Source organism: Balaenoptera musculus, chromosome 8 (genome assembly GCF_009873245.2).
Source record: "Balaenoptera musculus isolate JJ_BM4_2016_0621 chromosome 8, mBalMus1.pri.v3, whole genome shotgun sequence".
In the NCBI taxonomy this organism is placed as follows: Eukaryota; Metazoa; Chordata; class Mammalia; order Artiodactyla; family Balaenopteridae; genus Balaenoptera; species Balaenoptera musculus.
The window spans coordinates 107,670,391-107,812,695 of NC_045792.1; the positions used below are offsets into that span (position 1 = coordinate 107,670,391).

The 142,305-nt window shown below is 50.9% G+C and overlaps 4 protein-coding genes across 7 annotated transcripts; 1 reads left to right on the forward strand and 3 right to left on the reverse strand.

Annotated features, from left to right (window-relative positions):
- Positions 1-15,778: 15,778 nt before the first annotated feature.
- LOC118899623 (actin-1-like) lies at positions 15,779-27,728 on the reverse strand. The gene is made up of 5 exons (XM_036861385.1): positions 27,615-27,728; positions 24,401-24,529; positions 21,681-21,791; positions 16,706-16,769; positions 15,779-15,879 (listed from the first exon to the last, which is right to left on the reverse strand). The coding sequence occupies exons 1-5, from the start codon at positions 27,726-27,728 to the stop codon at positions 15,779-15,781; spliced, it is 519 nt and encodes a 172-aa protein (XP_036717280.1).
- Positions 27,729-50,564: 22,836 nt separating this feature from the next.
- On the reverse strand, positions 50,565-69,609 carry DHCR7 (7-dehydrocholesterol reductase). Of its 4 annotated transcripts, none has more exons than XM_036860835.1 (9): positions 69,521-69,609; positions 64,376-64,505; positions 61,588-61,691; positions 60,801-61,023; positions 59,230-59,320; positions 58,291-58,504; positions 56,199-56,403; positions 55,459-55,590; positions 50,565-52,680 (listed from the first exon to the last, which is right to left on the reverse strand). In XM_036860835.1, exons 2-9 carry the CDS (start codon positions 64,400-64,402, stop codon positions 52,216-52,218), a joined length of 1,461 nt encoding a protein of 486 aa, XP_036716730.1. In that variant the 5' UTR covers positions 64,403-64,505; positions 69,521-69,609; the 3' UTR covers positions 50,565-52,215. The 4 variants fall into 4 exon arrangements, with proteins under 4 accessions (XP_036716730.1, XP_036716733.1, XP_036716732.1 ...); XM_036860838.1 differs by having other exon boundaries at positions 51,772-52,680; positions 64,390-64,505; positions 69,521-69,538; XM_036860837.1 differs by lacking the exon at positions 69,521-69,609 and adding an exon at positions 69,253-69,399 and having other exon boundaries at positions 51,772-52,680; positions 64,390-64,505.
- Positions 69,610-73,327: 3,718 nt separating this feature from the next.
- Positions 73,328-106,769, forward strand: NADSYN1 (NAD synthetase 1). Its single transcript, XM_036860713.1, is given in 22 exon segments — positions 73,328-73,486; positions 73,489-73,534; positions 74,612-74,672; positions 76,446-76,562; positions 80,704-80,757; positions 81,212-81,301; positions 90,400-90,451; positions 93,294-93,382; positions 93,557-93,674; positions 94,432-94,563; positions 97,503-97,577; positions 98,430-98,554; positions 98,979-99,027; positions 99,493-99,595; positions 100,038-100,206; positions 101,089-101,224; positions 101,911-102,017; positions 103,518-103,649; positions 104,028-104,097; positions 104,406-104,534; positions 105,160-105,336; positions 106,535-106,769. Coding segments are annotated over 22 exon segments (2,121 nt in total). The 5' UTR covers positions 73,328-73,447; the 3' UTR covers positions 106,586-106,769.
- A 3,768-nt stretch (positions 106,770-110,537) lies between these two features.
- LOC118899265 (mas-related G-protein coupled receptor member B2-like) lies at positions 110,538-113,742 on the reverse strand. Its single transcript, XM_036860714.1, is given in 2 exon segments — positions 110,538-111,043; positions 111,045-113,742. Coding segments are annotated over 2 exon segments (948 nt in total). The 5' UTR covers positions 111,587-113,742; the 3' UTR covers positions 110,538-110,637.
- Between the last annotated feature and the right edge of the window lie 28,563 nt (positions 113,743-142,305).

Sequence of the window (142,305 nt, forward strand, 5' to 3'; positions counted from 1 at the left end):
GAATTGAAAGTGAAAATGGCTGCGGGTGAGCAATGTATTAATTAGACCCAGGATCTGAAACTCCAGGTGGGCAGCATACAAATTAGTAGCGCTTTTTAGAAGCATTCCCTTAAACCAAAAGTTCAAAGAGATCTGATTCCCTGCCCATGTTCTGGGACACCTGCTGTGACCCAGCAGAATATCTTGTGGATCACAAATGGGGGATGTTCCCAGCCTCCCTTGGGTCATAGCCCCATTGAGAAGCTGAGGAAAATGATGGACCTTCTCCCCAGAAAATGCACACCCGTGTTGTATGTATGGGGACTCTTGCAAAGAACAGGATCCCCTCCAGCTAGTTTAAGTAGAAAGGAATTCATCAGGGGATGGTTCAGGGCAGCAGAATCATAGGATTCCACACACCTGTGCTCTCACCTGCAGGAACATCAAGCAGTGGCGGTGGAGCCTTTGCCTTACATGCACTTTCAGTTGGATGGAAGTTTATCCATGGGTAACGCCCAGATCACAGCTGGACCACTCACTGCAAGGGATTGTGGGAAATGCAGACCAGGAAGACACTAGGGAAGGTTAGAATGGAGGGTGGTCCTGATGTCCTTTCTTGCTCCCTGCCCCCCGCATACCTCCCTCTCTCTCTCTCTCTCTCACTATATCCCAGACAATATCAGCTCCCTACCATCTACTGTAGCAGATGAACCCCAAGTGAACAACTTTAAGATGCAATAGTTCCAATAGTTCTTACAGGTTCAGAATCAGAGTGAAATCTTTCCTTAGGGCAAAGCAGGCGGTAGAGTAAGAGTATGATCATTGGGTCCGAATTTCTGAATTTGGTCGTGCTTTAAAGAGAATGGAGTCAGGGGTATCATTTTGTGTTTGTTTTTGGAGAAACGGGTTGTTTATGCATCTTTCCATAGAGTGCCCCCTCCTAGACGTCCAGGCTCCTGCTCACAGCTTTCCTGAAGAAGGCGGCATACAATGTCGATGGGGGCAGATGTGAGCTTTTCTCTAAGTTTACCCAGGAGGAGGGAGGTGGGAGCGGGGAGAGAGGACAGTGTGTCAGTGATAACAATTTGGGCGCAGAGAGAGGGCTTTGGCAAAGGGGCTCTTGCTAAGGCTTGCAGCTGGCCGGGGACAAGGATTCTCTGCTGGGGTCCCAACAGGGATGGGACAAGCTACTGAGAGGGCCTCTGATCTGGGCAAGTTTGGGGCAGGGCCATGCTTTAGACTGCAGTTCTAGAACTTTTTACTCTGTCTTTGAGCACCTTAAAAGTACTCTGAGTCAATTTTTTAAGTTCAGCTGTTAAATAAATATAACAAGTCTTCTTTTTTCATAGCATAATGATGATTCACAAACGCACTTTAAAAAATCTCCAAATCTTTACAAAATATTTCCTACTTTGTGGTGGAGACAAACAGGAGGTGTTTGCCTCTTGGAGTATAACCTATAACAGCCAACTTAGAGATTGACAAGAAATATTCATGCCAGTGATTCCCAAAGTATGCTCTCCGGACCAGCAGCACCAGCCGTCGCCTTGGGAACTTTAGTTAGAAGTGGAATTCTTGCAGATTCAGAAGTGCTGGGTGGCGGAGAGGGAGTAATCTGTGTTTTAAGAAGCTCTCCAGGTGATTCTTTTTTTATGTATTGAAGTATAGTTGGTTTATAATATTACATTAGTTTCAGGTGTACAACATAGTGATTCAATATTTTGATAGATTATACTCCATTTAAATTTATTACAAAATAATGGCTATGTTTCCCTGTGCTGTACAGAATATCCTTGTTGCTTATCTATTCTATACATAGTTTGTATCTCTTAATATCGTACCCCTATCTTGCCCCTCCCCCCTTCCCTCTCCCCACTGGTAACCACTAGTTTGTTCTCTATATCTGTGAGTCTGTTTCTGTTTTGTTATGTACATTCATTTGTTTTATTTTTTAGATTCCACATATATGTGATAACATACAGTATTTGTCTTTCCCTGTCTGGCTTATTTCACTAAGCATAATACTCTCTAGGTCCATCCACATTGTTGCAAATGGCAGAATTTCATTCTTTCTTACGGCTGAGTAATATTCCATTATGTATATATACCATATCTTCTTTATTCATTCATCTGTTGATGGCTACTTAGGTTGCTTCCATATCTTGGCAATTGTAAATAATTCTGCTCTGAATATTGGGGTGCATGTATCTCTTCAAATTAGTGTTTTCATTTTCTTCGGATAAATACCCAGGAGTGGAATTGCTGGATCTTTGCACCAATTTACATTCCCACCAGCAGGGTACTAGAGTTCCCTTTCCTCCACATCCTCACCAACATTTGTTATTTGTGGTCTTTTTGATATAAAAAAATAAACTCAAAATGGATTAAAGACCTAAATGTAAGATCTGAAACCATAAAGCCCCTAGAAGAGAACATATGCAGAACACTCTTTGACATAAATCGCAGCAATATTTTTTTGGATCCATCTCCTAAAGCAAAAGAAATAAAAGCAAAAATAAATAAATGGGACCTAATTAAGGTTAAAAGCTTTCAACAAATGAAAAGGCAGCCTACTGAATGGGAGAAAATGTTTGCAAATGATATGACCGATAAGGGGTTAATATCCAAAATATACAAACAGCTCATACAACTCAATACAAAAAAAAAAAAAAAAACGATTAAAAAACGGGCAGAAGACCTGAATAGACATTTCCCCAAAGAAGACATACAGATGGCCAACAGGCACATGAAAAGATGCTCAACATCACTAATCATCAGAGAGATGCAAATCAAAACCACAATGAGATACCACCACATCCCTGCCAGAACGGCCATCATCAGAAAGACCTCCAGATGATTCTGATATACTTTCAGTTTGAGAATCACTGGTTTATGCCCATCTCTTGTGCTTGCAGAGAGCTTTACTGTCTGTACGTGCCATTTCATATTCATTCTTATAACAGCTCTGCTCATAGAGACAGAGATAAGGTAGACGTATAGACAGAGACAGAGACAGACGGTCAGAAAAGATGACGTCGAGGAGAGGGAGGCTCAGAGGGGTCATGTGACCTGCCTGAGGTCACAGGTCACACAGCTGAGCCAGGACTGCCAAGTTTCTCTTTCCCCATCATTCCATCCTCCTTCAGAAAGGATAAGGTTATGTGAAAGGAGGAGAAGCCAATGGTCTCTCCTCTGCAGTGTGTAGACTTTTTCCTTAAAGTTCAGGCTTCCATCCCACCTAGAGTGCAGCGAAATGGCACCATGACCCTGGGGTTGCAAGGTCACCCTGACTGTCATGACCTGCTGCGCCCCGTGCCCACGTCCTTCTCCGAGTAGACCAGCACTCCGCTCCCCTCCTGTTCCCATCCCCCGACTGCTGAGCCTGATGGCCAGTCCAACCCAGGGGCAGGCAGACAGCAAACTCGAAGGCTTCAATAGTACTTGTCAACTCAGTTCAACTACTACTTGGCTTAGTTTTTATTTTTTAATTATCCATTTTCCTCTTAAGTTATGCCCTTTTCTTGAGGGACACACAGTCACAGATTCCAGCATCTTCTATAAATCAGTGAGCTTTGGTGCTGGAAAGCCTTACATGACACTGACTTTGGCCAGAGTTGGAAGATGTCTTGAAGATCATCTGGGTCTGACTCTTTATGGAGATACAGAAACGGGGAGTTGCTTTGTTCACGAAAATGTTGGTGTTTAAGAATAACAGTATGTTCAACCAGTCTCCTTATTGAGAATTTTTTTAGTTTAACACAGTGTCATGATTTGCTTTAAAAATTACCAAGTTTTAGCAATGACTTGAACAGAAATAAAACATAAGAATGAAATCACAGTATTGTCCATATTTTAAAGTAGCAGAAAGTTTCCTCTGGGAACGTTTAATGACCAGGTTCCAAAGTTAAGCTCCTTTTCTTCTGAAATTGGAACAAACTTGAGTATTATATAATTCCTAAGCATGCTACCAGCTCCATGAAACCTTCCCCAATAACTTCTTTGAACTCCAGAACTTTTTCTGGACCTCTCGCTAAAACCACAGCATCTGGCTTACAGTAACTCTTGGTGCATATTTAATAATGATGATAATGAAACAAGACAACATTTATTGAGCACTTATTACCCACAAGGCACTTTTCTAAGCCCCTTGTATGGGTCGACTCTTTGAATCTACCGCAATTTTATTTTCTCCACTTTACAGATGAAGAAACTGTGCTAGATAGAAAGTTAGGTAACTTGCGTAAGGTCATACAGCTTGTTTGAACCAGACTTCAAATACAGGTGTTTTACTGCAAACTTGTACATTTATGAGGTTTGATCTCAGTACTTAATGAATGAGTGAGGAATGGATGGATGGGTGGGTGGGTGGGTGGATGGATCATTGAAGGAGTGGATGGTTGGATGGAGGGATGGATGGATGGATGGATAAATGGAGGAAGGGAAGGAGGGAGAGATGGATGAATGGAGATGGATGGATGGATGGAAGGATGAAAATAGAGAATAAATAATATGGCGTCTATATTCCTGAGCATCCAGCACTAAGTGCATGGATACAGGCTGGGCACCCAGAGCGGCAGCGTCATCCTGCGTGAGCTGAAGAAGGTGCTGCAGTTGAAATTACAACTGGTTAGGAAGCCCTGGGAGTGACAGGATGGCCCCAGTTGAACTTTCCTACCATCCTCCCTCACTGCTGTTGCCCAGACTGGAGCATAAGGAGTTCCCTAATCTGAGCGCTGAAGTCAAGCTGACATCCTGGGGTGTGATTGTCCATGGGGTCTGAGCTGCCCATGGCACGTGATACCTTGGGCTGGGATTGGAAATCCAGCCAAGGGTGGAGACCAACTCTCCAGGATCAGGAAAGTCATCTGCGGGCTGAGTTTACAGTTATTTACCCCTATCTCTCAATTGGCTTTTTTTTTTTTTAAGATTTTTTTTTTGACGTGGACCATTTTTAAAGTCTTTATTGAATTTGTTACAGTATTGCTTCTGTTTTGGTTTTTTGGCCACGAGATATGTGGGATCTTAGCTCCCTAACGAGGGATCGAACCTGCACCCACTGTATTGGAAGGCGAAGTCTTAACCCCTGGACCGCCAGGGAAGTCCCTCTCAATTGGCTTTTAACAAAGCAATTTTCAGCATCCAATTAAGTCGTAATGGGCTATTAGGATCACTAATTGTTGTGTATTTAATAAGAGAAACTCACTCTCGAGTAGTTAATGTAAATCACTTGGTGAATGCTGGTAATTACACTACACAGGCAAGCTGGATTTCTAGGTACATGTATATGAAACCCATTACTGAGGACTCTGTATTCATTGGGATATAAATACAGATTGTTTTCCCAGTAATTACTTCTGACTGTGCTGTCGGACCCCATCTTACCCCTGCTCTTTCCTCTTCATCAGCAGGTTACCTGAGTGCTAGATCACCCTGATTCTGACACCCTTTGGATACTTCTGGTTACTGCAGAAAGGCAGACCCACGCTGGTCAGCTGCCTGGCATCGAGCCTCAGCTGTGTGACCTTGGGTGCTTCCCTTCGTGTTCTCTAAAATGGGGATAATCATAGCACCTAAGCTCCTTCTTCCATGATTACAGCACAGACTGGGGGAGGCAACATATGGAGGGTCCTTAGGGCAGGACTGGCATCAAGGAAGTTATGCTTTTATTAGGGCTAAGGCAGTCTCATTATTTGTTCTACAACTTGGTCCTGTTTGTTTTTAAATGTTAATGTCATATGTGACTCAAGGGCTTTCTCCCCCACTGCCCTAGCCCTGACTTCTGCTCTGGCCAAGTGAGGAATGGATGATGGATGGATATGTGGATGGATGGATATGTGGATGGATGGATGGAGAGATGGATGAATGGGTAGGTGGAGGGATGGATGGATGGGTGGATGGATGGATATGTGGATGGATGGATGGATGGATGGATGGATGGATGGATGGATGGATAGATGGATGGATGGATGGTTGGATGAATGGATGGATATGTGGATGGATGGATGGATATGTGGATGGATGGATGGATGGATGGATGGATGGATGGATGGATATGTGGATGGATGGATGGATGGATGGATGGATGGATGGATATGTGGATGGATGGATGGATGGATGGGTAGGTGGATGAATAGGCGGGTGGAGGGAAGGGTGGGTGGAGGGATGGACAGATGGATGTAATATTTGATTCAAAGTCTTTCTCCCTCTATGTCCCCCTCTGGCTGCCTCAGCCCCGACTTCTGCCAGGGGAGCAGCTGAGTGAGGAGAGTTAAAGAGTCTGTTTCTCTTGTGCCCGACCCTCTTTGCTGCGCTGGGTGCTCAGTGTGGGTGGCGAGGAGGGAGGCAGAAGAGATGGCTCCTCAGCTGACTGTCCAGGGTGAGGGAGCCATCTCTTCCCTGGTCTGGGCGGCTGCTGTGGCTGGCCTGGCTGTGGGCAAGTGTGAATTCCATGGATTCTTCCCCCACCCCCACCCCCACCTCCAGGCTCCCATCCAGGCATCTCCCCTGGGAAAGGAGGCCCTAGTGAGACTCCACATTCCATCACCCCTCATTCCCAGGCTGTGAGTGCCCCCCCCCGCCCCTGCTTCAGGGTCCCCAGGAAGCCTCAGCAGCCATCTCATCCATCCTCTGAGCCCCCTCGGGCCCCCGGGTTCAGGCATGCTGCCCCATCTGCCCACTTGGGGTACCGAGGCAGGCTGTACCCAACAGCCCCGAGCACAGCAGCGGGCGGGGGCAGAGCAATACCCAAGTGGAGAATGAACTGCCCCTCTGCCCTTTCGGAACACGTGGGAGTTTGGGGTGCCAGGGTCCCTGGCCTCAGGGAGGGGAGGTGCCCCCTGTCCATGGTGCTGAGAGGGGACATGGCTTCTCCTGATGCACACGGAGCTCCTGGATGGACGACCCCACCTGCTTCCCAGCTGCCCATGCTTGGCGGTGGTCGGGGGGGTGGGTGGAGGGTGGTATAAGTCTGTCCCTGAGCACCCCCTCCCTATGGTGGCCCAGCAGTCTGGGGTCCTCTGAGCTCGGAGAACACAGCTCTTTCCTTCTCAGTCACCCCCAGTTCAGGCCCGAGGCCCCTAACGCCATCCTGTTACATTCAGAGGAGCCATTGTCTGGACACTCCTCTGGGGTAGAATCTCCCACTGCCCTGCTGGACCGCCTAGAAGGTTCCAGGAGTGCCATCTGGAGTTATGCTGGGAAGAGCTCTTCAGAGCCCCGGAGTGGGAAGGACTCAACAGCCTCTCTGGGCAGGTGGAGCTGGGGATTCCCAGCTGCCCCGGGCTGTTCAGAGCTCTGTCCACACCGCCCTTTAATCCTGTGTGTACTTTCTGTCCTGGTGTGGCCACTTAGAAAACAGCCTCCTTGCAGGCTTGGTGAGGGGCTTTGAGGTTGTAACAGGAAGGGAAGAATGGCTGGGGACCTTGACCACACTAAGACTCCTGACCGGCGAAGGGCAGAGTCAGAGACAGACGGTGGTGTCGGGGGGAGGGGCGGGGTGGTCTGCACTGGACAGAGACAAGCCCATGTCCGCAGCCCCGGGTGTCGGCCCCTCCTGCCACCTGGCTGGGCGGACACCTGCCCCGGGGAAGGCTGACCACTGGCTGACGAGGCACCTGACAGATGCCCCCTTTCTGAACAACAAGCCTTAGTCGGGAAGGCTGACCACTGGCTGACGAGGCACCTGACAGATGTCCCCTTTCTGAACAACAAGCCTTAGTCGGGGGGGAGACCAGAGAGAAGGTTCAGGAGACCCTCTGCCATCCCGGCTCCTGAACGTGTGTGGGCCTCGCCCTTCTTGATGCCCGGTGATCCTGCTTCTCCTGGAATTCCAGAAGGATCTATTTCTATTTTAAATTCGCCTTGGCTCCCACTCCACTGAATGGGTTTTTCACCCCTCCAGTGAGACACGCCTTCTGTATGCATCTGCAGCGTGGATTTCTCTTCTGCCACGTGGAACACAAGATGGGAATCTTCTCTCTGAGCCTCTCACCAGCATCCCTTCCACTGGAAACCTCTCTTAGATATTTGGAGAGTTTGGGGAGCAGGGTCAATGCTTTTCGTCTCTATCCTGAGCGTTCAGCAACGGCACCACTACAAGCTGCTTGCTGGATGATGGGGTGAACACAGGCAAGAAAGAGACCCAGGGAAGGGAGGCCGCTCCTTTAGTCACAGCCTGCGGCTTGTTCTGGTGGCTGAGACATGGGGACTGGATAGAGAGCCGCTGGAGGACTTCTGCTGCCGGGTGGCTTCATCGTCGGAGAGCCAGCCCGGGTTCACGGTGCTGGCGGTGATGATGTCAAGACAGCAAGGGCCACCAGCTCCGGGCAGATGCGCGGGGCTCTTCCTTAGGAAAATAAAGCCTTACAAAACCTGCCAGCTGCATGGCAGGGAACCTTCTGACTTCAGCCCTCTCCACCCCAACCCCTGGTAGAAAGGGGCTTTTTGGTGACTGAGAAAATGAGGGAGTGAGTTGCTAATACATCCCCAGGAGGAGACCTGTTCTAAAGCCGGGTATTTGGAAAAGATTATCCAAGTCTAAATCCCAATGCAAAATTCTGTCCCAAATACACTGACAAGAAAAAGGTTTTTATTTATTTTATATATTTTATCCAGAAGCCCTGAGATTGGGCCCCAGACCTCTTCGGCTTTAAAGAATCATCTTTAAGTACAAACTAGATTAAAGAAAAGTGGAATTTACTGGCTTCGCAAACAATGAGTCCATGATCGAATTCAGGCTTGGTTGGTTAAAGCCGTGCTGTGAGGAATCAGAATCTCTTTCTCCTTTTCCCTTTCTCTTTCTCTGTTTCTCTCCCTCCCCCTCTTTCTCCCCTCCCCACTCCTGGGTTCTCCTGCAATGGCTTAGTTCTCATGCAGGCTCCCCACTGTGGAAGCTTGATAGTTGCCAGCAGCTCCAGGCTTCTGTCTAAGAGGGGAGCTCCCTCACAGGAGCTGCTACCCAACAGCCAGCATCCTGGAGTTGAGCCTCACTGGCCTGGCTTGGGTGACATTCCACTGGGACTGGTCAGCCAGGCTTCGGGCACATGCCCGCACCTGCATGACATGGTGGGTATAAACCTCATCCAAACCAACACCAAAGGAAGATCCAGAAGGGAGAAAGAGCATTGGACCATAAAGGTATCACTCCTGTCCTGACATGCTGTGCCCCGGATCCTGGCGCCCTCGACCTGCCAGGACCACGTCCTAGGGCGCTGGGAAGTGGCTCTCTGAGGGGCACCTGAGACTCAGGTGCAGCTGGGCCCGTGGCCTGGGTGTGCTGCTGGCTGCTGTGAAAGGGGGCTGCTCTGGACACCCCAAGGGCTCGTTGGGGGCAGTTCTTGGTATTTTGTGTATATTCTCTTCCAAATGAACCTTGAATCATCTCGTCAAATTCCACTCAGATCTCACTGGGATTTGATTAGGGTTGCACTGAATTTCTAGGTGAATGGGGGAGAACTGACATTTTATTTATTATTTCTCATCCTTGAGCATGTTATTTTCTCCCTTCATCTGAGTCTTCTTTAGCAAGTCAATAGAGGTTTATGGTTTTCTTAATGTAAGTCTTGTACATTTCTTGTTAGTTTACTTTTCTTCTCTAGGTATTTTATAGCATTTGTTGCCTTCTCCTGATTTTATTTTCTAACTGGTTATTGTAGATTGCATCGTGGATAGGTATTTTGGCTCCCAAGTGATAAAGAAAAACTCAATTAAAACATTTATAACAAAAAAGGAGTGTGTGATTTATTATCTTATTAAACTGAAAAATCGAGGTCTGGCTAGCTTCAGGTCTCAAAGGATGAAACCCCAGTTTATTCCTTCTCCCCCAACTTGCACCTTCCACATATACATCAGTTAAAACACCAGCGGCTTTAACAGATAACCCTCAGTCTCAGCAGCTTAACCCAACACAAGTCTGTTTATTGAGCATCTAACAGTCTCAGTGCCTCTTCTCTGAGAAGGGATTCCAGGACCCAGGCTCCATCTTCAACCCAGCGCTCCCAAGGTCAGCTGAAGGTCGGCTCCAATCTAGGCAGCAGGGAGGGAGGGGGGTGTGTGGGTGGTGCTTATGGGTCTACCCGGAAGTGGTGAGCATCAAAGATGAGTGAATAAACAAAAGGTGGTCCAGCCATACAATGGGATATCATTCAGCAAGAAAAAGGCATGAATTACTGACACACACTCCAACACGAATATACCTTGAAAACATAGCATGTGAAAGAAGCCACATACAAAAGACAATGTATTGTGTGTTTCCATTTTTATGAAATGTCCTGACTAAGGAAATCCACAGGGACAGAAAGTAGATGAGTGGCTGCCAGGGGCTGGGGGAGGGGAGCAAGGGGAAGGACTGCTAAGGGATACAGGGTTTCCTTTAGGGTTGAAAATGCTCTAAACTTAGATTGCAGTGATGGTTGCACGATTCTGTAAATTTACTAAAAACATTGAATTACCTACTGTAAGTGGATGAATTTTTATGCTATGTGGATTATATCTCAAAGATTTTTTCAAAGTGTGAGCAAAACGTAGACATTCTCAGATAGGCATGAGTTTATCACCAGCATACCCTCGCTAAAAGGACTTCTAAAGGAACAAACAAAGTCAAATTAAAACCCAAGACAGAAATAAAATATAGGAGGAGAGACTGGAACACAGGTGTTCTACAATCTCTCCATAGGTAGCGATAGTAATTAATTCATCTCCAACTTTAAGTTTAGCAAGCCTGTAAAGATTTTATGGTGGCCACAAAAGAAAAGAAATAACATACGTACTCCCAAATCAGTTGGGGAATGAAGAAAATTAAGTCAGTTCAGTAGAAGGCATGTAAAAAGAAAAGAAAAACATCCAAAAAAGCAGTATAAAAAAATATATATCCAGCATCATAAGTAACGTAAATGGATTGATTTACATTGTCAATGGCAGCTGTCGCTCTATAAAGGCAAAGTTGAGTAGTTGCAACAGACCCTGTGTAGTGAAAATATTTACTATTTGGCCCTTTGCAGAAAGTCTCCTAGAATAGTTCGTGTCTTTAAACTATGTGCATATGTAACTTTATACAAATAGAAAGTAAATCTCCTGAGCTGTAGATTTCCATTTTTACTTAAAAAAATTCAACACAGATTTTTAAGATAGAGCATCTTAAAATCTCCTATGTATAATTCATTGCTTTTAACCATCACATAGAATTAGAGGATTTGTACGGACCAAGCGTTATGTATTGATTCCCCTGGTCTGTCCCCATGTCCACCTACAGTGTTCAAGGCTCCGTTGTCACGTGCAACACAGTGTCGCAGGAATGTCCCCTCACAGGTGGGGTGGGGGTGAAGGTTACACGAAGATTATGGTTGTGCCTGAGCTCCAGGGCGCCCGTCCCCACGAGCTTCCTATGCACGTGGGGTAACTACGTCGTACCTGGCTACTTAGCAGGTGTCAAGCAGTATCTCACTCCCATCTTTGTTTTTCTTAGCTTGTAGAATTTCTAATTCTACCAAATCCAAAGAAATCCATCAGTGAGTTGGAGCACTGATTCATAATTTTATCATCTACTTGGATTGTTCTCTGCTGGGCATCGCCAATCACTGTAGTTTGCCCACTTTCTATAAGTTTTCTTTATTTTTTGTTCATTTCTTTCATTCATTCATTCACTCACTCATTTGTTCAACAGATACGTGTTGAACAACCATGGTGGACCAACGTGCCGGGATTCAGCTGTGAGCAAACACACACAGCCCCTGCTTTCGAGGGCCTGGCATCCCAGCTGGAGGGCAGACGATTCACAGAAGCAAAGGAAAACTCTGCAGAGAGATCAGAGCCGTGAGAAGCACACAGAGCAGGAGGCAGGACCGTAGGTCCGGGAAGGCTGTCTGCTAAAGAGAGTTTCCCCGAAGACCTGAACACAGTGAGGGAGTGAGTCATGCAAGGGGCTCTCTGGGGCCACTGTCTCCGGGCAGCAGAGGCCCTGTGGTGGGGGTGGGTCTGAGCAGAGCAGCCCACAGGCAGGTGTGACCAGAGTGGGTGAGTGACGGGAAGCATGGGGGGTGACGTCACAGAGTTGGCAGCAGGGCGGGTCACACAGGCAGAGACTCAGGTAAAGCCTGTACATTTCCTTCTGGGAAGAGAGCCCATTGGGAGTTTTCAATATTTTTACTATGGTAAAATATACGTAACGTAAAATTGATCATTTTAACCATTTTTAAGTGGATAGCTCAGTGGCATTAGGTTGTGCAACATTGGCACAGTGTTGTACAACCATCACCACCATCCATCTCCAGAGCTTTTTTTCTCATCTTGCAAAACTGAAATTCACTTCCCCATTAAACAAATCTCCCCATCCGCTCCCCCAGCCCCTGGCCCCCACCATCCTACTGTCTGTCTCTATGAATATGACTCCTCTAGGGACCTCCTACGAGTGGGATCAGACAGCATTTGTCCTTTTTGTGACTGTTTTTTTCACTCAGTGTCACGTCCTCAAGGTTTATCCATGTTGCAGCATTTGTCAGGATTTCCTTCCTTTTTATAGCTGAACAATATCCATTTATGGATGGACCCCATTTTGTGTAACTACGCATTTAGCAATGCACACGGGGAGTGTTTCCACCTTTTGGCTGTTGGGAATAATGTTGCTACGAATATTGCTGTACACATATGGTTTAGGTCCCTACTTTCAATTCTTTGGGGTATATATTCAGAAGTGGAATTGCTGGATCACACGGTAATTCTAGGTTAAGATTTTGGAGGAACCTCTAAACTGTTTTCCATAGTAGCTGTACCATTGTACGTTCCCACCAGCAATGCACAAGGTTCCAATTTTCCACATCCTTGACAACATTTGTTGTCTGTTTTCCTGATTATAACCACCCAGCTGGGTGTGAGGGGGTGGCTCATTGGGCTTGCACGGAGGCGTCTATGCAGAGGGATGCTGTGACCTCATCTGTGTTTCAAAGACCACTCTGGCTGTTGGGCAGAAGCAGGAACTTCAGGCAGAAGGCTGCTGGGAATTGCAGGAGAGAGGGGACAGTGACCGAGCCTCAGGGACAGCAGCACAGTGAGAAATGAGTGGATTCTGTACAGAGTTTGGAGGTACAATCATTAAGATTTGCCATATTTTATGTGGGCCGTGAAAGAGAAGAGACAAGAATTACTTTAAAGATTCTGAGTGGCGCCATTACTTACTTGGACAGAAATGAAGGGTTTGGGGCTTCCCTGGTGGCGCAGTGGCTGAGAGTCTGCCTGCCAATGTAGGGGACACGGGTTCGAGCCCTGGTCTGGGAAGATCCCACATGCCGCGGAGCAACTAGGCCCGTGAGCCACAACTACTGAGCCTGCGCGTCTGGAGCCTGTGCTCCGCAACAAGAGAGGCCGCGACGGTGAGAGGCCTGCGCACCGCGATGAAGAGTGGCCCCCACTTGCCGCAACTAGAGAAAGCCCTCGCAGAGAAACGAAGACCCAACACAGCCAAAAAATAATAATAATAATAAATAAATAAATGAAATTCTTTAAAAAAAAAAAAAAAAAGATTTGCCATATTTTATGTGGGCCGTGAAAGAGAAGAGACAAGAATTACTTTAAAGATTCTAAGTGGCGCCATTACTTACTTGGACAGAAATGAAGGGTTTGGGGCTTCCCTGGTGGCGCAGTGGTTGAGAATCTGCCTGCCAAGGCAGGGGACACGGGTTCGAGCCCTGGTCTGGGAAGATCCCACATGCCGCGGAGCAACTAGGCCCGTGAGCCACAACTACTGAGCCTGCGCGTCTGGAGCCTGTGCTCCGCAACAAGAGAGGCCGCGATAGTGAGAGGCCCGCGCACCGCGATGAAGAGTGGCCCCCGCTCGCCGCAACTAGAGAAAGCCCTAGCACAGAAACGAAGACCCAACACAGCCAAAAATAAATAAATAAATTAATTAATTAAACAAAAAAAAAAAGGACTAGAGTATGGAAAACTCCAAAACTAAAAAAAAAGAAAAAAGAAAAAAAAAAAAAAAAGAAATGAAGGGTTTCATTGGGGCACGCTAACTCTGACGTTGTTCTCGGCACTTTCTAGGCACTATACCCTTGGCTTGATGTACTTGGGAGCTAAATGCACCTAAAAAGGTGAGAAGATTCATGACTTTTATTCTGGTTGGCTGCTCCTCACCCTTATCAATCAAATATCTCTCTGATTTTTCTAATGATTTTGCTGGAATTTGGTTTCTTTGACATCTGCTTTTTTTTTTTCTTCTCATTTTCCTGGCTTATCCATCACCTTATTTTCACTTTCCTTTGTAATTTCATGTTACATGAGTCCCATTTATTGCTACTTTCCCCTGGGTTACCCTTAGGTTAGTTGAAACAATTGTTTAAAAGTTGAACGCAGATAGTACAAAATTCAGAATATTATAAAGGGCGCAGGCTCTTCTGCTTTAGATTCGTTTAGATTCCATCGTCCACTTACAAGTAATTAAAAGCATTACTTAAAGGTTTACTACCATAAAGGTATCCTGATTTATTCATTCAACTACCATCATTCAAAGTGAGATTTGTCATCAAGAGGGGGGATGTCTGTGTGGTCTTCAGCCTACAGATCAGGGCACGGGAATGCCCTATCGGCTGCACTGCGCCGGGTGAATAGCTAATGGAAAGGTAACGGCAAGCAACTTTTGCTCCTATTTCCAAATTTATGGAAAGAATGATACTTGTTTTCAGGTCAGAAAAAAACCAGGAGCATCTGATAACTGAAACAAACAAACCACTGTTTGCCATAAGCAATGGCATTCCACCAATAGGGAGATGATTTTAACATGCAGCAGAGGCTGCTAGAACGGTGCCTTTCCAGGGCCTGAATTACCTGGGCAGGTGCAGGGCTTAGGGCAGGCTGCATGGCCCTTATTTCATGCTGAGGACAGTAAACAGAATCTCAGAGGTTCAGGCTGGGTCTGGATGGCGCAGTGGCCTGTTATCCTTACATCACAAACATGTACATCAAAGCTTATTCTTTCCCACCAATATCCGGAGTTCAATTATGTTCGTATCATCCACAGATTCATTTTCTTCCTCATTCTCGCCTCTAACCCCACTCCACCCCCCATTTTGAGATCCTCTGAGATTTTTTGGTTTCACATTGCTTTGCTTTTTAAAAATTCTGTATAAACAATTATTTAGATGTAACTCCCACTTTGGTCTTCCTTAATCCCCACTGTTTCTTTCTTAGCTTGTTTCTTTATTCATCTCATAGATAATCTTTGATTTTTTTTTAGAGAGAGGGCAGGTGGGTGGTAAATTTTCTGAGTCTTCGCCGGTGGCCAAATGATTTTTTTCCCAACATTCCAACCCCAGTCGGGGGAGGTATGGAATTTCCAGTTCAAGAGCAGCCTTCCTCTCCTGGTTATGCTTTTGTCCTCTTATCTTGTAGCAGCAGCTTTGCAGGTAAGAATTCTGATGCAGATCAAAGCCTCTTTATTTTAGAGTAAGGTTGAAAGATTTAGCAAATAAGAACACATGCCATCTTTGGGACGTGCTTATACTATAAAGTTATTTGTTGTATTTCTGAAATTCAATTTCCTTGGGCAGCCTGGATTTTTCTGGTAACCTTACTTTATAGTTTACCTGTTTTTTGTTGTTTTCTCCTACTGCCTCTAGAATTTGCTCTTACTTTCGACACTGTGGGATTTCCCCAGGCAGCGTCTGCCAAGGGGATGCCCCATTGCTCTGTTCGGCCCTCCACGGTCTTTCACAAGGTGAACTTGGGCCTCCAGCTTGGGAACTCCTTCTCAGATGCTCATGCTGACTTTCTCCCCTTATTTCTCTGCTCTCACCCTCTGGTGTCCCTACTAGGAGTTCTCTACAGATTTAAACTCCCCGTCCCTGTCGAAATGACCTCGCTCAAGTTCATAAATGTCTCTCAGCTTCAGCTCCTGCATCACGAAGTCGGCTTGAATAAGCCAATCTCACGGCAACGTGATGAGGAATAAATCCGTGAAGGACGTAATGTCCCCCGCATGAATGTGCCCTCACTATGCTCTCATGAACCAGAGCATCTGTGCTGTTCTTCCCATGTTGGAGGCCAGGTCCATGGCAGGGTGGTCCTTCCCAGCCCCCGTGGTGGTTTGGGGCCACGTGACTTGTTCTGGACAATTAACTGAGCAGATGTGCCATGTGTCCCTTTGCTGCCAGTGAAAGGCCCTCCAGGGCACCCTTATGTGCACCCACAATGCATGACAATGTTCTAGATGGTGTCAGCTCTGTCAGCCAGATTCTGGGGTGAGGGTAAAGCAGGACAGAGCCCCTGTGACCTTCAATGGACGTGGAGCATGGTTGAGAAATATACTTTTGTTTTACGGCACTGAGACTTCGGGAATGTTTGTTACTGCAGCACAGAGTAGCCACGCTGAAATAATACACAGGGGTCGCCAGAGATTCCCTCCCCTCTTGACTCTGCTTTGATATAGTGAGTGCCTCGCGAGCATTTCCCAAGATGCTGCAAGCCTTGCTCAAAGAAGCTGTCTGTCTTTTATTGACCCTTTTTAACGAAGTCTGGGGGAGGGAGGGCCACCTTCATGCTTGAGTTGGTTCTGAGCTCTGATCAATTGAGCCAAGCTCAGCCTGGAGCTGGTGCTGATGAGACAGGCGATGGTCCAGACAGTCACAAATCAGAGGGTTATCCTCCTGACGAAGGAGGGACCGATGTCCTTACACTCCTCACTGGTGACCCACATGTCCTTGAAGGTGGAAAGTGAGCACAGGATGAAGCCACCTACCCATGTGCCATGTAGGGAATATGGCTAAATACAGGGCCGGCACGCTGAAGGTCTCAAACAGGATCTGCGGGAAAGCGTGGAGCACTCAGGGGGCGGGTGTCCCTTAATTCCATGAGCACATGAGTCCGATTGGCCCGAAGCACTTGGCTGCCCCTGAGGGATCCAGACAACAGGGTGAGGAATGCCACTCTTCATCCCAGCCCTGCCCTGACGAGCTCTGCAACACTGTTTCCCAGTCTGTAAAATGGGCTCGCATTCTTCCCAGGTACCTAGCGGGACAGCACCTTATGGACCGTCTCAGGACTGATCACAGGGCATCACGTCATCTTATGAACCACCGTTTTTTCACAGTGGGGATGCAGCTGAATTCCCAGTGCCTCTGTGAAGCCGTGACCGGTCCCTCCACTGAATACATCCTTCTTTCTGCTCTCTGAGGGCGGGCAGATGTTACAGAAATTCTGACACTTGGGAGGATTCATTTGTTTTATTAAAACGGAACAATGAAAGTTAACAGTTACTGTGCATTAACTGCATGCCAGACACTTAGTCCAGACGTGGCTTGTTCAAGAAGTCTCTCCTGGGTGCTGACTGTATACAAGGTGGAAGGAGTGAACAGGGCAGGCACAGCCTTGCGTTTACAGCCCGTGGTGACCCCCCGGGGGTATGTGATATTGGAGCCCCCGCTTGTCCACAGGAGAGACCAGTGGGCAAGAATGTGAGGGGGCAGGTGGCAAAAGTGGGTTGTGAACACGGCTGCTGAACATGGCAGGGCACTGCCTCTGTGAACTTAGCTGGGTGAACGAACGATTCTCCTGCAAGATGGCGACACGGGTCCATAGGACTACAGGTTTTTTTGTTTTTGTTTTTGTTTTTTTATTTATGGCTGTGTTGGGTCTTCGTTTCTGTGCGAGGGCTTTCTCCACTTTCTCCGTGGCAAGCGGGGGCCACTCTTCATCACGGTGCGCGGGCCTCTCACTATCGCGGCCTCTCTTGTTGCGGAGCACAGGCTCCAGACGCGCAGGCTCAGTAATTGTGGCTCACGGGCCTAGTTGCTCCGCGGCATGTGGGATCTTCCCAGACCAGGGCTCGAACCCGTGTCCCCTGCATTGGCAGGCAGATTCTCAACCACTGCGCCACCAGGGAAGCCCTACAGGTTCTTTTGATGGCAGGACCCAACACGGTGTCACTCAGACAGATGGAAGGCGGATTCTGTTACGTACGGCTCCAAAGCAGGGACGGCTGCCAGGCTGGGCCACGGGGGTGCTGCACCCAAGGACGGGGTTACGGTGAGCTGGAGCTGCCGGGGGCAGCTCACGGGTGGCCAGCGGGGTGCTCTGCTAGGTTGCATGGGTTCCTGGGATTGGCTCGTTTGAATAATTTCACGGCCCCTGTGCATCTGGGCAGTCCCTAATGGTCTGGTACCCGGTTCTGAAGTGATTAGGGCAGGTGTATCGTGACCCTGGGGTGTGTGACAGGACCGTAAGGGGAGAGGTTGAGGTGCAGACTTAACCAGCTGCCTAAGAGGGAAATTAACCGGCCTCTAGCAAAGACCTCTTAACCGGGTCAAGACCGCACTTTGTTTTTTGATTGGGGTATAGTTTTTTATAATGTTGTGTTAGTTTCTACTGTACAGTGAAGTGGAGTTCCCTGTGCTACACATCAGGTTCTCATTAGTTATCTATTTTATACATATTAGTTAGTGTATATATGTCAGTCCCAATCTCCCAATTCATACCACCACCCCCCTTTCCCCCCTTGGTGTCTACACGTTTGTTCTCTACATCTGTGTCTCTATTTCTGCCTTGCAAGCAGGTTCATCTGTGCCATTTTTCTAGATTCCACAAATATGTGTTAATATACGATATTTGTTTTTCTCGTTCTGACTTACTTCACTCTGTATGACAGTCTCTAGGTCCATCCACGTCTCTACTAAAACACAGTATCACACACGGCCAGGATACGCCACTGAGCTCATTACTCACCAAGTGTGTTGCCCACTAAGTGCGTGATTACAGAGCAGGGTCTGGGGGGATTGAGGACTTACCCAAGAGAAGTGAAAACAGATGTCCATACAAAGACTAGCCTGTAAGTCTGTGCTGTTCTTGGGTGCCCTCCACATTGGAACCTGGTGGATCCTGGCATTTAAATCCTGGAATTTGGATCCTGATGGAGGAGGGAGGGCATCTTTTATGCTCCAACTAGAGACCGCTCCCCCTAAAAACACAAAGACATAAACCAACCTCCGCTCCCCCTGGCCTGGCATGAGGCCAGAGGTCACAGAGCTAGGAAGGGTCTTCAGGGTTCCTGCGGTCAAACTCCCACTTTATAGATGAGAAAACTGAGGCCAGGGGCCAAGAAGCAGCATTTACTGAGTGCTCGACGGGCGCTAAGCACTGGGACAAGCGCTTTACAGCGTTAACACATTTCATTTCCATAGCGACCCCAGGGCCGGTACCGTTATCATCCTTCTGAGGAGGAAACCAGGACACTGAGAGGACCAGTCAGCCACCTGAGGTCACACATGTTGGTGGAGCCAGAGGTCTTAAGGCCAGGCTGGGCCCTTCCTTGTACACTGGGCTGCTCCCCTTGTTGGCTTCTCTTCTGGGACACGGCCCCCAGAAATCCTCTTCAGATACAGATTTATTCCAGGAGAAAAATCAACCCTGCACTTCTCAGCCTGTCCCAGTCTCCGGGAGGAGCCCTGGACATTGGCTGCTGGACACAGGGACTTAGGCAGGGAAGGGACCCTCCTGGGAGGGCCCTGCATGATGGGGAGCTCGTGGTGGCGCCCACAGATGCAGAGAAGCCCATTTGTCCACAGTGAGGTGGCATTCCTTGTGCCCCGGTGCGGGCCCCCATCGCCTGCTGCCTCAGAAGCCTGCAGGAGCTTCCGCCCTTTGGCACCTCTCTCTGTCCCTGGCTGTAGTCACAGAGTCCCCCGCAGGTGACCCACTGGGATCTGCCCGTGGGGGTCCAGGAGAGCCGAGGGATGCGGGAGAGGGTGCTGGAGACCTGAGGGCCCCTCTCCCTGCCGGCTGAGCCTTCTCGATGCTGGTCCCCACCTGCAGCTCCTTCAGCCCCGGGAGTGGAGGCGAGGGGATGGCTCCCTGTTACCACCCGGGGGCTCTGCAACCCTCTCGTGCTGCTTTTCTAAGACTCATGCTCACCTTGGTATGCAATCTCTTTAATAAACCCTCACCAACATTACCTGACGTGAGTGTGCTTTGGTTTCCTGCTGGGATCCTGATGCAATTAGGGGGTAAATTTGGCGACAGTCAGGACAGAAAGGCAGGCGGCGGGCCCGGGAATGGCGGGGAAGTGCCCGAGACAGGCTGTGTGGCCAGAAGCGCAGTTCGTGTGAGGGTGTCTTAATGTGTCTACTTGCCTGGGCCACAGAAGGGCCAGACATTGGGTCAAACATGAGTCTGGGTCTGTCTGTGAGATTGACATTTCGGCCCATAGACTGAGTAAAGCAGGTTGCCCTCCCCAAAGTGGGTGGGCCTCATCTAATCAGTTGAAGTTCTGGCTAGAACAAAAGGCATGACCTTCCCCTGAATGAGAGGGAATATCCTCCTGTTTGGTGGCCTTTGAACTGGGACGTCGGTTTTTCCTGCTTTTGGACTGGAACGTATACCATCCGCTCCCCTGGGGTCCACCCTGCCGACTACAGACCCTGGGATTTGCTGGCCTCCATAATCACATGAGCCAATTCCTTATAATAAATCTCCTTCTATATGTGCATCTCCTGTGGGTGCTGTTTCTCTGGGGAACCCCGAATAAGACAGTCTGGAGTGGCACATTCCCTCGGGTGAGGGACAGTTCTGTCTCTGTCTTCTCTCTCCAGCTCACAGGGGCCCCAGTGGGCAACTGGCATCCTCGGAGCTGGTACCTGATGTGGCACATTCCCTCGGGTGAGGGACAGTTCTGTCTCTGTCTTCTTTCTCCAGCTCACAGGGGCCCCAGTGGGCAACTGGCATCCTCGGAGCTGGTATCTGATGTGGCAAGGCTGCAGGCCTGTGCCAGGTCCACATGGCGCCCGGCGGGGCCCACGTCTGTGACCGACGTGTCCACATGCAGGGGAGAGTCACTGGCTCCCGAGTGCTGTGTTACACGAGGCGGCATGAGGTAACACATCCTGAGCTGCGATGGATGGTGCTCTGTTTCTGGGCCACGGCACGAGCCTCGTCTGTGTGCAGGTGGTGCGTGGGCCCCTGGGCATGCCCGCTGGGTCACCACTCACGGCAGGAGGCACCGCTGGGCTCCAGGGAGTCGGGGCCAGCTGGTGAGACAAGGTTGCTTGCTTAACTGGCTCACCTAAGTCCTCAATAAGGCAGCCCTTGTGGTCCCCACCTCACCTGGACCCCGCTCCAGCCTGAGGAGTACTCTGCCATCTGTCCTGGGGGTGCACCCCCCTTTCCCCACCAGCCTTGATGGGCTCCACCACCCAGTTCAATCCAGTTCAATCTGGGGCAATCCGACCAGCACACACCACCAACTCCTTGGGGTTGCATGAGGCCTGCATGAGGCCCAGAGATGGAGGAGGTCTGGGAGCTTTTAAGTCAGGGTTAGACCTGCAGGCAGGACACACCAGGCATCAGTGCTGAGAATGGGGCTGTGCACTCAGACCCCAGGGGTCTGGGCGGGTCCACAGGCCACTCGCTGGGTGACCTCAGCCAAGTTACTTCCACTCCCGGAAGCCCCAATTTCCTCATCTGTGCAAAGGGGCTAATAATCGCCCTGCCCATAGAGTAGCCATAGGTCTAGATGAAATAATTCAGATTAAACACCTCGCCCGTGCCAGACTGCTTGGCGAGTTCTCCAGAGGCAGCCGTCCCTCTTGCCGCTAATGTCAAAGAGGACGGGTCTCAGCTGGTATCTCAGCCTCTCCGCAGGGAGCCCGGGGCGGGGGGGTGGCCCGAGCTGCCCTCCATGCAGCCTGCTCCCTGAGCCCCTTGCCCACCACCTGGCCTCTTACCTGCGACACTTTCTCTTTGTTGGACATTGGGTTCAAGGGCGGCTCTGTCAGCGTCAGAGAATGCTGCTCTGGGGCGACGTGCAGCACCTGGTGGAAGGAGTAGTGCCAGATCTGAGGAGAGAGGGGGGCACATGTTAGGAGGATTGAAATGGAAGTAGTCTTGTTCAGGCTTCAGAGGCGATATTAGGCCTCTAACAGATTCGTGACCTTGCCTGGACTAAGTGCCTGCTGGTGAGCTGCCGCCAGCAAGTCTGGCGGCACTTAAGATAAACAAGGGAGGGACATCCCTGGTTGCACAGTGGTTAAGAATCCACCTGCCAAGGCAGGGGACATGGGTTCGAGCCCTGGTCCGGGAAGATCCCACATGCTGCAGAGCAACTAAGCCCATGCACCACAACTACTGAGCCTGCACTCTAGAGTCCGTGAGCCACAACTACTGAGCCCACATACTGCAACTACTGAAGCCCACGCACCTAGAGCCTGTGCTCTGCAACAAGAGAAGCCACCACAATGAGAAGCCTGCGCACCGCAACGAAGAGCAGCCCCTGCTCGCCACAACTAGAGAAAGCCCACGTGCAGCAATGAAGACCCAACGCAGGCAAAAATAAATAAATAAAATTAATTTTTAAAAATTTTTTAAAAAAAGAATAAGAAGGGAGTGGATTGTGGAATTTCTTGAGCCTCATGGACCTGGTCATTTCCTGGGGGTCTAGAAATTCTCATGATACACAAAATGAGATAAACAGCACTGCTGAAGAAACCGAGAGCTGCATATTTGCATGCAAATTGATGATATCAGTTAGTGGCCTGGTATTACAAGCGGCACTCCCCTAAACTGCAATTTGAAGTCTCACCCGTGGGGTGGACGCACTGCCTGGGATCTTTCCCAGCTGGGACTCCAGATTGCTGTTTTCAGGACTTTCCAGTGCTGTTTGAGTCTGGATGTAGGTGTCGGCCCAATTTGGTGATGTACGTGCTTTTACTTTTCTATCCCTTTTCATTTCTATTTCTTCCTTTCTAATGATTTTCCATTAAAGTTAAGTTGAAATTGTCTATTTGTGTGACGAGTGGTGTCTTTTCGCTAACAAACCCTTTGAACCTAAAAGAAAAGTATAACTTTCGGCAAAACAGCACATCAGCGCTCTGCAGACTCCACCTAGGCCTCCACGATTGCCCACTCTGGGGGAAGCCAGCCACTGTGCCCTGAGGACATCGGAGAGGCCCCACAGAGAGGCCACTTGAAGAGGGACCTCCTTGCCGGCCATGGAAAGCGCCATCTTGGAAATGGGTCCTCCAGCCCCGATCGAGCCCCAACCAACATCTGCTTGCAACTCCATGAGAATCAAGCTGGCACCACTCAGCTAAGCTGCCCCCAAATTCCTGACCAGGGAGGTAACAGGTGACCATCATTGTTTCCTGCCTCTAAGTTTTGGGATGAATCTGCTATAAACCTTAGATAAGTAATGCATCTTCCAAGGCAACATGCACCTGTTCAACTATACATGGAGACCCTGATCAGAGCCCTCATTTACTGAGAGACACTGGTTCAAATTAGCCGTATGTTACATCCTTACTATGCTTGACTACGGAAGTTTTTTTTTTTTATTGTGGTAAAATACACAGAACATAAAATTTACCACTGTAAGCTTTTCTTAAGTGTACAGTTCAGTGGCATTAAGTATATTCACATTGTTGTTCAACCATCACCACCATCCATCTCCAGAGACTTCCCATCTTCCCAAACTGACACTCTGTCCCCATTAAACACTAATTCTCCAACCCCTTCCCAGCCCCTGGCCCCCACTAGCCTACTTTCTGTCTCTAAGAATTTGATGACCCTAGGTCCTCATGTAAGTGGAATGATACATTGTCTGTCCTTTTGTGACTGCCCTGTTTCACTGAGCATCATGTCCTCAGGGTTCATCCACATTGTAGCCTATGTCAGAACGTCCTTCCCTTTTAAGACTGAATAATATTCCATTTTATGGATGGACCACATTGTGCTCATCCAATCATTTGTTGAAGGACACTTGGGTCATTTCTACCTTTCAGCTGTCGTGAATCATGCTGCTATGAACATGAGTGTACAAATATCTCTTCCTGTCCTTGCTTCCAGTTCTTTGGGGATTCACTCAGAAGGAGAATTGCTGGGTCATACAGTGATTCTAGCTTAATTTTTGAGGAACCACCATACTGTTCTCCAGAGTGGCTGCACCATTTTGCATTCCCACCAACAGTGTTTCAGAGTCCCAATTTTCTAATTCCTCCTTCTCACCAACATTTGTTATTTTCTTGGGGTGGGGAGTGGGCACTGTTTGTTGGTTGGTTTTCTAAATAATAGCCATCCTAATAGGTGTGGAGTGGATTTACGATTTTTTTATCCATCGTCAGCTTTAATCCTCACAACAGCACTATGTGATAGGAAAAGTTATACCCCTTTCTCACAGATTAGGAAACTGAGGACCAGAGAGCCAAGTTACTGGTCCAAAATGATGCAGATCATAAATGGTGGAGGCAAAATTCAGGCCAGGTCTCTGACTCTAGAATCTATGAGGTTAGTACCGTTGTGTAGTGTCTCCAGGGACCCAGAGCCAAGAGATGCCAGGAGAGCCCTGGATGCTGGCGGTACATCCCTTCCTAGGTGCCAGGCAGCGGGGCTGCCATTCGGCATCGATGGGGGCCCTGTGAGTGGGTCCCACCCAACAGAAGCTGCAGCCTACCTTTTCCATGTTGTCCCAGTTGGTGATGGCTGCCCGAGAGATGGGATATTTCAGGTTGAGTTTCCCTCGATTTTTCTGAACTTCATTTCCGATGAACCAGTCTTCTTCCTCCATTCCCACCAACAGCTTCTGAAAGACATAGGCCAGGCCAGATCTGCCCTCAGGAGCAACTCACCTCACTGGGCTCTCGTGTGTGTCAGCACACAGTGAACGGCGGGGAACCCCGATGTGCCGATGGGGACGGCTCTGGGTCGCAGCACCACCATCAATGGCCTTCTCAGACCCGTGCACTGTGTCAAAATGCCACTAAGGGGTTTCAGCAAATGACCTGCAAGGAAGAAGTGCACCCGAGGAATCCCTGCTGGGACACGCTCTTGCCCGCTTTGTAGGTGAGGACACTAAGGCCACAAAGAGAGAGACGGGGAGGAAAGAACCATGGGTGCGAGGGACACACAGGCTTCTACATTTGCTTTGGAAAGTGAGTGGGGGAAAGCGTGCGATTTCAGTTAATTTCTGTTATTTTTTAGGAAGATAAATCTATCTACTTTCATGCAGATTAAACCATTCGTTCTATCATTCGGAAACGATCTGAGAGTCGGCTGTGTGTTAATCTGGGTCCACCAAGAACCAGACACCAAGAGGAGATGCAAGGTACGAGGATTTTATTAGGGAGCACGCCAGACAAGGCGAGGGGAGACACTGGGCTGTCGTGCAGGCTTGAGGCTGGGTACGGGACCGAGGGCTGGGTGGGTGCCCTGGAGCGCCGCGCCTGCAGGGGTGAAGAAGGAGCAACGTCACCCTGGTCCGATATGGATGGCGCTCAGGTCTGCCGACCGCTCTGGTTACAGTGGGCTGGGTGACTCCCAGCTGAGCTACCCTGCCTCTCCGTGGCTGCAGGTCCCCCACGAGGGGTCTCACTGCCAACCTGCTGCTACACCGAAGTGCCCAGGAGGAGTCACGGCGCTTGGGTGGAAATGAGTCCACGCAGAGCATCCTGTTACATGCTGACCCCTCTTGGAGACAGACAGACACTTCCTTCCTGCCACCCAGGGGCCTGCCCGAAGCCCGGGAGGATGCAGGCGAGATGCCTCATGGAAAACGAAGACAGACAGCCCTGTCGGCTGCGGTCCCGATAGATGGTTTGCTGCCTGATTATTCGTCTTGGTCACACGTTGCTATTTCGGTGAGGAATTTGGGGTTCTTTTTGCTGTGATCTTATGCTTCCCCAGGTATGTAACCTACTTTATATACACTCCGTTTCCTATTGCGCCTCTTTGTAGAGATAAGTATTTTTTCCTCCCCTGGGGCTGTGGAATATTTTCCGTGGGGCAACGTTAAGTTGTTATTTGGGGGTTTTTTGTTTCTTTTTTTTTTACTTTTTATAGTATTTAGTTTGGTTTTTTTTTTTTTTACATTCTTTTTTAATATTCTAAACCATAATGGAAAAGAATGCAACGTTAAGTTTTGACCTTGCAGGACAAATTATTATATGTGTCGGGGCAAGAGATGCCACACCAAGGATTTCAAACAGAGGGATTGAATAGAGGGAGGTGGTCACACAGCACTGGGGGTTCGAAAGCAGAAACAGGGCAGAGAGTAGATCCACCCGACACTGCTTGGCTGCAGGAAGAACTGGGCAGTGGGTTTGCAGAACAAGGGCTCAGAGGAGGCCCCACAGGGCTGGGAGGGGCTCTGCCCTGCTGTTCTTTCACGGCCACTGGGCGCTGTGTGGATGGAGCCGGAGGATGCAGGAAACTGCTGTTGCTGGCGGGAGGCTGAACGGGGCAGGAGAACGGGAAGACTGCCCCCTCCCGCCGCCTTCTATTTGCAGAACCTCTCAGGGAGCAGTAGCTAGAGAAGCCCCAGCCCCGGCATGGGCACCGCAGAGCAGAGCAGAGGCAGAAACCAGCTGCAGTGTGTTGACTGGTGGCCCCCAAGATAGGTCCACGGGCCGCCCTCAGAACCTATGTTGGTGTGACCTTATTTGGAAATAGGGTCTTTGCAGATGTGATTCATTTAGTGATCTGGAGATGAGATCATGCTGGATTTAGGGTGGGCCTGAGATCCAGTGACAAGTGTCCTCATGAGAGAGAAGGGAGGGGAGATTTGGGACAGAGAAGGGAATAGAGGAGAGAGAAGCCCCGTGAAGATGGAGACAGACCAGGCCCACGAACGCCTGCAGCCACCAGAAGCTGGAAGAGGCCAGGGCGGATCCTCCCCAGACCCTCAGAGAGTGTGGCCCTGAAACACTGCGGGTGGCCAGGAACCGTGTTAATCATACATTCACCATCTTGTTTAACCTTCGGGCCAAACGTATGTATGTATATACTTTTGTTAACCCTGTTACGTGACAGAGAAATCTGAGCACGTGCTGTGTGGTCCCACTTAGGTGAGGTCCTTAGAGGAGTTCAATCCATAGAGACAGAAAGTAGGTGGTGGGACCAGGGCTGGGGAAGGGAGATGGGGAGTGAGTGTTTCATGGGGACAGAGTGTCCATTTGGGAAGATGAAAACTTTCTGGAGGTGGATGGGGGTGACGGTTGCACAAGGTGAATGTACTTAATGCCATTGAATTGTATGCTTAAAAAAAGTTCAAATGGTAACTTTCATGTTATATATATTTTATCACAATAAAAAACCCTGAATTTCTAAATTCTCTTGAAGAGCAGGAAGATCTGGCAACACTGGGCCTACTTTCTTGCATGTCACTAGGCAGCAAAGTTGCCCTTTCAGGCAGAGCATTGGCCTCAGTCCCCACCCATCCCTATTGTCCTCCTGTCATGGAGGCTGAGTGTCAGTTGTCACCTAGTACTAGTGGACTGATGTTTATCCTAAAGGTGGAGAACTCCTTCCACTCTCAGAAGTGGGAAAATCAAACAGTAAATAGATGGGCATGATTTATTTTTGACAACTGTCTGCTTTTCTATCGTATGTAATTGGCCTGTTCTTTCTAAGTCTGTGGTTCTCAAAGTGTGGCCCCGGGCCAGCAGCCTCTGCATCCCCCGAGAAGTGGTGGGAAGTACAAACCCTGACCCTCTCCCCTAGACCCGCTGAAGCAGAAACTCTGGGTGGGCCTGGCCCCCTGCATTTTGCCAAGCCAAGCGCCCCATGATTCTGATGCACGTTCACCACAGCCACCCTGCTCTACGGACTTGATGTGACCAGCCTGTGCGGGGGAGGAGCTGCGGCCCCCAGGGAGGACCCCCGGCACTCACATCATGACGAAGTTTCCCGAGGATGGTTGGGAATATAGCCAGAGGCACTTCTGTCCCCGCAAAGCCCACCTTGCTGACGCCCGAGCCACAGTCGCAGATGAGGGGCACATTCATTGTGCGGCACGTGACCTAGATGTGGCTGCAGGGAGAGACAGAAGATGCGGTTACTTGTGCCGTTTGCAAGGCTCTCACCTGCGGGGTAGGTGAGGTGCCAGGTATGATCTTGGCTCCGCGCACCCAGAGCTGGGCATGCCTGGGGGGCGAGCCACCATCTGGACGCTCTGGGCAGTTTGCTGGAGCGACCAGCCTCTCAGATGACCACCTGCATGTGGCTGCACTGGGCTAAGGCTTTTTCTCCTATCTGGTGTGGCCCGTGACTTGTTTCACCGGGGTCCCCTGAAGCAGCCCCTTCTCCATTCTCCCAGCCAGGGGCTTTGGGCAGGGGGACCCTGGTAGGCACGGTGGTCCTGGTGGTCTGCCTGCTGGTGTCACGGCCAGGGCCCCCAAGCCCAGCACCCACACTGCCTCTCCTGGGAGACCTCTCCCGCCTCCCGGCCCAGGGTCGAAATCAATCCCCCCCTCCACTTGGCTTCTAGACAACTTCTTCCACGTTTTTACAAGTTTGGAAAACATGAGAAAGTATAAAGAAGGAAATCCCAATCTCCCAGGGTCCTACCACCTACCTCTGCCCTGTTCTATTTTGATATTTGTTTCAACTTTATTTATATACATGATTTAAAAAAATTAATTACTCTCAAAATAAATGAATCCATTTTCCCTTTTGAATATTGCATTTTAACTAAACCTTTACTGTAACAAATGTTATTTTTCATTTTGAAAGTGACTTTAATTCTTTTCCAGATAAAGACAACATGTTCACTAGAGAAAACTATGGGGGGAAATAAAACTCTCCCCAAATCCTACTAATCATAGACAGCCTTTGTTAACAGTGGGCATCTACCCTTTCGGCTCCTACATATAGCATAGGGGTCATTGGGGTCATTTTCTGTCTGGTGCCTTGTGAACAGCCATGTGCGGTACGATTCCCGGGGGCGGTGGTTTATGGTCTAGCTATATGTTTACTGTATGCATGCATTGCATATGAAATATCATATATATTTATGCACCCAAATGTTCTGCAGCGCTGTTTACAATAGCCAAGACATGGAAGCAAATTAAATGTCCATCAACAGATGAATGGATAAAGAAGATGTGAGATATATATATATATATAAAATGAAATACTACTCAGCCATAAAAAAGAATGAAATAATGCCATTTGCAGCAACATGGATGGATCTGGAGAGTATCATACTAAGTGAAGTCAGACAGAAAGACAAATATCATATGATAACTCATATATGGAATCTAAAAAAAAGATACAAATGAATTTATTTACAAAACAGAAATAGACTCACAGACTTAGAAAACAAATTTATGGTTACCAAAGGAGGAGTGGGGGGAGGGATAAAAAGGGAGTTTGGAATTGACATATACACACTAGTATGTTTAAGATAGATAACCAACAAGGACTTACTATATAGCACAGGGAACTCTGCTCAATATTCTGTAATAACCTAAATGGGAAATAAATTTTAAAAAGAATAGATACATGTATATGTATAACTGAATCACTTTGCTGTACACCTGAAACTAATACAACATTGTTTATACTCCAATATAAAATAAAAATTAAAAAATAAAATATTACATATATTTAAAATATTATCTATATCTACAGCTATTATCTGCTCATCCCTTTAACTGACCCCTATCGTGGAAGGTTTAGACCCAATCTTTCTGGTTTTTATAAATAACCTTGTGATGAGCCTCCTTATTCCTCTTGCTTTGTCCTGAACCCTGGACCAACTCTTGATCCTGTACGTCCTTAGAATGACCAGTTGGAAGACCAAGAATTTTGAAAGGCTCCATAAACACTTTGCACATTGCCGTCCAGAAACATCAGCTGATTTGCTGCTGCCACATCGAGGCCCTTTCCGCCCCGTCCACCACCTCCACCTGCCCTGGTCTCCCTGACGGGCCACGAGCTCCTCCAGGCAGAGTTCATGTCTGCCCCCAAGCACCTGTCGCTCCACCGGATGCCCAGCTACTGTTTGCTGATTTGCTTTGGAATTCTGGTCTGTCCTTTACGGAGGACTTTGGGCATTTTCATGGGTGTCCTGTTTGTCTGGATGGTGGTTGCGTATCTTCATGTAGCTTCTTTTTTCTTTAATAAATTCATTTATTTCATTTATTTGGCTGCGTTGGGTCTTCGTTGCTGCACGCAGGCTTTCTGTAGTTGCGGCAAGCGGGGGCTACTCTTCGTTGTGGAGCGCGGGCTTCTCATTGCGGTGGCTTCTCTTGTTGCAGAGCATGGGCTCTAGGCACGTGGGCTTCAGTAGCTGTGGCGCACGGGCTTAGTTGCTCCGCGGCATGTGGGATCTTCCCGGACCAGGGTTCGAACCCGTGCCCCTTGCATTGGCAGGAGGATTCTTAACCACTGTGCCGCCAGGGAAGCCCCTTTCCTTGGTTTTTTAAAAATCATCTGATGCTGCCTTCCATTTCCATTTACTTAGCAAAAGGAGGAAAATTAGGCCACTAGTAATTGCACGGCTCTTTCCAAGCCTGAACATTTTCATCTGGGTGTCTTGAGTGGAGGGGTTTTGCCTCCAACTGGCTGACTCCCTGAGCTTGCTGGTCGCTGGAAAGGAGGGCAAGGCTGCTGGGCCCAGAATGCAACATTCCACGAAGGAGTGTTTTCCTGCTTTGCTCCAAATCCTTATGGAGCTGGGACTCCCTTATAAGTCTAAATAGTCATATCAACACACAGAAACAGAAGTCTAAGGAAGGGTGTGATGGAAATTGGAAGGGAAATGTTCAGCTTACCCACAGGACGGACATGCAAAAGGAAGGGGAAGATTGAATTGCTCCCAGACTTCAGGAAATGTACTAAAAGCACATAGCTAGCACCAGTGAGAACTGGAGACAAGAAGGTCCAGAGATGTAAAAGGTGGAGCCCACCTGTAGCCCAGGTGGTGTCCCTCTGTGTCGTTGCTTCTGATGAAGCCACTGGCATGTGATTGGCAGAGATGGCATCTTCCTGACCCAGTTAGGCTTCTCCAAGTTCATCCATCAGCCTCTTAGAGCCTTTGCTTCTCTCTTTCCATCAAATCCCCCTTCTTGGGGTTTGGATGAAGCGGACTCCAAGGACTCTGGCCCCAGAGGTGATCACGACACTTGTCAACAGCACTGCTATGAACACTCATGTACAGGTTTTTATGTGGACATATATTTTAATTTCTCTCGGGTAATTGCTGGGTCATATGGTGGCTCTATGATTAAAATTCTTAAGGGACTGCAGACTGCACCGTTTTCATTTCTATTAGCGTCGTACGAGGGCTCCAGTTTCTGCACACCCCTGACCACACACCGGTCACTGTCTGTCTTTCTTTATAGTCATCCTAGTTGGTGTGAAGCGACATTTTATTGTGGTTGTAATTTGTATTTCCCTGATGGTTAAGTATATTGAGCATCTTTTCATGTGCATATTTGTATATCTTCCATTCACATACCTTCTTTGGATAAATCTCTCCTCAAATAGTCTGCCCAAACAAATTGCTTTGTTTGCCTTTATTTTTTATTAATTTTATTGAAGTACTGTTGATTTACAATGTCGTGTTAATTTCTGCTGTACAGCAAAGTGACTCAGTTATGTGTATATAATATACATATATATATATATAGAAAGAGAGAGAGATAGGTATATAGATATATATATACTTTTTCATATTCTTTTCCATTCGGGTTTATCACAGGATATGGAACATGGTTCCCTGTGCTACACAGTAGGACCTTGTTGTTTATCCATTCTAAATGAAATACCTTGCATCTGCTAACCCCAAACTCCCAGCCCTTCCCTCCCCCACCCCTCCTCCCCCTTGGCAACCACAAGTCTGTTCTCTATGTCTGTGAGTCTGCTTCTGTTTCCTAGGTAGGTTCATTTGTGTCGTATTTTAGATTCCACATATAAGTGATATCATATGATATTTATCTTTCTCTTTCTGACTTACTTCACTTAGCATGATCATCTCCAGTTGCTGCAAAGGGCATTATTTCATTCTTTTTTATGGCTGAGTAATATTCCATTGTGTATGTATTCCATTCCATCTTCTTTATTCATTCATCTGTCAATGGACACCTAGGTTGCTCCCATGTCTTGTTTGCCTTTATTTTTGAGTTATGAGAGTTCTTTATACATTCCAGACACTAGACCCTTGTCAGATGTAGGATTTGCCACCATTTTTTTTTTTACATTGTTCAAAGCTTTTGATTAAGTACAATTCTCAAGGATGGCCAGTCAATCTCACCAAAAGTATTCACGTCCCCTGAGTACACAAATCACATCCCTACCTTTGGTCCTCTATTCCTCTCCTGTGAAATTCCCTACCTGCATCTCCTCCCCATCTTGAGGTCCTTGAAGCCCTGTAGGTCTGCACCAGAACTGAACTGGGCTGCCTGGGACCACCTGCCCTGCCTGGAACATTGAGCTGGGACTGTAGTGTGAAAACATCACAGGATAACGTTGTCACGCAGAGGGAGCGTGCCGGATACTCTTCTCATCCAAGGCAAGTTAGGTGGGAGCGTCAGCTCTGAACGGGTGAGTGTGTAGAACGAGGGTTCTCAGCTGTGGCATGATTGGCATTTTGGTCTGGATAATTCTTTGCTACGAGGGCCATTCTGTGCATCATAGGCTGTTTAGCAACATCCTGGCTTCTACCCACTAGAGGCCAGTAGCACCTCCCACTTGTGACAGCCAAAAATGTCTCCAGACACCACCAGATGTTCCTGGGGAGAGGGAGGTGGACAAAATAGCTGTGGCTGAAAACCCCTGGTGGAGGGAAGGACCTTCATGACGGAGACATATCAAAGCTGGTGGGAAGACAGTTCCAAGTTCTGAAGCAGTTAGAACCAGGTTTCCCGGGTCCCAGATTACCCAGATCACAACAGATCTGAGTGATTGTTTTACTCCCTTTTATGCAAAGCAATTTCTTCCAAACCAACTCCATCACAAGGAGGAATGCAAAAATCAGAATGACCAAGTTGTGTAGGTTATTCTCAGGACATTGTCCTGTTCTTTTCCCTGTCAGGTGCATCATGCCCACTCCTGTCTACCAAGGATGGAAGAGAGGAGGTTCTTCCCACCTGTGACCTTGGTGTGCCTGACGGGTCCTGTGTGACCTTGGTGTGCCTGACGGGTCCTGTGTCTGTGTGAGTGGTGCAGCTATGGAGGAGAGCATTAGTGTAAAGCCTCCTGTTTATAAACCATAAATGCTGTGACACCTAAGGAGCGGATGATTATAACATCAAGGGTTTATCCTTATGATAGTTTGAGAAATTTGAATTTCCCAAATGGGAGAGGTTGGGATGAGTGAGTGTGTGTGTGTGTGTGAAGGGGATGTTGGAGTGGCATAGAATTGGAAGATAAGTCTGTGGGCTAAAGTATTTGTAAAGGGTTTTGTGAGCCCCAGGATGGATGGATGGATGGATTAGATAGATGATAGAGAGACATACATATAATCATTTCTAGCCTTTCATCTCTTACACCTCTCAAAGTTCAGACAACCATATCTCCACCTAGTCCATTTGTTAAAAAGAAATCCATCTCCAAAAGGGAATCCTCTTCCACTGTTGGTGGGAATGGAAATTGGTGCAGCCACTATGAAAAATAGTATGGAGAAAAAAAAAAATAGTATGGAGGTTCCTTAAAAAACTAAAAATAGAGTTGCCATGTGACCCAGCAATCCCACTCCTGGGCATATATCTGGAAAACTCAAATTTGAAAAGATATGTGCACCCCCATGTTCATAGCAGCACATTTACAATAGCCAAGACATGGAAGCAACCCAAGTGTCCATCGACAGATGAATGGATAAAGAAAATGTGGTACATATATACAAGGGAATATTACTCAGCCATAAAAAAGAAGGAAGTATTGCCATTTGCAGCAACATGGATGGACCTAGAGATTATCATGCTAAGTGAAGTAAGACAGAGAAAGACAAATATTATATACTATACGTGGAATTTTTAAATATTACAAATGAATCAATATACAAAACAGAAACAGACTCACAGACATAGAAAACAAACTTATGGTTACCAAATGGGAAAGGGACGGGGGTAGGGATAAATTAGTAGTATGGGATTAACAGATACAAACTACTAAAATAGATAAGCAACAAGCATTTACTGTATAGCATAGGGAACTATATTCAATATCTTGTAATAACCTATAATGGAAAATTATATATATCTGAATTGCTTTGCTGTAGACCTGAAACTGACACAATATTGTATATCAACTATACTTCAATTAAGAATAAATAAAACAAAATAAAGAAATCCATCTCAAAATGGTCCTTGCAGGAGGAGAAATGATGTATCTTTCTGCTGCCTCTGCAAAATTTCTACAGTCTTGGTTCTCTTCTATAATAAATTTAATCCCACAAACATGTATGGAATACTGACTCGTGTGTTGCTTTAGCAAGTTCCTGGGTTTAAGTGGAGAAAGAGACTCCTTCCTCCCAGCCGCCCCCGCCCCCCATATTGAGCTGGCTGGACCATCCCTGATGCCTCAGAACGGGATTTGTTCTTCTCACAGGAAACAGAGGATCCACAGAATGTGGCTACTGTTTGTTTTTCTCCAGAAAATTACCCAAACTCCAGGTGGCGGTGTCCCCGTAAAGAGACCGCATTCAGCTGAAGGGGAGCAGGACAGGCAGGGTTTACACACTTCCTGTCACAGGTCCTTCCTTTAGTGGGAAATGACCCTGGCTGGCTTTCAATGTTTTTAATAGAAAATGGGGAGAAACATACCCCACAAGATTTAAAGGGGTTGTGATTGGATGATCTCAAAGACACTACTGCAGGCTCTGAGCAAGACACTGGTTCTGCCCTCAAGGAGTTCCCAGCTTATAGGAGAAACACATTTGTTTTCTAAAGTCACTTTAATCCAGTGTGATAAGGGCTGTAAACAGGAGGCAACGTTACGAGTTGGCCTTGGAAAACTTGCACAGATTCCAGACAGGGGAGAAGAGAAGCAAAAGCCTGGAGTCCAGGGTGGGTGGGGCAGTCCTTGAAGGATGAAAGGACACTCCATATGGCCTTGGGTCTACTGTTCCTTGTGTCCCCACTGCTGTCACAAGTGTGGGGCTTCACTTAGACATTAATGATAGCCACCACGTGGAGAGGACTTTCTCGTGCTAGACACGGTTCTGAGTTAACTCATTTAAGCCTCCCAGCAATGGTGTGGGGCTGGGGAGCACCAGCCTCAAGGTCCTGATGAGGAGACAGGCACAGGAGAATAAAGTAAGAGCTCCAGCTGGTGAGAGCTGGAGATGAAACTCAGTCTCAGGGAGCTTGACTCCCTACACAGCTCTCAGTCTGAGCTGTCAGGGGAAGCAGCTTCCCCTATTACTAAGGGAGGGGGCCTATTGTCCCACTCTCAAATCTGGGAGGGAGTTGTGACTGTGACCAGTGACATTGATGGAGATGACATCATGTTAGTAGTCATCCATCCAGAGGAACTGTGACCCCCCCCCCTCTTGCCCCGCTAAGACTACTGGGTAAAAGAGCCCGAGCTAGCCTCTTGGAGGAGGAGAGGCCACTGGGAAGAGAACCCCAGGCGCCCCACCAATAGCCAACCACCTGCTAGACATGTGAAGGAGGCCATCGTCAATCATCCAGCACCAGAGGGTCTGCTAGGTGGCCCCAGATACACGAGAGAGCCCATCAGAGACCAAACCAGCTCAGACCAGAATAGTCACCCAGCCGACCTGTAGACTGATGACTAAAAATAAGATGGTGGTTGTTGCAAGCCACTAAGTCTTAGCATGGTTGTTATGCAGCAAAGGCTGACTGATACACTCTGCTACTCTGCCTTTGTATTTTTAATAAATGGCCCTTCCTGTGACCCTTGCGACCTGCTGTCAGTGGGGTCAAAGTCATCTGCTCACCAATACACAGGGATAGAGAACACAGAGAAGCTCAATATTTTATCAAAAGTCACAAACCAGGGGTTGGCAAACTACAGCCCATGAGCTGAAACTGGCCCACTGACTGCTTTTGTAAATAAAGTTTTATTGGGACACAGACACGTCCATTTATTTTTTACATATTGCCTATGGCTGCTTGTGGGGGGGAATGGGGCTACCATGGCCGAGCTGAGTAGTTGAGACCAGGTGGTCACAAAGCCTGAATGAATTATTTACTATGTGACCCCTTATAGAAAAAATTTGACAACCCCTAGTCCATACCTAATGCCCTTAACACTATGACAATAGTTCTCAAAATGTGGCCCCCCAGACCAGCAGAATTAACTTCACTAGTTAGAAATGCAGTCCTATGTCCTTACCCCAGATTGACACTATCAGACATGCTCTTGTTTAAGAAGCCCTCCCAGTGACTCTGATCTCCATGGCTTCAAGATCAGACAACCCAACCATCTTTGACAACAGAAATCTGGTATGATGCTTGCTTCCCCAGTTTAAAAAGCATTTTCTTTCCCACTCCCAGCTTTTGGAAGACCAATAACTGCCCGGAATCCTTATTTGACTAGTTTAATCTGCCCTCAGCAAGATTCTAGACCAGCTCACAGTCACCCACCAAAACACTTGCCGTCCCCCCCAGTGCCATGACTGAGCCGAAGGTGTAGAAGGAGTTGTTTGGGGGCAGTGGAGGACGAAGTCAAACCTTCCTTCCTGCCCCCCTTCAAAATAAATCCAGCGTTTACGAAAGGCAGGCAGGAGGTCTGGAGTGCTTTCACGGCGTGAAATCAATTGGAACAAAACCAAGCCTTACTGATCCTTGTGGGGTGACACCTCACTGTAGTTTTGATTTGCATTTCTCTAATGATTAGTGATGTTGAGCATCCTTTCATGTGTTTGTTAGCAATCTGTATATCTTCTTTGGAGAAATGTCTATTTAGGTCTTCTGCCCATTTTTGGATTGGGTTTTTTTTTGATATTGAGCTGCATGAGGTGCTCGTATATTTTGGAGATTAATCCTTTGTCAGTTGCTTCGTTTGCAAATATTTTCTCCCATTCTGAGGGTTGTCTTTTCATCTTGTTTATGGTTTCCTTTGCTGTGCGAAAGCTTTTAAGTTTCATCTAGGGGGGTGGGATAGGAAGGGTGGGAGGGAGACGCAAGAGGGAGGCGATATGGGGAGATATGTATACATATAGCTGATTCATTTTGTGATACAGCAGAAACTAACACAACATTGTAAAGCAGTTATACTCCGATAAAGATGAAACAAAAAACAAAAAACAAGCCTTATATCTGAGTCACAAAGTCTGGGCGGAATCACCAGCTCGTCTTGGTTTGTCCAGATTTTCCCAGCTTTAACGTTGAAAGAACCATGTCCCTGGAAACACCCCAGTCCTGGGCAGACTGGGACAACTGGTCCCTCCCTGTCTGGGATTTAAAAGACAACGTTTTCTGCAGCCCATAAAAGCCCAGCATGTGCAGGCTGATGGCATTTACTGATGCTAAGTGCCTGTGCTGGGGGAGGAGTTGAAAGGCGGGGCTCTGGGGCTTGGGAGCCGAGGGGCTGCTCAGAGGTAGCCAAAGGCAGTTACCCCCACTGTGCGGAAACTCTAGTTCCCACTGGACTGGGGACCTGGGAGCCGTGGCGACCCACAGGGGCATCCGGGTCAGCCACTGTGTTCCTGGACCCAGCATCCCTGGCACTGAGGCTGCCACCTGTCACATCTCCCATTCGACCACGAAGCCGGGTCTTCACACGAGGTGCAGTTCTTCAGGCTGAGACGAGAATTAGCAGTGCATCCCCTACAGCTTCTAGGAGAGCACGCTGCAACCCCTAATGGTCAGAAATTGAGGGTCCCCAGCTCTACACTATTCCCTTCCCCCAGGGAGCTGTGCCCTGAGATACAAACAGGGAAGGGGTGAGTATTATTTCTCTTTTTTGTACTAGTTTATGATGATGTATTATACAAGATCCATGTAACGTATATGTACGTCTTGGCGACGACTTCTTATTTTAATAAATAAGTTAATAGCTCACCACCCAGCGCGAGGCATCTATATCATCCAAACCTCTGCGTGGCCCTCCACTCCGGCCTCCCTCCTAGAGGCAACCATCACCCTGAAGTTTGTGTTAATAATTCTCTTGCCTCCTTTCTCAATTTTGCCACACCTGGACCTGTCCCTGAAGAAGGTATTGTTTGGTTTTGCCTGCTTTTGAACTTCTTATGCAGGGAATGATCACCCTGGATGTTTCCTCAGGGGCTGGCTTGTTTTGTTCAGTCTTTGGAGATCTCCCCACGTTGGTGATATGACTGTGGTTCATTTTTCACCACTGTAGAGTATTCCCTATTCCACTGTGTGGATACGTGCTCACCTGAGGCGAGGGATGTGTTTGAATGCCAGCAGGAGGCTGGCAACCCGTGGCATGAGGGGGAGCGTGCCCCCTTTCTCTGGAGGACGTGATGAGGTGCAGGTCGGAGACGGAGCTGAACCTGGGGGAGATCCAGGTGAGGCTCAGCCCCGCCAGGTGCCCCTCATAGCACTTGACCTCTCCCCTAAACAAATGTTAAGGTCAGTTATTTAAATAATGTGGCCGGAAGGGGTATTGGCTTGCTCTCCTAGGATGTCATGCTTCTTGGTCTAGTCCAGAGGACATCACACGTTCATATTTAGAATCAGGTATTTATTTGCACGAGTAATACATGTCAGCAAACCTTCCACAGAGTGTGGCAATTGAAGAAAGCTTCTGGCTCAGCGTTTTCCATCCCAGATTCCAGGCCCTGCACCCCAAGAGCGCACACAACGCGACCTGGGATGGTACACCCCTTCAAGACTAGATTCTGCTTTCTGTTTCTTCCTGCAAAGCAGCTCAGTTTCCTGTGTGCCCCGGGTGTCCCCTGGTGGCCATTCACTAGACAACAATGCTCATGGACCCGGCTCTCACATCCATGTGCAGGAAGGAAACATGGAGCAAAGAAAGGTTTTCAGCCTTTCAACTTACCCCTAACACAATACACAGTAATTGGACAACATGAAAAAAAATTTTTATGTACAATAGTGGAAGGAAGAGGCAGAGGCAGGTTTTTTTTTCTTTTTCTCCTTTTTTTTAATTGATATGTAGTTGATTTACAGCGTTGTGTTAATTTCTGCTGTACAGCAAAGTGATTCAGTTATACTTATATATAGACATTCTTTTTCATATGCTTTTCCATTATGGTTCATCCCAGGATATTGAACATAGTTCCCTATACAGTAGGATCTCATTATTTATCCATTCTATATATACTAGTTTGCATCTGCTAATCCCAAGCTCCCAATCCATCCCTCCTGCACCCTCCTTCTCCCCTTGACAACCACAAGTCTGTTCTCTATGTCTGTGAGTCTGTTTCTGTTTCGTAAATAAGTTCATTTGTGTCATATTTTAGATTCCACATATAAGTGATATCATACAGTATGTGTCTTTCTCTGACTTACTTCATTTAGTATGATCATCTCTAGTTCCATCCATGTAGCTGCAAATGGCATTATTTCATTCCTTTTTATTGGCTGAGTAATATTCTATTGTATATATGTACAACATCTTTTTATCCATTCATCTGTTGATAGACATTTAGGTTGTTTCCATGTCCTGGCTATTGTGAATAGTGCTGCTGTGAACACTGGGGTGCATGTATCTTTTTGAATTATGGTTTTCTCCAGATATATGCCCAGGAGTCGGATTGCTGGAGCATACGGCAACTCTATTTTTAGTTTTTTGAGGAACTTCCATACTGTTTTCCATAGTGGCTGCACCAGTTTACATTCCCACCAACAGCGTAGGAGGGTTCTCTTTGGGAGAGGCAGTTTTAATACACTGTACTTAACTAAAATATCCAGTTCTGGGTCCTGAGAGGATACAAAGGTGCCATCTCTGTCCTGTAGAACCGATGAGTCCATCTAGTGCAGGGGACTGCACACATGACCCATGGGCCACATCTGGCCCCCCGTTTGTTTTTGTAAATAAAGTTTTATTGGAACACAGCCAAGCCCATTTGTCTACATATTGTCTGTGTGCTTTCTCACTACGGCAGCAGAGTTAAATTGTTGTGGCAGAGGCTGTCTGGCCCACAAAGCCTAAAGTATTTCCTACTTGGCATTTTCCGGAAAATGTTTGCCCACTCCTGGGTGAGTGGGTTCACGGAGACACCTGTAAAATGGGCTATTGTTAGCCTGGAAAGAAGCTTCCTCTGTGGATTTGATTTTTCATCAATTCATTCCAAAAATTGTTGCAGACCTACTGTGTGCCAGACATTATTTCTGGCCAGAAAAGATTCTTGGTGTTTTCAAACTTGGAGAGCTCCAGTACTTTCAGTATGGACAACAGTCATACCAGTTACCAGCATTTTCCACCCAAAACAGCTTCTCACTTTTTTTTGGCTTCTACCACCGAGCCCACCATCTAGACCAAAGTTTCACCCTTTCAGCACGGACACTTCCTCTTTGCTGGACTGAAATTTATATAGGCGCCATCTCCACATTCACCTGTTTCTCCTGATAATGTTGGAAGCCAAATTTTGTCTTCTGTGGAGCATATCAAAAATGATGTGTCGATTCCAGCCTGGCCAGGGCCCACAGGAGGGGAGAAGAAAGGGCATTTTGGCAAAATCTGGGTCCGGTTACATGCCTGTTGTTAAATCAAGGCTCTGCTCCCTCAAGGCTTTAGAGATCTTTTAGGGATTTCCTCACTTGTATTACCCTGGCTTGTGTCACTGGTGAGAAATGCAAATGCTTGTGAATTTCTAATACATATTTGGAAGAAAACTCCAACATATTTCATTTACCAGTGGCCATAAGCAGCCCAAGGTGGACCCTTCTCCTTAATAGAATCTTAATTTAAATGTGGATGTACCGGGCTGTGATTAGACATATGAACAGAAACCCAGGCCACTCTGCTATGTATTCTGCCAGGAGCCCCTGACTCTGGGGCCCAGGAGCCTGCCCATGTGCCCAGACCCACAGAAATTAGGGAATTCCCGACACCTTTAGAATTGAATTCCAGACACTTTTAGAAGTAATTTGGTTCAATCCCTACCTAGAAAAAAAGTCTTTTTTAATAGCTGGAGGAAGAAGATAAGAAGAAGCATCAAGAGAAAACATGAAACCATTCATTTTTACACATAAGAAGTTTGAAATTCCCGAAGCACACTTTGCTACCTGGAAAGCAGCCCCCCCCCTCACCTCTAAGGTCCCCGAGGAAGAGATGTGGCACCTGCAGACCTGATTCTCAAGGGGGTTTGCATTTATTCAGCAACTGTCGGTCTTGCTCAGCGACATCCCTCTTCCTATTAAAAAAAGATTTCAGGGACTTCCCTGGCGGTCCAGTGATTAGGACTCTGTACTTCCACTGCAGGGGGCACGGGTTCAATCCCTGGTCATGGAACTAAGATCCTGCAAGTGGCGCAGCATGGCCAAAAAAAAAAAAAGATTTCAAAAGCCTCTAATTAAACAGTGAAAGCGGGACTTCCCTGGTGGCGCAGTGCTTAAGAATCCACCTGCCAATGCAGGGGACACGGGTTCAGATCCCTGGTCCGGGAAGATCCCACATGCCACAGAGCAACTAAGCCCGTGAGCCACAACTACTGAGCCTGCGCTCTAGAGCCTGCAAGCCACAACTACTGAGCCTGCGCGCTTAGAGCCCGTGCTCCGCAACAAGAGAAGCTACTGCAATGAGAAGCCCGTGCACTGCAACGAAGAGTAGCCCTTGCTCGCCACAACTAGAGAAAAGCCCACACGTGGCAACAAAGACCCAACGCAGCCAAAAATAAATAAAAAATAAACTAAATAAATAAATTAAAAAAATAAACAGCGAACGCACCTAGGCCAAACCAGAGCTACTGAAACAAAGAGCTGAATGAACATCAGGGACAAGGCAACCCACTAACGACTTCCCCAACCCCGTCCACTGGGGAAAGGCAGTTCTGTACAACTGAGCTCAACTGAAACCTCATGAACGTGACGTTTTTAAACACATGAGCCTCTCAAGGAAATGACAAACCTCTCTGCCTGCTTTACCAAGACTGCTGGGTGTGGGATGACCTTGTCTTGGTGGCCTGCAGCCATCATGATGCAGAACAACCGCACTGTGCTGTGACACAGCCGTGACCTCAGTGCCCTGCCCCTGACATCAGGGTCAGCCTGCCAGGGCCCAGCATGTCCTCTAGTTTTTATTACCTCTTTTCTACTTTTGCTATATCCACTCTTACACTTGTTTTGGTGCATGGGGTCCCCCAGGAATCAGTCCTGCTGCTGAGACCCAGGCCCCAGCCAGAACCCCGAGGCCTTCCCCTTGGATGGGGAGCCTCGGGCACTGGAGGAGAGTTGACCATTGGGCAGAGCTGCCCTCAGCCCTGCGCAGGGAAGGTCCAGGCTGGAGGAGAGCCCATATGTCCTGGCGTGGACAAAGCAGGGACAGAAGCGGTGGAGTTCTCCTCTGTGGGCAGAACATGTAGCACCTTCATTGAAACGATGAAAAAAAAAAAAGGGGACTTCCCTGGTGGTCCAGTGGTTAAGATTCCGCGCTCCCAATGCAGGGGGCGTGGGTTCGATCCCTGGTCGGGGAACTGAGATCCCACATGCCACACTAACAAGAGGTGACGGGGACTCCTGGATCCCGCCCACTCGGAGCACCATGGCATTGCCTCTGCCAGTCATAATGCCAACCCGGGGGCCCTGATGGGGTAGTTAAACTGTAACAGCCTTGCTTCCCTGGGTCCAGAACCCAGATTCTAACGCCATCTCCATGAACGCCTCCGAACGGCCGCCTGGACGCACAGGCCCACCTGTCAGGGTCGGGTGAGGGGGGAGTGAGTGGCTGCAGGGGATGGACTTCACGTGTACGTGCGTGCTGAATGCTGGTCACAGTTTAGCGCCTGGGCTTTGTGACTTTGTACAGACAATGAAGTTCGTGCCCTTACGGGCACACCGGGAGGACTTTGACATTCGCTGCCCCTGTGTAACGGGATGGAGATGCAGGTGTTTCTGGTTCCTGGGACGGCTGCCGTGCCCCCTCCACATGGGTCACCCACTCCTAGAGGTAACCGTCCTCTGCCTCCTGGTGCAGTCGTGCAGCTGGCCTGACCTTGGAATTCCGAGAGTGTTTGCTCCTGGGCCTGGCTCCCTCCGCTCACCGGCGTGCACGGGAGTCTCCCGTGCGCTGTAGCCCCCGCGACGGAGGGTTTGCCGCGTGCTGTACCTTGGTCACCCACTCTACTGTGGACTGACTTTCGGGTTCTTTCACTGTTTATGAGCAATGCCGCTGTGAACACTCTTATGAGCACAGACGCTTTGTCCCTGGCAGTCCAACCCGGCCAAGGGGAGCTGCTCCCAGGGGACGCAGATGCTCGGCTTTAAGAGATGCTACCAGACTCTTTTCCCCAAGGGGCCGTTCTAATCTGCACCCCCATCCCAAGGGTGGAAGTGCCAGGGGCTCCACACTCACCAACAGGTGGGCTTCTGGGCCCTGTCATCTTTGCCATCCAGGGGGAAGTGGTTTCATCTGCATTTTCCTGACGACTAAGGATGCTGAGTACATTTTCATATAGTTATTGGTCATTTTGTTCAGGTCTCTTCCTCCTTGATAAAAATCAGCTTGCCAATCGCCGTCTTAGTGATTTGTAGGAGTCCCTTATATATTCTGTCCATGAGTCCTCCAGTGGGAGGAGCACCGTTGCAAATACCTTTTCCCTCCTTGTGAATTGCCTTTTCACTCTCTGAATGTTCCCTTTTGATGAAAAGAAGCTCTTTTTTTTTTTCTTAACATCTTTATTGGAGTATAATTGCTTTACAATGGTGTGTTACTTTCTGCTTTATAACAAAGTGAATCAGTTATACATATACATATGTTCCCATATCTCTTCCCTCTTGCATCTCCCTCCCTCCCACCCTCCCTATCCCACCCCTCTAGGTGGTCACAAAGCACTGAGCTGATCTCCCTGTGCTATGCGGCTGCTTCCCGCTAGCTATCTATTTTACGTTTGGTAGTGTTTATACACCCATGCCACTCTCTCACTTCGTCCCAGCTTACCCTTGCCCCTCCCCATATCCTCAAGTCCATTCTCTAGTAGGTCTGTGTCTTTATTCCCATCTTGCCCCTAGGTTCTTCATGACCTTTTTTTTTCCTTCTTAGATTCCATATATATGTGTTAGCATACTGTATTTGTTTTTCTCTTTCTGACTTACTTCACTCTGTATGACAGACTCTAGGTCCATCCACCTCACTACAAATAACTCAATTTCGTTTCTTTTTGTGGCTGAGTAATATTAAAAGAAGCTCTTAATTTCATTGAAATCCAGTTTCTTTTCTTTTTTTGTGGTTAGTGCTTCACTGTTCTTTTTTTTTCCTATTTCTATATTTTTTTAAATTTATTTTATTGAAGTATAGTTGATTTACAGTGTTGTATAATTTCTGCTGTACAGCAAAGTGATTCAGTTATACATATATATGCATTCCTTTTTATATTCTTTTCCATTACGGTTTATCACAGGATATTGAATTTAGTTCCTTATGCTACACAGGAGGACCTTATTGTTTCACTGTCCTTTTTAAGAAATCTTTGCCTAACCAAGATGATTCTCTTTTATTTTTAAAGAAGATTTTATTGGTTTACCTTTTACATCTCAGTTTTTTTTGTTTTTTTTTTTTTGTATGATGTGAGCTGGAGTCAAGATTCATTTTTCTCCATTTGGGTATTCATCTGACCCAAAAGTTTGCATTTATTAATTCTTAATTTAAAAAAATTTTATTGAAAATGGCCTGTTGGCACCTTCAAATGGTGGAGGAGTAAGACGTGGAGATCACCTTCCTCCCCACAAATACATCAAAACTACATCTACATGTGGAACAACTCCTACAGAACACCTACTGAATGCTGGCAGAAGACCTCAGGCTTCCCAAAAGACGCCCTCAGGTGACCTACATGCAGAGGCGGGGCCGATACAAAGCTGAACCCCAGGAACTGTGCGAACAGAAAAGAGAAAGGGAAATCTCTCCCAGCAGCCTCAGGAGCAGCAGATTAAATCTCCACAATCAACTTGATGTACCCTGCATCTGTGGAATACCTGAATAGACAACAAATCATCCCAAAATTGAGGCGATGGACTTTGAGAGCAACTGTAGACCTGGGGTTTGCTTTCTGCATCTAATTTGTTTCTGGTTTTATGTTTATCTTAGTTTAGTATTTAGAGTTTATTATCATTGGTAGATTTATTGATTTGGTTCCTTTTTTTATTTTATAAATATTTTTTTCTTCTTTTTCCTTTTTCTCCTCTTGTGAGTGTGTATGTGTATGCTTCTTTGTGTGATTTTGCCTGTATAGCTTTGCTTTTACCATTGGTCCTAGGGTTCTGACTGTTCATCTTTTGTTTTTTGTTTTTTGCAGTTTTTTAGCATAGTTTTTAGCTCTTGTTATCACTGGAGGATTTGTTTTTTGGTTTGGTTGCTCTCTTCTTTCTTTCTCTGTTTCTTTTTTTTATTACATTTTTATTTTTTATTTTTAATAATTTTTTTCTATTTTAATAACTTTATTTTATTCATTTATTTATTTTTCTTTCTTTCTTTCTTTCTCTCTTTTTCTCCCTTTTCTTCTGAGCCATGTGGCTGACAGGGTCTTGGTGCTCTAGCTGGGTGTCAGGCCTGAGTCTCTGAGGTGGGAGAGCAGAGTTCAGGACATTGGTCCACCAGAGACCTCCCAGATCCGCATAATATCAAACAGTGAAAGCTCTCCCAAAGATCTCCATCTCAACGCTAAAACCCAGCTCCACTCAACGACCAGCAAGCTCCAGTGCTGGACACCCCATGCCAAACAACTAGCAAGACAGGAACACAACCCCACCCATTAGCAGAGAGGCTGCCTAAAATCATAATAAGGTCACAGACACCCCAAAACACACCAATGGACGTGGTCCTGCCCACCAGAAAGACAAGATCCAGCCTCATTCACCAGAACACAGGCACCAGGAAGCCTATACAACCCACTGAACCAACCTTACCCACTGGGAGCAGACACCAAAAACAATGGGAACTATGAACCTGCAGCCTGCGAAAAGGAGACCCCAAACACAGTACGTTAAGCAAAATGAGAAGACAGAGAAACACACAGCAGATGAAGGAGCAAAGTAAAAACCCACCAGACCAAACAAATGAAGAGGAAATAGGCAGTCTACCTGAAAAAGAATTCAGAGTAATGATAGTAAAGATGAGTCAAAATCTTGGAAATAGAATGGAGAAAATACAAGAGACATTTAACAAGGACCTAGAAGAACTAAAGAGCAAACAAACAATGATGAACAACACAATAAATGAAATTAAAAATTCTCTAGCAGGAATCAATAGCAGAATAACTGAGGCAGAAGAACGGGTAAGTGACCTGGAAGATAAAATAGTGGAAATAACTACTGCAGAGCAGAATAAAGAAAAAAGAATGAAAAGAATTGAGGACAATCTCAGAGATTGTGGCACGCGGGTTCCAGAGCACGTAGGCTCTGTGGTTTGCAGCACATGGGCTCTAGTTGAGGCGCACAAGCTCAGTAGTTGCGGCACACAGGCTTAGTTGCCCCGCGGCATGTGGGATCATAGCTCCCTGACCAGGGATGGAACCTGTGTCCCCTGCATTGCAAGGTAGATTCTTTACCACTAGACCACCAGCGAAGTCCCCAGCCTCCCATGTTCTTAGCTGAACCTGCCATATTCTTGTCCTTGTCTTTACATCAAGTTCATCAAGCAACGGGTGTTGAGAACAACCTAGGTGCTACGCCAGAAGGCAGAGCCAGGCAGGAGCTACAAACCACGAGGAGCCCTGGACCTCAGTGGGAAGGTGCAGCCGGTGGAAGGTGACAAGGTCCATGCTCTTGCCTCTTAGTGGAACTCTGCCACCCATCAGACATGCCACCATCAGTGAGGCACTCCTCTCCAGGGACTTTTGCAAGTTTCTTTATTGTCAAGTAACCTATGGCAGGCAGCTTGTAAGATGCACCCCTGGCTGTTGGTAGCCCCTGTGTAGCCCCCTCCCGTGTTGAAAGGTGCTGACTTGTGTAACCAATGGAATATCTCAGAAGTGGGGGAGCAGGACTTCCAAGGTTAGGCATAAAGGACATTGTGCGTCTGGGATCACCCACCATGGGGGCCGCCATGTTGTGTGGATATTCAAGCAGCCTGTGGAGAGGCCCAACTGGTGAGGAGCTGAGACCTCCAGGCAACAGCCAGCACCAATTGCCAAATATACAAGGAGCTGCCTTGGGAGAAAGTCCTCCAGCCTCAGTCGAGCCTTCGGATGATGCAGCCTTAGCCAACACCTTGCCTGCAACACCATGAGAGACACTGAGCCAGAACCACCTGCTAAGCTACTTCTGGATTCCTTAACCTCAGAAATTGCGTGAGATAATGTTTATTGTTGGTTTAAGCCATTCAATTTAGGGGTCACTTATAACATGGTGACAGATAATACATAACCCTGCTCTTCTAGGGATGATTTTATGACCCATGAGTGGGTTGCAACCCAAAGTCCGGAAAGCACTGGTGGAAAGCTTTGCATCTGGCCCAGCCCTGCTTCAGGACACAGCCTTTCTAGTTATTTAACAAGTACAGCAAGAGGAGATGAAGCTCTAGGGGAGGTGGTGAAGAGCACAGACTCTGGTGCCAGATGGAGTTTGAGTTCCAGCTCTGCAACGTATCAGCATGTAACCTTGGGCAGGTCCCACTGTCCATCTGTGCCTTGGTTTCACCACCTATAAAATGGGGGTGATGACGATCGTATTTAGTAGCTGGGCTATTGTGAGGGTCAGAGAGTATATGTAAGGTTCTCACAGCGGTGGTGGGTGCAGAGTAGGAGCTGGAAGAGTCAGCTGCTGACACAGGGCAGATGGCGTTCTGGGGCTAGGGATACATCCGGGAACAAAATAATCAGAAATTTACCCTCACTGATCTTGTATTCTTGTGGGGGAGACAGATAAGCAAGATAAATTGGTAATTTATATTCTATAACTGGAGAGTAGGTTCTATGAAGAAAAGCAAAGCCAAGTCCTGGGATGAGTGTGTGAGGAAGGCTTCCCTGTGAAGGTGATATTTAAGCCACGTCTAGAAGGTCGTTGAGGGAACCAGACGGATGCCAAGGGGAAGAGTGTTCAGGGCAGAGGAAACAGCCTGTGCAAAAGCCCTGGGGTGGAAGAGTCCTGGGGCCTTGGAGGGCCAGCTAGGCAGCCGGCATGGCTGTTGCCGGGCAAATGTGGGAGAAAGAGCGAGGCAAACCTTAGGTTCTGGAAATGACGTTGGTTTTCATTGTGAGTGACAGGAGACCTTGAGAAGTTCTGAGCACAGCGGTGACATGCTCTGACTCTCACACCTTAACAGGACAAGTCTGACTGTTGTGCTAAGAACAGGTTGGGGCCGAGAGGCCAGAGGCCGGGAAACCAGTGCTGGGGCTCCTCTTGCTGTCGAGAGAGGGCGGGGCTGGGACAGGGTCAGCACAGAGATGGGAGGGAGTGGTCAGGTGCCGGATGCCTTCTGCAGGAGTACAGGCCGGTTGGGTGAGAGAGGGATAATTCCATGTTCGGGTCTGGACTTGCCATCACCTGAGAGCAAATTCTGGGGGAGACGTGGGAGTCGCTGATCCGTGAAGTGTGAGAAGCCTTTAACACCCTAACCCTAACCCTAACCCACCCAACCCTAACCCTAACCCTAACCCTAACCCACCCAACCCTAACCCTAACCTTAACCCTAACCCTAACCCACCCAACCCTAACCCTAACCTTAACCCTAATCCTAACCGACCTAACCCTAACCCTAACCCACCTAACCCTAACCCTAACCCTAACCCACCCAACACTAACCCTAACCATAACCCTAACCCACCTAACCCTAACCCACCCAATCCTAACCCTAACCCTAACCCTAACCCACCCAACCCTAACCCTAACCCACATAACCCTAACCCTAACCCTAAGCCTAACCCACGTAACCCTAACCCTAACCCTAACCCACGTAACCCTAACCCTAACCCTAAGCCTAACCCACGTAACCCTAACCCTAAGCCTAACCCACACAAGTGAGATAGGGAGGAGGCATCTGGACACGTGGATGGGACTCAGGCCAGAGAGGCATCGGAGGGGGACCAGTGCTTATGGAGGTATTTAAGGCCCCGAGGCAGGTGAGGCTCCCTGGTTACCTGCCTCTCACCGAGAGCTCTCTTCACATCCCTGTTTGTCCAGGTGAGTGAGCTGGCCCTGCACAAATCTCCAAGCCCTGCCTGTATTCCCGGGACAAGGAACTGGGCGGCATGAGCAGCTCTGTGTGTGGGTCACTGGTGGACAGTCACACGTGGGGCACTGCATTTCTGGAAGCTGAAGCCATCCCGTCCCTGCCTCCCAATCACTGTGGTCTCCCCACGTGACACTCCAGGGCGTGCTTTCGACATCTTTCCCAATAGATGTGGAGATCTGAGTCTGGTGAGGGGCAGAGTGGTTTTGCAGGGTGAGAGCGACCTGCCCTTTCTAGAAAAGAATCGTGCGGTGTGGACTTACATCTTGATTTTGCACATTCTCTTCAACTCAGCCTCTCACCCAGAGAACCTGGTTGGGTCACTGCCTGGCCTGCCTTCTGATAATCGAAACAACACCCACATCTAGACAGGAGAGCGCCAAGAACTGGAGGAACACCCCCAGGCCTCTGTCCCTCCTGGGATAGCTCTCCCTGAAGATAGCAGTGAAGCCAAGCCCATCGCCGTGGGCAGCGCATCTGCCCTGGACCATCCTTTCCCCCCACCACCTACGCCAGCCTCACCACGCACAAAGGTGGAGCTCCGGGCTCCCCAATGCTTGCCCGGAGAGGGGGCACTGGGTTTCATCCACGTGCAGAGGAGATAAACCTACCCTATTGCACGGGGCGCCCTGCCTCACTGTGTTAGCTGAGCACGTGGAACAAAACAGGTCAAAGCACAGCCCAGCTCCAAGACGCTAACACACGAACAAAACTTGGCAAACTGAGAGGCAGGTCCAAGGTTCAAACCTAGAGCTCTCCCAGGAAATCCGGCTGAGAAACCTCACACAAGGCAAGAAAACAATAATCACCCTTATTTTTCGAACAAGGACAACGAGGCACAGAGAGGGAAGTTGCCTGGCCGTGGTCACACAGCTACTGAATAGGGAAGCCAGGGTCTGAGCTCACAGCCACCACCCTCCAGCCTCCTTAAAATGAACTCACACGGTGACTGTGAGGAAACGGCGGGGCCACCGTACTCAGCGCCATCCCGGTGGGAGTTCACTGCTCTGGCCTGGTACTCAAGCCACTGGTGTGGCTGGTGACAATACAAACACCTGGGACCCCCTTTGACCCATGAGCTCCATGGGCAGGGGTGGGGCACCAGCACTGGAAAATCACGGCTCTAAGTTGGCCCAGGTGGGCCCCAAGCTCCAATCCCCTCCTGGCTGTTCAGGAGGTCGCCTGTCTTTGCTCAACCAGTTCCAGATTGAGCAGGGGAGGCGTTGCCCTGCACCTGCCCTCCCTGCCCAGGGAGCGGGGCTCCCAGCATATCCCAGTCCTCGGTTCCTCCAGGTGTGAAGTAAGCCTAGCACTGCCATCTCTGTGGCTTCTCCGTTCTCCTGTTGGGGGCAGGCGGCCAAGCTGGGATTTCTCCCTTTGGCAAACAGAATGGATTCTCACACCCAGCACAAGTGTGGCCCCAACAGAGGGCCAACGGTGGGGAAAGTGTGGACCCCTCGCCTGAATCCCGTGATCGGTACCCAAAGCTTTGAGGCAGGACCCAAGCGTCTGACCCAAAGTTCCCTGGGCATCCCTTCTACACACCACAAACTGAGCCCTCGTCTATGGCCAGGCCCCATCGGGAGACAAACCACAAAGAAGTCTGAACAGGGAAGGTTTAAAACGGGAACATCTACTTTATTGTGCTTCGCAGATAATCACGCTTTTTACAAACTGAAGGTTTCTGGTGACCCTGCGTCCAGCAAGCCCACCAGTGCCATTTTTCCAACAGCATTTGCTCACTTTGTGTCTCTGTGTCACATCTTGGCATTTCTGGCAGTACTTCAAACTTTTCATTCTATTTGTTAACGGTGATCTGTGATCAGGGACCTGTGATGTTACCATGGTCATCGTTTTGGCATTTTTTTTAGCAATAAAGCCTTTTTTAATCAAGGTGTATACACTATCTTTTAAGACAATGCTATTTCATACTTAGAAGAGTACAGAATCGTGTAAACCAAACTTTTATATGCACTGGGAAGCCAAAAAACTCGTGTGATTCGCTTTATCGTGATAATCGCTTTATTGGGGTGGTCTGGAACCAAACCTGCAAAACCTCCCAGATACACCTGAATAAAGAATTATTAACTCGACTAGGGCAGTAACGTCTAAAGAGAGCTGTCAAGAATACCTGCGGGGACTTCCCTGGTGGTGGAGTCGTTAAGAATCCACCTGCCAATGCAGGGGACACGGGTTTGAGCCCTGTTCCGGGAAGACCCCACATGTCACGGAGCAACTAAGCCCGTGCGCCACAACTACTGAGCCTACACTCTAGAGCCTGCGAGCCACCACTACTGAAGCCCGCGTGCCACAACTACTGAAGCCCACGCGCCTCAACTATTGAAGCCCGTGCACCTAGAACCCGTGCTCCACAGCAAGAGAAGCCACCGTAATGAGAAGCCCACGCACCGCAACAAGAGTAGCCCCGGCTCACCACAACTAGAGAAAGCCCTCACGCAGCAATGAAGACCCAACACAGCCAAAGATAAATAAGTAAATTGAAAAAAAAAACCAAAGCAAAACAGAACACCTGCGGGTCAAGGAGCGTGCCCAAGGTAAGAAAACACGTGAAGGGTTCCCCTTCCCAAGGGGGGTTCCCACCCTCCCCAAGGCTGGGGTTCAGGTCTCCTTGGGGAAGGCTTGGGTGAGGCCCCCGGATGGTGTGGCCAAGTTCTCTGGGTTGCCTGGGCCAAGTCTGTAAAAGAACCAGAACCAGAAGATGCCCCTACTCATGCAGCGGCCCTCAGCGCCCTCTACAGACAAATGTAACGAGGTGCACGCGCAAAGGGGAAAAGTCTGAAGGGCACAGCTCACTACCGCAGAGCAGGTGATGCAGGGTGCACCGGGAGCTGAAAGGCAGTCAGCTGGTAACTGGCACAGCTTACGTGTCCACTTCTACTTTATTTAGCAAGACTAAGGGCAGGACTGACCACGGGGGCCGGAAGACATCCCGTTCAGTGTCGGACTCCTGCTGTCTGGGCAGCGGGGCGGCTCAGACCCCAGAGAAGAAACAGCGTCATCTGCGAGCAGACCAGGTCATCCTCCCACCCTGGGGACACGGCACAGAGAAAGCCGGTCACCTCTGCTGGCGAGAAGGCCGTCGGCGTAAGCCCCCGGAATTCCGCTCAGGACACGTGCCGGGCTGTTTGCCTTTTACAGATGGGGACGCGGAGGCTCCTGGGGTGTGGAGCCGAGATGCTGCTGGCCCAGCGGCCCTGACTCCGGCGTCCTCACTGCCCTGCTGGGGGCTCCCCCCGGGCCGGCCCTTTAGAAGATTCCGGGCAGCAGGCGGTAAGGCACGGCAGCTGTGTAGCGCTCCCAGTCCCGGCCGTACTTGCTAGCGCAGCGGTGCTCGTCCCGCAGGCAGCGGTGGGTCAGCAGGACGGCCATGTAGATGATGTAGAAGTAGGGCAGGAGGTGGTCGCCGCCGCAGGCCAGGCAGTACGCCAGGCTGCCCATCAGGTCGCCGGTGTAGTTGAAGTGGCGGGCCACGCCCCAGAAGCCGGACACCAGCAGCTTGCTGTGGTGCTTCTGCTTATCGGCCGACGTGAAGGAACACTCGATGACCTTGGGCTTCCTGCCCCAGATCAGGCAGCGCCCGTCTGTGCGGCGGAAGAGGTCCTTCTGATGGTTGGCCATCCGGAAGATGTAGTAGCCCAGCAGGCCCAGCAGCAGGACGCCCAGGGAGTAGCGGGTGGGCAGCTGCACGGGGTGGTACACCAGGTACAGACCCTGCAGGGCGAGCGGGAGAGGTCAGCAGGCTGAGCGGGGCCGCGGGATCGGGGAGCACGGCCTGGGTTCAAACCCCTGCCGTGCGCCTGACCGGCTGCCCCCGACCGGCTGCCCCCGTGCCCTGCCTCGGTTTCCCCTCCTGTAAATAGAAGCACCTGCCTCGGAGGGTTGCTGTGGGATCAGACAAGTAAATATGCAAATGTGCATATCCACCTACCTACCCACCTAGCTACCTTCCTATCTATCTATCTATCTACACGTACATACGTACATACACACGTATATCATATGTAGTATACATATTATATAACAATATTAAAAGTATTATTTGAACATAATATTGTGATGGTTAATTTTATGTGCCACATTGGCTAGGCCATGGGACCCAGACACTTGGTCAAACGTTAGTTGTTACGAAGGTATTTTTTAGATGGGATTAACGTTTCCAATTAGACTGAATGAAGCAGACCACCCTCCGCAATGTAGGTGGGCCTCGTCTAATCGGTGGAAGGCCCTAAGAATAAATGAACCCCTGGAATAAGAGTGAATTCCACCAGCAGACGGCCTTCAGACCCAGCTGCAATACCAACTCTTCCCTGGACCTCCAGCCTACTGGCTGCCCTGAAGATTTTGGACTTGAATGGACCACAGTCACGTAATCAAATAAACACACATACGTGTGTGTGTGTGTGTGATTTACTGCTATTGTTTTGCATGCCTGGAAAATGGTGTTCACAGAATCAGGGAGCCAGTGAGCCTGCAATCAGCCAAGCAGAGGATCCGCCCAGAGGACCCAGCGTGGGGAGCGGAGTCCGTAACTCCTGGCCCCCGGCCCAGGGCTCTCTCCCCTCAACCCCGCTCACTCTGCTGTGATCTTCCTGCTTTCTCAGCGCTGCTGCTTCATGATGTTGCACAGGGAAGTCAGCCAGGTAACGGGGGCCCCTTATCATCGCCTGCAGGATGGGCTGTAACCACCCACCACCTCCACCTGCCCGTGCACGTCCTGGCCAGCCTACGAGGTCTGTCAGCACTGGTCCTCTCCACTCCTGCACAACCTGTTTAAGGCAGGCCACCGCTAATCACTCAAGTGCCCGAGAACCTGCTCTTTCCCCCATTGCCACACCTCGTCACACCTGCTGACAAAACGAGCGGGTGGGCATCTGGCCAGGCCTTTCAAGCAGTCACCCTACCCAGGAGCCCGCCTGCCATGCAGAGGAAAGCAGGGCTGTTCTCTGTGAGCTGGGAGGGATGCGGGGGGCTTGACGATGAGGCCTCTCCCCTACTCCCCAACAGCCTCAGAACACGGCTGGTGCAGGAACGAAGATGCCCGGCCCTAACAGAGGTGACGTCCGCCCTGCTTTTTCAGAGATGCTCAGGGACGAGCTCAAGGCCCCCTCCCCCAGCTGGCAGCCCTACAGAGGTGCAAACCCCGGTCCCTCGGGCTCCCCAGTCGAGGTTTCTACCCTCTACTCTGCAGCGCGTGCTGAGGCTCTCCTGGGGACCCGGGCTGATTCATTACTCGTGGGAACTCTTCCCGGAGTCTGTGCCCCCCAAGCCCCCAGCGTCCTCTTCTCGCCTGGAACACTCCCCTTTTGTAGGCCTCCCACCCGGTGCTGGCCTCGGATCCTCCAGGCTCCAATTGGGCAAGGCTTCCTGCCACCCCCATGTCCTGTGTCCCAGCCACGCTGAACTGTCCTGTGCCTTAAATGTCCCCCTCTGCCCCCCCTACCCTGATATATTCCCCGATCCACCTTTCTGGAATGCTCTTACCCTGACTCATCATTCTGCTCTCAGCCTGGCTGTGGTTGCTTCCAGATGCTCTTGCTGACCCCCACCTGCTGGCTGGGGGCTCCTCCTTGGCCTTCTCTCAGGGGTCAGCACCCCACCTCCTGTCAAGCTCCCCCTCCCCGCACTGGACTGCCTGTGTCAGGGACTTTCCCTCCCCAGCTGTGAGCTCCGAGAGCGCAGGGCCTCCCGCATCTCCTCCACTCTTGCGTGTAGATACTCAAAGCTTAAATGCAAATGACGGTAGGAAAGAAGGCCTCTCATCCTTTCAGCATTAAGATTTGAGCACACATGAATACAAATACCCACCTCCATCCACCCAGATCCCCCAAATCATTTCTTTTGACCCAAAGTTTACTCCGTATCATCTTCTTCTCTCACTCTTATGGGCTGAGCTGTGTCCCCCAGATTCACATGTTGGAGTCCTGATCCCCAGCACCCCAGAATGTGACTGTGTTTGGAGTTGCGTGTCTTTCTTTCAAGAGGTGATGAAGGTAAAATGAGGTTACTGGGGTGGCCCTAATCCCGTAGGACTGGGGTCCTTATGAGAAGAGGAGGTCAGGACACAGACACACACAGAGGGACGACCCTGTGAGGACACAGGGAGGAGACGGCCGTCTACACGCCGAGGAGAGAGGCCTCAGGAGGACCAGCCCTGCCCACACCTGGGTCTTGGATTCCAGCCTCCAGACGGGGAGACAATGAACCCTGTTGTTTAAGCCGCCTGGTCCGTGGTATTTGTTACAGTGGCCTGTGCTGACTCATGCACTAAGCCTTCTCTTCTTCCTAAAACAGGGGAGCAGCCTCCCTTCTCCAGGTTCTGGCGCCACCCCACCCCCCCAAAAAAACAGACACTTGGGTGAGGACAAGGCTCGGCATGTGCTCCGCTGTGTCTGCTCCGAGGGCAGCGCTGGGGGTGCCCGGGGACCTCACAGCTCAGCGTGCTGCTGCGCTGGGCATGCGTCACGGGGGCTCCCTGCCCCTGCTCCTCACCTGCAACGTGTAGAGATACGGCAGCCAGACGCAGTCCCCCCAGCCCAGGTACCACCCAAAGTGGTCGTGGCAGATGTCAATGGTTTTCAGGTACCAGGTTTCGTTCCAGAAGAAGTCCAGCACATAGATGGCCTGCAACACAGGAGTGGCCGTGTACGGACCACAGACATTGATGGGGGCCCTCGGGACACCACACTGCAGTAGGGGGGGGGGGGCGGTCACTGGGTGTCCCTGAGCTCCTCTGGTGACGTGCACCACGGGGCTGCACCTGTACTTCCCGCCGTGCCTGGGACACGGTGGGGCGGGAGTCCTTGTCCTCAAAGTCTGCAGTCTGAGATGACACATTGCCCAGAGAGGGGCGCCCGGCAACGCCCCAGACGCTGATTCCCAGGGCGGTGGAGCCGGGAGCAGAGAGATGGCTCAGGGTGGACGGGCTCAGGACAGGGTCCTTCCAAGAGACATCAGAGCCGTGTGGCCGGGACCACTGACACACCCGAACCGCGAACAGATGTTCACGTGGGCCACACGAGTCCCCAGGGCCAGTGCAGCACCCGGCAGGTGAGGACACGACTCCTTCGCCTCCTGTTCACTAGCCGGCTCCTCAGAGACACGTGGGAAGGGGGCCGACCCCCTTGTAAAGGCGGCAGATTATGGTCTTTTGAAAACTATCCGGCTTTCAGGCTTCCCCAGCGCCCACCGGGTGTCAGAGCTCCCACCCCGCTGGGCCACAGAGAGGCTACCTGCAGGACGTTGACCAAGACCATGGAGTTGGTCACGTAGCCGTAGAGCTCCTGCTGCTTGGCTGCAAAGGACAGGTTGATGAGGGTCCAGGCGACGATCCCGGGGCGTCCATTGAAGAAGAGCTTGAAGTCAAACCACTTCCCAATTCGGGGGTTAAACTCAACGCCCATCATGTAGTTGTAAAAGAAATTGCCTGTGAATTTGCTTTAAAATACAAAGAACAGATGCGTGTCGTTAACGAGCGCATCTCACAAGTGGCCTGCTTGGCTGGCACGGACACAGGTGCTCAGCCCAGCCTGGGTACCGCAGGCCCAAGAGAGATGAGCCGGGGGGAGACCTGCCGTGAACCGCAGGGAGGCAGCAAGCAGAGGTCGCGTCGGCCTCCCCCTCTCCCCACAGACTTGGCACTTCACTCCACGTTCACCTCTGGCCCTTGAGCTGCTCGTCTGTTCCAGGGAAGGTGGGGAGATTGTACCTGTGCTTAAGCCTCCCTTGGGCCAGCAGCACCCAGGGTCCTCCCACCCCACTCCAGGCTCCCTGGAGGCACAGCACAGGTGAGCTGCCCAACTGGCTCGACCGGACAGAGATTTTATTCTGAAGGACTCACAGGGCATTCGGGTCCCCCGTGGGCAAGTGGAGTCATAAATGATGCCAAGGCAGATGCGAAAAAAAGCACGCTGCTTAGAGCCGGGTGTCTGGCTCCAGGGCCCACACCCATCCCTTGCTGGGCAAGTTTAATGTTTCGTTACCCTGGTTACCTGACCCATAGCCCTCTCCAGGAGTGATCAGAGAATCAGCCACCATAACCCATGTGGAGACCTTCATTAAGTATAACTTGCTGTACATACACAGGGATTTCTGTGCTAGTCAGAGAAACATATTCTCGTGTCCATTACCCTCAGTTAGGAGAAGTAGAAAGAAGCCAAATATACAAAGTCTACAATAGGGGATGTGATTATAAAGCAGAGAAAATGATTTCCATGAGTCATAGAAGACCAGCCTCATTATTTGATAAAAAAAATCACACAAGCTCAAAGTACCACCAACCAAACACATTTCCTAAGAGTTTAGGTGTAACAGTTAAAGGAAACATACTTTATTTCCATTTGGACCCCCAAACTAAAATGTAAGCACCCCGAGAATAAGAATCTTGTTTACACCTAAAGCCCCACTGCCTACACCTGTCTACAGGAGGAACCCAACAAACATCTCTTGATGAATGGACGGATGGAAGGAGGTGGAGAGGGAGGGAAGGGGGGTATAAGTGGATGGATGGATAAATGGATAGATGGATGAATGGGCTGGATGAATGGGTGCATGGGTGAATGGATGGATACAGGGAGACAGGAAGGGAGGGAGGGGTGGAGGAGGGGATGGGGGATGGATAGATGGGTGGGTGGTTGGATGGGGAGATGGATGGATGAATGGATGGATGGGTGGATGGGTGCACGGGTAGGTAGATGGGTAGGTGGATGGATGGATGAGTTGGATGGGTGGATGGATGGGTGCACGGGTAGGTAGATGGGTAGGTGGATGGATGGATGAGTTGGATGGGTGGATGGACGGACAGATGGGTGGATGGGTGGGTGGATGAATGGACGAAGAACTGGATATATGGACAGATGAAGGAGAGATGGATGCATGGTTGATAACTATCCAACCCAAGGCTCCATGAGAATGGACACCAATCAGTAGGGCTCTCCCTGGGAAGGTGTTACATTAAAGCCGCTGAGAAAACAGGACTCCTCACTAAGACTGTTTCAGGCCACACTGACGTTCCAGAAAAAGAGGTGATGGACCGCCTTTGCCCCCGACCAGAAGCTGCCTTTTTCACCCTCCTGCTCCCTGACAGCCCTACACGAGATAGCTCGGCCACCAAAGATGGACTCGGCCGTCTTCAAGTGCATCCTCCCTAAGGCGGGAGAAGCCACCCAGACACTTGGAAAGGACGCTCCCCAGAGCCCATCAAGTTCCCTTAAGCTCCTCCTTCAGGGATTCTCCATCCTCAGGGCTCTGCAACCTCCCAGCCCAAGGTAACAGAAAAAGGCACCTACTCTCCATCTTGGGCTCGACCGGCCGCTGAGGACGTACCAGTCTCGGGCATCGGTGGGGAAGAAGTAGCCCTTGATCATGGCGAAGGTGGAGACGGCGTAGCCCAGAATGTTGGCACACCAGAGCAGCGGGATCCAGTTGTCAAAGATGACGGTGGGAGAGAAGCAGGCGAGGAGGTAGCAATTAACAAACCAGAGGAGATGCGTGATGAGCCAGGCTTGCAGACCGTTGATCTCATACTTGTTGACGATTCCTGAAGAGGGAAGAGGGAAAAGTGGAGGCGTTTTCCCAGCTGTAGCAGCTCCTGGCTCCGGCCCTACCGCCTTTCTGGGCCTCAGCTGCCGGGGTCCCCAGACCCCAGGCTTGACAGCCGGTCAGCTGCTGCTGCAATTCGGGGCCCCTAGGGTCCAAACGCCAGCAGCACACCTCACGCTGTGAGCCGGGGACTAACCACTCCTGCTCGCTGAGTTCCTGGAAGGGTGAGAGGGTGCAGAATGTCCGGAACCAGACAGAGGCTGAGTCACCAGCCTGCAGTGTGCCGGAGGCTGGGGCTGAGCCACGGCAGAAGCGGACGAGGGTTCCCTAGGGTACCTGGCGGAGGGCCCAGCAGCCTCCCTGAGGGACCGGGTGCTCTCTGTGTGCTGGGGTGGGGTCTCAGTGACTGTGGGGAATGAATGGGCCAGGCAGCCCCAAGGGCCCCTTAACAAAAGCCCCGCCCCACCAGGTGTCCCTGGGGGGCTTGCCGCCAGGGAGACGCTCCGTGAGCCCAGCTACACAGCCAGTGTGGGGCAGGGGGTATTCCGTTCCCTGATTGAGAAGGTGACTTCTCACCTTGAATCTGGGGCGGTCCCGGGGTGTAGAAATTCCCAAGCAAAGTTTTTACTTTGTCAGGGGGCAGCCTTTGGGATGGAAGCTGCACGGGGGCGGGGGTGGGGGGAGGCCCCGTGAGATGAAGGGACAGGGCGGAGCCCAGCTTACCTGCGGGAGTCATGGCGCCCTCCTGAACGCCCCCCACGTAGCCCGGCAGAAACTTGTGGCAGAAGTCAGGAAGCAGCATGTACAGAAGCACCTGAGACACAGAGATTTTCAGCTAAATTCCCTGTGAGCTGGAGGGCCTTGCTGTGCTTCGACACAGCCTTGCTTTACTAACCGAGATGATAGATGGGAAGGCACCGAAGGAATGGGAGAAAGCCTACACAGAGCCAGTTATTTCTTCCAGAAGAGTGTATAGCTCCGGGAGCTCTGGTTGCAGGCTGACTGCGGGCTTTGAAGGGGGCCCTGAACAGGAAACCCATCACTACTCAGAGCACCCAAGCCGTCTCCCCACGGGATTCAGCCACTCCCCTCGGGAGAACCCACTAGTTCGCATTCCGTACGACTCCCCCTTTGGAAGTGTTCACCGGAAGTGTTCAGTGCACTCCCAAGCTCGTGCAACCCTCCCCAATGTCTAATTATAGAACAGTTGCACCCCCCCAAAAGGGAACCCCACACCCACCAGCAGCCACTCCCCTCGGCCCCTGCCCACCAGGCCCTGACAACCACTAACCCACTTTCTGTCTCTATGGATTTGCCTATCCTGGACTTTTCATATAAACAGAATCAGACAGGATTTGTCCCTTTGCAGCTAACTTCTTTCACTGAGCGTCATGTTCTGAAGGTCCATCCACACTGTAGCCTGTGTCAGACCTTCACTCCTTTTCATGGCAGAACACCATTCCACCACGTGGATAGATCACGTTGTGCGTGTCCATATCTGTCGATGGACGTGGGGGTTGTTTCTGCCTTTAGGCTACTGTGACTCTCGCTGCTCTGAATCACTTTTTACCCAAAGGGACCAAGAGACCTGAAATGAGAGGGAATCTGAAGCCCAAAAGCTGGGAATGTGGGGAGAAACAGCTAGGAGTGGTCAAAGCCTTCCTTCAGGACAGGAAACCCCGGGGCGGGGAGGGGAGGCATCTCACAGCACCGTTTCCCTGGAAACCTCCTGGGTTCAGATAATAAACATCGCCTGTTCACCAAATTCATGGTGCAGACAGCCTTCTGATGAACTCCTTCTGGCTGGGAGGCCAGTGGGGTTACAGCACAGCCAAGGCTGCCCTTGGACAGGTCTGTGCAACCACCTGCTAGGGACACAGCCTTGGCTTTGCTGAGACCGAGAGCGGCCCTCTGGGGCTGGGTGCTCCTTCCCACAGGCAATCCTAGGATAAGCTTCCCATGGTGCACGGGGCTTCCCTGGTGGGCCACGCCCTCACGCTTTCCCACGGGGTCTTGCTTCCTGCTCAGCAGGTCCCTGCAGGGCCGGGCACAACCCTGAACCTCGAGGAGGCTCGGCGGAAAGCGAGTCGGACACTGAAATGCCACCAGGCGCCCTTGATCCGAAGACAAAGCTAAGTCCGTCAGGCTGCAGGTGATCCCCTGCTGGGTCCCGGGCACGAGGATGCGGGTGTGAGCCAGGACCCCATCCCTGACAAGGGGCCACGACTATCCCGGCGGGAGGGGATGCTCAGGCAGAGCCCCGCCCATGGCGGCCGGCGGCCGGGAGGGCTGACCTGGAACGTGACCCATGCCACGTAGATCTGGGCCGCTTTCGTTGTCACAGGTGGCGTCTTGGCCCAGATGTCCGAGAGTCGAGCCCGCCCGGTGACGATGTCCGCCAAGGGGGCCGTCAGGGAGCAGCTGTACTGATCGCAGGCCATGATGAAATAGTACACGATGAAGGGTGCAAACAGCAGCAGGAAGATGACGCTGGCCAAGGAAAACCAGTCCACCTCCCTGTGGGGCAGACGGACGGCAGGAGGTCACGTGGCGCCCTCCTGACCCTCTGACCTGACGCACGGGATGCTCTGCTCCACGTGCAAACCCGCCAGCACTTCCCGAGAGAAGGCAGTGCAAAGGCCCCCACTGCCTGGGGAGGGCACCCCACCTGCATGCTCCACTGCAAGCAGTCTGAAGGCCGACAGACCCCTGGGCACCCCCAGAGAGCCCAGGGCCCAGGACACGAAAGGCAGAAGGCCTTTCACAACCCAGCTGGCCAGAGGCTTCCCGTTCCGGGCCACGGGGGACATTCACCAAGTCCCCAGCACCCTAAGGCTCGACAACCATGACCCCCATGTGCTACACAGTGAGGGCGGTACGAGGGCACCAGCTGTCCTTGGAATCAGTTTTTAGTTTCTTCTTCTTGTAATTCCTCACTCTCTAAAAGGGGAAACTGCTACTAATGACAGTCTTGCTGATAAAAAGAATTTTTTTAATAGGTTCACGAAATCCCAAAGGCTGGCAACCTCTCACTGAGATCCCACTTTACTTTCTAGCTGGGAAGATGGGTGAGAGCCTTACCAGGCACGGCCCCACTGCCCCTGGGTCGCAGCCTTGCCGAAGGTGATGTTGCCAGGACTCTTGGTTTGGGGATCGTTGGACTGCGGTTTTGCAGCCATTGGGCCCTGAGGGAAGGAGACACCCCGTTCAGATCGTCCCGTGACAAACGGACACTGCACCTCCCTGCCACTGTTCACAGGCCCCACAGGGCTGGTCTCCTTCATTCACCTACTCTTTATCTTGTCCTGGATGGGAGAGTCCAGGCAGGGAGGAGATCAGTGCATCTTAGACTCACTCCTGGAACCCGCAATAACCTCCCACATGGCCCTACTTCTGCTCTTGCTTGTCTCAATTCATTTTCCAACGACAGCAGAACATCCTTCTTACTACGTGAACCCGGACACCTGTGGCTCAGAACCCTCCCACAATGTGCTCCTGCCTCCCCTCCTCCCCACTCTCCCTTCATGCCCTCTGCTCCAGGCCCAAGGAGGTCTCTACTGATCCTTTTTTTAAAAAATTTTATTTATTTAATTTTTATAAGCAGGTTCTTATTAGTTATCTACTTTATACATGTCAATCCCAATCTCCCAGTTCATCACACCACCACCACTACCCCCACCTCCCCTGCCACTTTCCCCCCTTGGTGTCTGTACGTTTGTTCTCTACATCTGTGTCCCTATTTCTGCTTTGCAAACCGGTTCATCTGTACCATTTTTCTAGATTTCCCTACTGATCGTTAAATGTGGTCTATCTTGTTCATGACACCTGCTACTTCTCAGCTTAGAACACGCTTTACAGGTCTCCTCATTCAGGTCTCATATAAAATGTCCCCTCCTCAGTATATGACTTTTTATTTTTCCTGGAGTTAATGGTTGCCTCACTTTTTCCATTTGCTAAGGTTTCTATGCACCTATCACTAATTTTTTTTTCTGAATGCTCTAACAGAGCTATCATACATATTAATAATTTTTCTACATACTCCAACACAATTTATCATTTCTTATTCCTCTCTCCCACCCATAGCCACTCATCTTGTACCAACATACAAGCCAACCAGTGGTCATAATATGGGGGAAGTAGTGACATCCCCACGTCTAGAACAAGTTCACAATTGTCAAGGTTCAAAATATCAGGCATTAAAAAAAAGATGATCTTAAAAGCTTTCAGAAAAAATCCAGGATTAAGAATCATGCTAGTGGGGCTTCCCTGGTAGCGCAGTGGTTGGGAGTCCGCCTGCCAATGCAGGGGACACGGGTTCGTGCCCCGGGCCGGGAAGACCCCACATGCCACGCAGCGGCTAGGCCCATGAGCCACAACTACTGAGCCTGCGCGTCTGGAGCCTGGGCTCCGCAACGGGAGAGGCCGCGACAGTGAGAGGCCCGCGCACTGCGATGAAGAGTGGCCCCCGCTTGCCACAACTGGAGAGGGCCCTCACACAGAAACGAAGACCCAACACAGCCAAAAATAAATAAATAAATAAATAAATTTATTAAAAAAAAAAAAAAAAAAAAGAATCATGCTAGCAGCAAACTGGATTCTAGAAAACATGGGTGGGAAACTTAAAATTCTGACAGAAACTTATTTCAACCTACAATTCTATTCCCAGGTTAACTATTATTCAGAGAAGACACAGGATCCAAGAAAGCTGCTAAAGAAATGCCCAGTGAAAGGACAAGAGGAAGTCCCAAGATAACAGCTGTGCAGTGGACCAGACAGTAACCAGTCCACACTGGCACAAGATGGACGGCTACAGGGGTGAGGGAGGAATGGTAATGACACATTTTGTTGTGTTAGAGTGTGTAGAAAAATTATTGATATGTATGATGGCTCTGTTAAAACATGCAGAAAAAAAATTAGTGATAGATACATAGAAACCTGAGTATATGGAAAAAGTGAGGCAACCATTAACTCCAGAAAGATTAAAAAGCCATACAAAGGGGGAAAAAAACCCAAACCATAATGATAGTACATTACTTGGCTTAACAGTAAGTAATAATAACTTTGCCAGAACCATGTAAACTCTGATTATTGACTGACTACTAGATGTACAGAAGGAAACGTGTAAAGTTGGGAGTGCTGAAAGGAAATCGTTTAGATAGAAGCAGGTAAAAACAACACAAAAGTAGCTAAGAGAATGAAAAGTATTTGCTTCTGGGAAGTGAGACTATGAGTTACGGAACTGTTCGTTTTATATATAAGCCTCTTAACACTGATTTTATTCTAAATGCGAACATGAATTACTTTAATACAACTGTATATTCATTTACAATTTTTCAATAATGAAAATTGCAGCCACATCACTTAATTTAATTTACACAGGTTAGCTTATGGAGCATCTATGATGTACAAGGCAGGTTGAAGAGTTCTTTATGGGTGGGGACCACCCATCTTTACAGTCCCAAAACACAGAATACCGAGCCTGGTACATAGTAGCTACTCTGATCTAACATGCTGGAAAATTGCAAAAGGGCCAAAAATGTATAGGCTGAGAACTAAATGTGGAAAGCCAAAAGGAAGCAGCATATCTTCTAGGGATTAAAACAAGCCCAAATAATTATTCTGAGCTTATAATAGTGTTCATTCACCTCTCTGTCATAAGCACTGAATTTTTAATAAAGGTGTAAGTAACATCCTTGGCAGCCGATGGCTGAAAATAGGGCACAGGGTGGTATTCTGGATGTAATTTATTTTTTTGCTAAGAATCAGACAAGAATTGATACCGAGAGCTGATGGACCAGCTGCCTTTACTTTTCCAAAGCTGAAAAGTCACTGCCTTTGCCCAGGAGCAGCAGTGCTGAGATGGGCTTACCTCCAACCTCTTACCAAGCGGTTTCATGGCAGAATGCAGGTTTTCCTTCTTGAACTGCCCCCTTTCAAGTCGCTAGATTCCCACGCTCCACAAGGCCTGCTTGATCCTTTTCACCCCGCTGAACAAAGTCCTGCAGGGGACACGAAGAGGCAGGGAGACACAGGGAGATAAGGACCCAAATGATATTTTCTCGAGGCCCACAGTTGGAACCAAGTGAAAGGCACAAGCTCAGCGCCCAGGGGTTCAAAAGCACAAGAGGCCCCATGAGTGGGGATCCCCCAGGATAAGGCAATCTTATCACGCAGCTTCTCTGCCTAGCACCCACGCTGTCTGCCAAAGAGTAAGCACCGATTAACAATGGGCAGAGCTGGATGGAGGGCTTCATGGAGGAGTTGTCTTGCAGATGAGCCTTAACACGGCAGACACAGAGCTGGTGAGCAGCAATGAGCCAAAGCTGGCTTCTTTGCAGACTCACACCAGGCAGCGCACGTGCCTCTGAACCGTTTCTACAAGCCATTTGTGCCATCGACCCGGATCAAGCCCCGCTAGAGCTTGCACAATCCCACCGCACGTTGTTCTAGGAGCCAGTGAGATCCCAAGCATACAGGACATCACCGACAGTGATCTGGGCTCGGAGGCTGGTTCTCAGCAGACTTACTGGACCCATGACCTTCCTGAGTGTCTTGGGGTATCAAAGCACCCCCCCCACACACACAGAAACACACACGAGGTTCTGCGCTTGTTAAAGCTGGATAAAGGAGGTTTCGTGTCCACACCCGGGAAGGAGCCAGGGAAATGCCTGGGGGCTTTCTGGCACCCTGGTCAGCTCCGTGGACCAGATTTTGAGTTCCACAGGCCAAAGACAAAGGGACGTTTCTCCTGAGGGTTTGGGATGATGTAGTGTAAGTGCCTGACAGTAAGCGCCCATTTCAAAAGCCATCCATCTTGAATAAACACACAGCCACCAGCAGAACCACCAGATAAGGACCAAGGTGCCCCCCAACCCACGAGGGGCCCTCATTCAGGAAGTCCGGGGTAACCTAGCGACTGACAGCTTGAGTAACCGCCCTGCTCCCTTCCCACACCCTAATTCCTGTTCCTATGCGTTAAATTCACCAATAAAGAGTGACCCCGTGAAACCCTAGACACCCCGCCCTTACGCCCTCATAAAGGCAGAGCCCAGCCCCACACCCGCACCCTCTTTCTACCCACAATCTGGCTGCGTGTACCCACAGGACCTGTGAGCAATAAATCTCGTTCCTCAACGTTCCATGATGGTTTTTGCCGAAGGCATCCTGCAATCGTAATAAGAACCTCAAGGGCCAGTCTGGCTGCTACATGGCCCCAGCGGGGGACACGCCTGTGGGCTCCTCACAGCAAAGCAGTCCGGGTGAGTGCCTCCAATGCTCTATAGCTGAGAACATCACCAGCGACAGCTCGGGGCCCACACAACAGAACGCTTAAGCCCCGTGGCAGTTCTTTCGGCATCTTGAGGGTTTGCTATTTGGAGACGCATCAGAGACCCAGGACCATGGCAGGGATGGGATGGCATGGCGAACCCCCAGGAGGCCCAGATGTCACCCTCAAGGCTGCAAGTTCTCCGCTAGGCTTGGTTTCCTCATCCACAAAGTAACTTACGCTGTCAGGTAAATGAGGTCACGGGGCCAAGAGCTCAGGGCCCCACCCAAGCCCCATCAGAGTCCGCCCCAGAGAGTCGGCTACTGCCGACACCGCCACCAGCACCACCCAGGCCTCAGGAAGGCTCAGCGGGGCTCACGCAGGGCATCGGGGTGAAGTCTGGCCTGGCAGAGGTCTAAGGGGGATGCGCCTGCAAGGCCCAACCCCAGACGGTTCTGTTACCCACTGCACAAGTCATCACTCCTCAACGTAGTGGTTTAAAACAACAATCTTTTGGGCCTTCCCTGGCGGTCCAGCGGTTAGGACTCCATGCTTTCACTGCTAAGGGCACAGGTTCAATCCCCAGTCGGGGAACTAAGATCCCACAAGCTGAGGGGTGCGGCCAAAACAAAACAGTCTTTCGTCCTCTTTCATTGTTCCTGTGGGTTGGGCATCTGGGGAGGCTGGCTAAGTAGCTATGGCCTGGGGTGTCCCGGAGCAGCGGTTCATCACGTGCTCACTCGGTGTGGGCTAGCTTTGGCTTCCTCCCAGCATGGCAGACTCAAGGCAGTGGGAAGAGGTGCCCAAGCTGCCTTTTCTGCCCCACGTCAGCCCAGCACATTCATCTGGCTACGCTGAGTCACAAGCCCACCAGCTTTCAGGGGGAGGGGAAGCAGGCTCTGACTCCTGATGGGGAAGCAGCATGGTATTCAAAGAACGTGAGATATTGGATGATACAACCTATCACAGGTGGTGACTATTTATGGAGCACCTACCAAGCTCCAAGCACCCATTAGCTCATAGAATTCCCACCCCAATCCTGGAGAGTTGCCATCATTAGGCCCATTTTACAGATGAGGGGGTTGAGGCGAGGAAAGCGGAGCAAGTTGCTAGCACAGACCTACAGGAACGGAGCTGGGTCTGTGGGCACGCCACCCTCTGTGACACACTTGGGAGGCTGTAGAGTAAAATTCAGAGTAGTGATGACAATAGCCAATCTTTCTGAGTGCTGTGCTGGGTACTATCCTAACATACATACAGAAACATTTAGTTGGAATGCTATCGGAACAGCAGGGGTTCTGTTTTGGAAATTTGTTAGTCCAAGGAGTGGTAGACACTGAAAAATACAGACATGCCCCAACTTGGACTTAAAGGAATGATACAATTCAGAACCAGTGAGAGTTGGGCAGCTGCTCTCCTGGTGGGAGAACAGTTTCAGAGGCCAGGTAGATCTTCAGGTTGACCCAGCATTTACTTGTACGACTTTATCCTGGGACATATACAGATGGCTGTGTAAACTCACAGGTGCGAGAAACACTGACACACCGGTACAGTGGAATACTCAGCAACTGTTAAAAAGAATGAGCTTAACATGGAAAAAAGTTCCCTGGTATGTTACAGCACAAGGGCAAGCTGCAAGACGGTCTATCACTAAAAAGTTATTCAAAAAGCCGTATACCAAAACCCTCAGTAGTGTGGGATATCCACGTGGGCTTTTTCTCCACCCTTTTCCTAGTTTTTCTAGCGGACACTTGTATAATAAAATAATTTAACAACGATGAAATGAGTTGTTGTAACAGCTCTTGGAGTCCTTAGATCCACAATTCTGGGAACATCTGTGGCTCTCTCCGGGGTCAGGGAGGTCATCTGCTCTCAAGGCATAGGGAAGTGATTTCGGGGGTCATTCTTGGGTTTACCTGAAGCTTTTTTGCATCCCCCCGGCCCTCTGCCGATGGTGCGGTCACTCCCTCAACTGGCACATGCAATTCACAAGCCTCAACTGCCAAATGCAGAGGCTGCTCTTGGCTCTTTCCAGTGCTTGGCACTGGACAGCTCTGGCCTGGCTTCCCTGGGGAGGGTTGAGGTCCTGGCTGGGGCACGGCAACCCGCTCCTGGGGCACTTCTGAGGCCTCCAGAAATACGTGTGAGCCCTGGAAGGAAACTTCAGAAACACTGACCTCTAATTCTAAAGGGTAAACTGCAGCTTTGACTGCAGATACAGGGTTTCTGTTTTTTGAAAGTTGCAAAATATACGCTCACTGTAACACCATCACTGCAACATAAGTTTGAAAGTCAGACAACAAATCCCCTCAATCCAGCCCCTGGAGTCACTGAATTTTGCTGCATATTCTCCGGATTGTCTCACGAGCTACTTGTCACACGATACACACCCACTCTCCCTCCTTTTTTTCCCCCAAGATTTGTTTACCTCTAAATTCTTTTCTAAGTTCGCTTCTTCACTTTCTCTGAGCTTAGAAAGCAGCTTTCTACTAGGTAGATCTGCTACATAAATAGGTAGATCTGCTGCATAAATCTGCCACTTTTTATTTTTAGCAGCAGTTACATAAAAGGATTTTGTGGGAAGTTTTCCAAGAATTAATTGTGCATGGTTGTTTCTGGGTTTCTGCCTGGCAAATCGCCCTGGTTTTTGAGTGGCGAGTGTCCTGCATGTGGGGTAACTCCATCCTCCTCAGGCCTGATCCTGCCGCCTTCCTCGGGACCTTCAGGGTGCCTGGGGCTGCTCAACCACCACCTGGCCTCTGCAAACCCCAAGCTTCTCAGCTTCTCATCCCCACCCCCACCCCCCAACTAAATGCAAGCATTGCCGATGGGGCTCTTCCCCCAAAACCAAAGTCATGTCGCCGGTATCTCTGGGTTTGAACCCCGGCTCTGCCGCTAAGTACATGACTCTACATGTCACTTCACCTCTCGGGAGCCTCAGTCTCCTCATCTGTAAGATGCGGGCGATGCCAAGTACACAGGTTGTTCTGAGAATTAAGGTCAAAGCACCCAGCCCAGTGCCGGACACTCAGGAAACACCCAGTAAATGAGAGGTCTCACACACCACTTTTGATAAACACGATTCCTCATTTCTAACTTTCCTGCCTCCTTTCTTTACCTTTTGTCGGGAATCTCACCAGAGCAATTCCTACCCTTAAAAACCTTTTTCATAAAATTATAAAATGTCCAGGAAAGAGGCAATACATCATTATTTAAGTTAGTCGGGAAGGCTGGAAAAGAAAAGAGGGCGCGTTTGGTCTTTTGTGAGCACTCCCTGCCCTGCCCGCCGTGCATCGACCCCCCCTTCCCCCACCCCATTAATCTATTCCTAGTAAAGCAATTCAGAGTCTCCTGCTACCTGCTCCCACCTTCTCGGTGAGCAAAGACAAATTATCCGCGTTCCCTCAACAGAAAACTGCATCCGCTCACGCGGGGCACCCGAGGAAGGAACTGGCCCACCCGGCCCAGGAAGCACCCACCTGGCTCCGCCCCGCCCCGGCTCCCCCGGGATCTCCCGACCACCGGGGGACGAAGCATCTCCGAAAGGCCGTCTTCGGGTGGCCAACCTGCGCCCCTAGATCTCCGGCCTCTGCCCACCTGAGCACGCATCTCCTCCTCGCTAGAGCACTAGCCCCCCTCCACGCTCCTGCACGCACCCATCCCACCCCTGACCTGCGCACGCCCCCGGTTCTGCTCGCCCCCCGCTCCCCTGCGCGCGTCTCACACTTGCGCAGCTGGCCCGCTTACCTGAGCGCCAGTCTCCGCGCCCGGCTCCGCACCCGCTACTACCCGTGCGCTCCAAGCCGGTCGCCCCAGGATGTGGCGTAATGGCAGATGACCAATCGGAGACGGGCCCTGTGAGGCCCGGCGCCCTCGCGCCCCGCGATTGGCCGGGGCGCCTTGTCCCACCCCCTGAGCTGACTCCGGGCCACCGCGCGCTCCACTCGGCAGCCGCGGGGCGCGAGATTGACGGCTGAGGGCCCGCCCCGCGCACAGCCTCCCTAAGGGCCGGGGAACCCCGCCCAGGCCGGGGGGCTGGGGGGCTGGGGGAGGGGGTTCGTCCCCACCGGTGGTCGTGGGCAAGCGGCTTAGCTCCCCAGCCTCAGTTTCCTCTTCTGCCAATGGGGCTTCAAAGGCGCGCAGCCCACGCTGAGCCTGTGGTGTACAGATTGCCGGGTCCACAGCAACCCACAAAACAGACCAAAATCCCTGCTCTTGGGGCGCACGCGCGGTAGTGGTGGTGCGTAATCAATAAACAATCAGGTAGGCACATAGGGTGTCAGATGGTGGAAAGTGGTGTGGGGAAGATCAAAGCAGGGTGTGTGGGTAGCAGTTTTATTCAGGGGTGTCAGGGAGAGCCCGCGGCTAGGAGGCCATCACAGGCCTTCCCCAGGAAGGGAGCGGGAGGTGGAGTTTACTGGGGGGGCTCACAGTGTTCAGAGCTGGGCGGAGAGAGAAGTTGAGTGGGGATGCGAGCCCGCAGCTTAGGTCAACCACGTGGGGAAGCCCCCTAATAAGAGAGACCCTCACAGTTGTCCCCTGGGCAGTGATAAGAGAAATGTTCACAGGTCAAGGTGTGCGGGAGTCATCCCGGCTTGTACGTGGCTCAACCTGAACTTCAGGCTCACCAGAACAGCCTGCTTGTGGCCTATTAAACGTGCGGTGTACATCTGCTTTAACCATTAAAGAAGAGAATGCGTTCAAAAACTCAAAAGGGAGTGACTGTGGTTCAGGCATTTGAAATGGATCTGGGTGGCCATTGTGGACATGGTTTCAGGCATGTTCCTACATCACTGAGAACCTGAATTTTCTGAACTGTGCCAGCCTCAAGGACACCACCAGCTGTTCTCAGAACAATAGCTGCTGGTTGCCAGCCATAACCTTGAAAGGCTCAAGGTCTCCTCTTGTAACTATGCAACCATGTTGGACCCCAACCAATCCTTGCTTAACAAGCACTCTTACTTCTTGCCAACTGCAATTTCGATTCTTGACAAACAACTTTTCTCATTTTGGGGGGTTTCGCCTTTAGAAGCCTCTCCCATTTTGTCGTTTTAATCGCTTCTTGAATCAGCGTCTCCTGGGCTCTAATCCTCAGTTTGCCTCAAATAAAACTCTTCTATTCCTCTTATAGGTTGGTTTATTGATTATTTCTGTGGACAGCAAGAATGGCCAAGCCTCCTTCATATACCCCTGCCCTTGCAAGGGCATGACCTTGGGTTGGGCAGCTGTGCAACCCAGGCAGCCCCTGGAGGGGAGGGCAGCTGAAGGTGTCTGCTGCTCCCCCCAACTTCCAACATCGGGCATCAGCTTTACTGGCAGAGGGATCTGGATGGCCGTCTCTGTGTCCCTCACGGAGACATTTTTTTCCCCTGTAGTTTTTTATTTTGAAAATGTCCAACATGCAAACCAGTTGAGTAAATAGTAAAGTGAACACCCACATACCTAGATTCAGCAGCCGTCACTAGTTTGCCACATTTAATTTCTCTCTCCCTCTAGCTCTGTAGGTGTGTGTATCCCCTCCTTTTCCCCCCACCCCGAACCACTAATTAGCTACAGATGATACCTCCCTCCTGAATATTTCCGTATCCATCTCCTAAAAACAAGGACATTCTTCTACTTTACCAAAATAGAATGACCACACGCTGGAAATTTAACATCCCTTCAATGCTATTGTCTAATATATTATCCATATTCAGCTTCCTCCAATTGTCCCAATCATGTTTATTGCTCATTTAAAAAAACCCAGGATCCAATCGGGGAACCACACTGTGCATTTAGCTCGTCAGCCTCCCTTAATCTAGACCACTGCCCCAGCAGTGCTTTCTATTTTGTTTTATTGTTTCTTTTCCGTCCTTGACAATTTTGAAGAGTCAAGGCTGGCTTTTCACAGCAAGTCTCTTGATTTGGTTTGGCTGTTTTCCTTGTCCTTGCTTTTAGGTTACACATTGTGGGGCAGGATGATATACTACCCAGATGTCACATCTTCATGCGTCATAGCAGGAGGCAACACGATGTCACTTTGTCCCTTTGTTGATGGTAAGTTTGATCGTGTGGTTCAGGTGGTATCTGCCAAAAGTCTCCATTTTTCCTTTCATGATTAACGAGTAAGCTGTGGAGTGATACTTTGAGACTGTAAATACACTGCTCGCAAATAACCCTCGGTCCAATTATCTAGCATTTAATGATGGCTCTTGCCTGAACCAAACGTCTTGATGCAAAAAGGGTGATCTTCTAACTTCCTCATCCTTTCAATATTTATTAGTTGGCATTTTTCTGTAAAGAATTTCCCTCTCTTACTTAATTTTTTGTCAGTATGGACTAATAGATTTTTTGGTCATTGAGTTACGATCCTGTACTGTCATTTACTTTTTTTTAACGTTCCCATACTGTCCCATACTTGGCCAGTGGGAACCCCTCCAAACTGATTCTTTCTTTTCAAATAACATGTTCCCATCATTTTTGGAGAACATCCTTATTTTCTGCTCCAACCAGACATTGGAGGATTTGCTCCTTCCCTGGCCAAGGCCTAGAATCAGCCATGGTTGGCAGGAGATATTTGAGCGTACTGGAAAGAACTGAGGTATTTCTAGCAATGAAAACTGCCCCAAAGGGTCGAAGTGAGGATTAAATGAATGAACATATAAACATTTTTGTGGTTTTCTGACATTTCCAAATTGAAGCTCATGAACAAGCATTACTTTATAAACAGGATACAAGTTTGTCTGAAATGTGGAAAACGGTGTACAGTATGTATGGCAGAGGCAGCATTGCAAACCAGTAGAAAAGGATGGCCTATTCCATCACGATGGTCAGCCCAGCTACTTATTCACAAGGGGAAAAAAATGAATTCCTACCCTAAGGGGACTAAAGGGTGAATGTGAAAACAAAACCTGAAAAACTGCTGGTAGTGCATAGGTTTCAAATGCTTTCAGAGAGGACATTGGGTAACATTTAATAAAGTTGCACATATGCATATCCTACGCCCGGCGAGGCACAGGTTAAGTGCAGCTCCGCGGAAACTGGCAAACGGTAGGCATAGAGAAACTAGTTGCCCTCACAGGGGATGCATTACAGGAATGAAAATAGCATGCGCGTGTGTGCTGGCCACAACGCTGCTAACTTAAATGCCCCGCCCGTTATGAACGGATAAAGTGGGCTTTATTCCACAATGCAGTGACAAACGCATAAATAACCAAAAGAACGTAATTAATATCACGGGGGAAAATAAAGTTGCACAAGCGTATTAAGATGCAGTTTGCGGGGAGGTATGGAATTAAATAGAGGGATAGGGGCACGCGGGCGGGCCGGCCCCTCTCCACCTGCGCTCCAGGACTTGGCGGACCGTCCCACCTGCCCGGTCAGAGTCGGGGCGGCGCGGGCGGGGGTTAGCGCGGTTGCCCCCTTGCCAAGCACTCGCGGCTCCGCGGGCCTCCCTCCTGCGCAGGCGCGGCGGGGAGCTCCGCGGGCTGGGCGGGGCGAGGGGCGTGGGCGGGGAGTGGCGGGGCGGGGCGATCTGGGCGGGGCCTGACGCTGGGGCTCTGCGGTCCTCTCCCTGCAGGCCTGGCGGGACGGGACGGGGCAACCCGGAAGGACACAAGACGCGGCCCGCCTGTCTCCCTAGGACAGAGAGACCCACTGTCCGGCCGGCCTTTTGCCCAGGCGACTGCAGCCAGGATGGGCCGGAAGGTGACCGTGGCCACCTGCGCGCTCAACCCAGTGGGGCCCTGGACTTCGAGGGCAATTTGCAAAGGATTTTAAAGAGTGAGTCTAGGGGCGGCGTGGGGCAGAGGGGCGAAGGTCCTTTGTGGCCGCCCAGGCTTGCTGTGACGCACACGCAGCCTTGCTCTGGAGAAACTCGCAGCCGTTGCATGGGACAGATACGATAAGCTATCTTATGACCACGCCTGTGCCCGCCTGGTCCTCCTCATGAATGGGGGTGCGGAGTGGGTTACACTGCCTGGGGACACGTGGGTATGTACACGTGGTAGAAAAGTCTGGCCGTGGAGGTGGAGATGGGGATGGGGCTGGGGTGAACCTGTCCTCAAATATCTTTGGGGTCGCATGTGACATTTCTAGAGCTGATAACCGACCCAAAGAGGGAAGTGGAATAGGGGTGAGCCCCCCAGCTTAGAGACTAGGTGTGATCGTGTGTGTGTGTTGGACGGGGGTCCCCATACAGTTGTCACTTGCACCAGCTCACCTTTGAAAGCGCAAGTTTGCATGTTGACATCTTACACCTGAAGTGGGGCTGCCCTGGGCACCCTACAGGCTCGTCCACCTCAGACCGCTGCCCTCAGCTGGTTACTGCAGCAGGGTTGCCAACCGCAGTAGTAAAAACAGAATGATTCAGGTGACGGCATCTTATCAGCCATGTGCCTCGGACCTTCATCCTTTTTGTTTTTTTTCAATCTCAACCTGCTCTCATCTCATCAGAGCTCAGAGCAAATCTAGCTGGAGTGAAGAGAGGCAGTCTCGGTGGCCAGAGCTGAGTCTCCACTTGGCCAGCCTTTCCTCCCCGGCCTGCTGTTCAAACCCAGAGGCAGCTGGTTCCTGCTGCTGGTGCCTCTGGGTCCTGCCTTCTCTCTACACGGGTCTCTGCATCTGTGGTTAATAAACTACCAGTGTGTGACTCCCCCCCTCGCCCCTGCCCTCCTCCTCCTGGTGCTGAGGGTCAGCCCTGCAGGCCCTGCCTGTGTCTCATTTCCTGCAGGTGTCAGCAGGGTCTGGGAGATGCCCTTTGGTTTTTTACGACACCTATGGCAGCAGAGGGTTGGTTCTGCCTTTGGACCAGTTGTAGGTGCTGAAATTGCCCCTCTTTCTCTCTCTCTGTACATGTAGGTATTGAAATTGCCAAACACAAAGGAGCAAGATACAGGCTTGGACCAGAACTGGAAATATGGTGAGAGCAGAACACACAGACACCCCAGGGTGGGCAGGTAGAGGCGTCTATCTCAGCTCCCCTCAGCCGAAAGGGCAAAGAAGGAGGCGGCGGGCATTGAGAACTGCAGACATGCAGGCCCATTTAGGAGACCATCAGAAGCCCGTGAGTGTGCTTGCTTGGCACCTTTGAACAAGAGCGGGCCCAGCAAGGCTGGGTGATCCCAGATTCCTATGTCGGGTAACACAGGAGCTCGTAGAGAGGCTGACTTTTCCCAGTCCGGGACTGATGTCAAAGCTGGCTGGACGTCTGGCATTGCATTGGTGTTTGGTATCATATGTGGTCTGGGAGGTAAGGAAGCGACAACCCCTGAGGCAGGAGTCTGTCCTTGGAGAGGAAAGGACATCCCAGGTCTGGACCCCGTTTTCATCTAAGAATCAGGCTCTCCCCCTTATCAGAACCAGAGGCCGAGAGGAATGCTTTTCAAGGCATTAAGGATGGCAAGGGCCAGTTTGGGGATTTGTGTTCATGTGTGCAAAGTTTGCTCGGCGTTTGCAACATCACTTCCAGGCCATGCGTAGTGGGAAGGACCTTGTGAAGATTTAAAAGTGGTTTACAGAGAATTCCCTGGCGGCCCAGCGGTTAGTACTTCACGCGGTCATTGCCGAGGGTCGGGGTTCCATCCCTGGTTGGGGAACTAAAATCCCACAAGCCATGCGGTGTGGAAATAAGATAAAATGAAGTGAAATAAGATAAAATAAAATAGTAAAATAAATAAAAGAAAATAAAATAGTACTTTACAAATTCTGTACATTTCGTTACTGGGACTCCCAGACTGAGAAATTACTCTCAACCCACTTCCCCTGTTAGGACCTCATTGAGCATTGTATTAGTTTTTTCTGGGGCTGCTGTAACAAAGTTTCACAAACTGGATGGTTTAAAATGACAGGAATTTATTCTCTCACAGTTCAGGAGGCCCGAAGTCCAAAATCAAGGTGTCAGCAGGGCCCTGCTTCCTCCAGGGCTCCAGGGGATGGTCCTTCCTGCCTCTTCAGGCTTCTGGTTCCCAGTTCTTTGTCTTGTGGCTGCACCCCTCCAGCCCCAGCCCCGTCTCTTCTCCATGGCTTTTCCTCCTTCTGTCTCATGTAAGGACACTTGTCACTGGATTTAGGGCCAGGGTCATCTCATCTCCAGATCCTTCACTTACATCTCTAAAGGCACTTTTTCCAAATGAGGTCACATCCACAGGTTCTGGAGGTTAGGGTGTGGACACATCTTTTGGGGGGACACCATTCAGCCCACTACAAGCTTCAGTATCTATAGCAAGAAACTCAGGAGTAGCTGTGTGAGTGGCATTCGAATGATTATTCATGGTCCCTTTGCCTGAGGAATGTTTTTCTCTGGGTCCAGCTTTGTTTCTTTCGCATCCCTTTCTTGTAGATTAGTGGGATTTGGGCTACATTGAAGGTTAAAAAAAAAAAAAAATCCAAGAGCAGACACTTTTTGACATGAGAGAGAATTTCTCATTGTAACTGACAACTGTGAGAAGTAGGTGGGGCCCAGTCCATGAATTTCCAATAAAAAGCATCGTTTTTTTGTTCTTTTTTTTGTTGCAGTGATTCTAAGTCTGGCTGCACAATAGAATCTCCTGGGAGGCTTTATAAAGATACCAAGGCCTGGGTTGCACCCCTGCACGTTCTGACTCGCTAGGCCCCTAGGCCCCTGCCCCACCCCTGCCCCCGGGCCCACCCGGTGTGTCTCAAGGGCTCACTGTTCTGCTTCCTCCCTCTGCAGTGGCTACGGATGTTGGGATCATTATTACGAGTCGGACACCCTCCTGCATTCGCTCCAGGTCCTGGCTGCCCTTCTGGAGTCTCCAGTCACTCAGGATATCATCTGTGATGTGGGAATGTAAGTGCCGGCGTGAGCATGGGAAAAGGCAAGCTTGGAAAGAGGCAAGTTCAAGGGCGTCGTATGTCTGGAGCCATCCTAACGTCAGGGAGGTGGAATCTGCACATTTCAAAGATACGGAAGGCCTCTTGTAGAGAAGTGAAGTTTGTTCCCTCCCTAGCCCTGCAGGTACCTAACTCCCCCAGCGGAGGCAGCTCTTGGGAGATTTTTTTTGTGTGTTCTTCCAGATGCTACTGTGCATGTGGGAACACACTTTGCACAGCTGAGAGCACAGGGTCTCCCTTTCACATGTATAGCTCTTTCTTTACTTAATGGTAAGTCTTGGGGTGGTTCCACATCACTTCATATCGACATGCTGACCATATGGTTCCAGAGGGTGTAGGTATATAAATGTAGCTTTCATAGCTGTAGGTTCCATAGGTGTAGGTTCCTCCATATGGTTTAGGTCCATGTGGTATAGGTCCATAGGTGTAGGTTACATAGGTGTAGGTCCGTATAGTGTAGGGTCCATAGATGCAGGTTCCATAAGTATAGATGTATATGGTGTAGGTTCCATAGCTGTAGGCCCACGTCGTCTACAGGCAGACCTTGGAGACCTTGCACGTTTGGTTCCAGACCACTGCAGTAAAGCCAAATATAGCAATAAAGTGAGTCACGAAGTTTTTGGTTTCCCAGTGTATATAAAAGTTACATTTACATAATACTGTAGTCTATTAAGTGTGCAATATTATGTCTAAAAATATACGTACTTACGTTACTTAAAAAATACTTTATTGATAAAAAATGCTAACCATCGTCTGAACCTTCAGGGAGTTGTAATCTTTTTCCTGGTGGAGAGTTTGAAATATTGCGAGAATTACCAAAATGTGACACAGAGACTGGAAGTGAGGAAAAGCTGTTGGAAAAATGGCGCCAATACACTTGCTCAATGCAGGGTTGCCACAGACCTTCAATTAAAAAAAAAAAAAAAAAATGCAATACCTGCAAAGCACAGTAAAGCAAAGTGCAATAAAACGAGGTCTGCCTGTAGGTCCATAGGGTATAGTTTCCACGGGTGCAGGTCACGTGGGTAGGGCTCTGGCCTAGGACTATTCTTGAGTGTGTCTGTGATGTGCTTTGTGTAACCAGAGCCCACTGGTGGGCCTTTATTTTGTTTCTGTTTGCATCCTTCATTCTGTGTTATGTGGTGTGAAAGTAGCCGAGTTTGCTTTCTTTTCCTTGGCCCTGCACGTGTTCTGCACTTCCTTTTCAACCCGCTGTGACATCTGTGTAGTAGGGTCTCTTCTAAGCAGTGAACAGATGAGATTTTTAACCCAGTTTGTTCGCATTTACTATCATTCTTGATACAGGGACCATGTTTGTTTCCTCTTTTGCTGCTGTGTGACAGAGTACCACAGATGCGACACACAGAACCACATAAATCTGTTGTCTTGTGGGTGTGGAGGTCAGAAGTCTGAAATGGGTCAGCAGGACTGGGCTTCTGGAGGCTGTTGGGGGAGAATCGGTTTCCTTGGAAGAGCCCAGCTTGGAGGGCCGCATCCTTTGGCTCGTGGCCCCTCCCCCTCCCGCCATCTTCAAAGCCAGCGATCATATCACTGCAACCCCTGCTTCCACTGCCACGTGCCCTCCAACTGTCCCTCCTCCCTCACAGAAGGACCCTTGTGGTTATGATGAGGGCCCCAGAGAGTCCGGGATAATCTCCCATCTCAGGGTCTGTAACTTTGTTATACCGGCAAGGTACCCTTTGCCACATGAGGTGACATGCTCACACGTCCTAGGAATCGGGACAGGGACATCATTGGGGGCCTTTACGCAACCCACCACATGGACTGATGCTGGCCACTTTATTAAATGTCCTAGTCATCACGTTGTTTTCTTTTTTGTTTTTCCCGTTTTCTTTTGTGTGTTTTCTTTGTTCCACTTTCCTCTGCTGGCCTTGAACTTGTAATCCGATTATAATTTTTCTGCTTTTTGCCCTCAAAGTGCTAACAATCATATTTGAAGATATTTTTCTTTGGAAATCCAGCATTTATCTGGATCTGTAAGCACAACTGAAGAAAACAACCGTCATACCATGGTGTCATTGATATTCTCCGTCTGAAATTGTCTTTACAAATTATCCTCCAGGAAAAAGGTGCTGAGCCTCCTTCCTGCCCTGTTTTTGAAGGCGTGTTATCCTTAGCGCTGATCACAAAGGGCTAGCTCAAAAAAAAGAAAACTTAAAGAAACAAAATAGAATCTTAAAACGCGCAATAATTTTTTAAAAAAAAGATCTTATTTATTTGTTTTCATGACTTAGGAAGTTGAACTCTCTTGTTTGTTTTTTGGCCATTTGTGACACTTGTTCTTTAGCCTACAATTGAAGTGTCTGTGTCTAATTTATTTTAAGAATTCTTTATATGTGAAAAATATCAACCCATTCCCACATATGATAAAAATACTTTTACTTGTATGTTGTTTGCTATTTAACTTTATGTTTTGAGCCTTCAATTTTCCTTGTAGTGCTTTTTGTTTGTTTTTGTTTTTGTTCAAGAGGCTTACTCCAATTGGAAATCGGATATTCACTGAGGGTCTCTGTTTTGTTTAAAATATAAGTTTACCTCCTGCCTTGAACACATTTTTGTATAAATGTGAACACAGGCAGGTTTTGGTCTGGCCCGGGGAGGATTAGAAACCACAGCAGTGGGAGTCCTTGCTGGTGGCATCCGTGTGCCGTGGGCACAACTGGGGGCACCCCCGCCTGCATCCTGTCCTTCAGTCCCTCTGGGAGGAGGAACCCAGGGTAGCGGGACTTAGCCAGTGCAAAGCGGGATTGGAACCTGGCCACCTGACTTGATAGCCCACGCTATTAATGGTTGGTTTTATTTCCTCCTGCATCACTGCTTTGTTTACTAATGTCCCAGGGCATTTATTTATTTGTCTTATTAGTTTTATCTGACAATCCATCGTCTTAGGTACCCCTTAAGGCCATCCTCCCCTGGTGCCTGATGGCTTCTGCCCTGAGCTCCTGCGCTCTCACCCTGAGCTGGGCTCCAACACCTGGGCTCTGCCCAGCTCTGCCTTCTCTGCCATCTCTGCCCAGCTCTGCCCAGCTGTGCCCCAGCTCTGCCCAACTCTTCCCAGCTCTGCCCCAGCTCTACCCAGCTCTGCCCCATCTCTGCTCCAGCTCTGCCCCATTTCTGCCCAGTTCCGTCTAGCTTTGCCCCAGCTCTGCCCCATCTCTTCCCAGCTCTGCCCCATCTCTGCCCCATTTCTGCCCAGCTCCACCTAGCTCTGCCCCAGCTCTGCCCCATTTCTGCTCAGTTCCGCCTAGCTCTGCCCCAGCTCTGCCCCATCTCTGCTCCAGCTCTGCCCAACTCTTCCCAGCTCTGCCCCAGCTCTGCCCCAGCTCTGCCCCAAGCTCTGCCCCAGCTCTGCCCCAGCTCTGCTCCAGCTCTGCCCCATTTCTGCCCAGCTCCGCCTAGCTCTGCCCCATTTCTGCTCAGTTCCGCCTAGCTCTGCCCCAGCTCTGCCCCGTCTTGGCCCAGCTCTGCCCCAGCCAGTGGCCAGCAGAGCACCCCAGCCTCTGGAGCTTTGGTCCCCTCCCCTGCAGAGGAGGAAGCTACCAGGTGGTCCGGGAGGAGATGTAAAACACAGTGTCTATCCTGAAAAGGGTCCAGACAGAGGGGTGAGCAGACCTGCTCAGCGCCTACCAACCCCCACCCCAGCCCCAGCCCCTCGGACCCGTTGCCCCTGCCCTGCAGCCTGCATTCTGGGGAAGGGGTGTTCGGGTCAGGAGAGGTGCTGGGAGGGAGAATTGGGGAGGCACAGGGGCTAATGCCTGAGGCCAGCAGGGGATGAAGAGGTGATGTGACAGCAGGGATGTGAGAAAAGGAGGGAGGGAGCCACTGGAAGGCCCGAGAACCTTCCAGGAGGAGAGGAAGAGCCCTGAGCAGGGAGGGACTTGGTGCTCTATTTAGAGGACTCTCTCCCATTTAGAGCCTACGCTGTGGCAGAAACACTTGGGTTTGTTGTTAACTTTGGTTTGAGAAAGCCACAGGGGAGCCTTCTGATTCTCATAAAGGACGGAGAAGCTTCATGTTGAAACAGACGCATAACTCTGCTCTTTGCCAACAAGTGTGTGCGTCCCCTCTCTCCGCAGGCCCATAATGCACCGAAACGTCCGCTACAACTGCAGGGTGATATTTCTCAACAGGTAGGTGACCGCCGGGAGCAGAGTGACCTGCCTGTCTCCCCTGAGCTCTAGGGGGCTGCGGGCACTCGTGCCAGTGCCCTGGGGCATGGTCCCCGGGGGCCGTGTGCAGGGAGGCTTCTTCTGGACCTACCTTAGTGGGGGCTGGTGTACCAGGCAGGTGACTCAAGTGGCACTGCTCCTGGTCTCTGCCATCACTGACACCTTCAGGTATTAGAAAGAGAGAGGCCACGGGGTGGGGTTTGGGGACACGTGGCCCCATTGCTGGGAAGTCAGTCCAGGGAGAGAGGCCTTGTCACGTCCCCTCGCAGACCCTGGACATCAGCTGCCCACAAGTGCCCCCCTGCCGGGTCTTAGCTGCCCTGTCCCCGTCGACTGTCGGGGTGGACGGACCGGCGGCTGCTCCTTGTCATGGGGCGTGTTCATCTCGGGAGTGGCCTTGTCCCCCTGCCTGTAGGAAGATCCTGCTCATCAGACCCAAAATGGCCTTGGCCAATGAAGGCAACTACCGAGAGCTGCGCTGGTTTACCCCGTGGTCCAGGAGTCGGTGAGTCGCTGCCGGACGCACAGGAGCTGGTTTGTGACCGCTTCTTGGATGCTTATGAAGCATCTTCCTGTGCGTAGCTTGTGCAGGTCGTGGGGGAGATAGACACGAATTCCGGGCGAAGTCCCTGCCCTACAGTACCTGTCACTTAGATATGGCTGCTTTGACACTGCTGGTTAATTTATAACCCACTTATCACAGACCACATGAAACTCTCAGTCATCAGTCACCCGTCATCCATCATTATACATCTGATCCTGTATATCAGGGTTTCCCAGCTCCAGCCCCGTTGCTTTGGGCTGGATCATTCTCGTCGTGGGGGGTCTGTCCTGTGCACGGAAAGGTGTATAGCAGCATCCCTGGCCTCCACCTGATGGACACGTCCATTTGTGACAATTTAAAATGTCTCCAGACATTGCCAAGTGTCCCCTGGGGACAGAATCATCCCCAGTTGAGAACCCCTGCCCTATATTCTTCTTATAGTTATTCCTGTCTATTTATTGTTGCTGCTATTACAAATGGAATCTTTAACATGATATTTTTAAGTGGTTAATTTTTTTTAAAATAAATTTATTTATTTATTTATTTATTTATTTATTTATTTATTTATTTAGGACTGTGTTGGGTCTTTGTTTCTGTGCGAGGGCTTTCTCTAGTTGTGGCAAGCAGGGGCCACTCCTCATCGCGGTGCGCGGGCCTCTCACTGTCGCGGCCTCTCCCGTTGCGGAGCACAGGCTCCAGACGCGCAGGCTCAGTAGTTGTGGCTCATGGGCCCAGTTGCTCCACGGCATGTGGGATCCTCCCAGACCAGGGCTCGAACCCGTGTCCCCTGCATTGGCAGGCAGACTTTCAACCACTGTGCCACCAGGGGAGCCCAAGTGGTTAATATTTTTATGTAGGAAAACTTGAGATTTTGTGTGTTGCTTTTGTAATTGGCCACCTTACTACATTCTCTTATTGGGTCTAGTAGTTATTCTATTGATTTTCTTAGTTTGTTTTTTTTTTTCAAGTAGAAATTATATAATAGAAAACTAATTTTACCTCTTTCTAATGTTTACATCCCTCAGTTCATTTTCAGAACTACTTTTCTTGGCCAGCGTTTCTAGAACAATATTCTAGATCATTTCTAGAACAAATGTCTTTGATAACAGGCATTTTTGTCTTTTTCCCAACTTGACTTGGAAAGCTCTTCCTGTTTCTGATTTGGTTTCAGATTTATATCCATCCTTAGTTATTTTTACTTTGGGGATTTAAAATTAATTGAGAATGGTTGTTGAATTTATCAGATTTCTTCTTAGCATATGTTGAGATGAACATGGTAAATCTTTGCATGTCTTTATAAGCTCCAAATGGATGTGGTATGTTAAACTTTGTTTCCATTTGCTAGTATCTATTCAGGATTTCCCTCTCTTATCTAAATTTATATGCCAGTGTTATGTTAGTTAAAATTAAAAAAAAATTTTTTCTGTGCTCTGAATGCTTTAAATATTATAAAAGTCATGTAGTATCAAGTAGTAATATGACAAAAATTCTCTTTACAATTGGGAATGTTGTATCAAATAGTGTTCACTTTTACACTTTTTTAGTGAGGTATAAATAACATGCAATAAAATATGCAGATTTTAGGAGCTTTCTTTTTTGACAGTTGTGTGCATTCGTGCAATCACACCCTAAAGAAGATAGAGCCATGTCCATGGCACCCCTGCCCCTTTCCAGCTGATGCCCCCAAGGTTAGTCTTCTCCTTTCTTAGATTTCATACAAATGGAGTCACACCACGTACATTCCTTTGTAACCGGTTTCTTTAGCTTAACATGATGCTTTTGAGATTCATCCAGTGGTTTGTTCCTTTATACATAGTACAAATAGTTTGCTCTTTTATATAATAATATGGGTTTGTAATTCATAAATAATTCTATAAGCTTGATAACAAAAACGAAATACACAAACCCCCCCCAATCTGCCCCGTCTCCGAGCCCTGCTCCCCATAGCTGTCCATTTCCATTTTCCATTTTTCTCCTTTCTCCTGTAGCCTCTGGGTTCCGCCTTGATATTTCTAACTCATGTGCAGACATTGCCATTTCGTGGCCTCCTGCTCTGGAAGGACAGTATTTGGCACACAGTTCAGCCCTCACCGTTAGTCTCTCTGACCTCCTCTTCCTAACATGGGCACTTCACAGTTTTCTGGTTAAGTTTGTTTAAAAAAACAAATATTCATCTGAGTGAATTTGATGATCTAATCTAATCTTTATTCAATGATTCAGGAACTGGGCAGCCTCCCAGTAGTAAATAGAAGGGGCTGTACACAATGGAAGGTTTTTATAGGCAGAAGGACAGGACAAGAAGGTATTAGCAAGAGAAAGGTTAGGATAGTTTCAGGCCAGGCCCTCCTCTTTGATACGGAGGGAACAGCAGGATCTTTTTTTTTTTTAATTGATGTATAGTTGATTTACAATGTTGTGTTAATATCTGCTGTACAGCAAAGTGATTCAGTTATATGTATATATATATACATTTTTAAAATACTCTTTTCCATTATGGTTTATCACAGGATATTGAATATAGTTCCCTGTGCTATATAGTAGGACCTTGTTGTTTATCCATTCTGTATGTAATAGTCTAATTTGCTAATCCCAAATCCCAATCCTTCCCTCCCCCTACCCCCCTCCCCCTTGGCAACCACAAGTCTGTTCTCTATGTCTGTAAGTCTGTTTCTCTTTCGTAGATAAGTTCATTTGTGTCATATTTTAGATTCCACATATAAGTGATATCATATGGTATTTGTCTCTCTCTGTCTGACTTACTTCACTTAGTATGATCACCTCTAGGTCCATCCATGTTGTGGCAAATGGCATTATTTCGTTCTTTTTTAGGGCTGAGTAATACTCCATTGCATATATATACTACATCTTCTTTATCCATTCATCTGTCGATGGACATTTAGGTTGTTTCCGTGTCTTGGCTCTTGTGAATAGTAACAGCAGGGTCTTCATCGTGCAGAGCCTGCCTCCCCAGTGTGATCAGGACATGTCAGACTGACTGTTCTTAAAGGTTGAAACTGCAGTTAAGTGTTGGTTTCCTGTCTTGGGGCAGATGACTCCATTTTGGGCTTGCTGATTCTCTCTAACCAGTCACAGCTCAGTGTTTCACGATCGGCCGATATCTACGTTCACAGCTGAGCTGCAGATTGTGTTCTGAATCCGTGTTTCTTCACTCATTTCTCCTGCCTGGAGTCGACCAGTGTCAAGTTCCTTTGCTTTCAATCTCTGTTCTCGCCCAACACTCCTCCCACAGACAGACAGGCACTTCCTGCCCCAGTCTGCTCATTTTCCCCCAGGCTGGCTGCACAGCCGGCAGCCCCTCCCTGTCACAGTTCTCTGGGACTTCTCTCCCCTCCTGGGTTTGCTCAGCCTCCTGGATGACTGTCTTCCCCTGTCAGTCACTCATTTGCTGGAACTCAGCATCCAGTAGCCTTCTACGATTCTACCACCACCAGGCAATGAACTCAGTGCTGATACTGTCTACCTGGAGGTAGTGTCCGACCCCACAGGTTCAGGGCTCAGCCCCACTGAACTGCCCCCCACCCTACTTCAGATGCCAATCACAAGTCTGTAACTGTGGACACATCCATTTGTCCAACATGCAGCAAACCAAATGCTGAGATGCTGAGGTTTGCAGCTGTGCAGTCAGGCCACCCAAGATGGCTGCACTCTTGCTCTCTGTACATCCCTGCTGGACCAGTCCCCGCCTCACCTACACCCCACTCACCTGACTCACCTTCCCTCTTAGTCATAGAGCCTAATCAGTAAATGCCTACATACTTGCCCCCCGGCCCCAGCTAGTGACGACTGTTCTAATCTTTAGATCAGAACTATCTCCACTATGACAGTTTATCAAAGGGGCGGTAAGGGACGTGCCCCTTTGCTGGTTTCCCTGGTAACCGATGAGCCAACCTCCACGTTCTTGTAAAACAACTGGGCTACGTGAAGCTGGGAACGTATTCAATTAAAGAGAGGAAAAAAAGAAAGAAAAAAATAACTAAAGTGAGCTACATCAGTAAAGGCGGTTTACAAGCAGAGGGGTTTTAACAAGCTGTTCCCCAATCTGCTGCTCTGCAAGACAAGCTCAAGAATTCCTTTTAGCCATCAGCTTCTGTTAACTCTGTTAACTCTAGGGGGCATGGTTTCAGTCCCCCCGCCTTTTAATCATTCCTCAGTCTTGAGGAAAGGGGGCCATGACCGCTCTGGCTGCTTCCTACTGAAGAGGGATGTAGGCCTAACAAAGTTTTGAGGAATGAAACTGTTTCAAATTTGATTGCAAATACTCACAAATCCCAAGATGAGGCCAAGACTTTGGACTTAAGGATACAAGATGAACAGCAAGTAGAGAGTTATGACAAAAAGCGATATAAATCATAGCAAACACAAAACGATAATACCTAGTTTAACCAGTCCCTCAAACATAGACCTTATTCTTGCTGGGATCCATGAAAAGATATTTCTTAAGAGATCAAATCCAGCTTTTTGGGATGACATTCGTTGGAGCCAAGCTGCCTTTTGTCTGATTTTATCTAAATAGGTTTTAACTTCTGATGTGATATTAATACATACATAACAGGAACTATTGGCCACTACATACATGCCCCCTTTTTCTGTTAAAATATAATCTAAAGCAATTTTATTGTCTAGTAGCCTTCTGGCTAAAGAATCTAGAGCCCTCTGCTGGGAGGCTATGGCTTGAGCTGTCTCGTTTGCTGCTATTCCTAAAGTAAAAGATTTCATAGTTACAAGAGGAGACCTTGAGGACATAAGTTTGCAATTGGCAGCTAGCAGATACTGTTTTGGGGACAGCTAGTGGTGTCCTTGAGTCTGATACAGTTCAGAAAATTCAAGTTCTCAGTAATACTGGAGCATGTCTGAAACCACACCCACAATGGCCATCCAGCTCTATTTTGGATGCCTGAACCACAGTTACTCTATTTTGATTTTTGAATCTACTCTTTTCTTCAGTGGTTAAAGCAGATGTACAATGCATGTTTGATAGGCCACAAAACAGGTCATTCTGGTTAGTATAAAGTTTAAGTTAAATCATGTATAAGCCAGAATGACTTCCCCATACCTCAACATGTGAAAATTTCCTCCATCATTTTCCTCTTTTGATTGCAGATCTTTTGATAGAAAGCATTTATGATCAAAATATTTGTCCCTCGATGCCAGGGTGGTTGCTGCCTGCCATGGGTCCATCATATCACTCGGTGCTAGGCCAGCTTGATATAGATATAAACAAATATATATGCCTAGTTATCCACGTTGGGGAAACTAATCAGACTCAGTGAACAAGCACAGAAGTATGCTAGCAAGGAAACCTTTTATAGGCTATACATTTTATCAATTACACTGAATTGTCACGGAAACACTTTACATGTGCTTTTAGCAGTAGACTTAAAGCAAGCAGTGGTACATGTCACGAGTACTTATACTCTGTGACAACTTCACTAGAGAATTTTCTTTCCATCCGAACTTTGGAGGCAAAGGTATGGTTAGAAGTAAAACAATAACTTTAATGTTGATAGGGGAGACAAATATTTGGTAAACAGTAAATTGAATTAGTAGAATGGGTCTGGTCCAGATTCTTGGGTCAGCTGTCTACCACTGCTGTCTTCTTCTCATCCTGGGGTGGGTGTTGTTTGGGTCAGCAGTCCTTTCTGTAGACCAGTCTGATGCAGAGACCCCTCATAAGTGGGAAATATGAACTCAAGAGTCAGTTCCCTTGTTTCACTGTGCTTGAGCTACTTATGAATACCTGATAAGGGTCCTTTCACCTAAGTTGGAGAGAGAGTCCTTTAAATGATGACTTTTTTAGTATGTATAATCCCTGGTTGCAGGTCATGGGGCCTCTGATTTTCATCCAAAGAGAGATTCCTGTGATCAGCTTCTGAAACAAGCTTCCCTCTTCCCACTGGTAACCCCTAGTTTGTTCTATATATCTGTGAATCTGTTTCTTTTTTGTTATATTCACTAGTTTGTTTTATTTTTTAGATTCCACATATAAGTGATATTATACAGTGTTTATCTTTCTCTATGTAACTTATTTCACTAAGCATAATGCCCTCCAAGTCCATCCATAATGTTGCAAATGGTAAAATTTCATTCTTTTTTATGGCTGAGTAGTAGTTCATTGTGTATATGTATCACATCTTCTTTTTTTTTTTTATAAGAGACTCTTTTTTTTTTTTTTAATTTATTTATTTATTTATGGCTGTGTTGGGTCTTCGTTTCTGTGCGAGGGCTTTCTCCAGTTGTGGCAAGCGGGGGCCACTCTTCATCGCGGTGCACAGGCCTCTCACTATCGCAGCCTCTCTTGTTGCGGAGCACAGGCTCCAGACGCGCAGGCTCAGTAATTGTGGCTCACGGGCCCAGTTGCTCCGTGGCATGTGGGATCTTCCCAGACCAGGGCTGGAACCCGTGTGCCCTGCATTGGCGGGCAGATTCTCAACCACTGCGCCACCAGGAAAGCCCCTGTATCACATCTTCTTTATCCATTCATCTATTAACGGACACAGGTTGCTTCCATGTCTTGGCTATTGTAAATGTGCTGCTATGAACATTGGGGTGCATTTAACTTTTCAAATTACGTCTTTGTTTTCTTCAGATATATGCCCAGGATTGGGATTGCTGGATCATATGGTAGCTCTATTTTTAGTTTTTTGAGGAACATCCGTACTGTTTTCCACAGTGGCTGTACCAATTTACATACCCACCAGCAGCACCCAAGGGTTCCCTATGTGTTCTGTTCTTTGATGCACCTAATATGTTTTCATATCTTTAAATGTTTTAATTTTTCAAATTATTTTCTTAGTTTTGAGCTTGCTTTTTGTCTTCTACTGTCTGATTATCTTCGCGATCTTGCATTGGCTTCTGTTATCTCTAATTCTATACCAGTATAGATCTCTAGTTCACTTTTCTTTTTCTCCATTTCTAATGTTGAAATGTTGAATCCTTTCAGACCATCACTCATTTAATGATGCCTGTAGAAAGGGTGGCAGTGGATGTTGAGCTGGAACCAGAAGCTTTCATTTGGTACAGTTAAAAAACAAAACAGAGTTTTTACCCTTCGGGAGTTGTGCCAAAATGGTGACAATAAAATGGTTATGTCACTGTGTCCCTGCTTTAGTAATGAGTCCATCACAGCTTCAAGATGCTATTTCAGGCTTTTGTAGGAAAACAGAAAAAAAGGCCCAGTTCTTGACTGCAGAGAACTTAAGAATCTAGGTTCATTTTCATTAGATTCTTAGGTGGATGCCCCAAATCTGAGCCCAGCAAGACGGTGGTGTCAGGGGGTGGGGGTGTCGAGGGGGCTTTTGTATCTCCCAGGGGACCAGAAAAGACTTGAAATTAGCATGGCCAGAAGTGGTTTCTCGGCAGATATGCTGCTAGGGTTTCTCCAAGGCATGTTTGCTGAGGAAGAAGAACATCCCATCAGAGGAGCTATGCAGAGCAGGAGGAGTTCAGGTGTGGAGGCAGCTGGAAAGATGGGTCAGGCCAGCGTGAAGCCAGCTTGGAATGACTCACTGCCGATCCGGAGGGTTTATTGTTGATACTTTGGCTCGTTAATGAACCGTGCGAACCTCATGAGCCATCCGCCAGGTGTAGGTTGGCTTTGGAGCAGGGGGTGGGGAGGAGCAAAGGTGAACCTGCATCGTTCCCTGGTGGGCTTGCCTGCGTCTGGTTCTGAATGGATCTTCGTGCAAATTGAGGGGAGAGGCGAGGGTGAAGGGAGAAACCTTGGAGCATCTCTTCCCTGTAAAACAAATTGTGATGCAGTAGCATCGCCATCAACAAGCCTACCGACGGTGAACTGAGCGCTCATTATGGGATGCCAAGGCAGCTCGGGGGTCAGAGGACGTCTACAGTCTCTGTTCCCTTCACTAGTGAGGGAGAAACAGCATTGTCCTCTCAATTTCTCTGCTTTTAAAATTTACTTAAGGAAAAGCCACTAAAATCTCCCAGAAAGTTCTTGTGAATTCTAAGAAAGCAAAAAGAAATCTAGTTAATTAAATGTCTTAATGGTGCATCTGGTAATAGCCTATTTGAGGTCAGATTTGGAAACGATCTATTGTTCGAATTCTACCTTTTAGCGTAAACCGTGGGATGGCTTGTACTAAAGTTGTGTATTAAACTCTCTGTCCAGCTCATACAATTTGGAACGTTATTTTATTACTTCAGTGATGATATCGGTTTGTCACCGTATGTTGGGTTCATGCAGTGTGATCATTTTGATTCAGGAACTTTGATCAGGAATTCCACCTGGATTTCTCCGTGGGGAAATATGACTTCTTTTCAGATAATCCCCGTGACGTGCCTCTCAGATGCCGTGCATGAAAGTGTTAACGCAAGTTCGTGTGCCCGATGCACAGTGAGGCCAAACAAACTGAAATGTCAGAGTCGGGAGCAGAGAAAGGTTTTTTGCAGGGCCATGCAAGGAGACGAGGTGGCTCAGGCCCTGAGAAGCCTCAAACTCCCCGAAGGGTTTTGGTGAAGCATTTTTCAAGGCCAGGAGAGGAGGGTCTTGCAGGGTACGTGATCAGCTTGTGCACAATTCTCTGACTGGCTGACGGTGAGGCAGCAGGGTGGTGTCACAGGGGTTAATATGATCAGTCCTTAGGCTCCAGGAGGCCTGGGTCTATGTGTTCATGGTCATCGAGGAGTTCTTCCATTTGGTGCTGGTGGTAGGGGGGTGTTCACATCTGTAAAACAACTCGGGAAATGTGCATCAAATACTGTTATCTGGGTACTTCAGAGAGGAGCTAAGGCAGAGGTTGTGGGGGAAGGCCTGTCCCAGGAAGGCCCCCATGGTGTCCCGGTCAGTTACAAAAGTGTGGGGAAGCCAGGCCAATGGTAGGAGAGCACCAAGCATCTCACTGTCATGCGGCCTGGGAGCCTCATCGAGTCGCCGTATACTTTCCTTTTTACCTTAAATTGACAGTTCCTTTGCCAGCTCATCAGTTCCAAGCTCTCATTTTGAGTTTCGCTTTACGTTTGGGTGCCGTTCTGCATATTTCCCGAGATGGTCCTCCTCACATCTGTGGTGGTTTCCTTTCCAGGCAAACAGAGGAATATTTTCTTCCCCGGATGATACAGGACCTGACAAAGCAGGTGAGTGAGTCTCGGAGAAGAAAACCCATTCTCGGTCAGACGTCACTCTGGGGTGGGCCGTGGGGGCAGGACCCTTTGGGTCAAAGTAACGGGCATCACCATGGCCCGTGTAAGGAGCACAAACAAAGGGGTGATGTCTGTAACAAGTGGGGAGGGTCCCGGGAGCATGGGGGGGGGGACGGTGGGCGTCTCCTTTCCCCTGTGTGATGCCTGTCCTGTTCCTGCCCTCTCCTCTCCTCTGGCTCACACAGCGGGGTAGAGGGCTCGGGGGAGCCTGGGGAAGGGGGCTCCTGCCCCACCTCGGCCGGCCGGCTGTTCCCTGCTGGGCTGGGGCTCGGGCTTAGGGACTGCCCAAGAAGCCGAGTTTGGAGGGTTTCTAGTTATAAAACTCATGAAGGACTTTCCTTGGCCGCCTGTTCATTCTGTGAAAACTCAGCAGCAGAAATCTGTCTTGTCTTGGCTTGGCGTCTTTTGCACCTGGCTGGCCAGGCCTGAAGAGCTTTGACTTTGCAGCCTTATCCAGGGGCCTCGACCATCCCCTTCGTCCTGGAAGCTGCTGAGGTGGGACAGCTGGGACCCGGTGCTGTCCACTTCCTGCGGGGCGTTGAGAGCCAGGGGCACAGAGGGGGTGTTTCGGGGGGGCCTGATTTCTTTGGCTCCTGCTTGAGCTTCCATTCTGGTTGCCAAGTGTATCAGTTTGTTCAGGCCACCATAACCAAGCACCACAGCCCGGGTGGCTTAAACAACAGACACTCACTGTCTCCAGTCCTGGAGGCTGGAATCCGAGGTCCAGGTGTGGGCAGGGCTGGTTCCTCCTGAGGCCTCTCTCCTCGGCATGTAGACGGCCGTCTCCTCCCTGTGTCCTCACGGGGTCGTCCCTCTGTGTGTGTCTGTGTGCTTTTCTCCTCTTCTTATAAGGACACCAGTCCTGTGGGATTAGGGCCCACCCTAGTGACCTCATTTTACCTTCATCTCCTCTTTAAAGACCCCAATCCCCAAACACAGCCACATCTGAGGTGCTGGGGCTTAGGGCTTCCGCATATGACTTTGGGGGACACAGTTTAGCCCATGACACCCGATTCTCTGCACCCCTCACTGTTGCACTCAAGGTGGCTCACGGGGACACACTGAACCTCCCCAGTGGAGCAGGTTGGCAGGGACGCATCTGGACCTCGGGGATGGATCTGGGGAGGGGGTGGGGCAGGAGTCCCCTTCTCCCCGATCCCACCAGCCCCCAGACCCATTTCCTCTTTATGCCAGGGGTCTCCGCCTGCCTCTCACTTCCCTGGCCCTTGGGCCAAGATCACCTCTGTTCGGGAGCCAGATTAAGTCACTGGCACCGGTTCTGATCCCTAAGAGAGGATGTCCGAGGGGCCAGCTTGGGTTGGTGCCCCCCCGCAGGCAGTCAGGGGTGGGCACAGCTGAGGTTGGGGACAGGGGCTCTCAGCCAGGTCTGGTCGCCTCCCATGTGACCTGGAAACTTTTCTGACCGTGAATTGCAGCAATGGGAACAATTTAAGTTCATCGTGATCCAGAACACAGTGTGTGTGTGTGTGTGTGTGTGTGAGTGAAACAAACATTTCAGCAGCAACCCCCCTGCTGCGAGAAATCCTCCATTTCATTCTTCTAGGACCCTTTGATACCCTCAAAAACATACCAAGTGACCCCCCTAAACCAATCTGGGGGCCGCCTGCAGGTGGAAGGATGCTGCTTGTTGTCACTGGTTGAGAGCAAGTTGCAGAAATTGGCCCTGGGTGCGAGTGGATTAAAGTTCAGGGGAGTTTTCAAGAAACAGGGCAAAGCCAGCCCCGTAACTGCTGTAACCTGGATAATTCAGGTCGGGGACCCGTCACTGAGACCCCCCCCCCGCATGCTTTGTTTATCACCCTGTTGCCCCGAGCCCTGGTCTTGTCACAGGAAGATGGGGTCAGGATTCCAGCCCTACCCCTGTGGTAAGGAATGCGAGGCACCCATTGCAGGGTGTGCAGTGGTCCCGGGACGGCCAGCTCGGGGTCCTGGGTGAGGGCTGTGTCCGTGGCAGGAAGCATCAGAACAGAAAACGCCAGGCCTGCCCCTCGGTTCTTGCCCTTGGTCATAAAGGGAGTTGAACTCACTAACACACACGTCAGGGGACGCAACCAAGAGGGCTGGGATGTGGTCCAGGCCCGCGGGGATGATTTCTTGGCTGAGTGAAATGGCAGCGCAGCTGAAACTTGGTCCCCGAGAGAGGAGGCCAAGGTGGGCCCCACGCCCGGGTGACCCTGTCAGCACTTGCTCACGTCAGTGACTGCTCAGACCTATGTGGCAGCCTCAGGGGCAGCTTCGTCCCTGCCCTGGAAGCTCCCACCCCTCAGGGGTCACGAACGTAGCTCCTAGAGACACAGGGACCTGCGTCCCGCCCCAGCCCTGCCGTCCAGGAGCTGGGTGACCCGTCGGCTGGCGTGAACTTTGTAAGAGCTCAGTCCGTTCGTTTCTGACATGGGGATGGGACCCCCGGGAGCACGGATGATGTCAAAAGAGCATCCAGCCGACGCTGACGCTGCTGGCCATCTGGGCCCGTGGAAACTTCAGGAACCGAGTCACAATTAGTTGCAGCCACAATCAAGCTCGTGGCAGCTCAGAGCTCGGCTCCCAGGTGTGACTGAGGCCCTTGGGTCAGCGGAGGAGATGCCTGCTGGCCCCTGGGCTGGGAATGCTCCGGGTCGAGGAAGGATTCATTAGTACTTGAAACAAAACCGTGGCCTTCATGCAAGTCTCATACGTGACATCTGGCGTCCTGGTTCAGTACATGGCCCAGACGGGATGGCCAAGGGGTCTCAAGCGCTCTGGTCTCCCGACGCAGGAGACCGTGCCCTTTGGGGACGCTGTCCTCTCCACCCGGGACACCTGCATCGGGAGTGAGGTCTGCGAAGAGCTCTGGACACCCCACAGGTCAGCCTTGCCCTCCGCGCCGTCCATCCCATCCTCGCTGGGCCCCGGAGGACGGGGGTTTTGCAGCCTTCCTGGCGTCACGGCCTGGAGCCGGGGAGACGCCCTGGGAGCTGCGGGGCTGGGAGGGTGGGTTGGGGACACCGGTCTCTTTCCTTTGCCCTCCTCTGCCCACAGCCCACACGTGGACATGGGCCTGGATGGCGTGGAGATCTTCACCAACGCCTCAGGCAGCCACCACGTGCTGCGCAAAGCCCACGCCAGGGTGGACCTGGTGACCATGGCCACCACCAAGGTAGGTGGCGGCGGGGATGCTGGAGCGTGTCTGTCTCACACTTGCGACCCCGGCGCCCAGCGCTGGGTGGGGCCTGAGCGTGAGGGCGCTCGGTGCCTCTGGTTACAGCCGCAGCCGTCGGTGTGCGTGACTCTGCTTCCCGGGCCCCACTTGCCTGACCTCACTTAACCCTCAAAACCGCCCTACGGGCCAGGTGCCGTTGACACCTCTGCTCTTTGGAGCAGGACACTCGGTACGTGGCGGTCAGGCGGCCCCTGGGCTCACACCCCAGCCATCCGGTTCCTGGGCACTTGACCATCATACTGGTCTCAGGACAAGTGACATGGTGACCGGGAACCAGGATGCCCGCTGGCACCACAGCAAGGCACGGGGAACGCCCACGAGTTTGCCCCTCTTGCTGGCAGCGTGACACCAGGGGCCGTGTTTGCTCTCTCCTGGGACAGAATATCAGCTTCGTGACCTGGGGGGGTTTTTCTTCTCTGAAGCTGCATCTCTTCTCCTGCCCGGTGGAGGTGACAGCGCCTGCCCTGAAGGGTAGTTGGGAGGCGAGAATGGATGATTCGTGTGATGCCTGGTACCTTGGAAGGCCGAGAACATCATAGCTGCGGGCATTCCCTGGAGGCACACATTTTCTTGCTGGAGTGGGGGGCTAATTATGACACAGTCGCGGGGGGATCTGAAGCTTCATGTGTTTGGGCCAGAAGAGGGTGAAGGTGATGGACCACAGTTGACCATTGCTGTCCCCTGCATTTTCCAGAACGGCGGGATATACTTGCTGGCCAATCAGAAGGGCTGTGACGGGGACCGGCTGTACTACGACGGCTGTGCCCTGATAGCCATGAACGGCAGCATCTTTGCCCAGGGATCCCAGTTCTCTCTGGACGACGTGGTACGAACCAGCCCGCGTGCGATGGCGGGAGGGTCTCTGGTTCAGGGGCTGTGTTCTCTGGTCTCCCCCATGACGGGGGGGGGGGTCTGACATGGCCCCCGTGGTGGGTCCTGCTGGTTTTGATTGCTCCCTCTTCACCTCCTTGGTGGGGGAGGGATTCTCACCCTGAGATTACGGGGACCGCCCGCACAGCACGCTGGACGGATGGGATCCCTGGCTGTTTATCAGCCCCACGTGCCCTGCAGGGTTCCCCCGAGGCTGCACTTGGAGCCGAGGGAGAGGCCAGGAGCTGCAGGAGGAGTGGGCTTTGTAGTGACAAGGAGTGACCCCTGGTTCCCGGGAGGACGTGATGGGCTTGTTTGAAGAATCCCACAGCCGGGGCTGGCGGGGAACTGGAGCCAGTCCTCGGGAATGAGCAGACACCGCGCCCGGTCCCCGTGATGAGAGCGGAGCCCGTCCATGGGGGCGGAGCCAGGAGGGGGCTTGCAGGTGGGCCATTAGGGGGTTTTCCCCAGAGGTCAAGGCAGCGCACGTTCCCTGTGGGCCTTGCCCCGCGGGTTCTGGAAGCAGCATTGGAGACCCCCCACCCTCCTCGTTCTGGGGGGCACCCCGATCTCACTGGGCTGATGACCAGCTGGGGGCACGGGGGGCACGTGCCCCCAACGGGGTCGTAACCTCACTGGGGCCACAAATATGAAAACTGCACACCCTCTGCTTCTAAAAACATACTAACGTGGGTGCAGAGCTTTCCCATATGATTGGACATTAGTTTCCTTTACAGAGAGGGTAAGACGAGATGAAAAGGTGCTTGTAGAGCATCGTGTGGCTCTCCCTGTTGGTTTTTTTTTTTTTTTTTTAAGCACCCAAGAAGGAAAATGGCTGTTACTGGCAAAAAAATGGGAATAGATTCCAATTCTGCAAACGCAACACAACGTAACTTTCAGTGCTGCCGGGAAGGGTCACTTTTACTGGCCTCAGATGGTCAGTATGGGCTTCATATGGCATCGCCCATCTTGTCTTTGGATCCAGCTTGGGTTTATTTAGAAACAAGTGTTGAAAATGCTCATTCACAGAGGCAAGTGGTAGCAAAAAAAAAGTCTCTGGGGATTGCTCTGCCGGAGTAAGGCAAGCGGTGTCACAGAATAAGAAAGTCTACAGGACCCTCTGTTGTAACTTCTGTTGCTTCACCTCCTTGGCATCCCCGCAGACGGGGTGATGTTTCATGCCTTCCGCAGTCTCCTTGGGGCTGTTGGCAAGGAAGTGGTTATGAAACCAAACTTCGGTTTCAAAATGGACCGAGGAATGGAACTTTGAAAAGAATCCCATGGTGTTTTCTCGCCCGGAGGGAAGCCCAAGGTTTGGCAGTCTGGGCCCCGGCAGCGGGAACGCTCCGTCTCCCTGCAAAAGTTCTCCTGATCGTGGTCCCCCAGACCTTGCTTTCCAAGTGGCTGCGTCCCCAAAGGCGTCCTCTTGTTCAGTATTAACCATGTTAAAGACGGAAGGGCTTTGGAGGGGAAGATGAAGTCCATGCACACAGCTAGGTGTTCATCTGCTCCAAACATGCTTCAGTGCACGTCGGTTTGGCCAAAACACTCAGCCAAACGTCAGAGCCACAGGCACCTGGTGGCAGGATTGACTGGCAGTGGGGTTGGGGGGTCACCTGCTCCAGGATGAGCAGGCGTGCAGGTCACTGCAGGTTCTGGACCCCGTCCAGGCCCCCCCAGGAACCCCCATTTCATCAAGCACACAGTGATGCTTCGCCATACAGAAACCTGGGGACCATTGTCTCCCACCCCCTGGAGGGGGCTTTTGAGCCAGAATTCTCTGATTTTGCCTGAGCGTTCAGGATGGAGGTGGCATCACTGCCCTGGGGCCAGGGCAGTGCCCTTCTGTTCTGCCGTCTCCTCCGTGGTCAGCTGACCTTCTCCAGGGCACATGCTTCTCACAGCCTCGATCGAGCCTTTGGGCAAAGCTAACCTAGTTCTGGGGAAAGTGGACTGGAGCCTCCTTCTCAGGAAGGGTTCACTCCTCTGGCGTCTTCTCACTTTCTGTGGGTTTGTCAACCCACCACTTGGGAAAGGACAGGAGAACCGAAGGACGCGGCACCTCTTTTTGGCTCTCTGTCTCTTCACGGGCGTTTCCAGCTTGAGTTAGGCCCACTGTTGACACAGGTATCTGTCCCCAGCCCAGCGGCAGGAGCAGGGGCCCAGCCACCCTGTGTCCCCCAGTGGTGCCCAGAAGCAGTTCTTGCTGTCCTGCACCTGTGTGTATGAGACAATGTCCTCATAATATAATTTGATGAGTGTTTTTTTTCTCCATAAGGGAAGGAATAACGTCTATGAGTTAAAACTTTTCCCTTTTCTGTAATTTGTTGCAAGTGGCAGAACCCCCATCTCATCTGGGTTCAAAGGCAATGAAGCATCACCTCCTAGAACACAGGAAGCACGTCCAGGCCAGGACCCCGACGTGATGACTGCCGGGGCTCTGGCTCCACCCCTCTGTCACTCTCCATCTGGGCCTTCCTCTGTGTGGGTTTCATTTTCAGTTGCCTCTTGGTCACAGGATGGCTGCAGGAGCTCCAGCCATGCCATCTTCGTGCAGCCCCATTCAAAGGCAGAAAAGGGGCCGTTGCTCCTCATGTGTCTTTTTAAGAAGCTTTCTCAGAAGCCCCAGCAGACATTTATTGACAGGATTGTGTCCTGTGCTGTGATTAACGAATCACCGGCCATTCAATGGAAGTTCTCGTGGCAACGACAAGAGGAAAGGGCTTTGGGTCGGTAGCACCACTGGCTGTCCCCTCTCCCTGGACCCCCAGTCCCTGCCTTAGAAGGCATAACTCATCGGGTGCCATTTGGCACACCTATGAAAACAAATTAGACGTGTGAGTGAAAAAAACAAAACAGGAAATCACGATTTCTCTTTGAAACTCCCTTCTCCAGGAAGTCCTCACTGCCACGTTGGATTTGGAGGACGTCAGAAGCTACAGGGCAGAGATTTCATCTCGAAACCTGGCGGTAAGTGCTCATAGACACACACATGGGATGCGCATCAAAGACCCAGAATTTTTTTTAATAACAGCTTTATTGAGATGTCATTCCCTTACCACACAATTCACTGATTTCGGCACATGTTTCAGTGGTTTTTAGTTTATTCGTGGAGTCAAGCAGCGTCACCACAATCAGTGTCAAAACATTCTTATCACCCAAAAGAAACCCGGACCCATGAGCTGCTACTCCCCGTTCACCTCCCCCAGGGCCCCCGGCAACCATCAGTCTGCATTGTCTCTATGGATTTGCCAATTCTGGACGTTTCATAGAAATGGAATCATATCACATGTGGCCTTTTGCGTCTGACTTTTTTCGCTGAGAATAATGTTTTGTGGTTCATCCATGCTGTAGCGTGTGTTAGTGCTTTGTTCCTTTTTATGGCTGAATAATATTCCACTGATGGATAGACCACGTGCTGTTTGTCCATTCATCTGTCAATGCACGTCTGGACCATTTCCGCTCTGTCTGTGATGAATCGTGCTGCTGTGGACATATGCCCAGGTGTCTGTGTGGACGTGTCTGCGTGTCCTTTGTTATGTACCTGGGGACTGCAGGGTCCTGTGGTGGCTCCCTGTTTAACTGTAAGAGGCCCTGCCAGGCTGTCCTCAGCCACTGCTGCATCTCACGTCCCCCCAGCGCTGTGCAAGGGCTCTGGGTTCCCCACATCCCTGCCAGTGTTTGCTACATCCACCTCTGTTCTGGCCGTCCTGGTGGCCGTGAAGGGTCCCCAGTGGGGTTCTGAGCTGTGTTCCCCCCCACTGGCTGCAGTCATCCCAGGGGCCTGTACGGGTACCAGCGCTGAGGGGGTGTCCTTCCCAGGCCAGCAAGGTGAGCCCCTACCCCCGTGTGAAGGTGGACTTCGCCCTGTCCTGCCACGAGGACCTGCTGGAGCCGCTCTCTGAGCCCGTTGAGTGGAAATACCACAGTCCCGCCGAGGAGATCAGGTGGGGGCCCTTGGGATGCTGGAGGGGGGTCCTGTTGTCCCCCGGGCACCCCCCATCCCCTGCCGCACCGCCAGGTGGTGCTGCAGGGCCAGCGTGTCCTGGTCTCCAAAGCCTGCACTTGACGCTGCAGCCGGACCCCCTGGCCCACGCTCAGCCCTGCCACTCCTTGCCCTGGACCCCTGGGCACAGAGACGCTGTTCTTGCCTTCCTGTGCCATTTCACAACGGGGCGAATGATAGCACCTGCCCCCTGGGGCTGTTTTGAGATTTCAAATGAGATCATTCACGCAAAGTGCTTAAAACAGAGACCCGGGCGTCGTGCTGGCGGCTCTCATGGGCGCTGCGCCCACCTTGGCACCTGCCCCCAGGTGAGCTGTGGACCAGGTCAGCAGCTCCCCGTCCTAATGCTTCCCATCATTCCCCAGCCTCGGACCTGCATGCTGGCTCTGGGATTTTTTAAGACGTAGCCAACAGGTAAGGCGTCAGTGTCTCACCACCCCCCTCTGCTCCTTCTACCGGTTGGTTTGCGTTTGATCCTGCGGCTGGCTGGTGACTTTTTTTTTAATGCAAGCGTTTCTTGGCTCTGCTTCAGTCGGGAACCTCGGCTACACTAGCCAGAGCCCAAAGGTCCCACTGAGCTTTGGCTCCGTCTTTGGGGTCCTGTCTGATGACACTGAGTTACGAGACTCCCCGCCCCCTGCCAGTTTCGTGATCGTGCGTGTCTGTAATTCACCGTGGAGACCCAGCCTTAGACCCTCCACAGTGGAGGCCCCTTTGCCTTCTAGAAAGTCCATCCTGGAACGTGCAGGGCATCTTTTCCCCTCCCCCAGGGAGAGTATTTTGTGGGTGCTCATTTTTGCAGGGGGAGCCGGGCTCATCTGGGGGCGCATTGCGTCCCAGAGGCGCTGCTCACACCCCCGTCTGGTCGGCCCGTTCCAGGCGGGGTTCTTCCTGCCCCTGAGCGGCGGGGTGGACAGCGGGGCCACCGCCTGTCTCGTCTACTCCATGTGCCACCAGGTCTGCGAGGCTGTGAAGCATGGAAGTAGGTGACGTCTGGGGCCCGAGCAGGTTCCGGGGGGTCAGCCTGCGGGAGAAGCAGAGGGAAAACCCAGGTCCTGGGCATCGTGGTGGAGGTCGTATTCAGATGTCACAGCGTCACACCCAAGTCCCAGGGCCTGGGGACAGCAAGGCCATTAAAGTCCCTTCCAGGGCCCACGTGGCTGTGTCCTTCAAGCCACAGGTGCCTGTCGCTGCCGTGTGTCGGCAGTGTGGCCCCAAGGAAAGAACAGGGGCCGTGGGGTCGGGCAAACCAAGGTTCACATCCTGTCACTCTGTGCGGTGGCATCGGCCATTCCCTCAGTGTCCGCAGCCGAGAAACGGGCATCGCGGGGCTGATCTGGCGAGGTTACGGGGCGGTGGAGAAGGGATTAAATGGTGCAGGCACCTGGCACACGGCACGTGCGCTTCTGTCCGGTGGTTTTCAGATGAGGAAGTGCTGGCCGACGTCCGGACCATTGTGAACCAGACCAGCTACACCCCCCAGGACCCCCGGGAGCTCTGCGGCCGCGTCCTGACCACCTGCTACATGGCCAGTGAGAACTCCTCCCGGGAGACTTGCAGCAGAGCCGGAGATCTCGCCCAGCAGATCGGAAGGTGGCTGGTCAGGGTTGTCGGGCACGGCCAGGTGGCGGTGACGGCGGGAAGCTCCACCCAGGGCCACGTTTGTGGGTCAGTGAGCACCCCGGAGGCGAGCAGGTTCCCTCCTCACCCCCCTCCAGCTGGGAGCACAGGCAGGCCCTCGCCCCTCCCGGGAGCGTGACCCGCCCTCTGCCCCCTTCCACCTGGCGGCCTCTGTGCCTGAGGAAGGTGGAGAGAGGGCATCTTTCCACACAGGGAGACTCGGCTCCATCCAGAATGTTCCATTTATTCTGCCTCCAAGGGAAAAACAAGAGGCCGCCCATTCTGTATGCGGAGCTCAGCTAAAAGCTGTCCCCGCCCAGCAGTTCTCCCAGGGAGATGCCCAAAAGAAGTGAAAGCAGGGACGTGAACAAATATTTACACATCTGTGTCCGTGACAGCGTATTCACAACAGCCAGAACGACTCAAATGTCCATCGACGGTTGAATAGGTAGCCAAAAGGTGGTCTGTTCATACAAGGGGATGGTATTCAGCCTTAGAAAGGAATGAAGCGCTGACACAGGCTACAACGTGGATGAACCTGGAAAACATCCTGAGTGAAAGAAGCCAGTCACAAAAGGACAGATATTGTGTGATTCCATTTCTTTGAAATGTCCAGAATAGGCGGATCCACAGAGACAGAGAGTGGGTCACTTGTCCTCGGGGACTGGAAGAGGAGGGGGTGGGGAGAGACCGCTCGTGGGCACAGGGTTTCCTTCTGGGCTGATGGAAAGTTCTGGAACTAGAGGTGATGTCGTCGGTGTACTCACTGCTGCTGAATGGGGCACTTGAAAATGGTAAATTCTGTGTTCTGTGTTTCTGTTTTACTGTCTGCACACCTTCCCTTTCTCTTCCCAGCTGCCACATCGGTCTCAACATCGACCCAGCCGTGAAGGCCGTCATGGGCATCTTCAGCCTGGTGACGGGTAAAAGCCCTGTGTTTGCAGCTCACGGAGGAAGCAGCCGGGAGAGCCTGGCCCTGCAGAATGTACAGGTGTGCCTCCCAGATGGGGCCGTTGTCCCCACTCGGGGGCCGCAGGGAACCCGGGGGACAGCCGGCACCGGGGTCGGCAGCCTGCCTGAGAGACCCTGAGTGTGCGGCCTCGTGACGAGGATGGGGGTCTGCGTGTGTGTGCGTGCGTGTGCGTGAGAGTGTGCGCATCAGCGTGAGGGTCTGTGAACATGGGTGTGTGTGTGCAAGTGCGTGCGTTTTCTGCATCTTTGGGGGGCGGCTCAGACACAGCCCCACCTTCCAGGCGGCTGCAGGGGAGCTGGACCCTGCGTGGTCCTTGGAGGGAAAGAGGGGGCCTGGGCTACAGCTGCCTGGGTCTGTCCTGTCTCTCTGTCCCCTTTCTGCGGGTGCGGGTGGCCTTGCCCAGCAGTGCAGGGAGTGACAGGAGGGACCGCGGCCTCCCCCGCTGGCTTTGCAGCCCTGTCTCACCGCGGCCTCGGGCTTTGGTCCTTCCATCTGTGTGGCGGAGCGCAGGAGCCCACGGCGCGGGTGCGGGGACCACGGGCTCCCGGACCCTCTGGACGCCGGAAGCTCCGGCATCACTTAAGCTTTCCCGTCCTCCTGAGGCTGCTGGGAGAGCCCCTGCCCCGGGCGGCAGGGAGGCGGTGTTCACATGCACGTCCCCCACCCCCGCCCCGCGCGGATGACGTTCCCCTCCTGTGGTCCAGGCGCGCGTGAGGATGGTCATTGCCTACCTCTTCGCTCAGCTGAGCCTCTGGTCCCGGGGCGCCCCCGGCAGGCTTCTCGTGCTTGGATCTGCCAACGTGGATGAGAGGTGTGTGGCCCTTGCTCTGGATGAGTCCCCTGGTTGACCCACGGCCACTCCGGCCGGGTCTGTGTCTCCCGCGCTCTGCCTTAGCTCCTGATGCACCTTTGAGAGCAGCCGATGGGGGGAAGAGGCACAGGGGTCAGGTGAAAACGGTCATCTCTTCTGGCCTGTAAATCCCGGCCCTTGCCCACGGACCGGGCCCTGTTCCTGCCGTCAGCCGTCCGTTTAACGGGACAGGGGGTGATGTGACACCCACCTCGGGGCCGCTTGAAGGAGGCCCGCTCAGGGCGGCGCAGGTTGTAATCCCCCTTGTCGGGGACCCAGGGGGTCTTACACCCCGGCTTTGCACCCTCGTGGGAGCCTGGAGGGCTGAGTGGTTGGTCTTTCTCTTGAAAAGTGGGGAGAGGTCAGCCGTGTGAGTGCAGGTGGGACAAAGGCCAAACAGTACCCACAGCACAGGTCAGCAATGGCCTTGGCGGGGGGGAGCTTGGGATGCGGGTGGAGAGCTGCGGTCATCCAGTGGCCCAGCGAGAATATGGTAGCGGTGGTGGTGGGCTGGAGAGGGACGGACGCATCGAAGGGGGGAGTGGCGTGGGGTTGAGGTGACAAGTGGGCACAAAGTCGGCGGCTTCCAGACGCAAATGAATTATCTTACAGCTCGGTAGGACAGGGGTTCAACACGGATCTCACTGGGCCAAAGCCAAGGTGGCACAGGGCCGGTTCCTTCTGGAGGCTCCAGGAGAGAAGCTGTTCCTCGCCTTTTCCAGCTCCTGGGGGCGCCTGCGTCCTTTGGCGTGTGGCCCCTTCCTCTGTCTGCAGAGCCAATGGTGCAGATTCTCTGTGCCTTTCCTGTGGCCACAGCTCCCACTGACTGACGCCCCCCTCCCGCCACTTCTCTCTTCCACGTTTAAGGACCCTTGTGATTGCATTTAGGGCCCACCCCATAATCCAGGGTGATCACCCATCCCAGGGTCCTCAGCCTCATCTCATCTGCGGAGTTCCTTTCTCCCTGTATGTGTATGTATGCAGGTTCCGGGTATTAGGATGTGGGCACTCTGGGGGCCACTCTGCCCACCACAGGAGGTGTCTAGCAGTGGGGAGGTGGCCCTGCTTCTGTCGGCTCGGCGTCCGTGTGCACTGAGGTCCTGCCCCTCCCTCTCAAGGACCTCCGCCCCTCAGCTCCCCGCTCCACTGGCCCCAGCCCTCCCCTCCCAGACGGGCCGCTTCCAGGCTGCTGCTCAGTCCCCAAGCTGCTTCCCGGCCCAGACGCCTCGTCTGGCTTGCTGGATACTCCTCCTCGGCTGTCCGTAGCCTCTGCCCCTTCCCCAATCTGCCCCAGCACATCAGGCTTCTCCAAGACCCTTGATCCAAGCTCTGGCCCCAGGGCCCTGGAAGAAGCGAGTCTTCGGATGCCCAGGGGCTGGATGGCCAGGCCCCCAGGTTCGTGGAATCTGCAGCCCCTCGGGTCTGCTGCGTGGACACTGCGTGTTCTTTCTCCTGCTGCAGCCTCCTCGGCTACCTGACCAAGTACGACTGCTCCAGCGCAGACGTCAACCCCATAGGCGGGATCAGCAAGACGGACCTGAGAGCCTTCGTCCAGCTCTGCATGGAGCGCTTCGAGCTTCCCGCCCTGCAGAGGTGCGTGTGCGCCCACGAGGCCTCAGCTGTGGCCCCTGAGCCACCGGGTATGCGTCTCAGCACAGCCCCGGGCCCCCCTCGCCCCCCTCAGCCACCTTCCGTAGCTCCCATCTCCTGATGGAAAGAGTCCTGCACTGCAGGGGCGCTTGGGGTCCCAGGACCAGGCCCCCGCTTCCTTCCCGTCGGTGCTGCCCTGGCTCTGGCCAGGTCAGGCAGCCGCTGCTTCCCTCTGTCCCTCACCACCCTTCTCCCGCCGTCGTAAGGCCGGGAGGTCTGTGTATGCCTCCGTCTTCGGGCTGAGCGCGCCTGGTGCTTTCATGGCATCTGTTGAGTTAACACGCAGGTGTTGTCACTGACCTCTGTGTGTCTTGGCCACAGCATCCTGGTAGCGCCGGCCACTGCCGAGCTGGAGCCCTTGGCCCATGGACGGGTGTCCCAGACTGACGAGGTAACGGCGGTGGCTTTGTCACTGTGCTTCTTCCCCCACCTCCCTGCTGCTGGGTTCCTTCCTGGCCTCCTTTCTGCCCCAACAAGCCATGCTCCATCGCTGGGTTCCCGGCCTGGGAGCCCCGGGCTCAGCGTCATCCACTGCTGGCCTTCAGTGTTCAATTCAGGTCCCTCGAGGTTGGGGCCGGGAGGGAGGTGATGAGGCGAGTGGTGGGGGGGAGGCCTCGATTCCATCTCCAGCAGAAGTTTTAACCTGTCCCCCAGCGCTGACTTGCTGTCACTCATGAGACGCATCTCTTTTGTCCCCAGGAAGACATGGGAGTGACCTACGCAGAGCTGTCGGTCTACGGGAGGCTCCGGAAGATCGCCAAGATGGGGCCCTACAGCATGTTCTGCAAACTCCTCTACGTGTGGAAGGACGTCTGCACCCCCAGACAGGTAAGCCATGTGCAGTGTCCTCAGGGGGTCGGCAGGTAAGGTCACCTGGTGGGTGGATTTGACTCACAGGAGCGGGTGGCCGCGGTGTGACCTTAAAATGAGAACACTCGCTCTGTCTAAGGAGCTACGGCCCAGTTTCCGGCTCTCAGCAGCCCGGGCCTTCCTTCTGCCCTGGCTGAGTCCGTCTGAGTGGGGCTGGACCCCATCCTAACCAGCAAGCTCCTCCTCCTCTTTGGGGGGCAGAGGGCAAACTCTGAGGTTGGAATAGCGCTGCTTTTCTGCGAGTTGTCAGGCTCCTTAGGGCTGAAGCCCACAGATGGAGTGGTCCCCGCAGAACCGCCTGGAAGCCTCATGAGATACATCTTCCCGGGACCCCTGACCAGGTCTCCTGATGCAGCTTCCGCGGTGCTGGAGTCAGGAGCCCACGTCTTCAAAGCTCATCCCGCTTCCCCAGCCCGAGCGGTGGCACCGGTCCACTCCTGCCTTCGGGGGGTTCAAAGGCAGCCGCGTTGCAGGGGGTGGGTGCTGTCAGCTGGCACAGCCCAGGGCGGTGCTGCCGGGAACACCAGCCTGGGGTCCTTCCGGCTTTGCCAGCATCAGGCCCTGTGCATCCCTCGCCTCCCAGGTGGCCGACAAAGTGAAGCGGTTTTTCTCGAAGTATTCCATGAATAGACACAAAATGACCACACTGACCCCCGCGTATCACGCCGAGAGCTACAGCCCAGACGACAACAGGTTCGATCTGCGGCCGTTTCTGTACAACACCCGCTGGCCTTGGCAGTTCCGCTGCATAGAAACTCAGGTAAATCAGGCAAAAATGGTTTTTCTCCCTGTTAAACGTCTGTTGAGGGAATATCAGCTCATTTCCATTGAGGACTGAGAAGCTTTTTAATATGTACGGTGGCATTTTTTAGCGTCCTTCTTTCTGCAAAGGTTTCAGGTAGGTTTCAAGTCAATCAGAGCATAAGCTATTTTTGGCTGTGCTGAGGATGCTAAAATTAGGGGCTACAGCACTGTGTCAGATGTGGTACCAGTCACCATGATTTCTACACTACTAGGCTATCCAACTGGCTTCACATCTTCTAAACCGTCTGTTTTTCCTCTTTTCCCCTAATTACCTAATAGTAGAACCATCTTGCCTGAGAATTCAGGCTTCTTTTATACTAAAAGGGGAGGGACTACAGTCAAACATGTCCTGGCTCCAGAGGGGACGTGTTTTTTTCTTCCTCCCTGCAGCCTTTCATAGGTAGGCCTGGTCGGGATGTTTCCTGTGAGCTAAACAAAGGTATTTTAGCTTAATGTTCATGACCTGGGAGGCAGGGTTCCCAGAGATGGGCCATTATGTGTAATTTAAGCTTATAGGCAATATCCCTTTAGTGATGAACTTGTAAAAGAATGAGCGCAGCGGCCGGCGCTAGCCGGTGGGGAGCGGGGAGCACCCATGAGGAGATGATGGGCAAACTGAGATGGGACGCAAGCAACACTGCACGGCCGTGGCCGTGGCCCTCATGCAGGGGCCGTCAGGCTATGTCTGGAGACATTTTTGGTTCTCATACCTGGGGTGGGGGCTCTGCTGCCACATATAGTGGGCAGAGTCCAGGGATGCTGCTAGAACGCCCCGTGGTGCACAGCACAGCCTTCTCCCCCCGCCAAGTATTAGTCAGCCGTGGGGCCTCGCTTCCACCAGTACACACTCAGCAGTGGGTTCCCTCACCTCAGGCCTGGGGCTCAGAGGGTGTGCAGAGACCCTCAAATGGAGAAAAACACATGTGGGTAAAGATGGAACTCACCTGGAGTCTTCTAGCCCAGCAGTGACCCCCGTGCCCGGGCCAAGGCACATCCTTCTGGATTCCGGATCCACCCACATCTCGTCACTGAAGATGCTGTCGGAGGACCTGCTTTTTCAGTCCCGTGACCGCGACCCTCTTTCGGGTGAATCGGTGCGTTGTGACGGCCTAGCCGTTCAGGTCCTCGTGGTGACGCTGCATCCTCTCTTCTAGGTCCTCCAGCTGGAGAGAAGACAGCGTCAGGACCTGGACGGTGTGGACTGAGCCCGGGTCCTGCACAGAGGGCTCCCCTCCCGCGAGGATGCGCGTTGCACGTCTGCCTTGCTGGTGGCTGTGAGCGGGAAAGGCTGGCGTGTCCACAAGCCCCGTCCGACGTGTTTCGAGGAGAGGGATCTTTTCAGTCTGGTTTCTTTAAAAAAGGCTGAAATACAAGAGGATGCAATTTTAAACCCTCTTCTTCTCTTTTTTTTAAATTAAAAAATTAATTTAAAAAAATTAATTTTTAAATTAATTTTTATTGGCGTATAGTTGATTTACAATGTTGTGTTAGTTTCTGCTGTACGGCAAAGTGAATCAGCTATACGTATACATATATCCGCTCTCTTTGAGATTCTTTTCCCATAGAGGGCATTACAGAGTCTGAGTAGCGTTCCCTGTGCTGTACAGCAGGTATTGGGATGGACATACACAAACTACTATATATAAGCCCTCTTCTTGAAGCGAGCGCTTCCCCCAGCCCCTCTGGCCCTTGTGCAGCATCTCCTGAGTGTCACCTGAGCCGAAGGAGGATTTTCCAGGCGGGGATGGAGGAGGCCCTGGGGGGTGGAGGGTGGTTCTAGAATGACTGTCCCCACCCATCACCCACCCTTGCAATCTTTGTAGTTTTGCAAAGCAGCCCTTTCTCCTTTTCTTCCTCTGTCCTTGTGTATGACTCTTCTCACTATAAACTGGCCCATTTCCCTGATTTCTGTTTCCTGGTCACCGTCATTGTCATTCCGAGGACCTAAACTTGCAGGGATGTAGATTTGCCTCCATCCTGTGCCACCAGGGAAGGCTTCACATGCTCTCGGGGCAGGCTGTGCGGTCACCATTCCTGCCCCCCGCCATGTGCTGCCCTAAGGAAAGACCCCCCTGGGGGGCCAGCTGCCTGCCGTCCTTGCCAGCCTCCTCCTTCCATTTCGGTCTCACCGTCCTGGGTCAGCACCCAGGTTAAGTGGGACGGTTCCAGTGTGGGCGGGAGGAGAGAGCTGGGCTCTGGTTGCGGACGTTGCGGAAGGTCCAGCCTTGGGCCCGAGCAACACAGCTCAGCCCCCATTCTGCTGGAACACCAGGAATTCCTAAGGATCCCCAGGAATATTTACAAACTGCATCAGCTTGGAGTTTCTGCGTGTGTGTTACCAAAAGCCTTACCCAAGAAAAGAACCTGGTGAACAAGGAAAGGAATTTATTGATTGACGTGCTGAGCAGTCCGGGGGAGTGACAGCTTCAGGCCTGGCTGGACCCAGGGTTTGTGCCATGTCATTGGAACTTGTTTCTCTCTTCCCCTGACCCTGTCTCTGTGTGCTGGCTTCCTCTTGTGACTCCAGTCTTGCAAACTCCCAAGTTCAGATCCAGCAGGAGATTAGCACATGTGCCTTCCCCGTTTCTTCAGTACAGGCCCTGGGTTAGCTCAGTTGGGTCATATGCCCATTTCTGAACCAGTTAGCTACTGCCCCGAGGTCCTCCAAAGAGGACCACGGGGTGTTATCAGAATTAGGAAAAATAGATGGTGAGTTCTCCAAACAGGAACGGCCACTGCACACACCCTCAGGCCCTGGCCCGGGCCCAGGCTCTGGACGATGGCTCCTTGGATCTAAGTCCACGTTTCCTGGCAATGCTACCGCAGACCCTGGGCCTGCAAAGCACATGCACAGAACGTTCCTCAACTTCCCACAGTGACAGCAACACCCAGGGACGTATTAATAAGACTCCAGGCTTGGGCGGAGGGAAGGGAACAAGGGCACACTGCCCTCTTTCCCCGAAGGCTGCCGCCATCTTTGTATCTCCCGCCCCCGGAATCCAGAGCCCCTCCCGCAGGCTCAGGGACAGAATAACCCCTTCTCCCTCACCCCACCGAGGGCCACTTTTCTGTGATGTAAAGTCACTCGACGTAAAGACAACCTTTTACACCACGATGCGAAGCCACATCCTGCTTACCATCTCCGACTCGTCTTCCAGAAGAGACTCTTGGCCTTGTGGAGCCAAATCCCAATGCTACGGTCTGAATGTTCACATCCCCCCAGAATTCATATGGGAAATCCTAACCCCCCCATGCGATGGTGTCAGGGGGCGTGGCCTCTGGGAGGTCATGAGGGCCTGAGGGTGGAGCCCCACGAATGGGATCGCTGTCCTTATAATAGAGACCCCAGGCAGCCCCCGGCCCCTGTGCCACGTGAGGACCCAGCAAGAAGTCTCCCACCCAACCCAGAAGAGTCCCCTTCCCCGACCCTGCCTGCACCTGGTCTTGACTTCCAGCCTCCAGAGCTGTGAGCAGTGCCCTTTTGTTTATGTGTCACCAGGTCTGTGGCATCAATATTTTGTTACAGCAGCCTTCACGTACGTACTGAGACCCCCGTGAAGGTGTTTCTCCTAAAACAAAGGAAAAGTTTACGCTTCAAGGAGAATTCAGTCCTTCACCTTGGGGAGAATCTGGAAAGAAAACAAAACAGCAGTAAAAGCTATTCTTCGAGCCGATGTGGCCCAGGTACGCTGATGAGTATTTCCCTAACTTGAGGACAGTTTTGGGGACGGCCGGCGAGTGGATGGGTGCATCCCGTGCGGGCAGCCCTCCCTGACCCTGTGGGTCTCATCCCAGCGTTTGGCCCTCGTGGGCGGGGTCACGGATGAGCTCAAGAGGAGGTGGCCGTGGGTTCTGCAGCCGAGGGGTGACAGCTCACACACTGCTGTCACCTTCTGGGATGGCTGTCACCCAGGGTGACGGCCAGGCCCCTCGGTGCAGGTGTCGGCACCCCACGGGTGTCCCCCGGGGGGACGTGCACCTTGCTGACACCCTGGGGAGGAGACATCCTCCTCTCTGCCGCCCCCCTCCCCAGCCACGCATGCCCTCCTGAGGCCGCGGCTCCTGCACCACGTGTGCTGGGAGTGGGGTGGGGGGTTTCTGCTCCAGGGAAGGGAGATGGAGGGGGCGGGGACACTGAGGACGGCCAGTCGTGGGGTCAGTGGCAGCGTCCTGAACATTGTCCTGCAAGGGCCTCCTGCACTCAGGGACCCCAGGACCCGGGCCGCTGGTCATCCAGGTATAGGGTAGGGTCCCCCATTTATAAGGTCGTGTCCCCCAGCTATAGGAAGTGTCCCCCCAGCTATAGGGTAGTGTCCCCCCAGTTAAAAGATAGTCACCAGAGCTTGGCTAATGAGGAGCTATGGGTTCCTGTCTGCAACTCCAGCTCGTCGTGTGGGGTCCTGGCTCTTTTCTGAGACCCGAACATAGACAAGCCCGCCCACCCCAGCTCCTGGAGAGGGCAGTGAAGCCTCATGTCAAACCCAGAGCTAACTCGGAATCTCCTGGGGTTGCTCCTGAGAGCAAAGACTCACCAGCACCTTCCTCTCGGTTGGACGGTCGTACAAGCTTTGGCTGAAACATTTCACTCAACAATCAAAGCAGCCTGGGGGACCACACGGAGACCTGAGTGTCACTGCAGCATGAGCTACTGACGCAGCCGAACCCACACCCAACTGGACGTTGCCCACCCCACCCCCAGACAGCATTGGTCAACAAATCTTTATTTCGCTGGAATTCTAAAGACAAAAGGAGAGAGTTTTGAGAGAGATGATAGTACATCCCACGAGGTCAATCCATTAAAAGTCAAGGAAGAAAAAAATAAAACACTGCATCCAGACCCTAGAACATGCCGGATAAATGGGCGAAGGACAAGGGTGCGTCATTTCCAAGGACCAGTCTACATCCGAAAGGAATTTAGCAGCGTTTGTTATCCAAAACTGAAAATGAGCAGAATTTTAACAGTAAGTCAGAGGTTAAAATCGACTTTCTGAGGTTGGTGAGTGTGACTTCACAAACTTTCTGAAGGATAATTTAACAGGTTTCAAAAGGCTCAAATGTGTGCATTTGGTTTCATATACATACAAAAAATTCTGCTTCTGGCTATTCTCGTTTTTCACAAAGAGGAGGCTGGGAAGGGAACTATTTGGGGGTGCTGACTTGGGGAGCTCTGTCCCGCTGGCAGCGAGGCATGGTTACCACCAGGAGATGGTAGGGACCGTGCCCCAGGGACACGGATCCACTGGGAGCCCCCCATCCTTCAGAGGTCCACCCTCTCCACCTTGCCAGTCAGGGGCGCCTTCCCATCCTCACCATCCTCTGTTTCCTCACCCAGGGCCCTTTGGAGGACCACCTTGAGGGGCTCCCTCAGCCGCTGTCTCTGAAGGCCCCCAGTGAAGAAGTCAATAGCAAGGTTAGCGGTGCTGTTGGTGCAGGACAGTTGGATGCAGACGTCGCTGAGAGTGTGATGTTTCATGCCAGCTACGAGGAAGCAGACGATGCAGAGGGGCAGGCTGAAGAGAACGAAGCCCAGGACCGACAGCAGAAGGACCAGGTAGAGCTTTCTGGGCCAGTGTTGCTGGGAGCTCGCCTGGACTCGGAAGAGCAACAGCAGGCTGGACGAGCCCAGGATGGAGAACGGGAGGAGGACCCACACGGTGGTGGCGGTCATCAGTGCAGGACCGAACTTTGTCCTTGGGATGAATAAACTGACCACAGGCATGACCTCTCAGTATATTAACCGAAAAGATCAGAATCCAGAGCAGGGCGCTCACGTTGCCTGACAGGTGCTTGGGGCAACGACACCGATACCAAATAGGGAAGAAGGAGGACAGACAGCGCTGGAAGCTGATGGCGGTCATGATGCCCAGGCCAGTGAAGTAGAAGAAGAACCCCAGGACCATAAAGGTGTCATGCAGGTGAAAGGAATAGTGCAGGAAAAGCTTCAGGATTTGGCAGACAGAGAATACAGTCTGGAAACAAAGGTTCATGAAATCCTCGACGGCCAGATTGAGGCTGTAGATGAAGAAGGCATTTTTCTTGGCGGACAGATGGACAAACGAGATTACTATTCCATTTCCCACCAACCCACAAAGGGCCACAACCACAGTGATGGACCGGAAGATCATGTGGTCAGTGTTCTCTGATCTTGGAGCCAGCGTTGTGGCGTCAATGCTGGAACGATTGCGTGTCTTGCGGTACTGGTCCATGGTGAGGAGATCCGAGCTCAGCAGGACTCTGCTGGGTTCCTCTGATCCGTGATTCCCGGCACTCCTGGGGTGGGTGGGGGGGAGTCAGAGACGGAAACACAGAACCTCAGGCAAGTAAGGTGGGCTCTTGCTCCTCCCCACTCTCCCTGTCTCTCTCTTCTCTCTCCTCCTCCTTCCCTCCTTGCCCCCCTTCTTCCCTCAGTTTGTCTCTTTCTCTTCCCCTTCTATTTCCCACCCCCAAGCCCGGCCACAAATGAACCAAGTCCAGGTCGTTACTGTGGTTCTTGTCTCTCCCTAGAGGATGAGATAAGAGCTCAGCTTCATCCTCTTGAGCTGGGCCCCTTGGGCATCAGTACAGCTCATTCATTCATCTCTGTACTCAACAAACTGATTTGCCGGATGTCCCCTCCAACTTAGGCGCTGAGCAGAACACAGGGTGGGGGAAGTTGGGGAGACCTGGTTTCTGCCCCCAAGGAACCCAGAGGAACAACCACTTACAGGATGGTGCAACTGGAGCTCTAGTACTCAGGGGGGAGTTGACCCTTGAAGACATGGTAGACGTTACCAAGAAAGATGATACCCAATGCAGAGAAACCACTTGAAGAAGGTCCAGAGTCTTGTGGGAGCTTGTGCACTCAGGGTAGACCTCTTAGTATGGTTAGGACCTGAAGAGCGGTTTGGGATACAGGGGAGAGGACGTCGATGATGTAAAGGTGGGTGGAGGCATCTGGTCTACCTCCTTACTTAGGTCCAGGTGGCAGCCCAGATGCATTGATATCTGTAGGGCGAGCTGTGCCTGAGTCCCTAGGATATCCTATCTACTCCATCTGCTTCAATACCATCCTGTACTAATGACTCCGAAAAGTGGGTCAGCCGCCTGAAGGTGCTCTGTGGGCTCCTAGGGCTGTGGGTTCTCATGTCTCAGTGACTGTTGGACAGAAGGATGGCTCCTCTCAAAGACACCTGTGTCCTAATCCCCAGAGTCTATGACGACTGAGGTAGGAGAGAGGGGATGAAGATGGCACATGGAATTAAGATTGCTAACCAGCTGAACTTAAAATAGGCAGATTATCCTGGGTCATTCAGGTGGGCCCCACATGTAATCACAAGGGTCCTTATAAAAAGGAGGCAGAGGAGGAGAGTCAGAGAAGGAGATGTGAAGAGGGAAGCAAGGGAGGGGTGATGTGATGGTTGGCTTTGAAGAGCACAGTAGAGGCCACCAGCCAAGGATGCAGGCCCCTCCAGAAGTTGAAAAATGACCAGGGAACAGCTTCTCCCTTGAAGCCCTGGGAAGGAATGTAGCCCTGTCCACACCTTGATTTTAGCCCAGTGAGACCCATTTTGGGTTTTGGACCTCCATAATTGTAAGGTCATAAATTTGCGGTGATTTGCTACAGCAGCCATAGGAAACTGTTACATAAGGTCGCTCGTTCCGTGGTTGGGCTCAGGTTCCAAGAGGTCCTTTCTGCCCTTTGGGTTTCACGCTTCTTCCCTTTCTCATCCCTTGTTGCCAGCTTCTCCTTATCTTTTACTCAGACCAATTCAGCTCTTCTCCTTTTCTCATCCCCTGGATGCTGCTGACGTTTTCCAGGTCACATTTCTCTGTATTCTGTTCTGTTGTAGTTAAACGACGCCCTTGAATCTGATCTCACCCATTCACATGGCGTTCTGTGGACCACTCGGTTCCCAAACACACCTCTTCAGCCTCCGTCTCTCTTCAGCCCTGACTTGCTCATCAAACTGCCGAGTAATAACACCACATATAACACCACCCCCCAAACGTGTGCTCTCCACTGCGCTTCCTTATTCCTACAAATTACATTGCCACACAAAACCCAGTCCCCTAGATATGAAATGTGAAATCACTGGAGGGCATCAGGTGCACTCTGGGGTCAGGCTGTTTGGGTTGGATTCCTGCCCCTCCCACTAATTAACGAGTGCCTTTGTGTGATGTACTCGGTCTTTGTACTATATATAGTAGGTGCACGCTACTGTATAAAAAATAGATAAACAACAAGGACCTACTGTATAGCATAGGGAACTATATCCAGGGAACTAATTATCCAAGATTAATAATTATAGGTTATTAATCTTGTAATAACCTATAATGGAAAAGAATCTGAAAAAGAATATATATACATATGTATAACTGAATCACTTTGCTGTACACCAGACACTAATGCAACATTGTAAATCAATGATACTTCAATAAAAGAAATTTAAAAAAATTTTTTTTTCGTTTTTTAAAGCACATTTTGAGGAAGGAAGTGTGTAAAAGATAAGTAATTCATTTTAACTTTTGTTGATTTGGGGTTGTTTGTGGAACACCCAGGTGAAGATGTCCAGACAGTCAGGATTTTGGAAGAGAGCTGTGGTCTGGAGGTGTGGATTTAGCAAACATCATTGATGTAAGTGATAGCTAAAGCCACTGAAGAGGATGACATTGCAGGGAGGAAAGGGGCAGGCTGGGGAAGATGTACCATCTATTTACATCCAATGCATAGATGAAGGAGGACCATCAGAAGCACACAGAAGAGGAGAGGGTACAGAGGAAGAAAACAACAGAGAGTGTTGTCTGAGGAGCTAAGAGCAAGACTCAGAAGTAGCGGGGCGGGGGGGACTTCCCTGGTGGTCCAATGGTTAAGACTCTGTGCTTCCAATGCAGGGGTGCAGGTTCCATCCCTGGTCGGGGAACTAAGATCCCACACACTGTGTGGCATGGTGAAAATAAAATAAAGTAACAGAAGCAGAGGGGGATCAGTAGTACAGTAGCAATTCCTTGGAAGTTTGAATTAATGAAATACATTAGTAGCATGAAGGATTTAGCGTACTTTAGAGGGTTTTAGATTGTAGATCCATAATGCACTAGTAACAATATTCTAACGAAATGGAGGATAGATCACTATGAGATTGATGTCATCAAGAATAACGTTTACTTTGCTCACCAAAATATCCTGGGGCACTGTCTTCAGAAGGAACCTGCTCCCTGGGGCTGGTTAGCTGCTTTGATCTGAAGGATGGTCAGGACACCAAGGCCATCTTTGCTGTGGTAGGCTCGCCCTTGGTCCTAGGCTGCTTCTATAAGGAGCCCTGTGACTGCTGGCTTCAGTAGCTGTTCCATTGCAGACTTTCCTGGTTTAAGGTACTTGTCTCTCCACGCCGTGTAGTCCTAATGCAAAAATGGCATAAGTCCCTCCATAAAGTAATTGGATGAGAATGCTGGGGTGGGGTAGGGTAGGCAGGGAAGAGAGCAAACAAGAGGTGGCTAAAATGGGGGAGAATTTTCCAGAAAGGCATGACCTAGGCATCGATATTTCCCATCGAGACATCAGACTGATGCCCAGTGGGCAGGGAGACAGAGGTTGGATGAACTACAAAGCAATGGTGGGTCAAGGAAGACATGGTGGAAACAGTAGGCAAGAGGAACCTGAGAAGCCACAGATGCTCTGGGCTCCAGACCAGACACAAGCTTAACACCCTGGGGGAAATGCAGTAAAGGAGTAGGAGGTGGACAACTCCATCTTACCTTTGATGCTGGTCCAGGCCAGGAAGTGGTCTGCGAGGGTAGGAAGGACCTTCTCTAGATGTCTGATCATGGAGACATCGTCTCTGTCCTTGGACCACCGAGCCACCCTCAGGAGCTCCTGAGGAGAGTGGAGCTCTGAGTGTTATCAAGTTGGTTCAGGGTCCCTTGTTATTTCCTGTGTGGGGTCACTGGCCAATCGGAGTCCAAGCATCATCTCAGGAGAATATCTCAAGATCACGTGTGTGTCCTCTGCATTTCCTCCTGTGTTGCCTCATCCTCACATTCAGCTTCTACCTCGATGTTCTCAGAATCACTCTCTTCCTGTGAATTTTTCTCTGAAAGAAGCCTCAATTGCACATTTGCGGTGCACTAGAACACACCTGTAACACCTGGCATCCATCATCTCGGTGATGTTTGAGACTGTGAACTATCTGGTATGTTTTGGTGGCTAAGCATTATGCAAGGGTCATGCCTGGTAGAATGTCCCTTCAGGGCCATCCTGTTTGGGATCTTCCTCCTCAGCTCACATCCTGACCTTCCCAGATGCTCTGTCCTTTCATCTCTTTCAAAGTCTCAACCTCTCATGTCTCCCCTGCATTCACCCACCACACAGACATCCTAGACACTAAGCACTCCTGCTTCTAGATCAATGCTTCCAGGGGGGCATCAGTGAGGTTGGGTGGGAACCGCTGAATATATTCCACCTCAAGACCTGAGCCATGTTCTTTCCAGAAACCACGTCTAATTGTGGACAGGATGACCTCCAGCCCTTGGGGAGAGACAGCAGAATGGTGAGGATGGAGAGACAGGATAGCTCTGGCCAAGCCCCCTGTAGAACGTCAGAAATAAATGATGAAAGTCTCAAATCAGGGACTTCCCTGGTGGCGCAGTGGTTAAGAATCAGCCTGCCAATGCAGGGGACACGGGCTCGAGCCCTGGTCTGGGAAGATCCCACATGCCGTGGAACAACTGAGCCCATGTGCCATAACTACTGAGCCTGTGCTCTAGAGCCCGCGAGCCACAACTACTGAGCCTGCATGCCTAGAGCCCACGCTCTGCAACGAGAAGCCACCGCAATGAGAAGCCGCTCACCACAACGAAGAGTAGCCCCCGCTTGCCGCAACTAGAGGAAGCCCATGCACAGCAACGAAGACCCAATGCAGCCAAAAATAAATAAATAATTAGTAAATAAATCAATTTATTAAAAAAAAAAAAAGGAAAGTCTCAAATCACACCCTCTGCTGTGGAGTCACCACGGTCCAGCTCAGGCTCCTAAGCTTCCCAGGGATAAACAGATCCAGAAATCGTTTATCACACCTTCCAAATTCCCACCAGAAGGATTTTTTCCCCACTATGTTTAGTTTTACTTTCAGTTGCATGAGATACTTTTCCAGTGATGAGGAACTGGTGTGGTCTTTTCAGGCTCATGCCTTCCAGGATCAATAATTAGAGAAACCCAATGAGAAAAGAGAAATGAATGCATGTTTCCTCCTGGTCATAGGCAAGTACGTTGATCGTGTCTGCCTGAAATACAGTTTCATTTCCACTGCTTGGGATCCTTGTGTCAACCAGCTCAAGCCTCTCCCTCAACTGGATACAGTAAATGAAAAAGGCACCCATGTCCCTTCCTTTCCAAATCTTTTAAAACTCTGTAACAGTGATTCTCAAACATTTTGATCTTAAGACCCCAAAGAGCATTTGTTTACGTCATTTATATCTGTTGATGTCTACCATCTTAAAATAAAACTGAAAAATTAATTTATTTTATAAAGTCATTTTAAAATAAAAATAATAAGCCCATGTCATTTTACCATGAGTTGTATATTTTTAATTAGAAATATAGATTTTTTTAAATAAAAATATCTCAGTGAGAAGAGTGGCATTGTTTTACACGTTATGCAAATCTTTTCATGGGAAGACAGTAGGAGTCTCATATCTGCTTCTGCATTCAATCTTTTGCATAATGTTATTTTGGTTGAAGTATATGAAGAAAATATGACCCCACATAGATATGTTGTAGGAAAACATTAAGAGGAGTTTGATAGCCATTTCAGGACCCTTCTGTGAAATTTGAAATATGCTTCCCTGAAATTCTGCCAAAACTTAACAAGTGGTAGTTTCTTCAAGGTTAGCTGTAATGTGGAATCTGAAACCATATCAATAAACTTTTCATACTCTGTTATGTTAAAATTCATTGATCTAAATTGCACTTTGATTGAATCTTTTACACATGTGTTATTTTGTAACATCAAGTATTAGTCATTTGGAAAATATTGGTTCACTGAGTTATGCAGACCTTCCAAATGTGGACACATTTAATTATATACCCTGTCTGTCTATCTATCTATCTATCTATCTATCTATTACATTTTTAATATCACCATGAATCTCATCAGAAAACTCTTTAATTATTGGGAAGCCATTACACTCAATGTAACAGATATATGTTTTTCAGGATTCTAATTTTTCTTGAAAGCCCAAATGGTATCATTGGCAATAAAAACTTCCAGTTGTTTTCCTTGAAATGGCTAGCTCACTTTGTTCATTTTGAAAAAATTTCTTCCAGATCTTCTAGTCTGAATAACCACAGTTGGTCAATCAATCATTCTTTCAAGTAAAAATGGTGATCAACAGAATAAAGAAGCTAGTTTAGTTCTCAGCTCAAACAATTGCAGTGGTATAGCCTGAGAAAACCATCATACTTTGATATATGGCAAAGGTGACATATATTTATAATATATATTAATAAATTTATTATATATTTAGATTATATATATATTTCCTATTTAGTCACATAAAATATTAAAAAGTCATGTACTCAAGGGTCTATATTTCATAAAATTAAGAGTTTTTACTGTTTCATCAAGGATCAAGGACATTCCTGGGTGAAGGTGGTTTTTTCAAAAATTGCTGTGAGGCCATGATGATGGGAAAGAATACAATAGTACTATTACACTTGTTACCACTGCCTTGATTTGAGCTAAGTCACCAGCTGTTTTACCACCATTGCTTTTGCATCCATCAGTGAAAATCTCAACAAAGTTGTTCCAAAAGAAACCATGAAACTATATTTTAAAAATTGTTCAACATTTTGAACATTTCAGCACTTTTGTTTGTTGCCAAGCATTCATATAAGAGACCTTCTTCAATAATTAGCTGCTGTTGCTACCAGACAAATTCTAGAAGTTCAGAAATATCTGTAGATTTTTTTAAATATACGTGAAGAGAGTATTTTAACTCAGTTTTCATGTTGCAGCTAAATCTTTAAGCTAATGAGTTACTGTATCATTAGAAAGTGGGGAGCACCAGAATTCTTTTACTGACTTGTCTCCAGCTTGTATTCATCAATGTCAACTCTACAAGTCAAGTAAGCAGTTAAAGTAAGTGGTGTGGTTAGCAGAGTGGGAACAGAGATATCGTCAGTGTTTACAAAGAAATGAGGAAATTTTAGGCAAAGTAAGCAGATTCTCACAACTACATAGAAGGGGAAACAGTACCCAAGTTTCTACAATATTTATCTAAAATGACCAGTTTTGAACAAAAAAAAATTTACAAGACATGCAAAAGAAATGTGAAAGTATAACCCATACATTGGGGGAAGAGAAAAGCAGGCAACAGAAACTGCCTGTCAGATTGCCCAGATGTTGAATTTAACAGGCAAAGCCTTCAAAGTAACCACTATAAATATATTCAAAGAACTAATAGAAACCATGCCTACAGAAGGAAAGAAAGGTGTGATGACAGTGTCTCATCAAATAGAGAAAAATCAATAAAGGAATAGAAATGAAACTATTATATACAGGATGGATAAACAACAAGGTCTTATTGTATAGCACAGGAAACTATTATTCAATATCCTGTGATAAACCATAATAGGAAAGAATATGAAAAATAGTATATATGTATAACTGAGTCACTTTGCTGTATAGTAGACATTAACACAACATTGTAAATCAACTATACTTCAATAAAATTAAAGAAAAAGAAAGAGACAGAATGATTTTTAAAAAGAACCATATAGAAATTCTGGAGTTGAAAATACAATAACTGAAATGAAAAATTCACTACAGGGACCCGACAAGAGATTTGAACTGTCACAAGAAGGATTTAGCAAACTTTAAGACAGATTGACAGCAAATATATAATCCAAAGAAAAAAGGGGGAAAGAATGAACAAAAACGAAGAGTCTCAGAAGAATGTGGGACATCATTAAACACATCAAAATATGCATAATGGGAGTGCCAGAGAGGAGAGAGAGAAAAGAGCAGAAAAAAATATTCAAAGAAATAATGACTGAAAACTTCTAAAATATATTAAAAACACTTAACTTACATAACCAAGAAGTTCAATGAACTCCAAGGAACTCTTATCCTTATTTTAGGGGTGATAAAATAGAGGCACAGGATGATTAAGGCTTCTCAGTCAAGCAAGTATAGAGTCAGGGTCTCCCCAAGGCGGTCTGAATCTAGGGCTAGAGGTCCTAATAACCATGCTTTGCAGCTTCAGTGATATGTTTCCCTCCAAATTCAGCTGAGCATGTTTTTCATGTGATTCCTGCAGACCATGAAAGTGCAGTGATTTTATTATCATGTGAAAATAAATGCAACTAGTTCTTACCTGTTGACCCTGATAATCTCAGAGGTGTAAGGACTATACTGTACACTTTTGTGAGCATTGGTTTTTTCTTATCTTTAATAAACTAAAACAAACCAAATTATACAACATATAAACTTAAACACACATCATTTACTGTAAATACAATATACTGAATAAAAGTGTTTATAATAATTGTATGGATGGCTAAATATTAATATCCCCTACCAGAGACTGTTAAGAGTTTGAGGCATTTACATATGCAAAGTTTTAAAACTTTTAGTTGGTTAAAAGTGGTGGAATCCATGTCACGGAACAACTAAGCCTGAGCGCCACAACTACTGAGCCTGCGCTCTAGAGCCCGTGCTCTGCAACAAAAGAAGCCACCTCAATAAGAAGCCTGTGCACCACAACGAAGAGTGGCCCCTGCTCGCTGCAACTAGAGAAAGCCTGTGTGCAGCAACAAAGACCCAAGGCAGCCATAAATTAATTAATTAATTAATTAATTAATTAAAAATTAAAAAAAAAAAAGACAAGGTCTTGGGAGGGTTACTTCAGACATACCCTGCCTCCACATAAGTCCCAGCCCCATTTCCTACCTGGAATCTAGAATCCCAATCAGCAGTGAGAGGGCTGATATGTGAGGAGCAGGGACACACATGTGCCTGGGCCAAAAGAACGTCATATCCAGTTGGGCAGAGGGAGGCAATACCACGTGGCTGCTGAGCACATGGGCTCAAGCCCCAGCCTCCCCTCTACCAGCTGGATGAGCTTGGTGTTACATAAGCGAGTCAAAGATGCCCTCTGTATACTAGCCCCACGTTCTTTAGTTCTTCACTGCAGCCCAGGACCCGTTAGCTACAAGCCCACCCTCACCAAACTCAGTTTTACACAACGAATTGTTTTTTTTTTAATTGAAGTACAGCTGACTTACAATGTTGTGTTAATTTCTGCTGTACAGCAAAGTGATTTAGTTATACATATACATTCTTTATTTTAATAGTCTTTTCCATTTTGGTTTATCATAGCATATTGAATATAGTTCTCTGTGCTATGCGGTAAGACCTTGCTGTTTATCCATTCTATATATAAAAGCTGACATCTGTTAACCCCAACCTCCCACCCCATCCCTCCTCCAACCCCCTCCCCCTTGGCAACCAACAGTCTGTTCCCTATGTTTGTGATTCTGTTTCTGTTTCATAGATAAGTTCATTTGTGTCATATTGTAGATTCCACATTAAGTGATACCACAGGGTATTTGTCTTTCTCATTCTGACTTACTTCCCTTAGAACCCAAATAAGCAGATTTTAAGCCAGTTAGAACATGCCTGTATATCCAAAACTGCACCCATCATCTTCAAGCCGTAGATAAGACAGACATCCAGCTATGACAGACCTCAAGCCACAGCTCCCTGTGGTGCTCTCTGGCTCAGAGGCTCCTGCCATACTGCTGAGTGATGTCACCTGGACTCACAAGCCCTCTACAATTCCCCTCTACCCCAGCAGCTCCCCTGCTCTCATCACCCTCCAGGTGGTGCCCCTGTGCTGTAGCTTCTCGAAGGCCTTGTGCTGTGGGGGACTTCCCCAATGAAACCTGGCAGAGTGCACCCTGGTAAAGCTCACTGTGCACCACTGCCAGCTCATGGCCATATCGTTCTTCTTGATCAGCCCCCAAGTCCCTCAAACCTGACCCCTTGGTCAGGTCACCTAACACCTCTGACTCTGCGTCCTCATCTGAGAAATGAAGGCACTTGTAGGCCTGTTGGGAGGATCAAATGGCTTCAACATCAATCACCTGAAGCACCCCTGGCACGTCTGAGTCTCTAATGCAGGACAGAGTATCAGTGAAGGACACCTCCTTGGCCTCTCCCCACCCATATCCTCTTCCCATCCTCCCTTTCCTTTTTGTTGTCTCATCCTTCCTTGCACCAGAAGTGATTCACAGGCCACAGTGACCATGCCTTTGACTAAGGCCTCCACATGTGGTATTCTGGAAAAATCATGTACTCTGGGTCAAGGTGGACATGGGTTCCCACTTAGGTATGTTATTGATTTCTTATGAAGGAAACAAGCATCAAGAGTAGCCTCTTCCGCAGCAGGAAGACCAGGATGGCCTCATGGAAATCACAAAAGAACAAGGTTTCAAGATGGCAGGCATGCTAATGTGTACTAGGTGTCTAGACGTGGGGAAGAAGGGGAGACGAAATGCTATCTTCCATTTAGGCACCCGTGAGCCCTTTTACTCTCCTCCACTAACTTTCTTCCATGTGGGAAGCCTCTTTCTGGGGCATATGTGTGGCCCTGGGGCCCATGTGTGGCCCTGGGGCCCTTGCAGAATCTGGGCTTAGTTTCGTTCTTGTTCTCAAAGTTGGTCTACTGCCACCTAGAGGCCAAATCAGGAACTGCTGCCTGGCTGCTTTTCTGGCCAGAGTTCCTCAAGCCTTTCCCTTAACACCCTTCTCTAAACAGTCGGCCCCGAGTGGGACTTCTTAGAACCCACACAGCACGGACCCTCACCCCACCCCACACCTGTTCACACGATTCTCCGTCTACCTCTCCCACGTGCTTACTGGTGCTTGAATTTTCCCTAAACGTGAAATATAGAGTAAAATACCGGAGACAGAGGAGCAGCTGACGAGGGGGAACATTCCAGAGGATATAAGAGAATTCTGGAGACCCGGCCGATTGCGACAGCCACAGCCAACATCACAAGCCGTCAGAGCATCCTTTCTCCTGGTCCTACAGCTCTGCGCCCCACAGCCCTACATGTCTGCTCTGACGTGGACCAAACCCTGGATGTCTCCTCACTCTCAGCCAACACCCCCCAGAACCAGGGGTCAGACCCAAGCAGAATAACTAGCCCCCTGGAAGATAAGCTGGGGCCACCCCTTTCTTCCTTGTCTGGGATGTCCTCCAAGGGGCTCCAAACATCCAGGGCGAGGGCTTCACCGCTCTCTGCCCAGTGCTGGCAGCCCCTTCCCATGCCCTCCGCCTCCCCCGTGGGGTTGCTCTGGCCTCAGAGGTTGTGCTGAGCTGTGAGAAGCACGTGCCTACTCTTTGCCTGCGGTGAACATGCCCCTGCCGTGGGTGTGGACAGTGATTAGGAAATTGGCCAGGCCAGCCTGGGCGGCCTCTGCTGGGGTCTGTTGTGAGGACAGTGGCCTCTTGATCACTCCTGAGGCCACCAGGTGCCCAGCGCTGTGCTGGTGAACAGATCGAACCACGTGAAATTGCCGCCTCTGTAGATCAAAAACCACTGTGGGGCTTCCCTGGTGGCTCAGTGGTTGAGAGTCTGCCTGCCAGTTCAGGGGACACGGGTTCGAGCCCTGGTCTGGGAAGATCCCACATGCCACGGAGCAACTGGGCCCGTGAGCCACAATTACTGAGCCTGCGCGTCTGGAGCCTGTGCTCCGCAACAAGAGAGGCCACGACAGTGAGAGGCACGCGCACCGCGATGAAGAGTGGCCCCCGCTTGCCGCAACTAGAGAAAGCCCTCGCATAGAAATGAAAACCCAAAAAAAAATGAAGACCCAACGTAGCAATCAATCAATCAATAAATCTTTAAAAAAAAAAAACACCACTGTGTACCAGTAGCTTCTTGCGGTCCAGCCTGTACCTTGTTACTATGTGAGGCCGCCAGCAGCCAGTCTTTTACAGCTGCACAGACCCCCCCACGTGCTTCCTCCCGGCTCCCAGAGGACAGACAGACCTGGCCGGGTTAATTGTTACTGCTAAGCTGTCCATCGGCTGAAGGTTTTAGCGTGACTGATTTATTCTTTTAAGATGTTGAATTTTCCAAAGTCTCCAGATACCAGACTCCTGGACAGGAACACGTTGGCATGGACGGGGGGGCCATCGCTGCCTGCAGGTTTGTGACCCCGGCTCAGCCGGTTTTGCAGGACAGCACTGGGAGGGGTAACCTGCAGAGCTGGGGTGGCGAGAACCCCATCAAGGGCCAGACCTGGCCACGTGGGCAGCTGGGCGGGGCCTGTCCTCGCTGAGGCCGTGCTGTGATCCTTCCACTACGGAGTTCTCCCCCTGCCTCACCCGCAGGCTCCCAGCGCCCAGGTGACCCCTGCCCAGCAGTCCCCCACAGGGGCCACCAGATGGCGCTGCTTCCTCACCAAACGCACCCAAAAGTGTGCCAGCCAAAGCAGGGTCACGGCAGAGCCTGGCGCCAGCTGGGCCCTCCCCTGCCCCTTCCAGCCCTGTCGCTCGGAACGGGAGTCCTGGACACCTGCTGCCTGCAGGGTGCTCTTGCCCCCAACCTCCATCTCCAACTTCCCCTCCTCCCAGGAATCCTTTGCTCACCCATCACCCCCACCCATCCCTGCCCACTCCTTGCAGACCCTGCCCAGCCAGCGTTTGCACCACCCTCCTCCCACACCCCAGGGCTTCCCTTGGGAAGGAAGGGAGGGAGGGAGGGAGGGAACTGAAGCCATTCCTTTTAGCTTTCAAAGAACAAATCATTTTATGTATTTCTGATTTTTTTTTTAATAAATTTATTTATTTTTATTTTTGGCTGTGTTGGGTCTTCGTTGCTGCACGCGGGCTTTCTCTAGCTGTGGCGAGCGGGGGCTACTCTTCATTGGGGTGCGCGGGCTTCTCATTGCAGTGTCTTCTCTTGCTGCAGAGCACGGGCTCTAGGCGCACAGGCTTCAGTAGATGTGGCACGTGGGCTCAGTAGTTGTGGCTCGCGGGCTCTAGAGCGCAGGCTCAGTAGTTGTGGCCCACGGGCTTAGTTGCTCCACGGCATGTGGGATCTTCCCGGACCAGGGCTCAAACCCGTGTCCCCTGCATTGGCAAGCAGATTCTTAACCACTACGCCACCAGGGAAGCCCTCTGATGATTTTTTTTAATGACAGTTCATAGTCATTGTTAAGACTTTCAAGTCCTACAGAAAATATTGAAAAGATAAATCACCAAAACTCTTTGGACCTAGAGGGAGACATTTTGGGCATAGAACCCTCCAGCTGTGTTTATTTTTCTAATAGAGACCCAGAGAAATTTCAATTTTTACCAAAACGAAAACATTCTATATATGCTACGTGAAACCTGTTAGAATAAAGCATTTTATAACTCCAGGAGAATTGTTTTAAAAAGTCCTTTTTTCACTAGAAATGTATGTGTTGCTCATTATGGGAACTTCAGAGGACATTAAGAAATGGAAAGAAGAAAGACTTACCTATAGCCCCCCACCCCGGAGACACCTCTGCAGGTTGTCCATCCTTCCCTGGGAGGGACAAGGCTCTGGCCAGTCCTGGCCGCCCTGCCTGCTCTCCCCAGACTGCCCTTAGGACTGGAGGCTCCCAGCCCAGGGAGGCCAGGGCTCTGGCAGCCTAAAGGCCGTCCCGCTCGGCAGGTTCAGGAAGGTGGGTGAGGACCCCAGCCTTGGCTCTGGGGGGTAGGGTGCGGAGGGGCCATCCATGCGTGGGACCACTTCCTGCTGGACCCCAAGGAGGGGTGTGGCCTCCTTCCTGGAACGCCTGGGAATGGGATGAGGGTGGGAGCAGCTTCAGAGGGGCCCCAGCATCAGCCCCGCCCTCCCAGCCCCAGGAAATAGCTGTGAGGCCCCCCTGAGGGGCCATCCATCTGTGTGCTGCCACTGGGGACAGACGGTCAGCTGGCAGTGTCTGGGGCGCATGATAAACAGCCCAGTCTAGACAGATGGGGAGTGCGGGACCTCTGGCCCCGGAACCCGCCGCTGGGGCGAACGGGTGCCAGCCTGGGCCCCAAAGAGCCAGTGTGTTCCCAGTCCTGGAGAAGTGACGGCCACCTGGAGGGACGGGGCTGTCGCAGGGCTGGGCTCCCATCCCGCTGGCACCTCTCCAGCTTGGTGACCTCCAGCGAGTCACCTGAGGGCGGGGAGCCGTGTCTGCAAAGGGCGAGGGAACAGCATCTCCTTCCCGGGATGCAGAGGCGGGGGGCAGCCAGGCTGGCAGAGGGCGGACAGTGCTGGGGCCCGTCCCGACCTTCAGGGACAACCGCGTTGCTTCCCCCGTCTCCGCCTCCGGCTCTGGGCAGTCCTCCGGATGGCCCCAGCCCACCCTCACCTCCGCACACCCCCTACGCTACCTGCCGGCGTCACTGCTCCTGGCACATCCTGCTCGGCCATCAGGACCCGTCCTTGGGTCGGTCTGTTCTGTGACACCGGGAGCTTCTTGGCAGCGGCGCCCTGCCCTCCGCTCCTCTGGGGCTCACCTGCCCTGGCTGAACACCCAAGGGGACCCCCTTGCCCAGAGCGGCCTCCCACCCACCACGCACTGCATTTCCTGCGCTCACGTTGGCACCCCTGTTCGTGTCCGTGTGTCTCACTGGAAGGTGGGCTCCTGGGGGGAGCTGTCTCCCTGGGTCGAGAACCGGAGGCCCGGGCGGAGGGGCCTGACAGGTATTTGTGGGATGGATGGACCGGTGGTTGGGTGAACGGGTGATGGCGTGAACGATGGGGTCAAGTGAATCAAGGGTATGGTCGAAATGGAACGCCACCGAATGGACCCAGACCAGGTCGGTCCTGGGTCCTGGGACCTTCCAGGCCAGCAGAGGCCTGACTACTGACCCGACGCCTGAGAGGGGGGTGGGGAAGGGAGGGGACCTGCTCTCACGGCAGAGTCCAGCCACCACAGCCTGTCACCTACTCTCGGCCACACTCTCCCCTTTCAGCCAGCAAATCCCAACGGAGCCAACTGGGGGCCAGGCACCAGGGGGGAGCTCGAGGGAGGGAGGGTCACGCCATGGCGTGGCCCCGGTCCCCAAGGAGCTCAGCGTCTGGAGAAGGGACAGACATATCGACACAATCCAAGGACGGCGTGTGAAGAGGCTTAGGGAGGCACCTTCTGTCCCGACTCGCCCTTGACAATCATTACCTGCCCCTTTTTACCCACACGTGTCCCAGTGTGGGTGACAAATCATCACGTCACCTTAGTGTTAGGGAAGCACAGAAGAAGGAGGGTCTCATGTCCCCCACTCAGAAAGCAGAGGAGGCTTCCTGGAGGAGGAGGTGTCTGCGCTAAGCCTTACAAAGTAGTGTAAGGAAAGGACTGCCATCAGTTGGGGACAGTCTCAAAGGCCCCAAACACGGGCACTTGCTGAGAAGAAAAGAAAGACGGGGGTCCCCAGAGGAGGCTGTGGCAGCTGGACCCTGGGATGGGAACAGGTGTGCACCAACACGGGACAGAGGACACCCCAGGGGGGCACAGAGAACGAGACACACATGTGACCTTCCTCCCGGGTCTGTCTTTCCTGTGATTCATCACAAATAAAATGTAGATGGTGTGGACTTCCCTGGTGCCACAGTGGGTAAGAATCTGCCTGCCAGTGCAGGGGACTCGGGTTCAAGCCCTGGTCCAGGAAGATCGCACATGCTGCAGAGCAGCTAAGCCCGTGCACCACAACTACTGAGTCCACGTGCCACAACTACTGAAGCCCATACGCTTAGAGCCCGTGCTCCGCAACAAGAGAAGCCACTGCAATGGAAGCCCACGCGCCACAACTACTGAGCCCACACACCACAACTACAGAAGCCCAGGCGCTCTAGGGCCCGTGTGCCACAACTACTGAGCCCATGTGCTGCAACTACTGAAGCCCACACGCCTAGAGCCCATGCTCCACAAGAGAAGCCACTGCAATGAGAAGCCCACACGCCACAATGAAGAGTAGCCCCCGCTCACCGCAACTAGAGAAAGCCCACGTGCAGCAACAAAGACTCAATGCAGCCAAATAAATAAATAAATAAAAATTTTTTTTAAATGTAGATGGTGTGAAACAGAGGTCAAGTTTCAGCTGGTTTTTGTTTTCTTTTAATTTTTTTCCATGTAGCTAACCAGTCATTCTCTTAACATTTGTTGAAAAGACTTCCCTTTTCCCATAAATAACTTGGACGCCTGTACTTTAAATCAGTTGATTGTATGTGGTGGGTCTATTTCTGGACCAAACTATTTCTGGTTGGTCTGTTTGTCTGTCCTTATACCAGCATCACACTGTCTTAATTACCAGCATTAAAGTATATCATGAAATCAGGTGGTTTAAGTCCTACAATTTTTTATTTCTTCTTCAAGATTTGCATTTCTATATAAATTTTAGAATCAGCTTGACAATTTTTTCAAAAATCTACTAAAATTTGACTCGGATTGCATTGAATCTATTCAGTTATTCTATAAAAAATTCATGGGGAACTGACATCTTAACAGTATGGAGTTTTTCAGTTAATAAGCATGTTTAACCCCCATTTATTTCAGTCTTTGACTTCTGTCAGGTATTTTTTGTAGTTTTCAGCATAGGTATCTTGTTCATATTTTGGAAAGTTTACCCCTAGGTATTTGAGGTTTCTTGATGCTATGCAAAATTATCTTTTAACTTCATTTTCCAGTTGTTTGATCTTGACTTTTTATAGGATCGAATAACTCTCCTGCCAACTTACTAAGTTAGTTCTAATAGTCTTTTTGAAGTCTACTTAGTTTGTGTACTATGTACACAAACATGTCATTTGCAAATAGAGATCATTTTATTACTTCCTTTTATTTCCTTTTCTTCCTTTATTGCACTGGCTAAGACCTCCCGTACAAAGTTGAATAGAAATGGTAAAAATGGGGACTTCCCTGGTGGTCCAGTTCACCTTCCAATGCAGGGGATGCAGGTTCTATCCCTGGTCGGGAGCTAAGATCCCACATGCCTTGGGGCCAAAAAACCAAAACATAAAACAGAAGCAATATTGTAACAAATTCAATAAAGACTTTAAAAATGGTCCACATAAAAAAAAAATAAATGTTAAAAAAAAAATAAAGAAATGGTAAAAATGGGCATCCCTGCCTTATTCCCAGTCTTACAGGGGAAAGTGTTCAATATTTCACCATTAAATATGATGTTACATGTAGGCTTTTTGTATATGCCCTTTATCATATTGATATAATTTCCATCTATTCCTAGTTTTCTGAGAGTTGGGTTTTCTTTTAATCGTGCATAGGTATTGAACATTATCAAATCTTTTTCTTCACTTATTAAGATGACATATGGTTTTTCTCCTTTGGTCTGTTACTTTGGTGAATTACATTGATTCATTTTCCAGTGCTGACTTTGTAGTCCTTGGATAAACCTTGCTTGGCCATAGTAGATTAATTATCCTTTTTATATACTGATGGGTTTGATTTGCTAATCTTTTGATAATGGCGTTTGCAGTTACATTCATGGGAGATGCTGGTCTCTAGCTTATTTTCTCACAATGCCCTTGTCAGTTTGGAGTATCAGTTATCCCCTCTTACTCTGTAAGAATTTGGAAAAGACTAGTACTCTTCCACCAGAGAAACCATCTTTTGTGGAAGGAGTGTAAAATACAATTTCAGTTTCTTTAAAAAATACAGGGCTACCCAGATTCTCTTTTTCTTCTTGCATCAGTTTTAGAAAGTCTCATTTTTCAGGGAATTTTTCCACTTCACCATTTGAATTTAGCCTAAATGTGAATGACCCATCTTGGAGGTGGACCCTCCAGCCCCAGTCAAGACATCAGATGAACACAGCTGTGATCAAAATCTTGATTGCAAGACCCTGAGCCAGAACTACCCCAGATAGGTCACTCCCCAATTCTTGACTTACAGAAGCTATGAGATAATAAAAGTTTATTGTTTTAAGTTGCTAAATTTTAGAGTACTTAGTTATGAAGCAATAGATTACTAATACAATCATGAAATCTTCCTCTTTGTCTCTGGTGATTGTCCATGCCTTGAGGTCTCATTTATTCGAAGGTAATAGCTAGCTGCACTGGCTGTCTTGCGATTATTGTTTACATGTCATATATTTTCATTCCTTTCTTTCAATCTATCTGCATCTTTATATTTAAAGTGTGTCTCTTGTAAACAGCATATTATTGGGTAGTATTTTTTTTTTAATCCAGTGGGAGCTCCCAAGGATTTGAGGGGTATTTGCACACAGATTTGGGGGCGCTCTCCTCTCTGTGTATCTCTCTGTTCTGGGATTTTCTCCTTCAATTTCCAGTCCTTCTGGCAGCCCCAAATTCCAAGCTCTGTCTTCCATCTCAGTAAGACTAACCACTTTCTGCTTGCCCCCAATCTCCAACGCACCACCAGAGAAAAGCTGGATAGATGTGGAGCTCACCAATTTGTCTCCTTCCACCCAGAATCATGTGGTAGGCTGAAAAATGTCCCCAAAGATGTCTACACCCTTTGTAATAAAAACACTCCATATGAAAGAGTAGGCTGCCAGACAGATTTTTTTTTTGAATGATATGACTATAAGCTGCCTACAAGAGACACACTTTAGATTCAAAGGCACAAATAGTCTAAATGTGAAATGATATAAAATGCAAACAATAACCAAAAGAGAGCAGGGGTGGTTACACTAATACCAGACAAGACAGACTTTAAGTAAAAAATTGTTACTAGAGATAAACCAGGACATTTTTTTGGATGATAAAAGGATCAGCCCATCAAAAAAACACAACACCTATAAACACCTGTGCTTGTGGTATGCTGAAAATGCCCACTAAAAGATATCCATGCCCTAATCCATGCGACCTGTGAGTGTTCCCTTGTATGACAAAAGGGACTTTGCAGGTGTTATTAAATGAAACATCCTGAGGTGAGGAGATTGCCCTGGATTGTCCGGGTAGGCCCAATGTAATCAGAGGGTCCTTATAAAAGGGAGACAGGAAGACCAGAGAAGGTATAGCAAGCAGAAGGAAGACGCGGGGAAGCAGAGTCAGAGAAAGAGAAGATGCTGCACCAGTGGCTGTGAGGATGGAGGAGGGGACCACAGGCCAAGGAACACAGGTGCCCCTAGAAGCTGGAAAAGGCAGGAAGAGATTCCCCCTGGAGCCCACAGATGAGTACAGCCCAGCATTTTAGACTTCTACCCTCCAGAACTATAGGCTCCATAATTCATAATAAAGTTATTAATTAACTAATTAATTAATTGCCTTAAAATTGTAAGAAGTTCTGTTCCTTTAAGCCACCAAGTTCGTGCTCATTTGTCAGAGCAGTGAAAAGAAACTAATCCAGATTGCGTCCCGCCAATTTCTGCCTGCATTTATCTACTCTCTTGTATCTTCCTACAGTTGCTTTTTGGTTTTTTTGTTTTAAATTTATTTATTTTATTTATTTTTATTTTTGGCTGCGTTGGGTCTTCGTTGCTGTGCGTGGGCTTTTCCCTAGTCGCAGTGAGTGGGGTCTTCTCTTGTTGCGGAGCGTGGACTCTAGGCGCGCGGGCTCAGTAGTTGTGGTGCGTGGGCTCAGTAGTTGTGGTGCACAGGCTTAGTTGCTCCGTGGCATGTGGGATCTTCCCAGCCCAAGGATCAAACCCATATCTCCTGCATTGACAGGCGGATTCTTAACCACTGCACCACCAGGGAAGCCCTACAGTTGCTTTTTGTTTTTTCCAGAGTTTCTGATTATTGAAAGCAGTAGGGTTCGTCTGATTTCAGCTACTCTGCCAGCTCTCTCATTGTACGCATTTTTTTTAATGAAAAGAATAAGGATAATTCTGAATTCCAAAACGTGTATGTCCCCAAGGGTTGGGGGCCCATACCCATCTCCTGGGGCTGCATGAGGATTAAATGAGGTGACTCACTGCACAGACAGCACGTTACATGAGGTTTGGCATAAATCAAGCCTCCAGCGATGTTAACGTCTTTGTAGGTTCAGACGGCCATAACAAGAACACCCCAGACTGGGCGGCTTATATAACAGAAATGCATTTTTCACAGTCTGGAGGCTGGAAGTCCAAGATCAAGGTGCTGACAGGGTAGGGCGAGGGTGAGAGCCCTCTTCCTGGTTTGCAGATGGTGCCTTCTCTCTGTCCTCACACAGCAGAGAGAGATGTCTCTCCCTGCCCCTTCTTATAAGGACACTAATCCCATCAGGGGGCCCCACCCTCATGACCTAATCATCTTCCAAAGGCCTACCTCCCAATACCATCCCACTGGGGGTCAGAGCTTCAATGTATGAATATCGTTCAGAGGAGCTGGTTATGGTCAGAAGAATGAAAAGGGGCAGGACCCGGGCCTATGACATGGGTGAATCAGCTGGACTTAGCAATAGACTAAACACGGCTGCAGCGTCGGTTTCTTCCTCCCATGGGACGCTTGTGGGTGAGCATACACCTCTCCCAGAGAAGGGGTCTCCCGGGGCTGTCCTCACCCCTCCCAGCAGGGCCTTTGTCCCTTCAGGGGTGGAGTCTGTGCCCCCTCAGCCTGCAGGCCACAGTGGGTGAGAGTTTGCAGAGTGAATGGATGCTTCCTGGACCTCCAGGAAAACTGCTCTGAAGTCCAGGGAGGCCCTCAGCCCGTCTGCCCTCCCTCTCTGCCCTCGTGCAGTGCCCTGACATCCCACTTGCAGGCTGACCTTTGCCAGCCAGAGCCTCCGGGGGCCCGTCTGTCTGCATGATTACCCTCCAGCAGCCCCAGGTGCCAAGGCAGGGGCTTTGAGAAGAGACCAAACTCACAGTGTGGAGCTGCTGACAAGGGTGCTTCACAGCCTCAGACGGGCCTGCACCTCTAGTGGGCATCAGGACCCTGCTTGGCCTGAGAGCTCATCACACACCACACAGGGCAGGCCCTCAGAGGTCATCCCGGGACCAGAGGTCAGCCACTGGGGACCCAAGAGTCTGAGGTCAGGTACCTTTGCTGGCATTCACAAGGGTTAAGTCTGAATTAGTTTCCAGCACTTAATAATTGGGAAATTTCTCATCAAAATCCAGATTTCTGGCCTCTCCTAAATGTCAGAGACTGGCAAGCCTCACCCACATTGCCCCCGGCCCACAAGGGAGGGGTGGGGAGGGGCCAGCCTCCTGGAGTCCCCTTCTCCACTGTCACCCTGAGACCAGACCACACCGCTGCATCACATTTTTGTTTCCTAGGTTGAAGAGGAAAGTGAATGGGTCTTTTTGCTCCCGTTTTTAGTGAAATGTGGGGAAAGACAGACCCAGGGAACCCCCTGTTTTGAGAAAAATGGGAAGGAGCTCGTTTCCTTGTGGACGCGACGAACATTCTTTTGTGTATAATGTGCAACAAAACGTGTGTGTCATTGAACCCCCTGCAAGGGTAAGATTCCCCCCTCCCCCCACCCAGATGGGACCCCGTCATTCTGCTGATGGAGAGACGGAGGCCCAGGCAGAGGGGGGCTGCCCCCAGTCCCCCAGCTGGGCCGCGGCAGAGCCGGGCCTCCTCTGACAGGTGTGTGGGCACATCTGCAACGCTGGAGCCCAGGCCCTGGGAACCGCGATGAGGACCCTCGTGTCTCAGCCCCGCAGGGCCTGCGGACGGGGTGGGCGCAGGCCCGTGAGAGATGGTGTCCCCGGCCCCCAGCCCGCCCTCCTGCAGAGAGGCGCGCGCACCCTCCAGCAAGGGGGCGGCAGGTGGCCTGCGCCAGGCTAATGGCCTGGAAGGATGGGCTGCAGGCGGAGAGGAGGTGGTTGCAGTGACGCTGATGAAGGACATTTGGCGGCTTCCCGCAGGGTGCCAGGCCCCGTCTCGACAGAGAGACCAGGGAGCCGGGAGCAGACAGACGGAGAGGTCCCCAGTGCAGCCAGCAAGGCCGGCCTGGCAGGCGTCCTCCTCATTAGCACCTCAGTAGGAGACCGGTCAGCACCTGTGCGCAGAGTGAAGGCCAACCCCTCACAGGGCAGCCTTTCTGGAGAGGATCTGAGGATGGGGTTAACTCCCTGCTCCAAAATATTGCCTCCAGCTTCCCCACAGGGCCTGAAATTCCACCCTTAGCATCACACTTTCGGGGTAAAGGGGGATAAACTGATTTGCCGAATTAGAGAGGGAAACAGCAGAGTGGAGATTGGCTCCCAGGGCAGGGCAGGGACTAGGGCGGGCCAGAAAATGTGGAGTGGAGAGAGCAGGTTTTCAAGGGTACATATGGCCCCCACTGTCAGGCTGAGGGGAAGTGGGGGGCCCACTAGGCCTCCAGGAGAGCCCAGGGTCAGAGATGCCCCCTCATGTCAGATGCGTGGCACAGCACTCATTTCTATTGTTTTATTATGTCATCATCATCACCATCACCATCATCACCACCATTAGCATCATCACCATCGCCATCATCGCCACCACCATCACCATCACCACCACCACCATCATCATCATCGCCATCACCATCATCACCATCACCATCACCATCATCACCATCACCATCACCATCATCACCATCACCATCACCATCATCACCATCACCACCACCACCATAATCATCACCACCAACATCACCATCATCGCCATCATCACCACCACCACCACCATTATCATCATCACTGTCACCAGCACCATCACCATCACCACCATCACCATCATCACCATCACCATCATCACCCCCATTATATCATCACCGTCACCAGCACCATCATCACCACCAACATCACCATCATCACCATCACCATCACCACCACCACCATTATCATCATCACCAGCACCAGCACCATCATCACCACCAACATCACCATCATCACCACCAACATCACCATCATCACCACCACCATCATCATCATCACCATCATCGCCACCACCATCACCATCATCACCATTATCATCATCACCAGCACCAGCACCATCATCACCAACAGCATCACCATCATCATCACCACCACCATCACCATCATCATCACCAACATCACCATCATCACCATCACCATCATCACCACCAACATCACCATCATCACCACCACCATCATCATCATCATCACCATCATCGCCACCACCATCACCATCATCACCATCATCACTGCCATCACCACCACCACCATTATCACCATCACCATCACCATCATCACCACCACCATCATCATCACCATCACCATCATCACCACCAACATCACCATCAGCACCATCACCATCACCACCACCACCATTGTCATCATCACCATCACCAGCACCATCATCACCACCACCATCACCACCACCATCATCATCACCATCAGTCCTCCTCCTCCTCCTCAAGGCATCCCCAGCTCCCTACCAAGGACAGAGGAAGGCAGGAGGAAGAGAGCCAGCCCTCACCTCCTCCATGCTCCACGTCTCAGCTCGCAGCCTGCCCTACACCCACCTCCACGCTCCTCGCTCCCTCCCCAGCCCCATGCACACTCAGCCTCCTCCATCGGACAGGTCCCCAAGTTCCCCTGATTTGACCTCAGCAGTCTCTAAATTGTACCCTGAAACCAGCCTCCTCTGCAGGTATATGCACCTGTTTGCAAGCTCGGGTGAGCATGGGGGTCAGGAGCTGTGTTTCTCACTTGGTACTGCCTGTATTGGGCCCAGGCCTGCTAGGTGCTTGGTAAACACTGAATAGAAGAGATTGGAGAGGGGATGTGAGAGGAGGGAGGGAGGGAGGGAGGAACTGATACTTGAAGAACAGATCAAATTTTTACCGGGTCACAAAAAGATTTGGGTCCCAGGGAAAGCCTTGGATAACCTGCAAGATTCTGATGGTTCGTGTGAGCTTGGACACGGACATGGCTGCTCTGCTCTGGTCCAGCCCAGGAGCAGTGGTCCGACCCCAGCCCCTCAAACCTGCTTGGGCTGCACCCCCTCCCTCGGGAGGGTGATGTCAGTGATGGTCCCATACCCCACTTTGTGACTGTGACACCTGAAAATGGACAGGAAGAGCATCTCTGAGGAGGGACAGTGCTGCCTCGTGTCTGTCTGGGAGTCGAGTTGTCGTGGGGCTGGGTAGGGCGTGGGCTGCCCACCCCTGCTCCTGTGATGCCAGGGATCCTGCAGACCAGCCTGGAGCACCCCCCCCCCGCCCCCCGCTGCACCAGCATCCACCAGAGGATCTTCCCCTGGGGTCCCAGCACGGACCAGGGTCTGGAGGCTGAGGGCGGGGCAGCTCGCAGAGCCCTGCCTTGACTGGAACCTGTCCTGGGTCTCGAGAGGCCACTTTGCAGCCAGAGAGGTTGAGGGACTTGCCTGGCAGGTGGTGGGTGTATCAGCAAAACCCAGGCCATGGACCTGCAGGGTATCCAGCCTCCACCTCCACGTGATACGCTGGGGCAAAGGAGGGGTCCGAGGGTCATGTTTATAAGACCGCACAGGGCAGAGGCAGGAGGGGCCGCTCTAGCTGCCCAGGCTGCCCCTCTGAGCCCTCTCTCCCCACGCCCTGAATCCTGCAGCCCATGGGGCACTCAGGGCCAGCCACAGAGCTGAGTATGTTACGGAGAGGCTGGCATCTCGGTGGCAGAGGCCAGCTGAGGGCCAGGGATGGCACTACCAACACAGCCCAGTGTCTGTCCCACTGCCCTCCTCCCCAGCCCCCCAGGAGTCACCTGCATCCCACTGCCCTCCTCCCCAGCCCCCCAGGAGTCACCTGCATCCCACTGCCCTCCTCCCCAGCCCCCCAGGAGTCACCTGCATCCCACTGCCCTCTTCCCAGCTCCCCAGGAGTCACCTGCATCCCACTGCCCTCCTCCCAGCCCCCCCAGGAGTCACCTGCATCCCACTGCCCTCCTCCCCAACCCCCGAGGAGTCACCTGCATCCCACTGCCCTCCTCCCAGCCCCCCAGGAGTCACCTGCATCCCACTGCCCCCCTCCCCAGCCCCCCCCCCCCCACCGCCCAGGAGTCACCTGTACGTTGGGGACCTGCAGCTCTCCCAACCCAGCTTCCAAAAAAAGGCTTGTCAGCTGTTGCTCCTGCAATGCTGCAGGCATTCTGTTCTGTTGGGCAGAGCCAGGCAGGGGAGGGGTGAGCAAACCTGTGCTGGGTTGGGGAGGGGGGTGGGGGGTGCAAAGCAGGGATGAGCAGGGCTGTGCTGGGCTGGGCTGGGTGCTGGGAGGGAGCTGGATACCCAAGGAGATGGAGGATGACACTAGAATACAGGAAGATGGGGCTGAATTCCTGGTGCCCCTAACTTGCTGTGTGACCCCAGGCTGTCACTCACCCTCTCTGTGCCTCAGGCGCTGCCCCACCTCTCCCCGGAGGAAGAGGGCACAGGAGGTCAGGGGGGTGTCAGGAGGATTTTCTGGTGTTTAATGATGAGCCTTCTGTTTCCCACTGTAATCCCTAAACAAACCTGCCAAGGAGGAGGCGTGGCTGCCTCGGGATGCTAGGTAACACCCCAGCCTGCACCTCAGACCACAGCAGAGGCTGGAACCAGACCTCCCTGGCGCCCGGATGCAGCTGCAGCAGCTAGTGCTGCTGGTGGCGGCTCGGGGTTGGAGGGGACAGCTGCAGCCTCCAAAGGAGCGCGCCCGGGGCAGCCGGGATACCGGTCCCCTGCACACCTCCTGGGAGTCGCCGATCCCCACAGTGACCCCCTGGCCCTCGCTGCACAGCCTGCCACACCTGTCCGTGGCCCAATCCCGGCCACCACTCAGACACTCCCCTCACGACTCTGCCAGCTCCGGTGCTACAGGGTCCCCACCAAGAAGAGCCTGGGCTGGGGGCGGCCAGCGTCCGTGGCATCGGCTGAGCCGTCTGCTGGGCGAGCATAGCACCCCACCCCATCCCCCCCACCACCCGCGGGGGCAGCAGAGCCCAGTGGACACTCCGGAGGACCAGCCTGGAGGAAGCAGCGAGCCCACGCCCTCATGCCCTGCTGCACGGTGAGTGCTGCCCGCCTGGGGAGGGGCTCTGCTGGGCCCCAGAGGAAGGGCCGCCTTGGAGGCTGAAGGAGGCGTCTGGAGCCGCGAGGGGAGGGGCCGGAGAGCGGCAGGTGGCAGAGTGCAGCGGTTTTCTGCTGACTCCCTCCAAGTTCCCCGGGGACTGACACACGGGCCAGGTGGGGGCCGGCTCTGGCCCCCCTCCCGGTCCCCAGCTGTGCCCCCCAGTGGAAGCGCTGGTGGGTCCCAGGGCCCAGCGGGCAGTGCTGCGTTGCACCCACATCTGGGCTCCCGCGTCCCTCCCCGGGCAGCTCCGGCCAGCACCTCCTGGAGGGGGAGCCCGACAGGGCAGGAGCGTTGGGACGGTCACGTCTGAAGAACCCTCTGTCCCATCAGGGCCTTGGACTTCTGGCCTCTTTGCCCACAGCAATTTCTTTTTTAAAAACCAGACTTGAAAAGGGGTATGTCTGAATTTCTGACCTAACATTGCATTGGCGGAATGGAGGACAAAGCTGAGAGGGGCTCTGGGTAGTGATGGGGGACTTGACCAGAACTTTGGGTGCAGATAGGGGTCTTGGGAGCAGAAGGTGGGGTCCGCAGGGCTCGGCTTCCCCAGTCCCTGCGTGTGTGCACCAGGTGCCTGGGAAGGTCAGCGCCTTCGCCCCCATGGGGGACCGAGGCCGGGAGGGGCCCGGCCACCGCTGCATTCTGTCTTCCAGCATTTACATAACGAGGCTGCAGCCCTGGGCCCGTTGTTTCAGAACGTGTTTGAGGAAGGCTCTGTCAGTGCAGCGGGGGCCGTAGCGGCGGCTCAGGGCCTTGGGGAGAGCCCCGGGGCTGGATGAAGAGCAGCCTTAGACCGGAACAGCTGACCAGAGAGGCCTGTGCGGAGGCATGGTGGGCCGAAGGTGATGTCCACGGTGCCTGGGTTCAAGTCCCTGGTTCTCCCCAGCTGCATGTCCCTGGGCAAGGGCCTGCGTTCTTCCTCTGCCTCACCTTCCCCGTCTGTGATATTAATAAAGCCCGCCTCGCCGCCGCTTTTATGAGAATTAAATGAGCTCCCGGGCGTGGGGTGGCTGGCACGGCGTAACGTCGTGCTGTAGGTGTGTTGGTCGTTGCCACCAGAAATTAACGGAACACTCATCAATTTTGATGTTACATTTTTCTACTCATCTTCGAGAGCCAACAGATGTACTTGAAGTCTCAGATAAGTAGGTGCCTCTTGAAAGGCTGTGCCCACAGGCCAGGCAGCAAAAAGCCCCCTGGCTCGGGGCATAGGGGGGCCCCCAGCAGAGCTCAGTAAGCACAGAGCTGCTCTGGCATCTGTCCCGCTGGGCTCTGCCACAGGGTGGGAACCACCAGGGCCTGCAGCACCCAGCCCTGGGTCTGAGCCTCCGACCCGGGCAGGTAGGACACCCCCCAGGCCAGCAGGGGAGGCACCCAGACCTCCCACGGACCAGCCCCCAACCCCTTGCAGCCAGGGTATCCCACTGCCTCTGGCTGACTCCTAGTGGGCGGCAGAGGAAGTAAGGAGAGGAATACTAATTGGGCAGAGCGAAATATTAAAACATTCATTACTCAAGCTCTCCTCCCGAAGCCAAGGAAGGGCGGGGCGGGGAGATGCTGAACACACACCCGGGGGCCCCGAGGCAGGGGCTGCAGGTGGTGGGTCCCTCCAGGCTTCCCCCGGGAGCCCCCCACATGCTGGGCCTCTCGCTGCAAGGAGGGATCACAGAACCACAAGAGATGCCCTTCCAGAGCTTTGGCTGTAGTCACTGGCTGGTGATTTTTGGTGAAAGACCCTCTTTTCCTAAAGGGAAACCCGAGGTGATGAGCAGGGGTGGGGGGCCTGGGAGCTGGCAGGAACCGGGAGAGGGCGGTGACTGCGTACCAGATACTTTGGGGGTGCAGATGGGCTGGTGTGTGTGGGGTGGGGGGAGGAGCAGGGCTACTGGGGGATGGGACAGTGAGGGGGGCTGGGCAGCCCCAAACCAAGCCCCCCTGGCTGGGCTCCTGCCTTCCTTCCCAAGGAGCCCCCATGGGGCCCCCAGGTCCCACACCTGTCCCTGGGCCCGGACAGTCTGAGCGCAATGTCCCAAATCACTTGACTTCACCAGCCCTGGGGGTTCCCTCCTCCCCCAGACCAGACCCTCCCCGCCTCCTGCTCTCCAGCCCTGCGACACACCAAGGGTCAGACAAGGCTCCCCCCTCCTCACGCTCCCCTGAGGGAGGCCGGCCCAGGAACAAGGATGTGCCAGACCCTGCCAGCCAGTGCCCAGGTCCAGGGTGACCCAGGTGTGTCCTGGAGCCCTCCTGGGCCTTCATTTCCAGCTGGCAACTTTCGCATCTCAGCTGTCTGGCTGAGTCAGGAGCCAGCGTTCCCTGGCTGGCAGTCCTCGGCTGGCCCGTCGTTTGTCCTTGTCACAGACTTGTCGTCCTCCAGACCCCTGTGCAGCCTGGGAGCCCACGGGCCTGTAGGGGCCCTGAGGACCAGCTCAGCGGGAGGGCAGCTCGCGTGCCAGGGAAGGAGGCCCCACCTCAGTAACAGACCCATCGCAGATCTGCTCTGTCCTCCTCAGACTGGGGCCAAGCATTAATGCACGGGACGCACCAGACCCCACGAGGGACCCAAACCCCTGCTCTGACCAAAGCTCATGTGTCCAGCCATGAATGTTTTCACCAGACATTTACAGGCTTCACTCTGTGTTAAACCTCCTCGGGGGCCCAGGAGATACAGGAAGAGCTGGACACCCCCAGCCGTAGGCCTGCAGGATAAAGACTCAAAGCCAGTCACTGACAGAGCGATGCAGTGAGCAGGCTGGACGGCTGCACCCAGATGCAGGGCAGGAAAGGTGTCGTGAGCTGCGCGCGGGCTGCTGTGATCATCAGGGAAGACCCCCCACCTCCACCTCCTGAGTGCGGCTCTCCTAGGGACTTCCTGCTCTCACCCTCTTAACCCCCACCCCCGCCTGTGAGTAAGGACTGTGACGGCCCTGTCGTAGCCAGGGAAACTGAGGCAGGGGAGGTTACGCAGCTAGTGCTGCATAACAAGTTGCCACCAACCTAGCAGCTTAAAGTGCCCCCTGCCACGGCTATTATGTCCTGGAGCCAGCGGTCCAGGCTTAGTTGGGGCCTCTATTCAGGGCCTCACAGACAGAAATCAGGGCACCTGCCAGCCGGTTCCTTCTGCAGCCCTGGGGAAGAGATCGCGTCCACGCTCGTTCAGGCCGTTGACCAAACTCGGTTCCTTGCAGCTGTAGGACTTAAGGTCCCTGTTTCCTAGCTGGCCATCAGCAGGGCCACCCGAGTTTCCTACCACGTGGCCTCCTCCATCTTCGATCCGGCCATGGAAGCCTGCCTCCTGCCCCAGCCTCCTCAGACTCTGACCTCTGGACCCAGTAGCCAGACCTACCACACTCATCGTTTGACTAACCAAAGTCGACGGACCAGGGGCCTCAGTGATGTCCACAAAGATCCCCGTTGCCAGGTCACGTGACGTCATCACAGTACAATCTTGCTCGCTTGTAATCACAGGTGCCACCCACACTCAAGGGCAGGATATTATGGGAGGGGGCGTTGGGTCGTCCTGCAATTCTGCCCATCCCAGGGGTTCAGTAACGTTCAAGGTCAAACAGCTAGTAAGTGGCGGAGCTGAGGTCGCCCCCAGGGGGTCTGGCTCCAAGGAATCATCCCTTCAGGGAAGGGAGGGCTTCTTCCCAGGTAAGAGGGCACCTGAACTAGGGCCGCTGGCACATGTGTGGCAGAACCCCGGGGGCCAGCATCGGAGCAGGAGAGAGGGCCTGCAGAGCAGGGGAGGGGTCAGGCCCTGCGGGGAGTGCGTCATCCCTGCCACAGGACGGGGGCATTCAGGGCCTTCCCCTCTCCCCCATCTCAGACCCAACAGGAGGCTTCACAGTGAGGGGCCGGCCAGACACCCCAGGGGCCTGAGCCGGGGAGAGGCCCCCGTCCTGGGCCGAATCCCCAGGGGTCTACAGGGGTCAGGAAGAGCACAGCTGCAGCTGCTGCTGCCCCTGAAGTTTGGGAGCGAGCAGGGAGGCCGCTGCTGAGTGAGGGTCTCCGGGCAGACGTGCCTCTCAATGAACTGCCTTTCCGGCTGCGTGTTTACTGTCTCTCGGCCCAGCTGGCACCCTAGAAGGCGGGACCCTCTGCTTTGCTCATCACAGGATTCCCAAGGCCCACCAGGGCAGCCTGGTAATGCCACTGCCCTGTCAATGCCACAGCCTGGTGGACTGACCGACTGCCAGACCACCGCCCCACAGCCCACCTGCAGCGCGGGCGGGGCTCCCAGGGGCCCCTCCAAGGCAAAGGACAGCCAGCAGCCTGGCCATTCCCCGCGGGTGTGGCGGCCCGCACACCCTGGGACAGCAGAGGCCACAGTCACAGAACTCAGCACCTCCTGCCGGGCCTGGGGGCTGACCCACCGCTGGCGCCGGTGCCCTGCAGCCACAGGCCTTCTCTTAGCCGTCCTTGTCAGGCGCGTGAAGGGGAAAGTAGGTCGGGCTGCCTCCTGGCACAGACAGGGCCTGTCAGCTGCCTTAAATTACAGCTCACCCCACCCAGCCGGCGAGACCTGTCCCCTCCTTCTCTTCCTGCAGAGACTCTCACTCATTCTTCTCCGCCCTGACGGGGTTCCCTGCAATGTCCAGAGGGCACGGGACACAAGGTGTGGACCATTCCTCCACTCCTTGGAAGCCAGCCCCCTCCCCTTCTCGAGCAGGGGCGGGTGAGGGGACCACCCACCAGTGGAGGTCAGCGCATCAACGTGGAAGTCATGAGTGTGCCAGGCCCCCGGCCCAGGGCTTCCCACACACGCCACACTGAACGTGTGGTTGACCGGCCTTGGCAGCCACGTTACAAGGCAGTGGGAGGAGGACTGGAGAACCGCACGGGCACCACGCCAGCCTGGAGCGGGCCCCCCCAGTCAAGACGGAAAACCAGCAAAACCACCACAGAGAGCTGGGGGGGTTGGAAGGCGGGGCAAACGGGAGGCTGCCAGGAGGCCTCCCTGGAGGAGGCGGGCGGCCCAAGGCCTGCAGATCCCA

Coding starts and splice junctions, on each gene's coding strand:
- LOC118899623 (XM_036861385.1), bottom strand. CDS start 27,728: ATGAATGTGCCCCTCATCTGCGACTGTGGCTCGGGCGTCAGCAAGGTG. Junction 21,792..24,400: donor ACTGGGACAACATGGAAAAG/GTAGGCTGCAGC, acceptor CTCTCTCCTCAG/ATCTGGCACTACTCCTTCCA. Junction 15,880..16,705: donor ATTCCCTACATGGCACATGG/GTAGGTGGCTTC, acceptor GGCTTATTCAAG/CCGACTTCGTGATGCAGGAG.
- DHCR7 (XM_036860835.1), bottom strand. CDS start 64,402: ATGAAACCGCTTGGTAAGAGGTTGGAG. Junction 58,505..59,229: donor GGGCGCCATGACTCCCGCAG/GTAAGCTGGGCT, acceptor TTCCCTCTTCAG/GAATCGTCAACAAGTATGAG. Junction 55,591..56,198: donor TCTTGGTCAACGTCCTGCAG/GTAGCCTCTCTG, acceptor CCTGTGTTGCAG/GCCATCTATGTGCTGGACTT.